The 144,179-nt window shown below is 39.1% G+C and overlaps 1 protein-coding gene and 1 non-coding gene across 4 annotated transcripts; one reads left to right on the top strand and one right to left on the bottom strand.

Annotated features, from left to right (window-relative positions):
- Positions 1-40,015: 40,015 nt before the first annotated feature.
- On the top strand, positions 40,016-125,711 carry KATNAL1 (katanin catalytic subunit A1 like 1). 3 transcript variants are annotated; one of them, XM_044249534.1, is made up of 11 exons: positions 40,016-40,062; positions 60,073-60,248; positions 62,247-62,407; positions 91,059-91,227; positions 99,106-99,233; positions 99,832-99,937; positions 104,340-104,498; positions 105,673-105,799; positions 107,992-108,126; positions 122,869-122,995; positions 124,640-125,711. In XM_044249534.1, the coding sequence occupies exons 2-11, from the start codon at positions 60,087-60,089 to the stop codon at positions 124,836-124,838; spliced, it is 1,473 nt and encodes a 490-aa protein (XP_044105469.1). In that variant the 5' UTR covers positions 40,016-40,062; positions 60,073-60,086; the 3' UTR covers positions 124,839-125,711. The 3 variants fall into 3 exon arrangements, with proteins under 3 accessions (XP_044105469.1, XP_044105468.1, XP_044105470.1); XM_044249533.1 differs by lacking the exon at positions 40,016-40,062 and adding an exon at positions 40,343-40,438; XM_044249535.1 differs by lacking the exon at positions 40,016-40,062 and adding an exon at positions 40,552-40,642.
- Positions 53,590-53,698, bottom strand: LOC122908127. Its single transcript, XR_006384906.1, has one exon. It is a non-coding gene; the product is annotated as a small nucleolar RNA SNORA8 (small nucleolar RNA).
- Positions 125,712-144,179: the final 18,468 nt, after the last annotated feature.

Below are 144,179 nucleotides of genomic sequence, written 5' to 3'. Positions count from 1 at the left end.
TGTGTGTATATATACACATTATATGTGTATATATATATATACTATATGTGTATATGTGTGTATATATATACATTATATGTGTATATGTGTATATATATATACACATATACATACATGACCCTGGGAGGGTCATGTAAGTGATGCTGTTCTTTTCCTGTATTTATCTTTTCATAATTATTGATCCTACATTATATATATATATAAAAAATGAAATATTACTCAGCCATCAAAAGAATGAAATCTTGCCATTTGCAATGATGTAGATAGAGCTAGAAGATATTATGCTAAGCGAAATAAGTCAGTCAGAGAAAGATGAATACCATATGATTTCACTGATATGTGGAACTGAAGAAGCAAAACAGATGAACATTTGGGAGGGGAAAAAAGAGAGACGGGGGAAACAAATCATGACAGACTCTTAATGATAGAGGAAAAAATTGAGGGTTCGTGGAGGGAGGTGGGTGGGGCATGGGCTAGATGGGAGATGGTCATTAAGGAGGGCACTTGTTGTGATGAACACTGGGTGTTCTACGTAAATGATGAACCACTGAACTCTACTCCTGAAACCAGTATTGAACTGTAGGTCAACTAACTAGAATTTAAATTAAAAAATAAAAAAAAATTCTATAGATATAGCTTACAGCTAAATATTTGTACCTATCATTGACTTTCCCCCTTTAGGATAAATTAGGCATATATGCATTTATAGAGCCTTTTCTATATATTGCCAAACTGCCTTTTAGAGAATATACCAGTTTATAGCCAGTGAAATTTATTGGTGAGTCTATTTTTTCATACCCTTGCTAACACATGAAATTATTTTGTATCTTTCTGGCCTAGTATTTGAATGGGAAACACAAGAATTTTTGAGGAAGTCCAGTTTACATTCGGTAACTGGCAGCAGTTTGAGTGTGAGCTGTTCCACTTGAACCCAGTGCCCAATCAAACGTGAGGGAAATGAAGCTACAAATTGAATCTGGCTTTTGCAGATTATGCTTATAAAAGGAGGAGAAGGTTGAAAATCGCATGCTCAAGATTTAGGAATAGGGGTCAAACATAAAACAGTCAAACCCTTTAGTCCTGTAATTATACTTTTAGGAATTTAGCCTAAAGAAAATTCCCAGTAAAAGGAAAAAGCATACATATGTGAAAAAGTTTATTGTAGAGACACGTGGGTGGCTCAGTCGGTCGATCGTGCAACGCTTGATCTCAGGGTTGTGGGTTTGAGCCCCACCTTGGGTGTAGAAATCACGTAAAAATAAAATAGTTTAAATAAAAGTTTGTTGTGACATTAATTATATTAGGGAAACATTATAAACAATTTGACATAGGAGAAATGGTTCAAGAAATTGAGGTATGTCGACTTGATGGAATTTTACGTGGTTGTTAAATCAGTAATTATAATGATGATGTGCAAACATAGAAATATGTTCAAGTGTATCGTTAAGTGCAAAAAGAAGGGTATACAATTTTTAGCATTTAAAATGATATGCTGGGGCACCTGAGTGGCTCACTGGATTAAGCCTTTGTCTTTGGTTCAGGTCATGGTCTCAGGGTCCTGGGATCGAGTCCCACATGGGGCTCTCTGCTCAGCAGGGAGCCCGCTTCCCTCTCTCTCTGCCTGCCGCTCTGCCTACTTGTGATCTCTCTCTGTCAAATAAATAAATAAAATCTTTAAAAACAAAAAATCAATATGCTAGTTCCATCCCCATATATGAAGATCAGAAGAAAAGCTGAAACCAGTTGTAAAAGAGAGTGACACTGTTTGAAATTTTTCTTTAAATTCATCCTTATGCGATTACAAAGAAAGGTAACAATTTCAGAAGAGGTGGGGAGAGGTTCCTACAAAGAGACAAACAAATGTGCTCGAGGGACAGCCACCGAAAATGCACGGTCAGCCCCTGGTAGTTGCTTAGGGAGGCGTTGTGGAAGATTGGAAAGAAAGAGGCGCTGGAGGCGAATGTAGCTGGGCTTGAAGCCAGCCTCCACTTCATACCAGAAGTATGAGCCCAGACAAGTTATTTAACTTCCTACAGTTGAGTTTACATAGCTGTGAAAATGGATGAGTAATGCCTGCTTGTGCCGTTGTTGGGGGAGCGGAGCGAGTGTGCTTGGCAGCAGGTGTGAAGTAGGAGCCTAGCGAGCCGGGAGGGTCATTTAAGTGATGCTGCTCTTTTCCTGTATTTATCTTTTCATAATTATTGATCCTACAGCAGAGAGAAGGACATTCAGCTAAGAGACAATATCCGCAAGTGTGTGTCTCACAAATGGAAACCACACAATTCTGTCGGGACAGAAGGGAGTTGAGGGAACGAAGACTCTTTCCTCAGCTGGATGGTCATCCAGCCGACTTAACGGCATCGCTGCGGCCTCTCTGCTAAGTAATATATCTGGACAGCTTGACTGATCATGACATAGTGTAAAAAATATCCCAGCTGCAAAACTTCTGCCGCGCATGGCAGAGACAAAATTGGACATCAAAAGGTGAAAGCCAGAAAAAAATTTTGGAAAGTAGACCATCTTCTATATTATCTGTCCCTATGTTATTTTAAAGAATTGGTGATACGGTGTGACTGGGGGCAAAAATTTAGTGTTGACTCTTATTAATCCAGTGATTTGAAATCAGCCCAGGAAGAGCAGACTGCCCTGAAATTTGCCCCCTGTAGCCACACCAACACAATCTGCCAGTTACACATAGATGTCCGGATTCTCTAGCGTTAGGGAAAACTCAGGTGGAGAGAAAATGTCCTTACAGATCCTGAGCAGAGAGACTCAGTGGCCACCTGGTGCAGAGAAAGCCTGTGACCTGAGAATGTCTGTGTCTTCCCAGGGACTTCAGGCCAAGAGGATGGGGACAATTTTTCAATGACACCCACCCCCTTTACAGGGGAAAACATCAGGACCTGGTTTATACCCAGGCCTCTCGGCTTTTTTCTTTTTCCTCTTCAAAAATCTTAGAGTAGTAATGGCAGCTCAGAAAACTGGCATTATTTTAGCATTAAAATGCAGATTTTGTGGCTCTCTTCTGCTGATAGATGTAATTTCAAAGGAAACTTCTTTTGCTGGGTATTCGCTGTTACATGGGGCTTTGGAGAGTTAGTCTTCACTGTCTCTGCTGTCAGAGAAAAGGAAAGAAGAGCTGCTCTTTCTATCCCCCTCTTTACTGTGGGCCTCTGTCTCTGGATTTATGGCAACAGGGGAAACTCCAGGTGGTTATCCTACCTAGCCTCTGGAGGCAGTCTGAGCTCTCCTTCAAACCTCTGAAACAGATGCTTGTTGGTCATGGTTGTAAAGCTCTCAGGATAGGCATTCTGTCGCCACGCTTGTTAACGCATATCAGTGCTTAACTTTCTTTCATTTGAATACTTAAAAACAAATTACACCAACAATAGTAGAAACTTAAAAATGAATACTCCAAAAACCCATGCAAAAGTTCTCCGTCCCAATAAATCATCTGTAACCATGTTGCTACGTTTTAAGTTTACGGCAGACAGAGCTGAAATTTAGGAGACACCATTTTATAAAAACGGAGTATTTTCGAGGGAGAGTTACAAGTAAAATCAGTTCTCTTCATCTTGGGGCAGGTAAGGCTTCACTAAGGGTCTTGCCTTCAGAAACCCCAGCTAAGAAGCAGGCCCAGCATTCTGCTCCTAGCTTCCAGAAGAAAATACCTCCATAGGCCCCTTCCCTTACTCTGTTCCACCCAGGACAGGCTTGCAGTTCACAGTTCATCAGCTGTGTCTTCTGGGGGGGTGAGGTGTTCCCTTCTGGCAGGTCCCCACAGTGTCTTTCTTGGGTTCAGGGTTGGCAAATAATGGAAAAGAGGCCAAACCTGGCACTGCCTGTTTTTGTATAGCCTGTGAGCTAAGAATTTTTTGTTGCTGTGTTTTTTACTTTCTAAGTGGTTGAAAAAAGTGAAAAGATGTGAAAATCACATGGGTTTCAAATTTAAGTGTCCATAAATAGTTTTATTGGAAAACAGCCTTGCTCATTCATGTATGTCTCATTTGTCACTGTCTATGGCCACTTTCATGCCATAGATGATCGTGTTGAGCATTTGGGACAGAGACCGGATGGCCAGGAAATCCTACAATATTTATGATCTGGCCCTTCACAGAGAAAATTCACTGGCCCCTGTTGTAGAGCCTCCCATCACTTTGGAATCCATTTCCTCTCTTTCCCAAAGGGAGGGTCAGTAATCTCTCCTCATGGATATTTGCGGTCCTCACTTCCAAGGCAGTAGACACCGAAGACTGTCTTCTCTTCCCCAGTCTTCTTGTTGTGGGGTTGATCAGGATAGCACTGGTTCAGGCAAGGTCATATTTGGAAGTCAGGAGTAAGGGACAGGAGAAGGCATGGGGCAGGAAGGAGGGAGGGGTCTGTTCTGGTCCTGGTCGTTTGCAGTAGTCTTTAGGATATGAAATAATTAGCTCCTGCTGTTTTTCAGCTGTGAGATCTAATTCTAATTCTGGAGAATTAGAAGCAATAGGGCATGGGATGCAGGAACCAAGGACAAGTCCTCTGTGTGAGCTGTTTGGTGCTATGTACGCTGCTGAGAAAGACTGGAGAATAGGCAGATCTGGACGGAAGAAAGACTCAAGATTTCACTTCACATGAACCAAGTTTTGATTTGTTGAGGGGACAAGTAGACAACTGGTCACCCCAGTCTGGGATGGAGGTTTGAATTGTGAGTTACCAGCAGATGGGTGATATGGAAAGTCTTGGTGGTGGATGACATTGCCAAAGGAGTGAGTGCAGATAGAAAGAGAAGACATCTAAAGACTTGTAGTAGGCTCTTCAACATTTATAAGTCAGGCAGAAAAAGAACAATCTATGATGGCAGGATTCTGAATACAATGCCTAGAACACACTCTGTGCTCTAGGTAATTCCAATTAACTAGGATTTCCCACTCCTAATATATAGCACAGCAATTTCAACATCATACTTAACCTATCATTTCTCCCTTTCTCTCTTTCTCATCCTGTCTTTCCTTCTCTTTTCTTCTGCCTTACTGCCTTCTTTTGTGTGTGTTAAGCCCATCGGGGGCACCCAGGCACCCCTACCATGCTTCAGCATTGCTCACCTGCCTACAGCTCTGGGTGAAACTGGTTGGTAATCCTGTGAACTAGTCAATATATATATCCTTCTTTCTGTCTATATAGTTGCTTTCAAAATACGTTACACTTGTTCCTATCCAAACTTGCCTGCATTATGAACTATTTCTTTTTTTTTTTTTAAGATTTTATTTATTTATTTGACAGAGAGAGATTACAAGTAGGCAGAGAGGCAGAGAGAGAGAGAGGAGGAAGCAGGCTCCCTGCAGAGCAGAGAGCCCGATGCGGGACTCGATCCCAGGACCCTGAGATCATGACCTGAGCCGAAGGCAGCGGCTTAACCCACTGAGCCACCCAGGCGCCCCTATGAACTATTTCTTTGGTCAACTAATGGTATTTTGACTTCTAGTCCTACCCTCTTACTAATGCCTCGCAACCCGGTGTCGTCCGTGATTTTTTGAGGAAGTTCTCAGTTACATCGCTGGAGTAAAGATAGGGAAGCTCGGCACCGGTTCCCGCTCTGACACGGGCAAGATCACGCAGGATCCTTCCAGGTTGAGGCTGAGTCATGGATACGCCGCCTTTTGGGTGATAATATTCAGCTCTTGGTGCCTTCACCTACGAAATAAGTCTATCTTCTTTCTTTCTAGCTCATTGGTAAAAAAAAAAAAAAGTCACTGGCAATGGAATCCGAGGTCATACCGGAGCACAGAGAGATTGTATCTCTCACTCATTCTTTATCTACGTGGTGTATCTCTTCATCAAAGAAAATTAAATTGGTCCGCCAAGATTTGATCTTCACATACCATTGAGGTGAGTGCAAATTGATTGTGTGCTGTTGTCAGACTCATTCACTACTTGGGGAGTGGACTCCTGCTGTGGCTTGTTTAAGAGCTGCGGGGGTAGGAGAAGGGGGCTAGGGAAATCAGAGACCTGCCAAGACTCCAGACTTGAGGCCATACTTAGCACCAGGCAGTACACCAGGAGCTTTACAGGGATGTGCTCACTTCTTACTCCCAAGAGCTCAGAGAGATTGCTATGATACTTTCCGTTTTCCAGGCAAGGAAACTGAGGCTCAGGAGGTAGATACCTCCTGCAAGGTCACATAGCTGGTGCGCAGCAGAGGTGGAACTTGAACTTCAAGTTGTTCATGTGGACTTTCAACAGTTATAAATGAGCCATACCCTGGGCAACATCACACTCTGGGAAACTTTTAAACTCCTAAGGCTCCAAACACCATCTGGGAACAACTGACTTCAAAATTTGTAACTCTGCCCTCTGAGAACCAGTCCCCATCTCCAGCTGCCATCCTGGACATTTTCACTTGGACATGAGGCCAAAAACTGTAGCTCTACGCGTAAACTCAAGTAATCATCTTCCTCCGAGGACCCAGGACCCCCACTCCTCCCATCCACTGCCGTGTTTCTCAGTGGCACAATATTCTTTCAGCCTTCTCCAGATCTGAGTTCTGTTAAGATCCTCCCCAGAGATTTTTGCTCAAATAGTTCTTGCTTCATCTCCCATTTTCTAGCTTCACCACCTTTAGCCTGTGTCGCCTGGGGGGTAGGTTATTGCAAAAGCTACGTCTTTCCCGAGCCGCTGCAGTTTAGACACTGCTTACTCAAGTCAGTTCCTTAAATGTATGGCCCTCAATTTTGTCTGTGCATGGGAATTACCCAGGAATGTACAAAGTACTATCTGAAGTTTGGGGTCTTATCGTTCCAGCATTACAGGGTTACTCATATCTCTGAGACCAGTGATGTTGTCCTAAGGCTCTATCCAGGAATTAAGGTGGTGGGGGTGACTCTAGCCCAACTCCTGTCTTTTGGGACCAGATGAAGGCAAGCAGACTTGACTGCCAATAAAGAGTCAGGTAGTGAAATTCAGCATCCTAGCACCGCCCCCTGCCCCGCCACATCCCCAAAATTCCCCCTGAAGGGATCTGCTCTGTTTTCCAGCACCTTACTCAGGTGAATGATGCTTCTAGGAGGTCTTTGACTCCTTTGCTAAATGGCCATGCTTCAGCCTTGCCAGTTTCACAGTTTACATATTTTCTGACCAGGCTTTCTCAAAATTCTCTTGAGGAGGACAGTTGGCTAGCAAATCTGATGAATTAATTCAGAATATAATGGTCTAATACAGTGTTTCCAAACGTATATTCCATATAACACTAGTACTATAAGGTGCCATCCAAGAAAAAAGGATCCCATGGCCCAAAAATTTTAGCAAATCTCTTAAGAAGCACTTTAGCTTGTTAAAGTCTCTGGGAAGGCCACCATTAAAAACTTCTGTTTAATTTAGTTTATTTGATTACGAAGTTTTCTAAACTTACTTGACTACTGAACTGTTTTATTTTCAAGCACCTATTCCAACAAAACTAAAATGCCAGGACCTTTAAGTCACATTATGATTTCAGAAACATTAAAGCAAGGGAAAAAATGGTCAAGGATGATTACAAGATACACTGACTGTAACAAACATTCCAATTTCTTGGAGACATTAAAACATGAAAGAATGTGCTTCTTAGTCTTAATTAAATCCAGTAACTTCCTGTGAGACTAGGATTTTGTGCAGCACTCAGTGGGGGAATCCCAGGTCAAGATAGCTGTGTTTTAACAGGAATCTTCTGAGTGCTCTCCACTGTAGGAAATGAGCAATGTGGTAGACAGGAGGGGAGAAGGGATATCCAGGAGCTGCCACTGGTCTCTGGAAAGGAAGGGGCAATGTCCTCATTGCCAGCAGTGTAAGCTCTGACTAGTCGAGGAATATGCTGACACAGTATTGGAGAGAAGACAGACAGACACTGGGAGAAGGGAAAAGTGTTCATTCTACCAGGCTTTCAAATTTTGAAGAAAAGGCTCTGGCTTGCCTGTTAAGAGGTATCATGGAAGAGCAAAAGATTTCTGTATTCTGTAATTAGGTGGCAGAGAACAGATAATAAGTGTCGAATGTCAGCTGTGTCCAATTTTGGCTGTGTGAACTCTACTGAGTTTCTTAACCTACCTGAACTTCGGTATCTTAAGACATGAATAGAATTACCATAGTAATAACAGCAACTATCTGATAAATTATACTTGGGCATCATGTAAGAGCTGATTATGATGGTCTAACCATGTAAGACTTTCTTTTCTCACACTTCTTGGGAATTCTAGAAGTAGGTATTGTGGGGAGATATAGTGACATCAGGAGGATAACCTCTTCAATCCTGCTGTGTGATTCCTCTGTGTGAGGCTTCTGTCCTCATCGGCTTCTCCTGGTGGTCCCAAGATGTCTGCTCTGCCTCCCACTGAACTCTCCATTCCAGGCAGGAAGGTGAAGTAAGGAAAGGAAGAAAGAGAAGTCCCGAAAGCTTTCCCAGAGATCCCTAGCCAGCTTGCAGCTAGAACCCATTGGTGAGCATTGAAAGGATCCTTATCTTTTAGAGATGAGCATCATTCCACACAGTCACTCTTAGCTCTGAGAGAGTTTGAGGAGGCAAGTGTTAGTGGGCCCTTTGCCACCGTGATTGAAATTGGGAATCTGTCAGAGAGAAAGGAGGCAAATGTGGACACTGGGTGAGTACCTAGGTATTCAGTGCTGTGAGGGCTAGGAATGAGATAACACGCGGGTATGTGCCCAGCTCTGTGCCTGGAAGACAGTAGGCATGCAACAAGTTGCCTTGTTTCTACACTTCCCAATGCAGAAAATGGCTGATCTCTTCCCTCTTCTTCTGTGGGAAAATATGTTGTAACTTGTGGTCATACCACCAGGTGGCATGGAACCAGGAGGGAGCCAGAAATTTGGCTATGAAAGCTTTGGCCCAACACACACAGTGGAGAAGAATGGACAGGACGTCTTGGGACAGGAAGTGCAGGTGGACACGGGTAGATGCCAGCTTGTAACCAGGACTGCGGAGCAGTCGTCCATACAAGGTTCTACTTCAGCAGGAGAAAATCTGTGTTTGGATTAAAGTCCTTGCCTGACTCTCCCGGCTGATGGGTCTTGTTCCCCCCGCCCCGGCACTCCCAGGGGGAACACTGCACAAGTCACTTGTACCACTTAATGACCCTACACCTCTTTTATTGTTATTTTCATGTGTTTACAAAACCCATACTATGAACTCCTTTAAGACAAGGCTTTGCGCCTTGTTTATCTTTGCAAGGTTGCCAGGCCTAATCTTTCCAATGGTTCAGGACCTTTGGGAGCCTGCCAGGTTGGCTGGGAAGTATGGAGTGGGCCTGGGGTAAAGATAGAGCAGCACCCCTTCGGTAGACAACACCTGCCTCCAGGCACTCACTTTTAAATAACAACCAAGCAAACATTGGGAAACAAAGGATTTTATGGTAACAGCTACTAGTACTGTCAACTCACACACACACACACACACACACACACACAGGCACCCGCTTGCACTTTATCTTGTGCCTCCTGATAAAGTCTACACTCAGGAGGAATTATTGTCAAAAAAGCAAACCCGAATCTGATCAAACTTCTGGCTCTAACTAGCAGTTTACAGGAAAGAAGGAGATAGGGGAACATGTGAAATGTTACCACAGGAATGCTCTCAGTGAGATCCAGACTGTAGGAAACCCTAGTGGACCAAAGGACCCTGTTCTTTCAACAAATCAATTGTGAGGGGAAGAAAACATGTCAAGGGCAAACCTATACCTTAAAAGAGACCAATTGCCATATATGCTTTATTTGGTTCCTTATTTAAGCAAACTATAAAAAAAAAATTTGAGACAGTGAGAGAAATTTGAACTGACTTGATTAGGGAATTACTGTTTAAGGTGCAATAATGATATTGTGGTTCAATTTTTGAAAGGATCCTCATCTTTTAGAGATGCATACTGACATAATTTAGAGATAAAATGATACTAGAGATTTGCTTCAGGATAACACAGTCTGTATAGAGGGGAGTGGACGGGATGGGGGTAAGACTTACTGAAGACAAATGGCTGTGGAAACTGGGCAACAAGTTCAGAGAAGGTCTTTGAATCACCTCTGATTTTTGCTTATGTTTAAAGTGTTCATAATAATATAATAAGGGGAAATCACTGGGCCAGCCAAACCTAACCCATGGCACATGGAGAAGAGTTTACCATGCATCTGATGGAATTCAAGCATGTGGACCTCTCACTACACAGGCCTCTACAAGAGAATTTTGTATTCATGATTTTTCTTCAAAAGGGCTCCCCCAGATTGTAAAAGTTTCAGGCATCACAAAAGTTGGATCTACTCCTAATGGCAGGCAGCCAGCTGACTCCCATTTTAGGCATTGAGTAAGTGTTCACCAGTATAATTTTTAAAAACACTTCTTTTTAGATTTATTTATTTATTTGAAAGAGAACGAGAACACACAGAGGGAGAGGGAGAAGCAGACTCCCCACTGAGCAAGGAGCTTGATGTAGGACTCCATCCCAGGATCCTGAGATCATGACCTGAACTGAAGGCAGAAGCTTAACCGACTGAACCACCCAGATGCCCTGAAAATACTTTCTTTCTTTCTTTTTTAAATAAAGATTTTATTTATTCAGTTAAGACACAGAGAGAGCGAGCATGAGCAGGGGAAAGGGAGAAGCAGACTCCCCGCTGAGCCACGACCCCGATGTGGGACTCAATCCTAGGACCTGGAATCATTACCTAAACTGAAGGCAGATGCTTAACCATCTGAGCCACCCAGATGCCCCCGAAAATACTTTCTTATGAAGATTTTTCAAATTTGCACAGAAGTAGGCATGATGTATAATGAGCTTCATGTATCCTTCTCCCAGTTCAAGTTATGAATGTTTTGCTACATGTGCTTCATATTTTCCTTTCTCTTTCCTCCTCCTCTTTCCCCTCATCTTCCTCCTGCTTCGTTTTTACCCTTAAGTAGTTCTATATGTTTCTCCGTTTTCTTTCATAACCACAATATCATTATCAGATTCAATAAAATTAACAATAATTCTTCAACATTATCTAAGACACAACCAATTTTCCCCAATTGTTTCAGAATGACTGGTTCTTAAGCAAAGGTCTCTAATCAATGCCAGAAAGTGGAAATCAGAGCCATTAATGAATTCTGTGCCCTTTCGTGTTTAACGTTAAAGCCACATTTTCCCTGCCATCACAGGTGGTACTGAATGAAAATATTGACTGAAAAAAAAAAAAGAAGAAAATATTGACTGAGCCAGCCCTTTTTGTAAAATGGAGTTGTGCTTGTAAAATTTGTATCATTGCGTGTGGGCTGCCTGGGTGGCTCAGGTCATGATCTCAGGAACCTGGGATCCAGCCCTGCACCACGGAAAAATAAAATCTCTGCTCAGCAGGGAACCTGCTTCTCCCTCTCCCTCTGTGGCTCCCCCTTGCTGGTGTTCGCTCTCTCTCAAACACCCTTTTAAATAAATACCTTATTTATTTAAATAAATAATCTTAAAAAAAAAATCATTGTCTTTAATGATGGCCACTGAGGGTGAATAAACAAGGTATCAGTATATTGGCTAGAAGAAGAGCTTATTTAAAATATAAATAGAACAGGGACAGCTGGGTGGCTCGTAGGTTGGACATCGACTCTTGATTTTGTCTCAGGTTATGATCTTGGGGTCATGGGATCCAGCCTTGCCTTGGACTCTGTACTCGCTGGGAGTCGGTTTGGGTTCCTCTAATTTCCCCTCCCTCTACTCCTCCCCCTCAACTACCTCTCTAAAATAAGTAAATAAGCAAATAAGTAAGTAAATAAATAAATAAAACCTGGTATTTGCTGTCCGTTCCTCGTTTCTACAGACAACAGCTAGCATTCTGCCTTGAGTTGTGACCTTTATTTTTTGCCTTGCCACTCTATTTCATGTATCCTTTCCATCCTATTGTTATGGACAGAACTGTGTCTCTCCAAATTCATATTTTAAAGTCCTAAACCCAGACATGACTATAGGTGAAAATGGGGCCTTGGAGGTAATTAAGGTTAAAAGAGGTCCCAAGGGTGGACCCCTAACTCTCATCAGTCCCAGCCCTGGTGGCCCCTTGATCTTCAACTTCTTGGCCTCTGGAACTGTGAGCAAATAAATTTCTATTGTATAAGTCTTCCAGTCTCCGGTTTTTTGACCAGACTAATACTCTGTGTAGACTATGCTATGTAGAATAGAACATATATGCTACTCAGTATCCTGAACATACTTCATTTTAATAGCTTCCTAGGTATCACAAGGTTAAGGACCAATAAATGGCATGCGGATGCATATTTGTGCGCACACGCAGACACACACATCTTCAGATAAAGGGCAATGAGGAAGAGGGAAGGGAAATAGTCATCAGATTTGAAATGAGTGGGTCTTTAGGGACCTTATTAAGAACACTGCTTCTGTGGCATACAGAAATAAAGTATATCTTGGAAATCATCTAGAAGCGAATTGACTTGTACTGGACACTTTAAGAGGGTGTATTAGAACGGAAAGGACATGTAGAGTCAATGTCAATTTGAGTTGGTATGTGCCTATTTTAAGCAGAGGGAATAAATGAATGGGGAACATCGAATGATATAAGATGTTAAATGTGGAAGGAATCTCAGGAAATCATCTGTCCAATGGTGGAAGATGAGAGTGAATGCTGATGAAGTGGAGGGTCACTGAGTTCACAGTAGAGAAGGGGACTGTTCCCCCCAGTGGATGCAATTCTGGTCCTTCAGAGAAAGCTATAAGGGAAAGTCATGATGTAGGAGGTGGAGGAAATTCACGAGACAATGGTAGTGTGTTAGGAGCACTCGTATGACTCCGATCATTTCCAAAGACAAGTTCAGTGAAGAAGTGAGTAGAATGTAGGAGGAGGTGACATGTGGACAGTGAGGGTTGGAATTAAAGAGGCAAAGAGTCTTCCTGAGTTCTTTGGCTAGGATGACGACTTTACTCTCCAAATGGGGAGCAACAGGTATAAACCTGGCAGGTTGGAAACAAGGGCACCTGTCTCTGACCCTTTCTAAAGTAATGTTGAAGAGTTTTCTTAATATCTTGCTATCAGTGATGTTCTTGGACCAGAGAAGTTTCTTAAACAATATAGAAGTCTCTGTACACTATTGGGTCTGCTTTAACTGTTTCTAACCTCAGTATTTCAGAGACTCTCTCGCTTAAAAATCTCTTTTTTATACCTCTGTCCAGATGACTGCCTGCCAGCACCTTTTCCCTACTCACTGGATTCATTCAGTGCTGTCTTCTCTCTTTCTATTCCCAAGCTTTTAAATTCTGGCCATCCTGGGTTTCACCTCATTGACTTTTGCCTACAAGATAGATACAGAGAAGACAAAACGACTTCACGTCTGAATGGCATGGCCATTTTCTCATTGCATAAAGCTAGGAGGAATCTGAAAATCTATCTAACCCTACCTGCTCATTTTATAGACGTTGGTGTGTGTGTGTGTGTGTGTGTGTGTGTAGGGGGCTCGTGTTCTGTGGTCAGATGAATACAGTACCAAGTACCAAGTTGAAAAAGTCAAACAGGTGCAACCACTTTAGAGAACCATTTGGCAGTTTTTATAAAGTTCAGTATGTCTGCCCTCTGGCCCAACAGTTCATCTCTTAAACATTTACCTGAGAAAAATGAAAGCACATGTCTACAAAAGAACGTGCACAAGAGCGTTCATACCTGTCTTCTTCATGGTAGTCAACACTTGGAAACAACCCAAATGTCCATCGAAAGGATAATGGGTAAACAAATCATGAGATGTGTATACACACACACACACAAATGGAATATGGCTCATCAATTAAAAAAATGAATGAACTACTGATATACACAACAACAGTGATGAAACTCAAAACTCTCATACTGAAAAAAAAAATCTCATGCTGAGCAAAAGAAGTCAGACAGCACTCCCTCCACCCACCACCAGAAAATCCATACATGATTCAGTTTTTTTGTTGTCTAAGACGTAGCAAAACCAGACTATAGTGATGAGAAGTCAGACACTAGCTGTTGCTCGACGGGGGATTTGCAGGAATAGCAAATTTCCTGGGGCGTTGAAATTGTTTTCTATATTTTGCTTTGGGTGGTGGTAGATTGAGTATTCAACTCTCAGTACTCACTGAACTGAACACTTAATGGACTGTGCATATGCTAATTATACCTCAATTAAATCTTTTAAAAAGTTAAGCATATTTCTTTACTATGGGACTTCTCAGAAGTGTTAATCAAGTAAATATATATGGTACATCTTTAAGAAGGAGACAGGGTAGAGAGTGTTTCTTAAATGTATTTGAAGTCAGGCAGCTCTTTGAAGGAACATGAGGGAACAGAAGATATTCTAAAGGATGTTCAGGCTTGCACATTGATCTTAGTGCATTTCACTGTGCTGTTTCCTGTTGCTTAATTCCTTCCTTCTGCTTAACGTAGGGATGGAAGGCTCATGCAAATCCATCCGGCAGCTGGTGAGCTGTGGTCCAATACTTCTGCCTTCCCATTGGATCACCACAGTCCATTGCCTTCAGTGGCAACAGACCCAGCTGACCAGGGCAGAGCATGGCCATCTGATGGGTTTGCAGGAATTTTTGCCTGGAGCAGTCACCTAGATCATGTATTCAACCAAGTACACATCCATTCACTAGTTTCCAACCCACATTTTTTTTTAAAGATTTCATTTATTTATTTGAGAGAGAGAGAGAGAGAGAGAGAAGTGAGTATGAGAGATGAGAGGGCCAGAGGGAGAAGCAGACTCCTTGCTGAGCAGGGATCCTGATGTTCACAACCCCAAGATCGAGAGTGGCACACTCCATGAACGGAACCAGCCAGGCATCCCTATTCAATAGAAGCTTTAAAATAAGTATTAGTAAATTTAAAATGGCTCCCAACTGAATCCATAAATGGCAATAAAAATTTAAAAATACAATCTTAAACTAAATAAATATAACATTGCATATCATGGGCATTTTGAATATTACGTTATGAGAAACTGGATCTTGTTTAAATCCATAGAGCATGTTGATTTTTTTTTTTTTTTTTTTAAGCAGACAATTGACATCATTGTGCTTAGGCTGCAAGTTCTGACCAGACTTCTGTGGGTTGTGGTTCCAATGTCAGTTCCATTGGCGAAGTCTTTGCAGCGCTATTTAGATTTTTCCTGAATGCTTACCATCTCATGGTTGATCTGGGGTCCAGATGGTGATGTATGTGTTAGCTCAGTCCTCAAACTCTTTGTCTGCTGTTTGTGGTCAAATTTAAGCATGCAGAGCTTGGGGTGAGACCCCCAAATTAGCAAAGAACTTCATGGGTTTGTTTTCCCAACCTCCTTTCTCTCCCTGATCGCTCTGGTATATTCCAGTTTTTCCTGGGTATTCTCCTTTTTGTTCATCCATCCAGAAGTCTAGGGTCTCATTTACCCTGCTCTTTTGCATAATTCCTGTGACTCTGCCCATGGCCCAGGCCAAGGGGTAAGTGCACCCACAGAAAAAAAAAAGGGTTTTGGGACCATTCCTCCTTAAACTAAAGAGGAAGATTCCCCTTCCTTAGCATGTTCTATGCCGTGGGACTTCCATGCTGCTGCCGTCACTGCCGGAAGACTTCCTTCTCATATCCTGACACTGACCTAGCAGGCTTCTGCAAGAGCTCTGTTCACAGTGGTTCTCACTACTGGGTTTCGGATGGCCTTGAGTCCTGTGCAGGGTTCACCAAAAGAAAAACAAGGTAAATCCACAGGCAATTTAAAGGTTCTTTGAATTCTTGTTTTCTTCCCCAATTGAGCTGACACTTTTTACTCTTTAAAAAAGTTCTCCAATAATAGCTGTGCATTGCACGCAGCTCTTATAGCTGTATTCAATGGGAGAAATAGGATGGAGTGTGCTTACCCCATCTTACCCTGAAATAGAACCTGTGCACTGACTTCTGCTGAGCCATTTCTCCAATATCCTCTGGGCTTAGGACTGGGGACACTTTCCTAGCTACAAAAGTAGAATGGATATGTCATGATCAGCATTTATGATGGTACTTGTCAAATATGTGAGTTTTTATGTTTGTGTGCTTATGGTGCTAATTAAGTGCTGAAAAAAGATGTGGCTGGCTATTATAGGCAATACAAAAGGGGTCAAATCCTTGTCCTAGACTATGGTGGACACCAGGCTCTTATCTCTACTCACTGCTGATGGGAGCACAGCCCTCTCCCCGGTTCAGCAATTATGGTACTGCGGGTAACAGTGGGTCTGCAGCTCGATTCCTACTGGTCTTTGGGCACATCAAATATTCTAGATGTGGGTGCCTGGGTGGCTCAGTGGGTTAAGCCGCTGCCTTCGGCACAGGTCATGATCTCAGGGTCCTGGGATCGAGTCCCGCATCGGGCTCTCTGCTCAGCAGGGAGCCTGCTTCCTCCTCTCTCTCTGCCTGCCTCTCTGCCTGCTTGTGATCTCGATCTGTCAAATAAATAAATAAAATCTTTAAAAAAAAAATATTCTAGATGTGTTGCTGTCAGCCCCAAATCTCTTTGTAGGTCTCTTTGAAACTTTCTTTTCTTCTCTCTTCCTTTTATCCTTTTCTTCCACCAGCCCTTTTATGGAGTAATATGACTTTAGGAAAGAGTGATTGGAGCCAAACAACAGAAGGGCACAGTGGCATGTTTATACGAAGAAATGAGGTTCTTACATGTTGCACGTGTGATGATCTAGGCTGAGGCAGTCTTCGGTGCGAAAAAAAACTGCAGTGCAGAAAAGTCTTAACTAATAAAGATATAGTTGTTCTTGCCAATGTCACCCAAGGGATAAACATCCTGGCAGCCATAAAATCTCATTAGTCCTGCCAAGGTGAATGAAGAAATGTAAAGATTTGTAGCCCGGGTCTGACTAAGCCATTATCCCGAGAATGTCTCAGCTATGCGTTATGGGTCTATTGGAGGATTTCAATTTACCTGTAGTAGGTTTGCTTTCTTTTCTTCTACTGGAGGAAAAGCATTCAGTCGGGTTTATTGTTTTGGATTTATTTTCAGGGGACTAAAACCGTCATAGCACTCCCTCGAAAAAAGTAAAAATACCAACCACTTGCTTGTCGTCCCCCAGGGCACGCAGCCGTAAAGGAGATTGCTGCTTACAGAGTGGCAGGGGTCAGCCTGGTGGGTGCCCAAGCTGAGTCATTTGTGAATCCATCTGTGGTTGCAAAGCATGCTGAGAATCTAAGAAAAAGTCAGTCTCTGATAAAGAGACGTTTAAGTATTAGAATATTTCCCTTTTTTATATATTTGGTGAGTCTAAGAAACATTAATTCTCTCCATGAATGTTCACTCAGTACCTCTGAGTGATCAGTTAATACGGCGTAGGGCACACGCTAAGATCCTTTCTCTCTCAGAGCTCGTGAGGACACGATAGCTCTCTTGGGTGGCCGTGTCTGAGCCTCAGCTCAGCCACCAGGTCAGAAAGTTTAGCTCAGTCTTCAGCTGTGTGGGTTCCTCACTTCCCACATTCATCTGGTTGCCAAGTCCTCCTGATCCTATTTCCCAAATGCTTCTCAGATTTCCTTTGTTTTCTCTGTTCCACTGTCGCTGGGTTTTCTCAGGCTATTACTGTAATTGCCTGGACTGCAACAATTTCCTCCCAGCCCAGCTCCCGTCAAGTCACATATCTGAGCACATGCCTTCCCTATTTAGGGTTCCTTCACGGTTCCTTATTAGGCCCCGGAATAAGGCCTAAACTAACTCCTCAGCATGTTACCCTGGCCCCGGCGTCAGCCCCGGCTTTTTCCCCCTTAACGTCTGTCTGCTACTGGACCTGTGGTATTAGCTGCTCTCTGGGAAGGCCATTGTATTTCCTCATCCCCATGACTTTGTTCCTGCCATCTTTCTGTTTTTAGTTCTTCTCTCCTTCTCCTGCCTCATAAAATCAGATTTGTCCTTTAACACCCAGCCCGAATGCTCTCTCTTCAGTGTGGCCAGTCAGTGGTTATAGCTGCCATTTCTAAGCTCCTGTGCAACTTTGTTTAGATATAATTCATTCATTCACTCATCCATTCACTCATTTGATCGTTTATGTGATGTATTCAATTTAAATAATACTTTGTTACAGGGCCATAAGCCAGCTGCTGAGTTTGCAAAGGTAAGACATCATTCCTGTCCTTTCTGGATGTAGTCCAATGGAGAGTTGAATTTGAGTATAAACATACACAATGAGAGAAAATATAATGGCTATAAGGGATTTGTGTACAAAGGGGTGTGTGTGTGTGTGTGTGTGTGTGTGTAGTCTAGGAGAAGCCCCTAATCTGTCTGGGGGCTTCTGGAAGAGCTTCCAGAGTGCAAAGCATTTGAACTGAGACCCCATGGTGAGGGGGGAGGGGAAGGTTTGGCCTGGTAGACAAGTGGCAGGTGGGAATTTCGGGTAGAAGAAAGGCACAAGCAAAGACACTGAGGTGTGACAGAGCAAGGCAGCCATGAGGCAGGAGAGCCCTCACGAACAGAACGCATGTGGGGGTGAGGTGGCCGTAGACTCTGTGGAAAACGGGCTGCACGTAAGCCTGCCTGCCTGCCTGACGACCACAGATACCACAGCAGAGGCTGCAGGACTCCTCCTGCACTGGGTGGGAGGTGAGAGTTTGCACCGGGATGAGATTCCAGGAGGAAAGCATCTCGGGAAGATGTGTGCTTTTTGAGATACAGCTAAAAATGCCAATTTATGGTAAAGTCGGTTTCAACCATTTTTAATCTGAAGCGTCCTCTCACTCCCCCAAGTGAGTGCAGTGTTAGTAGAAGAGCGAGGTGTGTGTTTCTTGGTGCTTGGGCCAGTATATAATTAGGTCTTCCCACTCGCTCTTGCTTCTTCCCTCTCTTCCTGGAAATTGCCAGAAGATAGTACTTGAGGTATGTAAGTGTTGTTGAACGTTGACTGGAAATAGTAAGTTCTAAAACTTAAAAATAATTAGAAGAATATTCTATCTTGTATATATATGGAGAGAGATATAACTAGAAAACATATATCTATAACGTATCTATATATTTTATGGAACTATAAAAATATATCTATGAAACAACTACACTTATTTTATATTTAGTCACATGGTTCTTCGTTATGTTTCTGCTTCCCACCTGCTCTGTGGGCCATGGCTTACACATACACACACACACACACACACACACACAGCTTCTCCACTCCTGATGTAACACATGACTGCTGGATCTGGTCTGGTCCCGCACTGGTTCAGAAGGTGTCAGGTGGGGCTTGAGCATCTGTACCTCTAGTTAGTTGTCACACAAGTCCCCAGATGACGCCGAGGCTGCCTAACAGGAGACCACCCACTCCAAGTGGGGCTGCTCTATGTGTCACTATCCCCATCATTAAATTCAACACAGAAAACACTAATCCATGTGTTACTTGCTGAGTTGAAAGGCATTTCAAGGGATTATCAAGACTAATCATTGCTTTCAATTACTATCCAGGGCACAACTGTGTCTCCTCCAAAGAGGTGTTAAGCAAAAGCAGATGATGGCAATTTCGTGTCCTGATACTCACAGAAATAAGAGGTTGGTTGCTCTGGTTTTTACATTTTGTTAATTTAGCATAAGAAATTATCCCTAATACAATGTGAGATATTTCATCCTACACATAATAAATGATGCAGTCTTCTAAACCAATAGTGAATGTTGTGGGACTAAAGTAACAGTTAAACTTTTGTGTGTGTGTGTAAGATTTTATTGATTTATTGGACAGGGAGAGAGAGAGAGATCACAAGCAGGCAGAGGGGCAGGCAGAGAGAAAGAGGGGGAAGCAGGCCCCCCGCTGAGCAGAGAGCCTGATGCAGGGCTTGATCCCAGGACCCTGAGATCATGACCTGAGCTGAAGGCACAGGCTTAAGGCGCCCCAGTTAAGCTTTTTTTTTACTTGACCTTCAATCTGCAATTGTCGCTGTTCTATATGTTCAATAAGACTGTTTTTTTCTTTTCAACTTTACCAAGGAATCATTAAGGTAGAGTCAATTTCATTTATTTAAAAAGCATTCTATCCTAACCTTTTAAACCCTATGTACTAGGGTAAAATGAACTAGGGTAAACCCTCTGTACAGGGTAAAATGAACTATGTACTAAGTTACCAATGACTTATTAATTTAAAAATATTCATTATTGCAAATAAAAAATAATTTAAAAAGCCCTACACAATTGGGAATACTATATGACCTTCAGAGGGAATGAGAAACAAATATGATTTTATCTTACTGCCTGGAATCTATTGGACACAGGATGGAAAGGCAAGAGAGAGCAAACGGGAATTGGGATGAGGTAGTACACCAGGACATCGGAAGAGCTTCCTGGAAGCCTGTGGGGACTCTGTCCTCTAGCGTCTAAGAAGAAGGGTGGGAGGAAGCAGCAGAGCCAAGACACCCTCAAAACCTCAGGAATGCATCCCGTGCTGAATTGGGCCCAATGTGCTCAGACATCAAAGGATTAGTCTAGGGAGAATTTGGGCTATGAGAATGGAGTGAGGGGGCCAAATCTTTGTCATGCCTTTCCCGCCTGTCACTTCTTGTTCCCAATGTCCTCACCTTGGTCCAGGACCTCATCACCTCATACTTAGATTATTACTAAAAGCCATCCAACTGTTCTCCTTTCTTCTGTTTTCTGGCCACATGAAGCTGTCTTTTTTTGTTTGTTTGTTTTGTTTGTCTGTTTGTTTAAGATTTTTTATTTATTTCACACAAAGAGAGAGATCACAAGCAGGCAGAGAGGCAGGCAGAGAGAGGGGAGGAAGCAGGCTCCCTGCAGAGCAGAGAGCCCGATGTGGGGCTCAATTCCAAGACCCTGGGATCATGACCTGAGCCAAAAGCAGAGGCTTCAACACACTGAGCCACCCAGGCGCGCCCACATGAAGCTGACTTGCACGAATCTGGGCTGGTGGCACTGCCCACCCACCAAACCTCAGGGAATCTCAGGATGAAATGACACTCTTCAGCCTGGCATTAGAAGGGAGTTGGGGTAAATTGGAAGGGGAGATGAACCACGAGAGACTATGGACTCTGAAAAACAATCTGAGGGGTTTGAAGTGGCGGGGTGGGGGTGGGAGGTTGGGGTACCAGGTGGTGGGTATTATAGAGGGCACGGCTTGCATGGAGCACTGGGTGTGGTGAAAAAATAATGATACTGTTATGCTGAAAATAAATACATTGAAAAAACAAAACAAAACAAATACCACCACCATCACAGATAAAAAAAAAAAAAAAAAGAAAAGAAACCCTCAGCCACATTGCCTGCCCTACTGGAGGAGCTTTGTTCATCTGTCTCATCTGATTTCAAACACAAATTGGCTGTTCCTGAGGAAGGGCTCTGTTTACTTACTGGTGTCTTCCCAGCTCTCCTTCCTGATGGAACTTTTCTTCATTTTCTTCACCTGCATTTCACAGTCTATGTGCAGTTCTCTATCAACTTTACGTACACAGCAAAGACCTGATTTCCTCAGTTTTTGTAGCTCTTGTGGTCCAAACTACTTACTTTATATATAATCGTGAAGCTTTGGATTTGTACTTAATGTTTTGTGAGTGTATATTCTGTATTTCAAAGGCAGTATAAACTAGTGGCAGTCCAGGGACACCTGGGTGGCTCAGTGGGTTAAGCGGCTGCCTTCAGCTCAAGTCATGATCCCAGGGTCCTGGGATTGAGTCCCGCATCAGGCTCACTCCCCTGCTTCTCCCTCTGCCTGTTCTTTCTGCTTCTCCCCCTCCTTACTCTCAATCTCTCTCTGACAAATAAATAAAAAATTTTTTAAAAATCTTAAAAACAACAACAACAACAAAATAATAAACTAGTTGTGACCAGGGACCACACTGTAGAAAGCTTCCTGGGTGAAGGATTGCAATGCAATAAAAAAATTCCACAAGTGTGTAACTCGATGGCTTGTTGAGACTTTTCACATAAATAAACCCACCAATCCGTAAAACAATCCTTTGTTAGACCACGTGTCTTGTTTTTATTTATTTATTTATTTTTAAAAAGATTTTACTTATTTGACAGAAACGGAGATCACAAGTAGGCAGAGAGGCAGGCAGAGAGAGGGGGAAGCAGGCTCCCTGCTGCGCAGAGAGCCTGATGTGGGGCTCGATCCCAGGACCTTGAGATCATGACCTGAGTCCAAGGCAGAGGCTTAACCCACTGAGCCACCTAGGTGTCCCTTGTTTTTTATTTTTAAAATATACTAAATATTTTTATAGGCACTGAGGGAGATGCTATATGCAGTGATAATTATAGCGAATATTTTTGGAGTTCTGACTGTGTGTGGGTCAGGCACTGTGGGTCTGGCTGGTACTATGGTTATCTGCATTATCCAGCCTAGGAAACCAAGGCACAAGAAGGTGAAGTCAGAGCCAAGGTCAGACAGCTTCGGTTAGGCAACTGGGCCTGGTACCCAAGAGCTTACCCACAGCGCACACTATGCATCATTTGTAGAAGGAACATATGAGATGTAGACCCTGTTGAGAAATAAGTAGCAGAACTGTAATAATTAAAGGCCAGAGAAAGAGATCTTGAAGACTATGTCGGGATTTATGCCTGACAGATGGTGAGATGGAACCTATCTTCTGTATAATGAAGGTGTTACAGCCTAACGAACTCGGGAGAGACAAGAGTTCATTATCTGCAGGGCCTATTTTTAGATGCTGTTTCTTATTTATTATAAGGAAAATGGAAAGTCTCCAGTTTGATTATGATAGGCATGACCTTAATTATTATTTTTTTAAGATCCTTACCCAAAGTCTGTGCATTTTGCTGAGTTTTTCATTAAAAATCTCCTTCTTGGACTTAGCAAATGCTTAGTCTTTTCCCCTTCAATAGCTGGAAATTCTCCCTTGGGGGTCCTAAGCTCTTTAAATATTTTTAGGTTGCCAACTTTCTTCTGTTGGCTCTCCGGGAAGCCAATTTGGTTGCAAGGCCCCTAAGAGTAGTCCAGCTCCATCTTTTGGAAACCCATTGCATCACAATAAAATGCCGCCTAATTATTGCCTTTGTGGGGTCCCAGAGGCTGGGTATTTGTCTCCAGGCTATGCTGTGGACTATAAACTCTTCTCAGATGAAAGATAAACATCTTCATTATCTAACTCTCCAGGTCTTATAACAAGAGTTTACTCCCACCAAATAAGCTGATCAAATGAGGCAATGTAATTCATCCCCAGATAATTTCTAATGGGACTAGTGTAAGAGAATGTCCCTTTCTGGTGATGCCCAGATCTAAAGAGGGATCCCGAAAAATCAATTCCTTTTATTTAGTTTGTTTCTTCATTTCTGGTATGAGAAGGAGTTCAGAGGTGAGTAGTGCAGGAACTGTCACTTTGTTTCCAATGAAGATGTAAAGTCAAAGGTCTGGATTTTTGCTGGATATTTTCTTCCAATAACGACTTCTTTAAGAAATTTGAGTCCATAGCTAAACCTATATTTTTATTGGAAACTAAGTACTTTTAATAGACATGAAATATTGCGCACCAGAAAGGTAAAGTTTGCTTATTTGGTTAACCCTAAAATGAAACAAATGGAGCACTATTTGCAAGAGCATTGGAATTAAATGGAAGATTCTTTCCTTGTCATCAGTGGGAAAAATTACAGGATTGGCCGCTTACAGATTTCATGCTTCTGAGTTTTTTTGTTTGTTTGTTTGGTTGGTTTTTTTATAATATAAAGGTATACAATTTTGTAATCCCGATGATGTAGGAACTTACAGCAGAATGTTTTTGAGAAGCGGATCTTTGTAGAGAAACAGTGACCAGGACAGGACTCGGTGCTGCTCGGGCTTCTCCTCCAGGTTCACAATCTTTTCCCTCATACACATACTGCCTGCGCTTTTCGCTGATACTAGCTCTAGGAAGGAGGTCGGCTATGGATGCAAAGCAAGGACTTTAGGATCTTTGTGGTTTAGGGTCCAACGCCTGGACCTCTTTCCCAAGAGACCTCAGACATACTCTGCTTATATACCTGCCAGTTCTGGAACAAACCTGAAGTTTCTACAGTGGGGATCCCCAATCTTAGCCTCAAATTAGAGTCACTTGGGAAACATAAAAAAAAAAAAATGGATGCCCAGGCCCTTCCCCATCCCCACCCACCCCCAGTAAAATTTTAATTGGTCCCAGTGGGGTCTAGACACCTATGTATTTAAAGTAGTCCAGGTGAGGTTAACATGCTCTAATACTGAGAATCTGCTGCTCTAAGTTCTCTGTGAGAAGAAAGAGCTTTCTTCTCCTTCACTGGCCTGCTGTAGAGATAGTAACAATGGGGGTATCTCAAAGGCAAAAATATTCGCAAAATTACTGAATGACTGCAGTGAAACACATCCTCAAAGTAAAAAGATGATAACGAGTCTTCTCATTATTTTGCTAAAAAAGGTGGCTAAGATCAGACATCTGTGTATTAGCATCCCAGTTACAAAGGACTTTCACACAGACCCTGGGGTTCTGTCCCCTTAAGCATCCTGTGAAGCAGTTAGGGAAGGTATTACTATGCTCATTTTTTATAGGGGAGGAGATACAGCTCAGAAAGGCTGAATGATAGGTCCAAGAGGACACAGCTAAGTTGTTAGCAGCATTGGGGTTACAATCCAGGTTTCTGATTGCTGTTCCCTTGCAATAAATCAATCGTATTATAAATTAGAATCCCATACAATTCTAGTTACTTACTGTGTGACCCGTTGGCAGTCATTTAACTTCTCAGTAATCTCATCCGTAAAATGGGAATAATACTCGTACCTACCTTACAGGGCTGCTCTGGGATCAAACAACATAATGCTTCTTATAGAAAATGAAACTCAGGGGTGCCTGGGTGGCTCAGTGGGTTAAGCCTCTGCCTTCAGCTCAGGTCATGATCTCAGAGTCCTGGGATAAAGCCCCATATCTGGCTCTCTGCTCAGCCGGGAGCCTGCTTCCCCCTCTCTCTCTGCCTGCTGCTCTGCCCACTTGTGATCTCTCTCTCTCTGTCAAATAAATAAATAAAGTCTTAAAAAGAAAAAAGAAGATAAAACTCAGTATCAATACAAGCCACTGCTATTATTATGAACTAGAGGGAGAAAGCATTAGTTTGAGAGAGGTCAGGTTATTTCTAATGCTGTTTTCTAGCATCTGGGATTTGATTTTATTTTTAAAGATTTTATTTATTTGACAGAAAGAGAGATGGTAAGAGCAGGAACACAATGAGGAGGAGTTGGAGAGGGAGAAGCAGGCTCCCCACTGAGCAGCAAGCCCAAGGCGGGGCTCAATCCCAGCACCTGGGGGTCATGACCTGAGCCTAACGCAGACTCGTAATGACTGAGCCACCCAGGCGACCCAAGAATTTGGGATTTTAAATTAACACCATAGCGTGTAATTTGTTGCCTTGTAGTATTTTATTCTTTCCAATATGGTCTGCATATTTTTGGCCTGGTTTATTAGTGAATTTACCAGCCAGGATAACAGAATTGACCTGAGAAGACTGGATTTCCCAGAGTCAAAGAAGTGTCTGAAAGTGAGACACTGAATCCATTTTGAATTCACACTTCCCTTCCTGCTGAACTCCGGAATTTTCTGGCTCATGATGGCGTCTGCAGCAGCTGCTGCATGTGTCCTAAACCACCCCTGAAGTCTGTGACATGTCACATTACCTCATTTTGGCTCCCTGGGCCTGTTTTGGAAGGCCCTGAATGAGTCACGTGGGATACTTGATCAAAAATCAGTTGAACAGCTCTGTCCCTCTGCTCTACGCTGGGCCTCACTGTTGGAGAGTAGACCCAGATTAGGAGAGAGATGTCTGAGGTTTCTCTCATCAGAGATGAAATAGGGAATCAGTTAAGAGAAGGGATGCAAGAAATGAGTTCTTTCAATCCTACTGAACATCGTTCAGTCCACTGTCAGTGAGACAACCGATGGCACTTAGTTGTAGTTGTAAAAACGTTCCTTATTTATGAAAACAGGTCCTTTATGCCTTTGTAAAAATGTATCACTGTCAACTTCTGCCTTTGTTTTCATGATTCTCTCTAGCACAACGCTCTACATACAATAGATTTTCAGTAAATGTTGTCAGGAACTTCTTTTCCTATGACACTCATTCATTTATTTATTCATGGAAGAAACATTTATTAGGTCTCGACTTTATGTCAGGTACTCTGCAAAGGCGGAGGATACATGACCTTAGTCAGAGTTCCCATCCTTAGGGGCACTGATTTAGTGGGAAGCAGAGATGAAAGCAGATGACTGGAAGCAGGAGAAGTGAGAGTTCTGTGGGGCTCCAGGAAAGGGACTGGGACAAGGCAATGAGTTCCAGAGGGAAAGCTTGATCTGATTCTTGAAAAGCAAGGAGGAACTGGTGAGGTGAGAAGGACAGTTGGGGAGAGTGGTTATAGGCAGAAGCAGGAGGCGTATAGGCAGGCACCAAGATCCAGGACCATGAGGAGTTTGGAGAGAAGAGAGGAAGCAAAAACAGGCACCGTCAGGTCACCATATACCCTGAACTATATCCTGTAGGCCAATGTTTTCCCACATTCATTAATAGTTCGTGAATTCATATAAAAGAAAAAGGGAATAGTAGAGAAGTAGTGAGAGTGAGTTTTATTCCAGAAACTTGCATGTGTTTGAGATCTACATTTGAGAGTGTGTATGTGTGTGTGTGTGTACATATATATGTATGCCTCTACTGACTACAGAGTTTTATGATAAAAAAAAAAGTTGGAGGGGCACCTGGGTGGCTCAGTGGGTTAGGCCGCTGCCTTCGGCTCAGGTCATGATCTCAGGGTCCTGGGATCAAGTCCCGCATCGGGCTCTCTGCTCAGCAGGGAGCCTGCTTCCCTCTCTCTCTCTCTCTCTCTCTGCCTGCCTCTCCATCTACTTGTGATTTCTCTCTGTCAAATAAATAAATAAAATCTTTAAAAAAAAAAGAGGGAGACACCTCCAGCATTTATTAAAAAAAAAAAAAAGTTGGAGAACCTCTACTGGAGGCTGGAAGTGCCATTGGTATTTACTCAGAGGAATGACATGATTAGATTTTCATCTTAGCACAATTATTCTGGCTGCAGTAGGTAGAATGGATTTCAGTGGCTGGAGTGCAGCATGGTGGCAAGTGCTAGAGCAGCTGTCCAGTAGGATGAGGTAGGAGCCACCCGTTTTGAATGGCGGATGAATGAGATAAAGGGAGCATGGGTCCCTGGTGATGACGAGGGACGGTGGTACCATCCCTGCACTGCCTATCCAGACTTCCAAATGAGAGAGAAATACATCTCTAGGCTAATTGAGTCCACTATTATTTGGGCTTGTAATGATGGGCTAACCAATATTCTTAATTCCTATGCCTGCATCCCCACCTCCTGATAGTCACGCTTCTCGGTAATCCCTCTCCCTCGAGTATTCGTGGGATCTGTGACTTGCTTCTAACCAGTAGAATATGTAAGATGAATATATCCATGATTCATATCCATGAATCCAAGATTCATATCCATGAATATTATTATTCATAAATAGATTACTGAAGACTCTATCAAGTTTTGATTCTATCAAGTTTATTACTAAAGATTCTATACTGAAGAATAGATTACTGAAGATTCTATCAATTCTATCAAGATTCTATCAAGTTTCGCTATCACAGTCTCACCTTTGCCGATTTTGATGAAGTGAGTTGGCATATTATGAACTGACCTGTGAAGAGGTTCCGATAACAGAACTGAAGGCAGCTGACAACCAACAAGGAACGAAGGCCCTCTGTCCAGCTGCCTGAAAAGAGCTGAATCCTGCCAACTACCGTGGGAGCTTGGAAGTGGGTTCTTCCCAGTCAAGCTATCAGATGAGACTCCAACCCTGGCCAACACCTTGATTGCAGCTTCAGAGACACCCTGAAGTGGAGAACCCAGCCAGGTGAACTGTGCTTGGATTCCTGACCCTCAGAAACTGAGATAAGAAAAGTTTATTGTTGGGGTGCCTGGGTGGCTCAGTGGGTTAAAGCCTCTGCCTTTGGCTCATGTCATGATCCCAGAGTCCTGGGATCAAGCCAAAAAAAAAAGAAAAGAAAAGTCTGTTGTCTTGCACCTGTAAGATTGAGGTAATTTATTATAATAGAGAACTAATATACTACCTAATTTATATCTGACTTCCTCTGCTTCCTTGGATTCTGCTTCATTTTTTTGGCTTGACAATACTTGTACAGTGAAACCCATATTAAACTCACATATACTTTAATACTTTCATACTTGTTAGACTAGCAAAAACTAAAATGTTGGATAATTCCAAGATATGGTGAAATAGAAATTCTCTTGTTCTGCTGTTTTGAATGTAAATGGATACAACCAGTTTAGGAAATAATTTGTAAAATCTAGGAAAATTGGAGATGAACATGCTTTGCTATCCGTCATTCTCCTTCTTGGTATAAATCCTACTAAACCTTTTTTTTTTTTAAAAAGATTTTATTTATTTATTTGACAGAGAGAGAGATCACAAGTAGGCAGAGAGGCAGGCAGAGAGAGAGGGGGAAGCAGGCTCCCTGATGAGCAGAGAGCCCGACTCGGGGCTAGATCCCAGGACCCTGAGATCATGACCCAAGCTGAAGGCAGAGGCTTAACCCACTGAGCCACCCAGGTGACCCTCTACTAAACCTTTTACACATATGTACAAAGTAACCTCCAAGAATATTCATTGTACAACCTGAAGTACCAGGAGTATGGGATTGCTTTAACAAACTCTTAAAAATGTGGAATGGCAGGACACCTGGGTGGCTTAGGTGGTTGTCTGACTCTTGGTTTTTGCTCAGGTCATGATCTCAGTGTTGTGAGATCAAGCCCCACGTTGGGGTCTGCATTCAGCTTGGAGTTTGCTTCAGATTCTCTCTCCGTCTCCCTTCCTCTCCCTCCCTCTCACTCTCTCTCAAATTAAAAAAAAAAAAGTGTTTAAAAAAATGTGGAGTGGTGGGGTGCCTGGGTGGTTCAGTTGGTCAGGCATCTGTCTTTGGCTAGGTCATGATCAAAAGGATGAGTACTACATATGGCTTCCTACTTAGCGGGGAGCCTGTTTCTCCCTCTTCCTCTGCTTGCCACTCCCTGTACTTGTGCACAAGCTCTCTCTCTGTCAAATTAAAAAAAAAAATGTGGAGTGGCTTTGGAACTGGGTAATGGGTAGAGGTTGGAAGAGTTTTGAGGTACATGCTAGAAAAGGCTGACATTGCTATGAACAGATCATTAAGGGTGATTCTGGTAAGAGCTCAAAAAGAGGAGAGTTTTAGGGAAAGCCTCAATCTTCTTAAGTAATCCTGAATGGAATGATGGTGAAACCGGATGTTAGAGGCCATTCTGATGAGGTCTTAGATGGAAATGAGGAACATTTTATTGGAGAATAGAAGGATGGCCATCCTTTATAAAGCAGAAAACAACGGAATTGTGTTCATATTCCAGTATTTTGTGGAAGTTAGAACAAGCAAATATTAACCTGAATAAAGTGGTAAACTGAGGTAAGTTCAAATGACCTAAAATGGAGTTTATCCAGGAATAGCAGAAGAATATAGCTTGGGAAATGGCAAGCTACAGGTCGGTCCATTCAGTGTCTGGGATGAATATTTATGGGCAAGGAATGCAATGAAGGGAAATTTGAGCCAGATTCCAAGCAGTGAGTTTATTGGCTTAAGGATGGGGAGAGTTTCTTTTTGCATGTTCACTGGTCAGGCACTAAGTCTTGGTCTTGGGTAAATGAGGCATTTGGTGGAAATCAGTCTCTTGGTTCTTAAGTTCTATTCTCCTAAGGATTCATTCTTTTTTTTTTTTTTTTTTTTTTTAAGGTTTTACTTATTTATTTGAGAGAGAGCATGAGCAGGGGGAGGGGCAAAGGGAGAAGCAGACTCTCCGAGAAGGGAGGCGAGGTTTGATTCCAGGATCCTGGGACCATGACTTGAGCAGAAGACAGATGCTTAACCAACCAAGCTACCCAGGCACCCCTGAGGGCACATTCTTGAGATTCTCCATTTCATATCCTCTGGTTCCATTTGAGATTGAAATCCGTTCACACTGTCAATGAAATTGGATATTTAGCAGAAACACTTCCTGACTCCTTACAGTAAAATTCAAGAAGAGAGAAATGACTTAAAGATGGAATTGTTAATCAAAAAGGAACCAGAATTTAAATATTTGGAAAAATCTCCGTCTGTCCCAGTTGAAAGGAAGGAGAAAGCCTGTTTGGGAGAGAACACTAAGGGTTTAGCTAAGTGACCATTTGATGAGGAGATTGGAATAGATCAGCCTCATCATCAGAAGCCCATTGGTATTCCCCAAAACAATGGAGGAATGACCAAGCATTCCTCTCAGAGTGATTTAAAGATCATTAGGCCTACCATTCCCACAGAGGCCCAAGCGGGAGGGCAGGGAAGAGCGGTTTCAAAAGAGGGGTTGCTGGCACTTCTAGCTCAATGTGGGCTGCTGGGCACTGCCTCCCCTTCCACTGTGCAAGCGAGACAACACCTCCTACCACCCCTCTCCCCCCACCACTCCTAGGCTGCTCCATAGGAGGAGCCAGTGGGCCCAGATGCAATGCAGCTACAGTGGTTGCCCCCCAAGAGAGTGCAGGCAGCAAATTCTGGTGGTATCTGCATGGCCTACAGAGAGAACAATCCCTGGGGACATGGCTGCCTTCTCTTAAATTTCAAAGTATGGGACCCTGGAGCCATAAGAGTGGTACCCAGGTGCGCCATGGCAGATAAGACCACCCAAAGCCATGGGGCCAGGGCTGTTGGGAGATTTGGGGCTCAACTTCTGCTCAACAAAGCTGGGAGAGCAGGCCCGCCAGCCCAGGGTGTATGGACGGTGAGACTCTTACCCTAGTGTACCTGGAGCGCAGAGCATCAAGTCAAAGAGGAATGTTCTCCAGTCTTAAGGTTTAGTAGAATTTGCCTCCTTGGGTTTTGAACTTAACTCTGGATCTCCCTCCTTTCTTCCTTCCTGTTTCTCCCTTTTGCAATGGGAAAGTTAGTCCTGGGCCTGCCCTACCATTTTTGTTTTGGAAGCACATGGCACGTTTGGTTTCATGGGCTCACAGCTGGAGAGGAATTTGCCTCAGGAGGAATATCGAGTGTCACTCATAACTGATTTAGATGATATTTAGATGAGACTTTGGACATTAGAGTTGATGACATGTGACACGGACATGGATTCTGTGGGGCCAAGGGTAGAATTCTGCAGACTGAATGTTTATATCCCCTCCAAATTCTAATGTTCAAACCCTACCACCAAGAGTGATGGTATTTAGAGGTGGGATCTCTGGGAGGTGATTAGGTCATGAAGGTGGAGCATTCACGAGTGGGATTAGTGTCCTTATAAAAGATCTCATAGAGCTTCCTCTTCCCTTTTGCCAGGAGAGGACACAGAAGGCCATTGTCAATGAAAAAGGAAGCTGGCTCTTACTAGACATCGAATCTGCCAGTGACTTGATCTTGAACTATTCAGGCTCCAGAAAAGTCAGAAATAAATTTCTGTTTATAAGCCATCTAGCCTATGATGTTTTTCTTATAGTAGCCCAGACTCATCAGACATGAAAGTTGGAAAGAAATGATATGTCCATCAATGGGAAATGGATGAACTGTATTATATGGATGTAAGAGGTAAAATGAATGAATTAGCTCTACAGGTATAAACATGAGTAAACCTCATTGTTATTTTATTTTGAGAAATTGGCACAGCCAATTGGAAGGGGAGATGAACCATGAGAGACTATGGACTCTGAAAAACAATCTGAGGGGTTTGAAGTGGCGGGGGGGTGGGAGGTTGGGGTACCAGGTGGTGGGTATTATAGAGGGCACAGCTTGCATGGAGCACTGGGTGTGGTGAAAAAATAATGAATACTGTTTTTCTGAAAATAAATAAATTGGGAAAAAAAAAAAAAAAAGAAATTGGCACAGCCATCCCAACCTTCAGCAACCACCACCCTGATTGGTCAGCCACCATCAACAGTGAGGCAAGATCCTCCACCAGCTGAAAACTCATCTTTCAGCAATAAGGATCTTTGTATTAAACTTTGTATTAAGGTATTTTTATTTTCTAAATGTATTTTCATTTTTAAGATTTTTCTTTCTTTCTTTCTTTCTTTCTTTTTTTTTTTAAATTTAAAGTAATCTTTACAACATAACACGGGGCTCGAACTCACAACCCTGAGATCAAGAGTAGCACTCCAATAAGCCAGCCAGGTGCCCCAGTACATTGTTTTTTAGACATAATGCTACTGCACAGTTAAAAGATTATAGTAGAGTGTACACATAACTTTTATATGTACTGGGGAACCAAAAAATTAATTTGATTTGCTTTACTGTGATATTCATTCTATTGTGATGTTCTGGAAACAGCCCACAGTATCTCTGAGGTATGAGTGGACAACTCCAATTTTCATGTATATCGTAATGTTTAAAAAAAAAACAACATGCCTGTTCATCACGAAAGCATAAATTCTGGCACAGATCAAGAGGGAAGAAAGAGCAGAAAACTTACATGATTGCTGTCCTTTATTTCATTGTGATTTCACTGTCAGATGGTGAGAACAGGCAACTGGAGAGCTGGGGAAAAGGGACAGAGACGAGGATGAATAAGAGCTGTTAGAAGTCTTCATTGCTGCTGTCAGGGAGGGTTTTTTGGAAACGTGGAATTTGCAGTGGGATTTGAGAAAGGAGGGAGGCAGCCTGGCAAACATAAGGTGAGGATATCACAGAGAACTAGATGATGAACGGTTTGCTTGAATAGTTACCCATTTAGGAATGATTCGTGTAAGTCATCATCACAAAGAAGACCTAAAATCTAACAGAAAAGCAAGAGGGAAGAGAAGAAATAGAATTTACCTCCCCAACCCATCACCCCATCACTTTCAATTCCCTATAGGCCGGACTAAAACAGGACACAGGGGAGGAAAAAAAAAAAAAAAAAAAGCAGGCAAGAGAAGGATTCCAGGACCAGGAACTATAGGTCTCTAGGTGGCTGATATCTTCTTGGAAGGGGAGATGGGATCCCAGCTGCACCGCTCCTTTCTTCATTCAGACTTAAAATGCTTTGTGGTTGGTTTGCTTGGCACAACTCTGCTTTCTACAAATAGAAAACCCGATCACAAGCTGCTTTTCCTCTGTGACACGCCACCTACATTGTAACGTGTTTCAGTGGCAAAATCACAAGGTGACATGCTTCTCCGTTCGCTAGAAAATGTTCTGCGCGTCACAAACGAAGTCATGTGCCAACATTCGCCGGAGCGATTCGCATTTGGTTCTGTATTCCTCTACTAAATGTAAGGTCCTAAAACAGTTAGGTGAAAGACGCGTTGCTAATGTATTAGCAGCTTGCAGAGTATACACAGTGACTGACTGCAGTTCTCAATGAAAATACTATTACTCCAGCTACCACAGAGGACTATACATTCATTCATTGAGTTACGTACCCACGACACTCCAGAGTGTTACAAATCCACTTAACAGCCTTGAGTCCTGGGTTTTCTGTTCATATTTCTAAATTAGCATAAAGAAATACAAAAATCCTAAGCAGGGAGAATCCCCACAGGCGACTGCCAAGAGGATCTGTGTTTATTTTGGCGTACATAAGAAATATTTTGAATTCCCCAAATGTAGAGCAGTTCTTTTCATTAAAGATATGTGATTAAGTGAGGCCGGCCTAATAGCTCTGGTCTTTAAAGAGTGTCTCCCTTCTAATGGGAGCACTGAAGCAGAAGTATGTAAGTTCATGAATAAAAGAGAGCAAAAGACTCATTTGGGCTGGATTTGGCGGAAACATCGGGATAAGGTTCTTCCTTTCCTTCTCTTGTCTATTACCTCCTCCTGTCACCTATGAGAAAAGGCATCATCAGAGAGAAAAAGTGCACACTGGAAATCTATCTTTTTCATCCTTTTCTTCGACTCGCTAAGTCCCACTTTATCAGGTCTGGTAGACTTCCTTGCTTTTTTTCCCCAGTAACTTCTGCCTTCTGCCACTCGCAAAAAAGAGTAAAAGGGCAGCGAGTTAAAAAGCTGGGTTTCTACATATCCGAGAGGTCGGATTCCAGATGAAAGTCAGGGATCCCGCCAAACTGTGGGAGACAGCTGTCGGCTCATTGGCAATGATTTTTACAGGTCATGCTAGGTAGGCCTGGGGTCTGACAGTGACAGCCACCTCCTTGTGTCTCTGTTCTTTGCACACCTGAGATACAGAGCCCCCGGACAGGGTTAGGTTGGCCCCTTGGCACTTAAGGCATCTTAAACCTTCTGGACTGAAAATTCACAGCAGGAAATGTTTCACTTCCCAATCCTTATTTGTCAGGGTCCACCAGTCAGGAGAAAAGAAACCAGAGAAGTAGGGACGCCTGGGCGGCTCATTCGGTTAAGCTTCTGCATTTAGCTCTAGTTGCGGGTTGCGGTCCCAGGGTCTTGGGATCAAGTCCCAAGTCCTGCTCAGTGGGGAGCCCGCTTCTCCCTCCGCCTGCCACTCCCCTGCTTGTGCTCAGGCACTCTCACGCGCTCTCTCTGGCAAATAAATAAATAAAATCTTTAAGAAAAGAAACCAGAGGAAGTATTTCAAGAGAAAGAATTTAGCAGAGGGAATTAAATAGATGTTGGAGGGCTGTAAGAATTGAAAAAGAATGCTGGAGGAACATGTCAGTAATGACTGCAAAGCAGCAACTGCCTCTGGGGCCAGAGATCAAAGAGTGGAGAGGAGGGTGGGGTTCTCGGGACCCAGCAGCCTAAGGAGAAGCACCAGGGATGCGGACTCCAGACCTTTGAAGAAAGGCACATGTGACTCATGCAGGTAAATCTGGGTGGAGGGAGGAAAGGTATCCTGAGGCTGATTCTGGACGTGCCGCTAGAAGCTGGAGACAGAAATCGCTGCCACCAGGCTAAAAGGCCATTGCTGGGGTGATGCTCATAGTAGACTAACAGGAAGCAACCCTGTGAGCTAGTGGCTTCCTCCTCTTCCAGTCTCGTGCTCTTCCCTAGTGTACCCAGGAGCTCGCAGACAAAGGAGAAATGTGGGTTGCCTAGTTCCAGCTCCACCAACACAGAGCAGTAGAGAGAGGGTAGGTTTGAAGCTGGAAGTTCATTGACTGCTGTCTAGTACTTGGCCAGAACTATGTGCATACACTCTGCATGTCGTTCCTAGGGCTTCTGTTTGCTTCTGCCCTACCCTACTCTATCTTACCCAAGCCCATTTTAAACATTAGAAAGCTGGATAGGATGCATGAAATTGATTTCATGACCTACTAAACTTTGCTCTAGGACTTAGTAGTGACTTTGAGCATTGGAATTCAGTGCCATTCACCTTCTGAACTCCTTCCATACCAAAAGAGTCTTAGAGGAACTGCCTCTCAAGAACCCATCCACTGAATACACATGGGGGCCCATACTTTTCCATAGCTTCAGGGATATTCATAGTAGGAGGCTGTAAATGTTCTTCATAGCACTAGAAGGGGGGGAGCTATGAGAAAGGAGGAGGTTTAACTCAGGAGAAAAGTTAAGGAGCCATCAGTCAAAAATATTGTGTCCTTAGATGAAAGGTATTATAAAGAAGTGTTTGGAAATACCCAGAAATGTACATTAGAGGAGCTTGAAATCCAGTGAGGAGAAAAGACAAAAGCCAATGAGTAAACAACACGATAGCTGCTACTAGGCCGTTACAGCTAGTTGTCTAAGTGGGTGATAAAGGCAGGAAATTTTGTAAGTACAGAGCAAAATGATAGGATTGTGAGCAGGAATGATCAGGAGAGGCTTCCTGCCCAGGCCCGAGTTAGTTTTTGCAGAACAGGTAGAATTTAGGGTAGGGGTATAACATCCCAGGTGAAGACAACATTCTACAAAGCGAGGTTAAGGACCTGCCCAGCATGCTCGGGGCTGTACTGCAGTTTGGGGATCAGAACTAGTAAGGGAAATCTGAGCGTCAGCCAAGGCTGAGAGATGAAACCCTGTAAATGGAGAGGGTGTGTTGACTGAATGTTGGGAGCTATTTCCACAAGGAGCAGGTAGAAGAGCTGATGAATAAACACAGCGAAGCAGGCTTGGGGGAGAGCCAAGGTCGGGAACCACTAAGGAGGGTGGCCAGCAAAGTCAAATGCTGGAGCGGCCAAGCCTGAGAACTGAAGAAAAATGTCAAACTCTGAACCAGATGTGCTAAGTCTCTCTCTCTCTCTCTTTTTTAAAAAGATTTTTATTTACTTTAGAGAGAAGGAGTGTGAGCACAAGGTGGGGGAGGGGCAGAGGGAGAGGGAAGAGAGGCAGACTCCCCGCTGAGCAGGGAGCCCGATGTGGGACTCCATCCTAGGACACTGAGATCATGACCTGAGCCGAAGGCAGATGCTTAACCAACTGAGCCACCCAGGCGCCCCTAGATGTTCTCCTTGACAATGAGGGTAATGGCTCATGACCATATTGTCTGTGTAGATACATCTGTTATTACTTTCAGATTTGCACAGGGTATTTATTACTTGAACTGACCCAAAGTCTCCCGTGAAAACAAGAAACAATTGTCGGTCCTCATACCTTCCCAACGGGCCTAGGTTTCCTAAGGCCTTGCTTCCGTAGCTCACGGTCTTTTTTTGTGTGACCATTTTCCTTCAGCCTGCTTGAAGGCAGCTGTTGCCTTTTTCTGCTGTCATCATTCTCATTAAGTGGTTTGTCCTGCTTAGCTCCTTCTCTGGAATCTTCAAAAAACAAGGAGGGTTGGGGCGCCTGGGTGGCTCAGTGTGTTAAGCCACTGCCTTCGGCTCAGGTCATGATCTCAGGGTCCTGGGATCGAGTCCTGCATCGGGCTCTCTGCTCAGCAGGGAGCCTGCTTCCCTTCCCCTCTCTCTGCCTGCCTCTCTGCCTACTTGTGATCTCTCTCTGTCAAATAAATAAATAAAATCTTAAAACAAACAAACAAAAAAAACCAAGGAGGGTTATGCACTGGGGCCTTGGATTTGCAGACTTCTTCATGGCTGTAGTCTGCACTGCAACCCTGGCCAGCTGCCTTCTAAGTGCAAGTGACTCGTCACAAGGGAAATTAGATGAGGGATAGATGGATCAGATGAACCTATCAACCCTACTACAAAAACATGTGTTCAGCTGATAGCAGATCAGTATCATCTTCTCCAGGAGTAAAGGAGACTATTTATATGCTCATTATGTATGCAGAGTTGTGATCAGTTTGCTAGAGGTGACAAGTCCAGGTGTTGCTTCTTTAAGGATGTCATTATTGCTATTAAGTATTGACTCAGATTTGGTTCTGGATTCTATTGCTTGAAGGCTGTGATTACTTCTGCACAGTATTACCTATGATCACAGAGACTTTAGTTTTTCTTTCTCTTAGACATTGGGTTCCAGCTACTGTCGAATGCTTCCTCATTTATACTGAATAGTTTTCATAATTGAAACCATTGTGCCGGTATCTTAGGTCATATGCATAAGCTCAATATTTACTGAGTATACTTTGGGCTGAATCAAATAGAATGTGTGGATATATACTGAACTGAAACATATGATTTTAATAGCCAGCACTAGAGTTCCTTTCTGGGCAAGTACTTTGTGTAGGAAAATACTTTGATGAACAGTTTAAGAATGGAAAGTAGTCCTGAAGGTATAGATTAGGAGTCAAATATAACTAAAAATACTGTGTAAAGAGAGAAAAGAGGAAGAGAGAGATGGGACCAGGGAGATGGTGGTTAGTGCAGAGTTGCAGTTTTCTGCTGGGGGAAAAAAAAATGGAGTTGGTGGATACCAATGCCAGGGGGATACTGAAGGCCTTCCAAGACCAGGGAGTCCTAGCGTTAGGTTATTGGCAGCTTTTATTTAAAACTCCAGTTGCTTCAGGGGCACCTGGGTGGCTCAGTGGGTTGGGGCCTCTGCCTCTGGCTCAGGTGTGATCCCGGGGTTCTGGGATTGAGCCCATCGGGCTCTCTGCTCGGTGGGGAGCCTGCTTCCTCCTCTCTCTCTCTCTCTGCCTACTTGTGATCTCTCTGTGTCAAGTAGATGAATGGAATCTTTAAAAAAAAAACAAAACTCCAGTTGCTCCAAACTTGCTATACAACCAACCAAAGAAAAGGGTGTGATTTCCAAGCTGTGTGTAGCAGTAGAGAAAAGAGTTGCAAAAGGTGAGATATGAGAGAGTCCATGTGTTCAGAGAAAAACAAGACCTCAGAGCCAGAAATGACCCTGAGATTGTAACCGCCTCCCTCCCACTCTGGTGGTGGGGGGAATGTACAGTCTTGGAGAGAACATTGGCCTTTCCACAGGAGGTGGGAAAGGGACTTGAATCTATTTCAACAAAATTTCTGTGGACAAGGTGACCCAGACTGAGAATTGGATGACATACACGTAAGTAGCTTGCTATTTTCAATCATAATTTCTCAAGAGACATTTATTGGTAGAAAACGACAGAGTAATTCCCCCCCCCACTTCCTCTATTTACTTAAATCTCTAGGTCTCATTTTCCACATCTGCAAAATCTGGAGATTGGACAACATCTCTGTGGTCTCTATTAGGGTCTACATTTCTAATTATAGTCGCACAGATGCAGAGAACAGATTGGTGGTTGCCAGAGGTAGGGGGTGGGAGTAGTGGAGTGAAATGGGTGATGAAGGGAGTGAAAGGGTACATATTTTCTTTCTTTTAAAATATTTTATTTACTGATTTTGACAGAGAGAGAGACAGCTGAGACCTGGAACACAAGTGGGGCAAGTGAGAAAGGGAAAAGCAGGTTTCCCTCCCCACCCCCCAGGGAGCCGGATGAGGGTTTCCATCCCAGGACCTGAGCCTGGGACCATGACCTGAGCCAAAGACAGATGCTTAAGGATGGAGCCACCCTGGTGCCCCGTACACATTTTCTGCTACAGAATAAGTAAGTCCGGGGGATATAATGTACAGCCTCGTGACTAAATTTAACAACACCCTATTGTGTATTTGAAAGTTGCTAAGACTAAAATTATTATGTTCTTTTTTTTTTTTAATGTTCTTTTCTTGAGGTTCATTTACTCACAGTGAAAGGCACAGATTTTACACGTACCAATCCATGAGTTTTGACAGATGCACATACCTCTATAACCCAAACCCTAAGCAGGATGTAGAGCTTTTCCATCACTACAGAAAACTCCCTCTTCAGTCACACCCACCCTCCCCTCCAGGCTACCACTCCTGACTCTTATCACGAAGGAATAAATAGCTGAACGCCAGTCTTTGTTTTACAGCGCTCCACCAGTCTCAGTGCCTTTATTTCTCACACGCACGGTGCGCCAGACATCATCTCCATTTTGCAGGTTAGAATGTTCAGCATCAGAGCGTGTACGTCAACTGCCCCTGGCTAACAGCTACCCAGTGTAAGGGCAGGACGTGAACCGAGAAGCGGGTTTTAGACGCCCACGCGCTCAGCCCGTCTCTGTGGCACTGCATCTCTGAGACGGGTCTCGGGAAGAGTCCATAAACGGTTACTTCCGAAGTATGACACATCAAAAATTCAGCCGAAATCAGTGCCCATTACAAGTTCTCAAACGTCCTTAATAATCCTTTAGGCCGTACGCATACGCCTTACTAAAGGATTCCTTTCCATCCCACTCCTCAGAAAGTGGCAGAAAGGTGTGAAAGATTGCAAATTCGGTTTTCTTGGTGAAAACCCCAGAAAGGGTGGTTCCGGTTCCAGAACCAGCGGGGGATGCCCGCAGAGGCGGCGAGGGAGGGGCCGGATCCGACGACCTTTAAAGAGCCGGGCGCTGGGCCGCTCAGGCGCTCCTTCCTCTGACGCCATAGGCAACCTCTCAGAATAGAGCGGGCACCAACGCGCTCAGCCGATGGCACAGGACACGCGTCCTGCCAACCGGATTGGACGCTGCCGCGGCAGGGCTCAGTGGGCAGTACCCGAGTTCTGTTAGTCACTCGTCCTCCTCAATGTCACCGTCTCCCTCTTCCAGACGCACCCTTACGCCTCCCTTCCCCCTAACCCGGCTGGGGTTCCCAGGCTCCTCCCCCGAGTGACTTAGCGCCTCCGCGCTCCCCCCACCGCTCGCTCGGCCTGCGGCTGCCATGGCAACCGTACGCCGCCGCCGCCGCCTCTTCACGCACGTAAGGAACTAACGGACTCAGTGGCGGCGGCGGCGGCGGCAGCCGGTGCCCCACCCCCACCCGGACCGCCTCACCAACGGCGGGCCGACCTGCGGCACGTAAGTAATGGATCAGAGGGAGACGGGCGCAAGCAGGAGAGCATGTGGTGGGATGTTCAGGTTGACAGCCACACCCGGTCTCCCGCTGCCACGGCAGTGCGGCGGCACGCATCCTGGGGCGCCGTGAGGGGAAGTAGAGAACAGTGGGAGCGCGAGGCTCACGGGGCATTATGGGGATTGTAGTTTAGCGGCTCCACAGGCTTGCGGCCTTGGCGGGATGGCCCGGACCGGCGAACTACAAAGCCCGGCGGCCCTGACCGTTGGGAAAGACCGATAAACTTTAAGCGGACGGGGCGAGAGAAAGATCTGTCTTTGTGGTGCAGGGGCTCTTGGGTGGTCGCGGAACTGGGCTCTGCGCTGGGAAAGGGAAGTGGAGGTGAGACTTGGGCTTCCCGCCCTGCCGTTTGGCCCGCCCCGGCTAACTGCGCTCGGCCCCACCCCGACGGGGCTGGGCCACCGCCCCGCCTGGTCTCAGGGATGAGCAGCCGCCCCAGCTGCAGGGCTTTGGGCCTGCGGCGTCTCTGACCCTCCCAGGTTGCTGCCTCTGGGTGCCGAACCGTATGTATGGCACGCATTTGATGTGAGACCCGAGAAACTGTTTTTTTTTTTTTTTCTTTTTTTTAAACTGGCCTTTCTCCTTTCCCTAATACGTTTATTTCTAGGTATTTAATTATATTTATTCATAAGTAGCTCAGGTGTTTGCATATTAAACCCATTAATAATTACTCAAAGGGCGTTAATGCTTAAAGATCAAGTGTAGAAGTAGAAACCATGCTATTATATAGTAGCTGCTTTTTTTTTTTAACCGTTTTGCCTTTTGCATTTTATTTATTGAGGGTCAAGATTGCAAAATGAGTACATCTACACCCCAACTTACTAGCTTGAATATTGCCTACACATATTTTGATTCTATTTTGAAGATTAGTTTAACTTTAACTTACTAGTTATTATTTTTTTTTACTAGTGATTTTTAAAGCACAGAGTTGTCTTTTTTTTATTTTTAGCAGTGGGTAGTAGTAATTATTTTCTTTGGTATTTCATTGTTCTCAGAATTATTCAGGAGCATATTTTCAGAATGAAAAATGCTATGTTATACTTAAAAAAAAAAATTATTCTGCAGTACACCTTAGTCCTTAGAGTTTGCTCAGGTCCTGGTGGTAAGGAGCCAACACAGATTTAGAAAACCTGCCTTAATTACCCTTTAGAATTTTTTCAACAGGGAGATAACCGTCCTAGAAATTAAGTATTTTATATAATATCTAGAAAAATTGTTGATAGGACAGTGGGCTTTGTGTGTGTTAGTTTTTGTTTTGTTTTGTTTTTTAATTAGAGAGGGGGAAGGGAAGGGGCAGAGAGAGAGAGGGAGGGAGAGAGACTCTTAAGCAGACTCCTGGCTTTATCTCAGGACCCTGAAATCACAACCAGAGCTGAAACCAAGAGTCAGATGCTTAGCTGACTATACCACCCAGGCACCCCTGTTTGTGTTTTTTAAATAAGAAGACAACACAAGGCCACTACAAAATCCCCCTTTACTCTACTACAATGAGGCTGACTTGATGCGGGGCTCGATCCCAGGACCCTGAGATCATGACCCGAGCCGAAGGCAGTGGCTTAACCCACTGAGCCACCCAGGCGCCCCTAAAGTACCATTTTTTGTATAAGGAGTTGAAAAGTAAATTTAAAAAGACCCTTGGGAAAAAAAAAATTGAGGCCTTAATGGCATATAGTACAGGGGTTGAAAGCATATTATTTGCTTATTCAAGATTTGTTAAGAACCTATGATATTGTAGGTGTTATGCCTGGTAGTGGTAATAAAAATATAATAGAAGATAGTCTGTGTTCTGCCTGAGTGAACAGTCATGTTATCACAATAGTATGATAGGGATAGGTGCAAGTTGCTAAAGGAGCCCGGAATGGAAATAAACAGTAATATAACAGTAATATTTATTGAATACTTTATTTCAGGGAGGCACTGTATGGTATTTTGCATGTAGCCCATTATGTAATCCTCATAAAAATCCCTAACTACTTTTACTTAGAGTTGAAGAAACAGACTTAGAGATCTTGTTCAGTCATAGCTGATAAGGTTTGAACCTGGGATTACAACCCAGGTGGGTCTAATTTAAGTCATGATCTCAACCACTGATGCCATTCTCTTGACCTGTCTAAGGAGATTGGGGGAAGTTTCTAGTATGATGTGACATTTGACTTCAGCTAAGTAAGTTGACTAACGTTTCACTGGGAGAGAAGGTGAGGAAAGTGATTTTTTTTTTAAGATTTTATTTATTTATTTGACAGAGATCACAAGTAGACAGAGAGGCGGGGTGGGGGGGGGAGCAGGCTCCCTGCTGAGCAGAGAGCCTGATGCGGTGCTTGATTAGAGGACCCCGAGATCATGACCAGAGCTGAAGCCATCCAGGTGCCCCTGAGGAAAGTGATTTTAGGCACATGGCACAACAAAAGCAAAGGATAGATTCCAGAGTTTTGTGTTTGGAGAATCCTAGGTCATTCTGATGCCTGAATCTTAGAGTACTTGCAAGGTAGTTGGGGGAGAGGTTAGAAGAGAAATCGGTGCCATGATTTTTTTTTTTCCCCTAACATAGGGCAACCATTGAAGAATTTCAAATGTAGCGTTAATTGGGTTTGTATTTTAGAATGGTAATTCCAGCTGAAGTTTGGAGAGGGGAGAATAGAGTGGTGTAGGGAAACCAGTTTTAGGGGAAAAAAAATGTACAATAGAAAAATGAAGATACATCTGAACTAAGCAGTTGAGGTTATGGTAGACAGGGATTGTAGAAGGATTTAAGGGATAAAATTGATATGACTTTAGCTGGGGGCTAGAAAGTTTTGGAACCCTAAAATAAATGATTTCTAATTTTCTGGCTAGGATGTTTGTGAGGATAGTGAAACCATTTATTTGAGAGAAGGAAAAGCAGGGTTTTGTTGGAATTAAAGATAAAGGTCTGTTCAGTTCTGAGCATTTATTTAAAATTCCTGTGGGATACGGAGGTAAGGATGCATTTGGATCACGAGCTCAGGAGAGCTTTCACGGTTGGGGGTGGGGATTTGCATGTGTGTAAGTAGTTGAAATTACAGGAGAGAGGGGATCAGCTCACATTGGAGAAATGTGTGGAAATGAAAAAGGAAAAGTTTTAATATGGAACTCTTAGGAAGGAACAGCATTTTGGGTGTGTGTGCGTGTGTGCCCACGTGTGTGTTTTGGGGCAGGAGAATGGGACCATGTTTGAAAGGAAGTGAGAAAAGCGCCTACAAATGAGACTGAGAGGTTGGGAGGCAGAGAAGAGGAATCAGAGTGAACATGCATTAACAAATGACAAAGGAGAGGAAAAAAAGAAGCAGGAATGGACCAGAGTATCTTGTGTCTCGGAGAGGGCAAGTAAGGTAAAGATTGAAACATGTCTAGTGGATTTGGTGGCTGTAAAGTATTTCTAAACTTCTTTGCAAAAATGAAGAGAAATGCGAGCAGAGGCTACGTGAAAAACAAGTTTAAAAAGTTTAAAAATTTTCCTTGATAATACATAAACAAAAGAAAATAAAATAATGAGCTCCCCATGTAGTTGTCAGTTTCCTTGAAGAATGAGCACATAACCAATTTTCTTCATCTGTTACTCCTTCCCGCAAATGGATTATCTTAAAGCTAAACTCAGATATTGTATCTTTTTATCTGTAATTATTTCAGTATGTATTTGGAAAATTAAGGGTTCTTGGGGTGCCTGGCTGGCTCAGTCAGTAGAGTGAGCAACTCTGGATTTTGGGGTTGTGAGTTCAAGCCCCATGATTGGGTCTAGAGATTACTTAAATAAATAAACTTTTAAAAAAGATTTAAGGATTCTTAAAACCCTGTGATATTATGCTACTTACTTGACAGTACTTCCTTACTCTGAAACTTCCAGGCATACTTCTCTTTTTAAAGAAGTTTGACTCTGAAGAAAAGAAACAGATGAGGCAGTAACTAAAAAGGGTTTGTAGGTTTTCTGTTTCTGTTTTTGTTTTTTTAAAGACTGATAAACTATTAGGGAAAGAGGCAATAAAGAGGAAATGTTTGCAGATGTAGAAAATAGAGGAGATAGCTGATAAAGGACTCTGAAAATTTAGGGAAGGATGGGATGAGGAGGGTGGAAGAATTAGTGTAGAATTCGTTATATTGTGTAAGTATCAACTAAGTGCCCACTGTGATCCTAGGCAGTGTGCTGATGTAGACAGGAGGAGAGAGGCACTGAAAAGGAGAGAAGTGAGAATATAGATAATTTGTAAGTTAGAAAGTTCAAATTTACGATCTCTAAGAGGTTGATAGGAATCAAGGTCAGTTGATGAGAGGAGATTGGGTTTAAGAAAGGAGAATGGTGGAGATTTGGAATAGCCACTGTAGAAAGCTAGGATGGGTTAAGAATGGTTTTGTCAAGCTGAGATTAGAATTCAGTAATTTTCAGTGACCGCAAAACACAAGGTTGTGTGATTCCCGCCACCCCCTTAAATTTTGATTTACTATGGGAGAGCTTAAAATACTAAGGAAACCTATAGCTTAATGTGTTACTAAAGAGAAGAGAATCCAGGCCAAGAACTTAACGATTGAGTATTCTTAAACAACTTTATATTTATTCATTTAACTGATAATTATTATCTGTTTTGTATAAATATCAGAGTAAAATTAGAAAGCTCCTATGGATCCTTTGGATTAGTACTTTATACTTTATTTTCTCAACATGCACAGTGGTATTCTTTTATAGAGAACATTTCTCCAAGGAACGTTTACTGACTGTGGTATAGTGGAAGGGGTCAGATACATCTGTTGCCAATTCTGGAACTACAGTTTATTTTCTATATAATCACAGGCAAGTTTCCCAACCTGTCTCCTAACTAAAAAAAAAAAAAAAAAAAAGTATTGGATTTTTGGGAGGAATAGGCAGTTTAACAGAGGTAAACCCTAAGTGCCCAGTGACTGAACACCTTTCTCTTCCCTCCCTCCCCCATAGCAACAATGTGCCAGGGTTGTCATTTCTGTTTGACGAGAGACCTTGTTCTGTGACTACCTGATCATATTAAGCAGGTAGTTCAAGGCAGTAGGTATATTACAAAATAATGATTTGTTCTATAAAAGGATTCATCAATTACTCTTTTAGGTGAGGCTTCCCTAAATGCCGTAAAATGTTTTTTTTGTAGACCATTAATAATATTAACATCTTTGCCTTGGTTTCGTCTTCAGAGAAATTTGGAATTCTGCTGCATGATATGAGATTCCAGTAGCCTAAATTTCTTTGACTATATCTCATTTCTGGACTGATTTATATTATGATGTCGCTGATTTTGAACCTCAGTTTATAAAATGGAAATATGTATATTTTAATGTACTCAGCATTTTTTCAAACACTTTTTTCTCCTAGATAACTTTTCTCATATATGGTAGGCCTAGTGAAATACTGACTTAGAGTACTTAGTAACTTAGTTATATTGAGGCATTAGCTAGAAAAATTTAAGGCATAGATTGTGAGAGGAGTGAAAAAAAAAAACCCCAAAAGGAGTGTTTTCCAAGGTGAGCTGTTTAGTGTCCACTAGATGTCTTTGTTTCTTTTGCTATGGATGGTTTGATTATGGCCCTATTTGAAGGTATGGAGATGGAATAAATGACCTTTTAAGTCCCTTTCCAACTTTGTAATTTAATTACTAGTTGTCCATTAATAATTGTTGACTAAAAGCTCCTGTTAAGCAGCCTGTTAAAAAGTGACTTTTATTTTTTAAGTTTTTATTTAAATTCCAGTTAGTTAGGGGCACTGGGTGGCTGAGTCTGTTAGGTGTCTGCAGTTGGCTCAGGTCATGATCCTGGAATCTTGGAAATGAGCCCCCGCATCAGGCTCCCTGCTCAGCAGGAATCTGCTTCCTTTGCAGCTCACCCCGCTCGTGCTCTTTCTCTCTTTCAAATAAATAAATAAAAATCTTAAAAAAAATAAATTCCAGTAGTTAACATATAATGTGTTATGAGTTTCAGGTGTACAGTAGTGATTCAACACTTCCACACAATAACCGGTGCTTCACACAAGTGCATTTTGTAATCTCCTTCACCTGTTTCCCCCATCCTCCCATCTGGTGGCCATCAGTTTGTTCCGGGTAGTAAGAGTCTGTTTCTTCCTTTGCCTCCCCCTCAGCTTTTTTCCCCTTTGCTTGTTTTTTGTCTCTTGAATTCCATCTATGAGTGAAGTCATGGTATTTGTCTTTGACTTATTTCGCTCAGCATACTCATGTCGTTTCAAATGGCAAGATTTCATTATTTTTTACAAGTGAGCTTTAGTTTGAAATTATTATTCTTTCTAATTTTTTGGGTATGAAGATATTTTTTATAAATGCTTCTGTAACTTAAAATCATGTCTGTATAATTTCAACTTCATTTCATTTATTTCAGTAGCATGTTCTTTCATTCTCTTTGATTTCTCTGTACCCGTGAGTGTCTTCAACTTAAGTATCTTTTCCTTTCTGATGATTTTCCCTTCTTCCGTTTTTCTTGGTGAATATGGGCTTTCCATATACATGGGTGTTTGCTAAATGGGGTAGGGGTTTGCTAAATTGTATAGAATGGATGATGAATGTATGAGTGAATAGATATGATAATATTAATTGATTAAAGACTACTTGGTAAAGTAATATGATGCAGACAGGGTTTTGAAAGGTTTCATGTAATATCTTTCAAATACCTTGAAGTTAAGACAGTAGTATGTAATTATATAGGCAACTGGAATAAAATATATTATTTCATCTCTACTAGCTAGCCTTTTATTTATTTTTGGGTTAGCTATATAACTTTGAAGGAGTTAATGTATTTTGAAGGAATTTGAGCGGTGGAGTATAATGACCCAACAGTGCAGGCTCTTGAGTTTAGACACATCCAGGTGTAAATCCAGGCTGGGTGTTTAAATTCTTTAAAGCTTCAGCCTCCTCTTCTATTAAATGGGGGTAACCATTTTTATTTACTAGTGTGATGAGGATTAAAGGAGATAATGACTAGACAGCCATTTTTATCACATTTCCTCACGTGGAATAAACATTCAGTGAATGTTATTTCTATGTTAAAAGGGTACTTAAGTATTTAAGATAAAATATATTGTTTAAGCTGCCATCTTGACACAGAATGGCAGGTATAGACATCGTCAGCTGCCTCAGTGTTGTAAAGAATTGACTACCTGGGCAGAAATTACTGTTGTGGCTACTTTTTTAGAAACTTAAACTCTTAGAATGATCGCTTTAGATTCTTTTATTTTGTATGGACGGTCATTTGTCTGTTCCCTAGGCATTTGAGAAGTGAGCTTAGGTAAGGAAACACATGAAAAGACTTGGTTGCTATAGGCACTTTCCTGTTGTCTCTGAGTTTGTGATGAAGTCCTATTCTCCATTGTTCATGGCAAGCTACAGTCCTTGAGCATATAACCCTTTATGAAGAAATGGGAGGTATTGTGGCTTTCAGAATAAACTGTTTTTGTGACTAGTATTCACATAGTGGGTTAATTTATTGCTATTAAAACATAGTTCAAAATGCGGTAATTTGAGCAGTTGTGGTTATGTGTTTTTTTAATTACTTGGATTTATAGCAGTCATTGTATGAAATAGACTGGACTTTGGTGATTTCAATAAACTTTTTTTTTAAGTATGTAGAGGCTGAACATTGGTAGAATTCAACATGATACAAAATGCTTAAAATCAAGTCTGATTTGTTGTTTTGCTACCACAGTTCCAACTTGTATTATTTTGTTCACATCGCTGTGGTTGAGGCTGCTTCAGTGTTTTTGAAATAAATATTTCAGGAATTTGCAACTCATAGAAGGAAAAGGAATATTCTGAGAGAATTATGGAAGTGTGAAAATGAAAATAGCTTAAAGCAATATTTTTTAAAGCTTCACATACATTATAACTGAATTAGATATCACTCGCTCATTCTAAAAAACTAGTTTGAAAAAAGTTTTCTTTCTCATTTTAAAACCACAACTGTGGAGACAAAAGAATTATTTATAACATCTTAAGCAGTTTAGGCTTCTCAGTATACGCTAGTTTTTTTGTTTTCCCAAACATGTGCCTTAGTCTTGGTATAAGATAAAAATCCAAGTATGTTGGGAGAGAAAGCTCTGTGTGAGTGTGTGTGTGTGTGTGTGTGTGTGTGTATTGTGGGAGAATGGTAGTTCAAAAGAGAAGAAAGTGTGGCTGTAGATGTAATGTAGCTGAAGAAGATTGGAACCAGGATTTTATTTGATTCGTTAGGGTTAGTTATGAGTCTTAAAGAGATAAGTCATAATTATGTAGGACCAAATGAAACAATATTCTTTCTTCTTGGTCTGAGCATGAACTTGAACAGAGCTCTTCTCATTCTGAGCATGGAACTCTCTTTGAGCAAAGAACTCTCCTTGAAGATACTAGTTGGATTGTTCTGTGTAGGGCAATATTACTGGATCAGTTCAGCAGTAAATACTGTAAGAAGGTGGTGAATTCATTTTTGAATACGTGATAATCTCAGAATAAGAGAAGTATTGTCAAGCATGACAGTGCTTAAAGCAGTTCATGCCTTTTTTTTAGATGTAACCTGACATTTTAAGTCCTAGAAACTTCTCGGGGCACCTGAGTAGCTCTGTTGAGCATCTGCCTTGGGCTCAGGTCATGATCCCGGGGTCCTGGGATCAGCCATGGCTCAGGCTCTGCCATCTGCCCCTCCCCCCTGTTTGTGTTTTCTCTCTCTCTCTGTCAAATAAATAAAATTTTTGGGAAAAAAAAGTCCTAGAAACTTCTAATTTATATTAAAGGAGATTTTTTAGAAAGCCTCTATATTTCAAGATTATGGTTAAGAGTAAAATTATGGTACAGCTTCTAGGAGTTTATTTCTTATTATTTTTTAATATTTATTTGAGAGAGAGAGCATGCTCTGAGAGAGAGTGTGAGTGGGGTGGGGAGAGGGGGAGAAGCAGACACCTTGCTGAGCTTTCACGACCTGAGTGGAAGGCAGCCACTTAACCTACTGAGCCACCCAGGCGCTCGTAGGCGTTTATAATGAAAACTGGGTCAGTTGATTTCTTGTTATTTTTGAGGAAAATTAGCTGCTCTAAACCTCTATATTAATGTTGAGTGTGGAGTAAAGATAATAGCTTACATTGATTCACTGCTCTTTATTTGCTCGGAAGGATGCTAACATCACATTTAGTTTTTAACTTTATGATGATAAATATTGTTTTCCCTATTGTATAGATAAAGAACTAAGGCCTAGAGAAATTACACGTTTGCCTGAGGCCACAACTAAAAATTTGTGGTGCCTACATTTATAATCCGTTTTTTCTGCTTGAAATTTTTATATTGCCTTCACACTTGAATAGTTTAGTTTGGTATACTATTCAGCGTTGCAGTTTCCCCACCCCCACCCGCCTTTAGCACTTGGAAGGTATAATTTCACTGACTCTATCTAGGTTTTCACTGAAACCTAACTTTTGAAAAGTTAGCTGTCTTTTTTTTTTTTTTTTAAAGGTATTGTAGTATTTGTTTCTATTGTTTTTAACATTCTTTAGTTTTACTACCTTGTCTCTAGGTGTGGACTTATCTTTATTTATTTAAATAGTTATTATTGTCCCTAGATTTTGGAAATTTCTTAGTCATTATCGCCTGGATATTTTCTCTCTTTTTTCCTTCTGGAATTCATAATAGACATATCATGGACCATCTCTTTCTATTCTCTGCATTTCTTATCTTTGCTTACTTACTTTGTCTCTAAAAGCTGCATTCTGGACAATTTCTTTAGCTCTGTCTTCTGGTTCCTTGATTCTTTTTTTCATCTGTGTCAAATCTGCTATTTGCTTATTAGTTCATTGAGCTTTTAATTTCAATGACTTTTTTTTTAATGCTAGAAGTTTTGAATCTTTTTTGTATCTGTCTCTTCATTTTTTAATGTGTTTTCTATGCTTTTAAATATACTTATGGTAAATAAGAGGTTATGTGCTTTAGATTATAACATTAATTCTGCTATACGTTATACCATTTGACTCTGTCTTATGGTAGATTGTATCTTTTTTTGTATCTTGAAGTTTTAGATCTAACCTCAAATTCTGTGAGGTTTGGGAAAAGAATATATGCTGTACTTTTTTTTTTCCTTGAAAAGTGCCTATGGAGAGATGATGAATAAATAAACAAATTTTAACATTTCCATATAATGAGGTACTGCTCAGCAGCAAAAACATGCAACAACATGGTTGAATCTCAGAAGCATTTTCTTAATGAAAGAAGCCAAACACCAGAATACACACTGAGTGATCTATTCATGTCATATTCTAGAACAGACAAAACTATGGTATGTGAACAGAAGAATACATCATGGGGGTAGAGACTGACTGCAGAGTGGCAGGAAGGAGTTTTCTGGAGTGATGGTAATGTTTTATATGTCACAGTGGTGGTGGATATGCAACTGTATACATTTTTCAAAAGAAATCAAATCCTACAACTTAATAAAAGTTATAGCTCAATAAAACTGATTTTTAAAGCTCAGGTAAGGGGTACCTGGGTGACATAGTCGGTTAAGCATCTGACAGTTGGTTTCAGCCCAGGTTGTGATATCAGGATTGTGAGATCTTGTCCTTTGTGGGATTCTGCACTCAGCATGGAATCTGTTTGAAATTCTCTCTCCCTCTTCCTCTGCCCCTCCCACTTGTGCATGTGTTTTCTATCTCTCAGATAAATCAATAAATCTTAAAAAAAATTTAAAAAGCAGGCAAAACTCATCAAGGATTCTTTTGGAATGCTGTAAATGTTCTGTGTTGTGATGTGGGTGTTACCTCAAATTCATTGAGCTGTACATTTAAGACTTTTGTACTACTATATAAGTTATATACTTCAATAAGAAAATGCAAAAGGAAAAAATACTCTAGAGAAAAATCAGAATATAAATTGGAGAAAATCTTGAAGGAAGTAGAGCCAGAGGACAAAGAGATGGAAAATAAGAGAGAAAGGGTAAGAAAATGGGAGGACCAACCTAGGGTCCAACATCTGAATGAAAGGTGTTCCAGAAAAAAAACAGAAAAAATGGAAAGAAATCATCAATGGAATAATTCAGACATTTTCCTAAAATTAAAGACATTAATTTCTAGATTGAAAGAGTCCCATTTCAAATACATCTGAATGTAAATACAAATACATCCCAACATCTGAATGAAAGGTGTTCCAGAAAAAACCAGAAAAAATGGAAAGAAATCATCAATGGAATAATTCAGACATTTTCCTAAAATTAAAGACATTAATTTCTAGATTGAAAGAGTCCCATTTCAAATACATCATCAACAATTTTTGAAAGGCTATGTGAAAGAGAAGATCCCACAGACTTTCAGAAAGGGGAACAAAACAGGTGATACATAAAGGGGCAGGAATTTCAATGATTCCAGTCTTCTGAACTTAATTGAAACCTAGAAGGTAGTAGAGCAGTACCTTCAAAATTGTGAAGGAAAATTATTTGCAAACTAGCATTCAGTAGCTAAACTACCAATAAACTATGAAGGTAAAATAAAGGTATAATAAAGTCTCAAAAACTCCACCTCTCATATATGGAAAATGTGTTCCATAAAAGTAAGGGAGCAACCAAGAAAGAGAAAACATAGACCAAAATAATTAAATAAAAATCAATCAATCAATCAATCAACATAGAAGAGGCAAAGGGACTCCCTAGGGTGAAACTGATACCAAGTTGAACAGTTTTGAAAAGTAGGTAGAGTGTCCTCCTTCAGAGCAAAGGTTAGGCTTGCTTATAGTCTTGGAAGAAAGTGGTAGTATCTTCCTTTGGAACAAAGGATAGGTTCTGTATAATAGATTGGCTTCCCTAAACTGAGGATTCCTCTCCTGTAATGCAATCTACTGTATAAGAGGATATCAGCCAGTCCATTGTGCATTGCCTTATGGCAACTGGGGCTTGAGGAACTGGTGCCCCCTCCCTCCCTATGCCTTGGGTTGTTTTCTGAAAGTTTTATAGTTTTAACTTATGTTTTAGTCAATAATTCATTTTGAGATAATTTTTGTATCTGATATTAAGAGTTGAGGTTCAGGTTCTTTTTGCATATGTATTTATGGTTGTTTCAGTACCCTTTTTTGGGGGGAAAAAATTGTCCTTGTTGACTTGCCGTGACAACTTTGTGAGAAATTAATTGGCCATATATTATGGATCTATTTTTGGATGGTCTAATTTGTTCCATTGGTCTGTGAGTCTTTCTGTATGCCAAAACTACATTGTCTTGATTATTGCAACTTTATAGTAAGTCTTGGGAATTAGATACTATAAGTTGTCTTACTTTTGGTAAACTGTTTTGGCTATTCAGTGCCCTTTGTATTTCCATATAAATTGTGAAAGCAGCTTGTCAGTTTTTACAAGAAAGGCTGCTGGAATTTTATTTGGGATTGTATTGACTCTATAGATCACTTTCAAGAGATTTGACATCTTACCCTATTGAATGTATCAGTTCATAAGCATGCTTATGCCAGTATATCCACTAATTTAGGTCATCTTTAACTTCCCTTAGAAATTTTTGGTTGTTTTCAATATTCAGATCTTGCATGTATTTTGTTTAAACTTATCCCTGAGTATTTAATATTTTTTAATGTTTTCATTTTTGATTTTTGTTTTCAGTTATTTATTAATAAGTAGAAATGCAGTTGATTTTTTGCAGTTGATTTTTTAAATATTGACTTTGTGTCCTACAATAATAGCTTTTGAGTTACAAAATAAATTTTGAGTTACAAAACTCACTTATTAGTTCTAGGAACTATTGTAGATTCCCTAGGATTTTCTCCATTAATAATCATGTTGTATATGAATAAAAGCAATTTCTTTTCCCATCCCTATGCCTTTTATTTTTTTTTCTTACTTGATTGCAATAGTTAGAACTTTTAGTTCTAATGTTGAATAGAAGGGATAAGAGCAAATATATGAGCTTTGTTCTTTCTTGATATTGGGGGAGAGCATTCACTCTTTCACAGTAAATATGATTTTAGCTGTGGGTATTTCACTGATGCTCTTTACTGGATTGAGGAAATTCTCTTCTTTGCTGAGTTCTTATGAATGGTGTTGATTTTTTTTGTCAAAGCTTTTTATGTATTTTTTAGAATCATATATTTCATTTCTAGTCTTCTAAAATACTATTGACTGTTTTTTTAATTTATTTTTTATTTTTTTATTTAAAGCCAATAAATTTTTATTTAAGGAGTTTTTACATGTGATTCCTTCCACTGCCAGTCACTGCTCATCACCATAGTTCCTCCAAAGTTAGAATCATAATCTTCAGAACAGCCCAGAGTTCTTTCAGCTGGGTTTCTTGCATCTCCACTTGAATACGGACATACTTTAAGAACTTCCCACCTGTAATCTTTGGGATCCAATGTCTTTACTTCAGGGCCCTGTTTAGGGTCTGAGTGTGGATCTGCCTGGTTCTCAATTTCAAACACCCTAGAAAAGGAGAAGCATTACTTCCTCTGAAAAATTATCTCAAGCTGAGCAGTATGAAAAACCGTTAAGAATACTGTTTCAGTAAAAATACCAGGTTTAACATGCACGAAGCCAAGAAAACCAACGATGCCAGATACTGAGTTTCTATTGCACTGTCCTATTGACTGTTTTTTAAATGTAAACCACTTTGGAAAAAAAAAAACCACCTTGAATTTTTTATATAAACACCTCTTTGGTCATAAGGCATTACTTTTTTAATATATTACTGCATTTGACTACCTAACATTTAAAGATTTTTCTATCTTATCTTCCTGAGTGGTACTTGTGTGTAAATTTCTTTTATATAATGTCTGGTTTTGGTAGCTGGATAATATTGGCCTTAAAATACAACTTGGTTGTTTTTCTTCCTCTTCTTTTTTTTCTGAGAGTTTGTGTAGAAGTGGTTTTATTTTTTCCTTAAATGCTTTGGGAGAATTCACTAGTGATACCATTTGAATCTGGAGAGTTTATTTGTTTTGATGGGAAGATTTTAAATTATAAGTTCTGGGGTGCCTGGGTGGCTCAGTGGGTTAAGCCTCTGCCTTCGGCTCAGGTCATGATCTCAGGGTCCTGGGGTCGAGTCCCGCATCGGGCTCTCTGCTCAGCGGGGAGCCTGCTTCCTCCTCTCTCTCTGCTTGCCTCTCTGCCTACTTGTGATCTCTCTTTGTCAAATAAATAAATAAAATCTTTTAAAAAAATTATAAGTTGCATATCATTGATTGATATAGGACTATTCAGATTAATCACTCCATTTCTTCTTGAGTGAGCTTTGGTATTTTGTGACCTTTATAGAATTTGCCCATTTTATTAAGTCCTCTTTTGCCTTTTAATATCTCTAAAGTTTGTAATGCTAACCCCTCCTTCATTTCTGATATTATTAATTTGTGTTTTCTCTTTCCCTTTCCTGGTCAGTATTACTAGAGGTATATTCATTTTAATGACATTTCTAAAGAACCAGCTTGGCTATATTGAAATTTTCTATTCTTCTGATTTCTGTTCTTAAATTTATTATGTTCTACTTTGCATTTTCCCAGATTTTTTTTTTTTAATTTTTAAAAGAAACTTTATTTATTTGAGAGAGACAGCACGAGCAAGAGGGGAGTGGAAAGGCAGAGTGGGAGGGAGAACCAGGCTCCCTGCTGAGTGGAGAGCCTGATGTGGGCCAGTTCCAGGACCTGGAGATCCTGTGCTGAGTGGAAGGCACAGGCTCAACCATCTGAGCCACGTGGGCACCCCTTCCCAGATTCTTAAGATAGAAACTGAAAGCAGGAGTCAGCAAATAAGAATCTGGGGACCAAATCTAGCCAGCCACTTTTTTGACTGGCCTATGAACTGAGAATGGTTTTTGCATACCTTTAGTGGTTAAAAAAGTCAAAAGAATACTATTTTGTGATATGTAGAACTTAAGTGAAATTCAGTTATCAGTGTCCATTAATAAAGGTTTATTGGAACACAGCCACACATATTACTTATGGCAACTTTTGTGAGTTTGAGTAGTTGGGACAGAAATTTTGCAACATTCTTAATGTTTTGTATTGCTGCTTGGTGCACTATAATCTCTTTTAAGTAATTTGCATATCACTATTTGGTGACCATTTACTTTATTATCAGCACTTTACCCATCACGTTGAAATAAGAAAAGATGAGAAAAAAATGGACTTGGCATATTATACTTCTAGAGTACCTTAGAGTATGGATTGTCAAATTAGGTGACAGAGTATTGATTATTATGCAGTGATACCATAGCTGTGCTAAAAGATACACAGTACACACTGATATCACCAGACTAATCACTCATCAAAGTATTCCCTTCTCACAGGAAAATAATGTTTGGAAAAATTAGAAAATTTAAAAAGGAATATCTTACCATAGCAGAATTTCTTCCCAAAATTATTAACAATGAAAATCAGGCTGCACTGAGGTTAAGTTTCTGAGTGTCTCATTTGTTAGCCAAGTAAGGAAGTTGTTTACTGATGGTGCCTTAACTAAATCCTGTTTGATTGTAGTGGCCAAAGAAATGTGTCTGGAGAAAATAAACTTGTTTAAAGCTATTAGCCTTTTGGCGAGAACAGTTGCTGGAAGAGTTGAGAACATTGATAATCAATTAAAAAACAAAGCAGAGGATGTTGAGTGGGTTTCCTTGGCTTTTCTGGATTGAAAGAGGTTTCCAGTACAGCTCAAGTGTTGTTATTCAAGAAGTCAATTCTAAGTTTGAAGTTTTTGAAGAACTAGTTTTAAAAACAGTGTTCATGGAATAATTACAAACAAAAATACTTACAGAAAGTTCAGAAACACTAATTGTGTATGACCTGAGGTGGAATCTGCCAGGGTTGCCAACTGATGGTGGCAAAAATACATGTAGAGCAGAAAAAGGCTTAGGTGAACGAATTTACAAAACTGTAATTTACAAAATTGTAAAGTGGTTAAAAATCTATGTTTTTTTTTAATTGTTTTATTTATCAGCAGGTATTTTGCAGAGAATATTTGAATATATTATGCAATATAGAACTTGTCATGCCTCAAGACTCAAGAGTGTTGCTCTTGTGGACTTAATCTTTGTCAGCTCCATGAATTTTTTATCAGAAATAGAAGCTGAGTAGCCTGACTTCCCCTTCTACACTGCAGTTCAGTGGCTTAGTAGTGGTAAAGTTTTAATTTAGTCTTTTGAGCTTAGGGCTGAATTGAGGTTTTTCTGAATGAGGGGAATTGCTCTCAACCACTGTTACTGAACATTGAATGGCTTTGGAAATCAGTTTTTGCTGCAGACTTGATCATGTTTCTTAATGTACTCAACCTAAAATTACCAGCAAAACAGTGGTTATGTGGAAAACTAAAAATTGTTTCGATGCCAACTAGTTTTGTTTAAATCACAAATAATATTAAGCTGTCTTGTGTAGCTCTCTCCATGCCATCAGAAGTGAAGGTAAAGAAGTGGTGTCACTCAGATTTTCTGGAGATCTTTTCTGAGCTCCATTTCAGCAGCCTTCTGAGAGACTTTGATATAAATGCAAAGGAAATTACCATTTTACAAAATCCATTTAATTTGTACCATAACCTTAAATTGGAAGTGATTAATCTGCAATGTAAGGACATGCTGAAAGACAAATATTAAGAATAAAGTCTGTAGATATCTTCCAAACAATGAACATTGAAATCATATGTATGCAGAGGCACCTTTCTAGGTAAAAAGACATTTTCAAACATGAAATACATAAAATCTTATTGAAAAGCAGCACTACCATATGAATGTTTGCAATTGATTAAAAAAAAGATTTTATTTACTTGAGTAGAGCAAGAATGCAAGAGAGAGAGAAAGAGAGGGAGGGAGAGAGAGGGAGAGAGAAAGAGCGTGCGCGCGCATGAGAGCGTGCACAAAGGTTCAGGGAGGGGCAAAAGGAGAGGGAGAAGCAGATTCTCCACTGAGCGGGAAGCCCTGTGCTGGTCTGGTCTCAGTCCCAGGACCCTGGGCTCATGACCTGAGCTAAAGGCAGATGCTTAACTGACTGATCCACCCAGGCGCCCCTGCAATTGATCTCCACGATAGGGAACACAAATTTTGAATCTCAACTAAGTGGAATATTATCCTCCTCCACAAAAGAGCTTCATTCTTAGGAGGAGATGGGTTCTACAAAAAGTTGTACTCAGCGGTTATTACTATAATGTTTTGAATTTTATCAATAAAAATTATGGAAAATTTTCTCATTATTTAAGTATTTATATAATGTCCTAAACTTTACCTGTTGTCCCTTAAAGCCTAAAATAATTACTGTTTGACCCTTTGTAGAAAGAATTTGCTGGGGTGCCTTGGCCTTAGGTCATGATCCTAGGGTCCTGGGATCAAGTCCTGCATCAGGCTCCCTGCTGAGTGGGAAGCATACTTCACCCTCTCCCTGCTCTGCTTGCTGCTCCCTCAGCTTGTGCTCTCACTCTCTGTCAAATAAAATCTTAAAAAACCCCTGCTTTATGTCCAGATATTTTTATCCTGCATAGTTGTATACCCTGCACATATTAGCAGAATTAATGTTTTGTGTCACGGTGACTTTACAAGAAAATAATACATGGAACAGCTTTGTTTCTACTGGATTTATTAATTACAGCTCATTCTCTGTAATAAGACTTTATTGCTTGGTGTTACTGTTCTGATGTGAACAGGAGGTTTTCCATGATTTCCATGTGGGTAAATCTACTGAACGCTTTAGTTTCTAACTGCAAAAGTAGTGTACTCTTCGCTGCGGTTTGATTCTCAAATAACATAGATGCTTTCTTCCAGGAACTTATGCTGGGTGAAGGGACAAATGATATGTCAAAAAACATAAAGGAAACAGTTTTATTTTTAAGAATATAGTAGAGTCCTTTGGAAATGCCTAGAACTGGATGTGCTTAATTTTGAGGAAGAGTTTTTGAACTGCTTAAGAATAGAGAAGAGGTAGAGAGAAAGGGCTAAGTAACACCAAAATATAATTCCTTTAGAAAGGCATGGAGAAATATTTTTTAAATTTAAATTCAATTAATTTATACATAGTGTATAATTTTAGAGATAGAGTTCAGTAATTCCTCAGTTGTATATCACACCCAGTGCCCATTACATCATGTGCTGTTCTTAATGCCCATCACCCCGTTACCTCATCCTCCTACCCCCCCTTCCCCTACCAGCAACCCTCCATTTCCTTTGGTTAAGAGCCTCTTAGGTTTGTCTCCCTCTCTGATTTCATCTTGATTTATTTTTCACTGTCTTCATCTATGCTCCTCTGTTTTGTTTCTTAAATTCCACATGTGAGTGAATTCATAGAACTGTCTTTCTCTGATTGACTTACACTGCTTAGCATAATACCCTCTAGTTCCAGCCACATCATTGCAAGTGGCAAGGTTTCATTTTTTTGATGGTTGAGTAATACTCCATTGTATATGTATACCACATCTTCTTTATCTGTTCATCTGTCAGTGGATGTCTGGGCACTTTCCATAGTTTGGCTATTGTGGACATTGCAGCTATAAACACTGAGGTGCATGTGCCCCTTTGGATCACTATATGTCTATCTTTGGGTTATATACCTCGTAGTGCAATTGCTGGGTTGTAGGGTAGTTCTATTTTTAGCTTTTTGAGGGACCTCCATACTGTTTTCCAGAGTGGCTGTACCAGTTTGCATTCCTACCAGTAGTGTAAGAGGGTTTCCCTGTCTTTGCATCCTTGCCAGCATTTGTTGTTTTCTGATTTGTTAATTTTCACCATTCTGACAGGTGCAAAGTGGTATCTTTTTTTTTTTTTAAGATTTTATTTATTTGACAGAGAGAGATCACAAGAAGGCAGAGAGGCAGGCAGAGAGAGAGGGGGAAGCAGGCTCCATGTTGAGTGGAGAGCTGGATGTGGGGCTTGATCCCAGGATCCTAAGATCATGACCTGAGCCAAAGGCAGAGGCTTAACCCTCTGAGCCACCCAGGTACCCCCGCAAAGTGGTATCTTATTGTGGTTTTGATTTGTATGTCCCTGATGCTGGGTGATGTTGAGCATTTTTTCCTATGTCTCTTGTCCATTTGTATGTCTTTGGAGAAATATCTATTCATTTCTTGACTGGGTTAGGCATGGAGAAATACTTTGATTTTCTCTACTAAGTGGATTTATTGGTTTACTGTGCTATACAGTAAGAGTAGGGCAATTTGGACTCTTCCTGGATGTTATTCTACTGTATCTCTGAACTTCCTATTCCTTATAGTCTTGGACAGAAAGTATATTTGTATAGGAGCCTTGGATGATTCTTGAATGGGTTTGGGAAGTCAGGAAGAAAAGTCAGAATTACTGGGCTGGACAGATTTGGTGGAAACCGGAGGTTCAGATGATAACTCTTCTTCCTAGCATCTGTCGAAGGGAAAAGATTGATGATAGTTATTTGCACAGACAGAAAACTATAGACAAAATCATAGAATATTACAAGTTGAGGAGCAAAAAGGGCTCAGGTAGTTTAATTCTTGGTTTTTTGCTTAGATTTAAGTTGTGTGGGACAATTAAATACATATAAATTATGCATGGACAACTATAGGCTGTTCCTTTAAAATGTATTTAAGTAGGACTTCTGGTTTTGGGGGCCAAAATATTTTAGAACTAATTTCTGCAGTTTTTTCAATGGAAAAAATATGTGATATTCACATATTTATTACTAAATTATCAGGAATAAATTGAATATGATCAAGTTCATCTTTATTGTTATTACAACTAAAGGTAATTGTAAATGGGCAAGGAGAACTAGTGTCCAATTTATGTACCTTTAACATAAGCCAATAGTTCGGAGCTGTGTAATTTCTCTCTGTGTTATCTCCTTAGGTGTTCTTTTATGATATCCTTTGTGCTTCCAGAATTAGAAACTTTGTTCAGTATTATAAAATGCATTCAGATAACCTCAAAGAAAGAGAACCATTTTGACTTTGAAAGTAGTTTTAAGCAGATATTTTAAAGAATAAGAAAAAATGTTCTGAAGTTGGTGCCGAAAACTTAGTAAGAAGACATTATGTATTCTGTGTAGGACTCTGGAGGAAGATGAATTTGGCTGAGATTTGTGACAATGCAAAGAAAGGAAGAGAATATGCACTTCTTGGAAACTATGACTCATCAATGGTGTATTACCAGGGGGTGATACAGCAGATTCAGAGACATTGCCTATCAGTCAGAGACCCGGCTGTCAAAGGCAAATGGCAACAGGTAAGACACATTCCAGTATTCAGTGAGTGAGGGCAGTCCTTCATTATACTTGAGAGCCTAGAGTTGGAAAATTAGTTGGAGGTTTTGTAAATAGTTCTTATTTGTCCAAATACTGAAATATATTAATATATATATAAGTATATATATATTTAAAATGTTCTCTGAATAATTTTGTCTCGCTCAGTTAATATTTTATATATTTTTCATAGCTTTCATGAGACATATTTTGAAGGTATTTAATTCTAATTGAATCTTCTTTCAGTTTTTTAAATTTTCATGATCAGTCACTTACTTGTGTGTAATTACAAATTTTTGATCTAAGGTATTTCTGCTTGCCCTTTTCCCTTTCATTTTTACATGTAGTTTTGACCCATTTCATAAAACTTTTCCTTTAAGAGAGTTTCCTCTTCTTTTGAAAGACTTCCTACAAATACAAAGGAGTCAATAATCTAATAAAACTAATATATTTGCTGTGTCTCTTGACTGTACAACTTGATTATATACTAGTACAGTTAATGAAAACTTGAATTAGAATTTCCCCACTTATTCTTAAAACTTAAAATCCTTTTAAAATTAAAAGTACAAAGTCAAGCATTTCTTTGAAGTTTCCACTTAATGTCCTAATGCCTTTCAAGCGTTTCTTTTAATTTTTCCATGTCAGAAATTGATGTTTCACTAAGTTTTCAGGGTAAATTTGGCTTATTTTCCAACTTAAGCATTACCAAATTATTTTGAGTGAGAACAATATACTTGCTTTAACTCGAGTTGACTTTTTAATTGTGTTTTTTTTCTGTCCTACATACTAGCCGCAGGCAAGAGTGGTTTATTAGCTTGGAAATATTTTGGAGAGTTTCTCAATTGTGTTAAATAGTGACCATTTCTATTTGGATATTTCTACTATGTTGATTTCCATTAGGTTCTCCAATTTCATTTCTCCAAGTATATAATTGCATATATTAGCAGTTGAATTTTACCTAGATTTTTCTTTTCTCTGCTTTACATTAAAGTGTGCTTTCTGGTTAAAAACAAATTAGAATTGCTCAAATGAATTTATAAATGTAATTTTCAATCCATTATCTGTTTGCCTTTGAAAATTAGTTTCGTCTCAAAGTTTGAAAACACAAGAATTTCCACATAGTAGATACTCAGTGAAGTTTCTTAAATATGGAAAAAATCTTGCCTGTGAACTCAAAATGAACTTTATACAACACTTGAAAGAATTTAAACAAGTCCAGAAGAATTCAGATTTTAGATGGAGACTTTAAATAAAAATTGGAAATTGGTAATGCTTAGTATTCCAGCACCTAAGGTTTTCAGATGCTTATGACAGGCATTTCACACTTAATGATATTAGGAGTAGGAAATGCTGATGAAAATTCTGGCTGATAATTTTTTGAAAGCTATTTATAAATATAGTAAAAGGATTTAGCATAACATTTTAGATTTCTGGGAATGGTTAACTTGTTACTGACCTAGTTACTGGTTTTAAATTATATTAATGGTCATCACATTCATTAGTAGAAATAAGAGCTCCATTTTGAAAAACATACTTCGCCTGCAAACAAGTATGTAAAGTGTTTTTTCAATCCAGTTCCTACCCTCCTATCTATATTACTTTAAATAGTTCTTTGTTTTTTAAATATGTTGTAATGACTCATTTTGCATAGTTTGAGTGACATTGAGAAAATGCATTCTTTTTTTTTTTTTTTCTTTCTTTTAAAGACTTAGTTATGAGAGGTGGAAAGAGAGAGTGTGCCGGTGTGTGCAGGTGGGAGGGGCAGAAGGAGAGGTAGAATCTCAAGCAGACTCTGCACTGAACACAGCCTGAGAACAGGCTCATGACCCTGAGATCAGAACCTATGCCAAAACCAAGAGTGGGACACTCAACCGATGGCCCAACCCAGGCGCCCCAAGGAACCTAGCATTCTATAGCAATTTATTACTTGACCTTCATATAAACTTTAAACAGTTTACAGCATAGAGGTTATTTTCTTTAAGGTTCGGCAGGAATTATTGGAAGAATACGAACAAGTTAAAAGTATTGTCAGCACTTTGGAAAGTTTTAAAATTGACAAGCCCCCAGATTTCCCTGTGTCTTGTCAAGATGAACCATTTAGAGATCCTGCTGTTTGGCCGCCACCTGTACCTGCAGAACACAGGTAAATGGGACTTTATATTCTCTTTAGGTGCTTTTATAGTTAATTTTGATATTCAGAGTGAAGAGAATGAAGCTTTATTTGAATGAAGCTTGCCTTTTTTTATTTGAAAAAATATTTGGGGGGTATGCAAATTTAATACTTGTTTAGTTTTCACACTGATAGTTTGCAGAGTTTATTTTTGATACAAAAGTAAATCATTTGTCATGTATCTTTTAGAATTTTTACTACTATAAGTCATAATAATAGAAATCTGCTGCTAGTCCTCTAAAATTTATCAGTTACGTGAGGTCTTTTAGATTTTCTGTCAGCATCAAAACATGGATGGCTTTTTTGCTTTAAAACTTTTTGCTTTAAATGATTCTGACAATTTTAGATGAAATGGTGGACATATTGGATTCATCTGGTCGGGCCTACAGCCAGTTTCCAGAGTCCTAGTGTAGAAGGAACCTTTTCATTCCTTAAAAGTTAAAGGTCAGATTCCCTAGTGTTTATTTCCAAGTTTATTTCCCTATAGTGCAGCCTATGGGTCATCTACATTAAACCTGTCTCTGGTTTTTTCCTGTCTTTTTTGTTTTTGCACAGTCTATTCTTTGTTAAGGGGATTCGCATGATCCCCATCTGGGCTACTCATATTCATATTCCTTGTTCCATTCTCAGCTGAACTGTATTTTCCCTGCAGCCTTTCTCCGTTCACTCAAACACAGAGCTTTGTGCATAGCAGTTACCATGTTGCATTTCTTTGTTCAAAAAATGAGGAGCTTTGCTAGGGCAAGGGCCATGTTTTTATTTTCTCAAAACAAAACAAAAATAACAAATAACAAATTTTATTGCTAACACAATGTTTGGCACATAGTAGGCATTCAGTGAACATTGAATGAATAATTCCATTATTTTCACAATGAGGAAACTGAGGCCTGACAGACCCTGACCTATAAGTTAGGGTAGGCCAGGATCCAACTTTAGGGCTTTCTGGCTGTCCGTCTCCTTGATTGTGAAGTGGTATTGTGGCCAGAGTGTTGCATCATAGAAAATAAATTTTCCTTTGGTCAGTAGCTGTGATCATGTGTTTAACTTGTTGATCTCTTGAAGTTTTTTAAAAGCATTTAAAGAACTGTGAAAAGTGGCTAATTTATTCCTTCAGGGCTTTTTCCATTGAGTTACGGATAATTTTATGATTCCCATTATAAAAACACTGGATGATGATTCTAAGGTCTACAACAATATAGCCCTTTTCACAGATGTAACCACTTTCAGGTGTTTTGCATTAAGGTAACCATTATCTTCTTAAAAGGCAACGTTTCAGGAGTCAAAGGGTTGTTACCATGGAAGTTCCAAAGTAAATACCGAGGAAAAGAAATGATGCCATTTTGATTTATTGGAACTTGAAAATTTTGTGTGATAAAATACCTATTTTTTTCTGAAAGTCATTAATTCAGAAGTATACTTCTAGTTTACAGCTAAAAGCTTGTAATAACTTTAGATATAGCTGACATATAATATTATGTGAGTTAAGGTGTAGAGTGTGTTGATTTGAGATATATATAGATTTATGGTAGTTTGACTACCATGGTAGTATTAGCTAACACTTCCATTATGTCATGTAATTATCTTTTTTTTTTTTTTTTTCTGGTGGGAACAATTAAGATCTAGTCTCTTACCACCTTTGAAAGTTAAAATACAGTATATTATTGTTGTATATAATCTCTGTGCTGTGTGTTAGATTTCCAGGACTTACTTATCTACTAATTGCAGCTTTGTACTCCTAAACATCTTCCTAATTCTCCTCAGCCCGTGATACTTAATTCTGTTGTTACAATTTTGGTTTTTTTAGATTTTACATATAAGTGAGATCCTATAGTATTTGTCTCTGTTTGACTTATCTCACTTAGCATAATGCCATCAAGGTCCATCCATGTTGTTGGAGATGGGAGGATTTTTTTCTTTCTCATGAGTGAATAATATTCCATTACCTTTACATAAATGTATGTTCATTCATCTGTTGATAGACACTATATGTTGTCGTTTTTTAAAAATTTTTTTTAATCTTTTTAAAAAATTTTTTCAATTTATTTATTTTCAGAAAAACAGTATTCATTATTTTTTCACCACACCCAGTGCTCCATGCAATCCATGCCCTCTATAATACCCACCACCTGGTACCCCAACCTCCCACCCCCCTGCCACTTCAAACCCCTCAGTTTGTTTTTCAGAGTCCATAGTCTCTCGTGATTCACCTCCCTTCCAATTTACCCCAACCCCCTTCTCCTAACACCCCTTGTCCTCCATGATATTTGTTATGCTCCACAAATAAGTGAAACCATATGATAATTGACTCTCTCTGCTTGACTTATTTCACTCAGCATAATCTCTTCCAGTCCCGTCCATGTTGCTACAAAAGTTGGGTATTCATCCTTTCTGATGGAGGCATAATACTCCATAGTGTATATGGACCACATCTTCCTTATCCATTCGTCCGTTGATGGGCATCTTGGTTCTTTCCATAGTTTGGCGACCGTGGCCATTGCTGCTATAAACATTGGGGTACAGATGGCCCTTCTTTTCTATATGTTGTGTTTTACCTCTTTATTCATCCATCTGTTGATAGACACTTAAATTGTTTTCATATTTTGGCTATTGTGCGTAATGCTGCAGTGAATATGGGAGTGCATGTATCTCTTCCATATCATGTTTTCCTTTGGATATATAGCCAGCAGTGGCATTGATAAATCATTTGATAGTTCTGTTTTTATTTTTTTTAATAAACCTCCATACTGTTTTCCATGGTGGCTGAACCAGTTTACATTCCCAGTAAGAGTGAAAAAGCGTTCTCTTTTTTCCACATTCTTGCCAACACTTTCTTCTCGTCTTCTTGATGATAGCCATTCCAACAGGCATGAGATGGTATCTCATAGTGGTTTTGATTTGCATTTTCTTTTTCCTTTCCTTTTTTTTTTTTTTTCATTTCCTTGATGATTAGTAATGTTGAGAGTTTTTTTTTTTCTGTACCTGTGGGCCATTTTAGATGTCTCCTTTGGAAAAATATCTATTTGGTTCCTCTGCCCATTTTTTTTTTTTTAAAGATTTTATTTATTTATTTGACACACAGAGAGGGATCACAAGCAGGCTGAGAGGCGGGCAGAGAGAGAGGGAAGCAGGCTCCCTGCTGAGCAGAGAGCCCGATGCAGGGCTCGATCCTAGGACCCTGAGACCATGACCTGAGCCGAAGGCAGAGGCCCAACCCACTGAGCCACCCAAGTGCCCCCTCTGCCCATTTTTTAATTGGATTTTGTTGTTGTTGTTGAGTTGTATGGGTTCTTTATATATTTTGTATATTAACTCCCTTATCTGATAAATGTTTTGCAGATATTTTTTTCCCATTCATAAGGTTGCCTTTTCATTTTTTGATTTGTTTCTTTCGCTCTGCAGAAACTTTTTATTTTGCCATAGACTCACTTGATTTTTGCTTTTGTTGCTTGTGCTTTTGATATCATATCCAAAATATCATTGCCAAGACCAATGTCAAGGAGCTTCTTTCCATGTTTTTTCTTCTAAGAGTTTTACAATATCAAGTCTTATGTTTAAGTCTTTTAAATTCAGTTTAAGTTCATTTTTATGAAATGGTGTAACATAGGGATCCAATTTTATTTTTCTGCTGTGGGTATCCAATTTTCTCAGCACTATTTTTGGTTGAAAAGACCATTCTTTTCCCATCGAGTATTCTTGGCTCTCTTGTCAACTATTAGTTGACTATAAATACAAGGGTTTATTTCTGCATTCTCTGTTATCTTTCATTGGTGTCCATGTGTGTATTTATGCTAGTACTATCTTGTTTTAATTACTAAAGCTTTGTAGTATAGTTTGAAATCAGGAAGTGTGATGCCTCTGGCTTTGTTCTTTTGATTGTTTTGGCTATTTGGGGTTTTGTGGATCCATACAAATTTTAGAGGTTTTTTTTTTTTTTTTTTGTTGTTGTTGTTGATTTCTGGGTAGAATGCCATTGGAATTTTGATAGGGATTGTTGTGTTGAATGTGTAGATGACATTTTATCAATATTAATATTCTGATCCATGAACATGGGATATCTTTCCATTTGTGTTTTCTTTAATTTCTCTCATTAAAGTTTTGTAGTATTCAAAGTATTCTTTCACTTCTTTTGTTAGATGTATTCCTAAATATTTTATTGTTTTTGATGCTATTGTGAATGGGATTGTTGTCTTTCTTTTTAGAGGTTTCCCTGTTAGTGTATATGTACTGTACATATGTACTGTATGTTGATTTTATATCCTGCAACTTTTCTGAATTTGTTGATTAGTTCTAAGAGAATTTTGGTTGAGTCTTTAGGGCTTTTTATGTGTAAGATAATATTATCTGCAAATAATGACAACTTTTGCTTCTTCATTTCTGATTTGGATGCCTTTTATTTTTTTGTCTTGCCTAATTATGCTAGCAGGAACTTCCAATACTATGTTGAGTAAGAATGATGAGTGTGGGCAGCCTTGCCTTATTCCTGATCTTAGAACAGAAACTTTCCGTTTTCACTTTTAAGTATGATGTTAGTTGTGAGCTTAATTGTGTGTGGCCTTTATTATGTTGAAGTATGTTCCTTCTATACCCAATTTGTGGAGGCTTTTTTTTTTGTTTGCACCTATTGAGATGTTGATATGATTTTTATTTTTCATTCTATTAATGTATTGTATCACATTTATTGATTTCTGTGTGTTGAACTACCCCAATGTTCTAGACATAAATCCCATTTGGTCATGGTGTATAATCCTTTGAATGTATTGTTGAATTCATATTCAATGGGAATATTTTGCTAATACTTTGTTAAGAATTTTCATATTCCTGGGGTATCTGGGTGGCTCATTCAGGCTCCCTGCTCACTGGGGAGTCTGTTTCTCCCTATCTCTCTGCCCCTCATGCCTTCCCTCCCCTGTTCATCTGCTCTCTCTCAAATAAAGAAACAAAATCTTAATTTTTTTTTGTATTCCTTAGGGATATCAGTCTGTAGTTTTCTTGGCTTTGGTATCAGGGTGATGCTGGCCTTGTAAAATGAGTTTAGAGGCGATCTCTTTTTTAAAATTTTTTTGAAAGAATTTGGGAAGGATTTGTGTTAACTCTTCTTTAAATGTTTGGTAGAATTTGCCAGTGAAGTCATTGAGTCCTGGGAATAATTTACAATATAGGAAATATCTGTTCTGAATTGCTAGAGCACCATGATGTATTTCAAAAAGCAGTGGCCACAGATAGTAACTCTAATATTTGTGGCTCTAACTGAATAAAAAAGTGTGGCTGGCATTTGCCCATTGATGAATACTTACCTGAAAACTTCTCTTATTAGAGAAACATTAGCCCATTATTTCCTTTTATTTGTCCTCCCTTAGCTGCTTATAACACAGATCTTACTTATTTTTGTGCTTGTGTTTTAATGAAAGCAACAGATGAATGGACCAGAATGTATTTCTCTGAACCTCCTTTCTCCATACTAAATTAAAAAAAGTTTTCCCTGTGTGTGGCTGTTATATACTATATATGTAGTATGTTTTTTTTCTATGGATCAGAATAAAAAGCAAATCCAAGACTGTATATTGTCTGGTGCGGCTGAGGACAAAGAGTCCTATTCTGATGTGTATCATCAACAACCATGGAAAAACACTTAACAACTTCACAAGGTTCTACTAGTGAAGGAATTCTGTGTAATACCTTGAGTATTCATGGGCTAATAAATAAATACTAAGATTGTAAGTTCAGTGTCGAAAGTTTTGGGAGGTTAGAGTTGTATGATATTTTTCTCCTTTTACCAGTTTGTGTCTTCTACAGGTCACATAAAACAAAACATAATGAAATTTTCATCTAGAGATAGTGATTAGTGGGTATATTCCTTAGATATTCTTAGTTCAATGGGAAGACACAAGTCTATGAGATCCAAGTTTGAATTCTGTTCTTGCCACTTACTTGCTTCTGGACCTTGAACGGGTTATTAATCTCTCCAGATACTAGTTTTGTTATCTGTAAAATGATAATCTGTACCTCATGGAATTAATTAGAAGAGTTTAATGTATAAGACAGTAATTGACATGTAATGAATAATTAAAATGAATGGTCAACTCTGGAATAAAGCACTACCATTTTTTTTCAGGTAAGTAATAGAGGAATAACAGAATTAAAAAAGGATAATTTTCCTCCCTGCTCATTCTGCATAAATCCTTTGTTTTCTGAAACATTTGTAATAACTCTGGCAGAGAAGATTTTTAATTGTCCAGATCTTGTGAAGTTGGTAGTCATTTTCAGGGAAGGGATGACAACTAATTATTGATCACTAATCATATTTTTTATAAGCATTATCCTATTTAAACTTCCAGTGATGCCACGAAATAGCTACTATTATTGTTTGCCCATATTACTATTGCTAACTTACTATTATGAACCCCATTTGCACCTGACAAGATTGAAGTTTATAGAGTTTATTTTCCCAAACTCATCTGAACAAGTGGCAGAACCAAGATTTGAACCCAAATCTTCTCAACTTGTTTTTTTTTTTTTAAGATTTTTAAAATTTGACAGACAGAGATCACAAGTAGGCAGAAAGGCAGGCAGAGAGGGGGTGGGGGAAGCAGGCTCCCCGCTGAGCAGAGAGCCTGATGTGGGGCTCGATCCCAGGACCCTGGGATCATGACCCGAGCCAAAGGCAGAGTCTCCAGCCCACTGAGCCACACAGGCGCCCCTCAACTTATTTATGTCCATTTTACTGCATTACTTTCCTACACACATTCAGTGGTATCTGTGGGTTTTAATATATATCTATATATCCTAATACATATATAGATCTGTTATCTACTTGGTTAAATTTTTGTTGGAGATTGTAAGAGAGTAAAGAAGCTGCAAATAATGAAATAAGTATTGATATTTTAAATATAGTTAATTTTTCTTCTTTGAAACACCACACTGAAATTACAGTGTGAATCAGTAAGAAAATATAACTTATGTTGTTTTGTATTAAGTTTCTGGGATGTGTCTGATATATTTAGCATTAGCTACTAACCTGCTTCTGGGTCTGTCCTTTTCACTTAATGGACTTTTTTTTTTTTTTTTAAGATTTTTTATTTATTTGTTTGGCAGAGATCACAAGTAGGCAGAGAGGTAGGCAGAGAGAGAGAGAGAGAGAGAGAAAAGGGGAAGCTGACTCGCTGCTGAGCGGAGAACCTGATGTGGGGCTCAATCCCAGGGCCCTGGGATCATGACCTGAGCTGAAGGCAGAGGCTTTAAACCACTGAGCCACTCAGTCGCCTGCACTTAATGGACTTTTAACACAAAACTGCTCTATGCCTGTTTCTTCACACCAAGGTAATCTGTAGACTGTGGTCTCAGGCAGTGGTTTGCCACATTGTTTCAAGTTATACCTTGTATGTCATGCCTCTGCTGAGTTTAATCACCATCCTGTTTTAAATCACCAGCAGCTGCTTGGATAAATCAAAACAATCTTTGAAAATGAATTTGATTCATTGTCTTAAATGTGAGGAAATTGAGCTACAAATGGTTTATGATGGGAGATAGTGGCAATATTAGAATTAAACTTCAGAGAGGTAAAGCTTCCAGATCATTCTTAGTGTCCTAAGTTAAAGGGTACTTTGTATTTAATTGCTTATTTTCCATTAAGTTTATTAAGTGCATTCCCTTTATTTATTCTTTAAATTTTATTTATTTGAGAGAGAGAGAATGAACAGTGGGGAGGGGCAGAGGGAAAGGAAGAAGCAGACTCCCCACTGAGTCTGGGGAACCCCATGTGAAGAACCCCATGTGAAGAGCAGGAAACCCCATGTGGGACTTGATCCTGTGATCATGACCTCAGCCGAGGCAGATGCTTAACTGACTGAGCTACCCAGGTATGCAGTTGAATTCTCTTTAAAAGAGACCATTTGAAAGAGGTCTTTCTTCATGAGATCTGAAGCAGTGGAACAGATTTCCTGCATTGGAGCAATATTTGAAATAGCATGTATTCAATAAACCATTCTGTATTCAACTTAAAAAATAAATATATTAGGTCTTTTTAAGTTACAGCTTTTGGGACAGATGGCAGTAAGAATAGGAGCCCTGAAATTAGTCATTTGGCTTATTCTGTATAGGTAAAATAGAACTCTAATAGGCCCTCCAATGTTCTTTTATCTGGAACCAAGGTAAATGGCATATTGTGTTTCTCTTTATATAGAAATAGTAAGATTGTTTGTAATCCAATTTGTGCTATTCTCTAGAATTTCAGCAAAGAGGAAATTCTTATTGACTTGGTATTAAAGTTGTTGCTTTGTTTCTTTGGGTACCCAAATAAATTAAGTTACTGCTAGTATTTTTTTTTTTTTAAAGATTTCATTTATTTATTTGACAGAGAGAGATCACAAGTAGGCAGAGGCAGGCAGAGAGAGAGAGGAGGAAGCAGGCTCCCTGCTGAGCAGAGAGCCTGATGCGGGACTCGATCCCAGGACCCTGAGATCATGACCTGAGCTGAAGGCAGTGGCTTAACCCACTGAGCCACCCAGGCACCCTACTGCTAGTATTTTAAGTCCCAGTTTGTAGTGGAAAAAGATCAAGTAAAGCCAGTGTCAAGTACCAGTAGAGAGTAGGCTACCATCTCATTCTTACCGGCATTTTATCCAGGCTCTTGCTGTTATTTTCTTGGGATTAAGAGGCAGGAGAGCAAGTTTTCTGTATGTGTTTTTGTTTTTAACAGTTCTACCACTAGTTGAGTAGTCCTTCACATTAAATTCCCTTCTCCTCACCTCATTGTTCCCCCTATAAAATGTATATTATGATGAGATTGTTTTGTAAAATTGTTTTGAAGTCTTAGGAAGAAAAACACTGTATCCTTGATATAGCCAACATATATTTTTATGAACATACATCATATGCTAGGCATGATCTTTGGCCTTTTGGAAAGTATGAATGTAATAGACACCCCCCATAGACCTTGGCCTCCAGAAACCAGTAAGAGAAAATAATGCAGGCATCCTGGAGAGCTTGAACTAGGATGCCGGCATCTATTATATGCCTAGTACTGTGTCATATATTATGCGGGTACTATGCTGGGGATATGGTGGGATTCAGAATAAGACACAGTTCTTGCCCTCTTAGGCATATGGTCTTGAAAATGAATGTGAATGCCAATAGTGAGATTAAATGGATAGGATTTTGTGATTAATGAAATATAGAGATTGAGGGAAAAATTGGAGCAGATGATTAAATTTTTAGATCAACTCTTTAATAGGAACTGGAAATGAGAACCAGAACTTGGGAGAGATTGGAGTTAGTGTTAGTTATTTAGGAATCATCAGCAAGTAAGGAATTTTAAGAAGGACATTTTAATGTCATTCTTTATATGGTGAAACAGGTTATTTGTCTAATATGATTGGCAGGTTGAAATTATACTAATTTTTAAAAAACCTTCTAGAGTCCTTTCTCTTCCAAAATTCTATTTCTCGAGGCTAGAGTTGGCTTTATTTTTAGATTGTGGGTAGAATGCAGCTAGCAGTGTTGATTAACCACACTGACATTTATTGAGTTCCTAATTGTAAATCAGGTACTGTGCTAACAAATTCTTTACATGCTTTATTTCTTAATTCTCACAACCATCCTCTAAAATAGATACTGTAATTATCTTTTTTTTTAGAAGAAATTGTGGTTTTTATTCTATTAAGCAACTTCATCAAATTTTGCATGTAGGTAAAGATAAGAATTTGAAAATTGTATTGAATTTGGCAACACAGAGCTCATTAGTGACTGTGATGAATAGTTTTCGTGGAATGGTGTTGAATAGTAGACTGGGTTCAGAGAATGGGAAGAGACGAATTGATAACAATGAGTACATGTAACACTTCACTGAATATTACTGACAAGGGGAGTAGAGAAATTGAGTGGTAGTTGTGGAAGACACAGAGTCAAGATTTGTTATTTTAGAGGGGAGAGGACTGGCAGGGTGATTGTAGGCTGGCGAGCATCTGGAAGGGAAGGGGGAAACTGTTGATGCAAGGGATGGAGGGGAAGACATCAAGGGCAATGTGCTGGAGTGGACAGGGAAGAGCCGGTCTAGTGTACAAGAGCATCTGATTCAAAGTAACTGGAGGGAAGACCCCTAGTTACACAGCGTGTGGGTGTAGAGAAGAGACTAGATACAGAGGGGAGCCTTTGGAAGTTCTCTTCTGTTTATTTCAGTGAGGGGGAAAAAAGCAAGCAAGATCATTTGAGAGTAAGGACAGAAGGAGCAGATGTTTTCCAGGGTTGAAATCCTAAGAGTGGGAAATCCTTTCATTATTTTGTTTCTTTTGTGTAAGTTTCTCTAGGGAGCATTTGTCTTATATTGTAGAACTCAGTCACTCATCTGAAATCTTTATTTTGGAATTCTAGACATTTATTACAATAAGTGCCTAAAAACTTGGTATTTCTACCACTTTTTTTTTTATGTTACAGAACAGACAACTGAAAGATAGTTTATCTCTAATGAATTAAAATTTCTAAGCAATGGGAACAAGATAGTGGTAAGTCAGAATGAAATCCTAACACTTTACTTTTAAATTTCGGGGAAAAGTCTTTGCCTTGCTGCACTTGAGCTCCTGTCAGCCCCCCTCTTTGCTCCTTTGGCAAACTGCTGTCATGTGTACTGTACCTGTATCACCTTTCACAGCTGTGCTTTCTGGAATAACTAGAAATCTTGGATCTCCATCATTGCGGTATTAGAACTGAATTCTTAAAGATCACTTCCTAATTTAATAATAGAATGCCTGTTCTCAAGACTTAATGTATTTAACTTTTGTAACATTTGGTAATGGTTACCATCTTTCTACCTTGGAACTTTCTTCTTAGGACTTTTGTGACATTACAGTATTTCTTTTTCCTTCTTCTTTTTCTTTTTCGATTGTTGCCTCTTCTCTTTCTCTTATTGCTGACTTCTTGTTCTCTAGTCCCTATCCCTCTGCTCTGTCTGTATTCAGTTCAACTCAACATACCCAGCACCCACTGTATACTAGGCCCTATGGATGCAAAAAGTAGGGGGAAGATTCCTGCCCTCCAGGAGCTCAGATTCTAGGAAGGCGGTTTCCTTTGCCAGGAGCTTGATAATTAGCCAGACTTTGAGCGTTCATCCTAAATTTGTCACTTAGTGTCTGTGACATTCAGTCTTTCTCTAATTTTCTTCCTCTGTAAATTGGGGATCAATGCTGCAGTTACCTCATGGGTTTATTTTGAGAACTGTATGATTGAATACAAGTAAAGTGTAAAGAACAGCCAGGCACATAGTATGTGCTCAAAAAATATCTGTAGTTTTCATTGCCCATTCCCCTAGCCCTTACCCCATCCCCACTAGGTATTTAGATGACTGATGTCCTCATCTTATTTAGGTCTTTGTTCACATGTCACCTAGAAAATCTTACCTGACCACCTTATTTATAATACTTATCCCCCTAGGGGGATGGGCGAAATGGGGAAAGGGTAGTTGGAGGTATAGGCTTCCATTTACAGAGTGAGTAAGTCATAAGGATGAAGTGTAATAAAGCACAAGGAATAGAATCGGTGGTGTCGTAATTGCTCTGACAGATGGAAGCTACACCTGTGAGCACAGCATTATGTATAGAGATGTTGAATCACAGTGTTGTACCTGTGAAACTAATGTTATATGTCAGCTGTACTCAGAAAATTTAAAAAATAATTTACCCCCTCACTTGTCATAACTCTGCTCCCTTACTCTGCTTTATTTTTCTTCATAGTACTTGCTGCTGCCTGATAATTTAATCTGTGTTTATTGTTTACTTACTACATTGGAAGCTTGGTAAGATCAGGGCCTTTGGCTTTTTTTTTTTTTTTTTTTCCAATTTATTTATTTTCAGAAAAACAGTATTCATTATTTTTCCGCCACACCCAGTGCTCCATGCAAGCTGTGCCCTCTATAATACCCACCACCTGGTACTCCAACCTCCCACCCCCCCCCCCCCCCCCGCCACTTCAAACCCCTCAGATTGTTTTTCAGAGTCCATAGTCTCTCATGGTTCATCTCCCCTTCCAATTTACCCAAAAGCACATACCCTCCCCAATGTCCATAACCCTACCCCCCTTCTCCCAACCCCCCTCCCCCCAGCAACCCACAGTTTGTTTCGTGAGATTAAGAGTCACTTATGGTTTGTCTCCCTCCCTATCCCATCGTGTTTCATGGATTCTTCTCTTACCCACTTAAGCCCCCATGTTGCATCACCACTTCCTCATATCAGGGAGATCATATGATAGTTGTCTTTCTCCGCTTGACTTATTTCGCTAAGCATGATACGCTCTAGTTCCATCCATGTTGTCGCAAATGGCAAGATTTCGTTTCTTTTGATGGCTGCATAGTATTCCATTGTGTATATATACCACATCTTCTTGATCCATTCATCTATTGATGGACATCTAGGTTCTTTCCATAGTTTGGCTATTGTGGACATTGCTGCTATAAACATTCGGGTGCACGTGCCCCTTTGGATCACTACATTTGTATCTTTAGGGTAAATACCCAGTAGTGCAATTGCTGGGTCATAGGGCAGTTCTATTTTCAACATTTTGAGGAACCTCCATACTGTTTTCCAGAGCGGTTGCACCAGCTTGCATTCCCACCAACAGTGTAGGAGGGTTCCCCTTTCTCCGCATCCTCGCCAGCATCTGTCATTTCCTGACCTGTTGATTTTAGCCATTCTGACTGGTGTGAGGTGATATCTCATTGTGGTTTTGATTTGTATTTCCCTGATGCCGAGTGATATGGAGCACTTTTTCATGTGTCTGTTGGCCATCTGGATGTCTTCTTTGCAGAAACGTCTGTTCATGTCCTCTGCCCATTTCTTGATTGGATTATTTGTTCTTTGGGTGTTGAGTCTGTTGAGTTCTTTATAGATTTTGGACACTAGTCCTTTATCTGATATGTCGTTTGCAAATATCTTCTCCCATTCTGTCAGTTGTCTTTTAATTTTGTTAACTGTTTCCTTTGCTGTGCAAAAGCTTTTGATTTTGATGAAATCCCAAAAGTTCATTTTTGCCCTTGCTTCCCTTGCCTTTGGCAATGTTCCTAGGAAGATGTTGCTGCGGCTGAGGTCGAAGAGGTTGCTGCCTGTGTTCTCCTCAAGGATTTTGATGGATTCCTTTCTCACATTGAGGTCCTTAATCCATTTTGAATCTATTTTTGTGTGTGGTGTAAGTAAGTGGTCCAATTTCATTTTTCTGCACGTGGCTGTCCAATTTTCCCAACACCATTTATTGAAGAGGCTGTCTTTTTTCCATTGGACATTCTTTCCTGCTTTGTCGAAGATGAGTTGACCATAGAGTTGAGGGTCTATTTCTGGGCTCTCTATTCTGTTCCATTGGTCTATGTGTCTGTTTTTGTGCCAGTATCATGCTGTCTTGATGATGACAGCTTTGTAGTAAAGTTTGAAGTCCGGAATTGTGATGCCACCAACTTTGGCTTTGTTTTTCAATATCCCTTTGGCTATTCGAGGTCTTTTCTGGTTCCATATAAATTTTAAAATTATTTGTTCCATTTCTTTGAAAAAGATGGATGGTACTTTGATAGGAATTGCATTAAATGTGTAGATTGCTTTAGGTAGCATAGACATTTTCACAATATTTATTCTTCCAATCCAGGAGCATGGAACATTTTTCCATTTCTTTGTGTCTTCCTCAATTTCTTTCATGAGTACTTTATAGTTTTCTGAGTATAGATTCTTAGCCTCTTTGGTTAGGTTTATTCCTAGGTATCTTATGGTTTGGGGTGCAATTGTAAATGGGATTGACTCCTTAATTTCTCTTTCTTCTGTCTTGTTGGTGTAGAGAAATGCAACTGATTTCTGTGCATTGATCTTATATCCTGACACTTTACTGAATTCCTGTATAAGTTCTAGCAGTTTTGGAGTGGAGTCTTTTGGGTTTTCCACATAGAGTATCATATCATCTGCGAAGAGTGATAATTTGACTTCTTCTTTGCCGATTTGGATGCCTTTAATTTCCTTTTGTTGTCTGATTGCTGAGGCTAGGACTTCTAGTACTATGTTGAATAGCAGTGGTGATAATGGACATCCCTGCCGTGTTCCTGACCTTAGTGGAAAAGCTTTCAGTTTTTCTCCATTGAGAATGATATTTGCAGTGGGTTTTTCATAGATGGCTTTGATGATATTGAGGTATGTGCCCTCTATCCCTACACTTTGAAGGGTTTTGATCAGGAAGGGATGCTGTACTTTGTCAAATGCTTTTTCAGCATCTATTGAGAGTATCATATGGTTCTTGTTCTTTCTTTTATTGATGTGTTGTATCACATTGACTGATTTGCGGATGTTGAACCAACCTTGCAGCCCTGGGATAAATCCCACTTGGTCGTGGTGAATAATCCTTTTAATGTACTGTTGAATCCTATTGGCTAGTATTTTGGTGAGAATTTTTGCGTCTGTGTTCATCAAGGATATTGGTCTATAGCTCTCTTTTTTGATGGGATCCTTGTCTGGTTTTGGGATCAAGGTGATGCTGGCCTCATAAAATGAGTTTGGGAGTTTTCCTTCCATTTCTATTTTTTGGAATAGTTTCAGGAGAATAGGAATTAGTTCTTCTTTAAATGTTTGGTAGAATTCCCCCGGGAAGCCATCTGGCCCTGGGCTTTTGTTTGTTTGGAGATTTTTAATGACTGTTTCAATCTCCTTACTGGTTATGGGTCTGTTCAGGCTTTCTATTTCTTCCTGGTTCAATTTTGGTAGTTTATATGTTTCTAGGAATGCATCCATTTCTTCCAGATTGTCAAATTTGTTGGCGTAGAGTTGCTCATAGTATGTTCTTATAATAGTTTGTATTTCTTTGGTGTTAGTTGTGATCTCTCCTCTTTCATTCATGATTTTATTTATTTGGGTCCTTTCTCTTTTCTTTTTGATAAGTCTGGCCAGGGGTTTATCAATTTTATTAATTCTTTCAAAGAACCAGCTCCTAGTTTGGTTGATTTGTTCTATTGTTTTTTTGGTTTCTATTTCATTGATTTCTGCTCTGATCTTTATGATTTCTCTTCTCCTGCTGGGCTTAGGGTTTCTTTCTTGTTCTTTCTCCAGCTCCTTTAGGTGTAGGGTTAGGTTGTGTACCTGAGACCTTTCTTGTTTCTTGAGAAAAGCTTGTACCGCTATATATTTTCCTCTCAGGACTGCCTTTGTTGTGTCCCACAGATTTTGAACCGTTGTATTTTCATTATCATTTGTTTCCATGATTTTTTTCAATTCTTCTTTAATTTCCCGGTTGACCCATTCATTCTTTAGAAGGATGCTGTTTAGTCTCCATGTATTTGTGTTCTTTCCAAACTTCCTCTTGTGGTTGAGTTCTAGCTTCAGAGCATTGTGGTCTGAAAATATGCAGGGAATGATCCCAATCTTTTGATACCGGTTGAGTCCTGATTTAGGACCGAGGATGTGATCTATTCTGGAGAATGTTCCATGTGCACTAGAGAAGAATGTGTATTCTGTTGCTTTGGGATGAAATGTTCTGAATATATCTGTGATGTCCATCTCATCCAGTGTATCATTTAAGGCCTTTATTTCCCTGTTGATCTTTTGCTTGGATGATCTGTCCATTTCAGTGAGGGGAGTGTTAAAGTCCCCTACTATTATTGTATTATTGTTGATGTGTTTCTTTGATTTTGTTATTAATTGGTTTATATAGTTTGCTGCGCCCACGTTGGGGGCATAGATATTTAAAATTGTTAGATCTTCTTGTTGGACAGACCCTTTGAGTATGATATAGTGTCCTTCCTCATCTCTTATTATAGTCTTTGGCTTAAAATCTAATTGATCTGATATAAGGATTGCCACTCCTGCTTTTTTCTGATGTCCATTAGCATGGTAAATTCTTTTCCACCCCCTCACTTTAAGTCTGGAGGTGTCTTCGGGTTTAAAATGAGTTTCTTGGAGGCAACATATAGATGGGTTTTGTTTTTTTATCCATTCTGATACCCTGTGTCTTTTGACTGGGGCATTTAGCCCATTAACATTCAGGGTAACTATTGAGAGATATGATTTTAGTGCCATTGTATTGCCTGTAAGGTGACTGTTACTGTATATTGTCTCTGTTCCTTTCTGATCTACCACTTGTAGGCTCTCTCTTTGCTTAGAGGACCCCTTTCAGTATTTCCTGTAGAGCTGGTTTGGTGTTTGCAAATTCTTTCAGTTTTTGTTTGTCCTGGAAGCTTTTAATCTCTCCTTCTATTTTCAATGATAGCCTAGCTGGATATAGTATTCTTGGCTGCATGTTTTTCTCGTTTAGTGCTCTGAAAATGTCATGCCAGCTCTTTCTGGCCTGCCAGGTCTCTGTGGATAAGTCAGCTGCCAATCTAATACTTTTACCATTGTATGTTACAGACTTCTTTTCCCGGGCTGCTTTCAGGATTTTCTCTTTGTCACTAAGGCTTGTAAATTTTACTATTAGGTGACGGGGTGTGGGCCTATTCTTATTGATTTTGAGGGGCGTTCTCTGAACCTCCTGAATTTTGATGCTCGTTCCCTTTGCCATATTGGGGAAATTCTCCCCAATAATTCTCTCCAGTATACCTTCTGCTCCCCTCTCTCTTTCTTCTTCTTCTGGAATCCCAATTATTCTAATGTTGTTTTGTCTTATGGTGTCACTTATCTCTCGAATTCTCCCCTCATGGTCCAGTAGCTGTTTGTCCCTCTTTTGCTCAGCTTCTTTATTCTCTGTCATTTGGTCTTCTATATCGCTAATTCTTTCTTCTGCCTCATTTATCCTAGCAGTGAGAGCCTCCATTTTTGATTGAACTTCATTAATAGCTTTTTTGATTTCAACTTGGTTAGATTTTAGTTCTTTTATTTCTCCAGAAAGGGCTTTTATATCTCTGGAGAGGGTTTCTCTAATATCTTCCATGCCTTTTTCAAGCCCGGCTATAACCTTGAGAATTGTCATTTTGAACTCTAGATCTGACATATTACCAATGTCTGTATTGATTAGGTCCCTAGCCTTCGGTACTGCCTCTTGTTCTTTTTTTTGTTGTGAATTTTTCCGCCTTGTCATTTTGTCCAGCTAAGAGTATATGAAGGAGCAAGTAAAATACTAAAAGGGTGGCAACAATCCCAGGAAAATATGCTTTAACCAAATCAGAAGAGATCCCAAATCGTGAGGGGGGATTTCTCCCCCCTTACGATTGGGTGAGGGATCTCCTCTGATTGGGATCTCCTTTGATTGGGATCTCCCAATCTCTTCTGATTGGGATCTCCCAATCTCTTCTGATTGGGATCTCTTCTGATTTGGGGATAAAAAGAGGTTCAAAAAGAAAGAAAGAAATAAACGAAAAAAAGAATTAAAAAAAAAGATTGAATTAAAAATTCAATCAAGAATTTAAAAAAGAATTAAGAAAAAAAAGATTGAAGAGATTAGGATCTCTTCTGATTTGGGGATAAAAAGAGGTTCAAAAAGAAAGAAAAAAAAAGAATTTAAAAAAAAGAAAATGAATAAAGAAAAGTATAAAAAAGAAAAAATATATATATTAGATAATCTAGTTAAAAAACGTTAAAAAAGAAAAGGGTAAAAGTTATAAAAAATTTTAGCAGAAGAAGAGAAAAAAATGAAAAAGAAAAAAAATTAAATTAACTGCAAGACTAAAAAATCACAGGCAGAAAGCCATGAGTTCCGTGGTTTGTTTTCTCCTCCTCTGGAATTCTGCTGCTCTCTCCTTGGTATTGAAACTGCACTCCTTGGTAGGTGAACTTGGTCTTGCCTGGATTTCTTGTTGATCTTCTGGGGGAGGGGCCTGGTGTAGTGATTCTCAAGTGTCTTTGCCCCAGGCGGAATTACACCGCCCTTACCAGGGGCCGGGCTGAGTGATCTGCTCGGCTTTGCTTTCAGGAGCTTTTGTTCCCTGAGCGCTTTCCGTAGAGTTCCGGAGGACGGGAATACAAATGGCGGCCTCCTGGTCTCCGGCCCGGAGGAGCCGAGAGCCCGGGGCCCCGCTCCCCTGTGCGCCCTCAGCGAACAGCTCCTAGTAACTCGCGTCTGCCTAACCTCCGGCCGCGCTCCGAGCTCACCGAGCTTGCGACTGGTTCAAGGCAACTCCGAGCTGCGAGCTTACTGTCGGCTCTGTCTCTGCAGCCGGCTTTCCCGTTCCAATATCCGCAAGCTCTGCGACACTCAGACACCCCCGATCCTTCTGTGACCCCGCGGGACCTGAGGTCACGCCAACCCCGCGTGGGCTTCGCCCCGGTTTAGCCTCCGGAGCGATGTCCCTCAGCAGAACAGACTTTTAAAAGTCCTGATTTTGTGCTCCGTTGCTCTGCCGCTTGCCGGGAGCCGGCCCCTCCCCCCGGGGTCTATCTTCCCGTCGCTTTGGATTCACTTCTCCGCCAGTCCTACCTTTCAGAAAGTGGTTGTTTTTCTGTTTCTAGAATTGCTGTTCTTCTTCTCTTCGATCTGCCGATGGATTTGCAGGTGTTTGCAATCTTTAGATAAGCTCTCTAGCTGATCTCCTGCTAGCTGAAGTAGTCTCAGCCTGCTACTTCTCCGCCATCTTGACTCCTCCCTCAGGGCCTTTGGCTTTTTTACTGCTGTATCCTCAACACCAAGAATAGTGCTCAGCACAGTGTAGGCATTCAATAAATACTTGTTGAATGAATGAATAAAATACTTTTTTAGATTTATTCATGTGTTTACTAATTTTGTTCACCATTTCTTTACATTTCACTCTTTCTAGATTCAGTTTCATTTTTGCTGAAGTCTATCCTTTAGTAGTTCTTACACACATCTCTCTTGGTAAACCCTCAATTTTTTGTCTCAAAATACCATAATTTTCCTTTCACTTTTAAATGATAATTTAATCTAGTTAAATTAAATCTAATTAAATTAAATGATAACTTAAACATCAGCCTGGCAGTTATTTGTTCTCTATGTTTTGAAGATGACCCTAGTAATAGTATTATTATTGTCTTCTAGATTATATCATCAGTCTAATTGTATGTAGGTTGCTGGTGTTTTGTCTCCGATTGTTTTCCTGATTGTGTTTTTGTTCTTTGGTGTTAAACAGTTTTGTGATGACTTATCTAACTGTGGATTTATTTTTATTTATACTACTTAAGACTTGCGCTTTTGTTGTTTCAAATTCTTCATGCTTTTAAAAACCATCTTGGGGCGCCTGGGTGGCTCAGTGGGTTAAAGCCTCTGCGTTCTGCTCAGGTCATGATCTCAGGGTCCTGGGACCCCGCATTGGGCTCTCTGCTCAGCAGGGGTCCTGCTTCCCGCCCCCCCTTCCCCTCTGCCTACCTTTCTGCCTACTTGTGATCTCTCTCTCCGTGTCTAAAAAATAAAGAAGTGAAAACGCTTCTCTTGACAAGCACTGAGTTGAGATGGAACAGCTGAATCACTATATTGTACACCTGAAACTAATACAACACTGTACGCTAACTATACTGCAATTTCAAAAAAAAAAAATTAAAAAAAAAATCTTAAACATTCATTTTATATACTATAACAAATAGTTCTATTATCAGAAATTATTGGGAGTTATCTTTTTTTTTAATTTGTGCTGGCTCTTGTTTGTAGTAAAGTTAAAAATGTCTCTTCAAGGTTATAGTCATTCTAAGGTCTCATTAGAGGGATGTCACTCCTGAGAGGGTCTGTGTTTGCTTCAGCCAGGTGCCCTGGGATGTCACTTGCCCAGGACCACTGTTGGGTAAATTTCTTTGCCTAAGGTGGTATAAACCTGAATCTCCTATTACATGACAGCAAGCCCTTGGTTACTATTTTAAGGGGAGACACTGGCCTAACTTCACAAATAATGGATGATAGGCCCACATAAACAGAGGTACTTGTTTCTTCCACATGTGTGTTTTAAATTCAACCCTTTCAGTGAGGTTGTAATTCTTTGATAGTGCTGGCTGTGTGTGACAGTTTAGTTCCAACTTCTTTGATTGGTGTGGGACTAAGGCCTTGTCTCAAGTATTCCCATGTGGTCATTAAATCTCAAGCCCTTAGGTGTGTGAGGCCTGGAAATCCCAAAGGACTGCCATGCCATCAGCATTCTTTTATTTATTTTTGGGCCATTAGGTATTTCTCTTACCCTCTGGTAAGCTCACCTATGTATATAGAAGGATATTTGTTACATTTTATCCAGAATTCCTACTTTTTATAATATTTCTATTATCATAAGTTCTGGAAGGTCTTATCTTACAGTTTGTTGGCTTTGAGGACTCCTGTTTCTAGCTTAGTGAGGAACTCCTCAGCAAGGCTTTAGTTGTAGGGTTTATGTGTGGACAGAAAGGGTTGTCCAGTATAATATGGATATGTTTTTAGCTAAATTTTAAGCTTCTTGGATGCAGGGACTATCTCATTTGTTCTTGTGTCTGTGTGTTTTCAGAATAAGAATAATCTTAGAACTTGAGGGAAGCCTGGATGGCTCAGTTGGTTAAGTGTCTGCTTTCGGCTCAGGACATGATCTCTGGGTTCTGGGTGTGAGTCCTGGATCGGGGTCCCTGCTCTGTGGGGAGTCTGTTGCTTCATCTGCCTCTGCTGCTCCCCCTGCATATACTTGCTTTTTCTCTCTCTTTCTGAAAAATAAATAAATAAAATCTTAAAAAAAAAGAAGGAATAATCTTAGAACTTGACTATATGCTAGACAAAGAACTAGGAGATATGAAAAGTTCAACTTTTTTTTTTAAAGATTTTATTTATTTATTTAACAGAGAGAGAGATCACAAGTAGGCAGAGAGGCAGGCAGAGAGAGAGAGGAGGAAGCAGGCTCCCCACCGAGCAGAGGGCCCGATGTGGGGCTCGATCCCAGACCCCGGGATTATGACCTGAGCCAAAGGCAGAGGCTTTAACCCACTGAGCCACCCAGGTGCCCTCAACTGGTATTTTAATATTTGTAGAAGTTGTGTGGCCCTTATACCCTATAGGAATGCCATTGTCTATTCTAGTTTTAAGGTCTTTAGAGTTAGGCAGAAAATATTTTATGGTTTTCAAGTTAAAAGTCTTTAGAGTTACATGGAAAGCACAAGGCTTGTCTATCTTTAGATAAAGAAGAGCAGGTTACAATCAAGTAATTAACCTTCCTGAGTGTGGTGGAATTCTACTATTAGACTAATGACTTAGTAATGTTATCATCCCCACTCCCCTGCCTTTGAAATGGCTAGCAGCTTTAAGTAAGGATTAGTGTATCCCATCAAAATTGATGACAGTTTCATTATTATATCTGGTTGTGGATAATACCAATATGTTAAGAAGGCAACCCTCATGATATTAAATGGGATTGTATAATATCTGGTGTGAGAATGTCCATAGCTCCAGATCTCACACCAGCTGAAATTTCTGGTTAAATGTTATCTTGGTTAACTTAGATGATAATTGTCTTCTGTAGTGGCTAAGCATCTTTCAACTCCAGGAAGATTTAGAGCCAAGAATATAATGTCTAAGAGAATCAAAGCTGCAATAATAATATTTTCCTGTTAAGGAATATGTGCATATTTGTTGTGGCTAGTGAGGATGATAAGCATGCAATTCCAATTTGGAACGTATTATGGAATAATGGAGATCTGTGATTTTTGTTGTTGTTGTTGTTACCTAATTTATGTTAAGTACTTTTGGGAAGTGTTAGGAGAAGTTTAGGCGTATCTTACTTGTAAGGCCAATTTACTAGGTTTATAAAAGTACTTATATGTAAATTAATATACTTTATTGAATAAGACAGTTGAGGAACTAAGAAGGAAATAAAATATATTACATTTTTAAATGTAGGTAAAAATTTTGGTGGCATTTAATTAACCAGGTATGAAATGATATTAAACATTATGCAAAAGCACCTTAAAAATGGCTTCTAAAATCTGCCACTTTTGTACATAGGAAAAGTTTTATAAGCTGTACTTAAAAGGTTTAAGAAATAACTGAATTTTTCCACTTTTTAACTTTAACAAGTTGAATTATTTAAAAATCAAAGTAAGCTTCTAAAGAGTACAGAAATTACACTTGTACAGAAAATACAAAACAACTTATATCAGCATGACCTATAGCATTCAATGTATTTCTGGATGTGATTGATTTGTTTGTTAGATAATGAGGGAAGATTTAATGTGGACTTCATACTGGGTAGCATACAGTCTTGCATTCATTAAGATTTCAGGTATTTATTGAAAAAAATCAGTATTTTGAACAGACTTCTGGATATATCATAATAAAATATTTGTTTTTAGTCTGATCACAAAAAACTAAAATTTCTAAAGTTCTTTTTTGGAACTAGAACTTATCATTCTTCACTTCTGTGAAGTCTCTTGATTTATGGAGAAGATGTCCTATTCAGTAGGGGAAGGTGAGTCCTGTCACTAAATGCTTCTGGGTTAATTAATATTTATGGGGGGGTCCTGACCCCTCCTACCTCACACCATATAGAAAAATTAATTTGAAATAGAGCATTACCTAAAATGTAAAAGGTAGTAAGGATGTGTTTCCAGACGAAAACATGGAAGGATATTATCATGATCTGGGGGTAGCAAAAATTTATTGAACTGGACACTAAGGTGTTAAATACAAAAGACTGATAAATCAGAATTCTAAAACTATGAACTTCTCTTCATGAGGGGACATACCATTAAGAGAGTGAAAAGGCAAGCCATATACTAGGAGAAGATATTTGCAATGCATATATCTGACAAAGGACTTGTATCTAGAATATATAAAGAATGACAGTCAATAAGAAAAGTCAGACAACTGATTGAAAAAAAAAAAAAAAAGAAGTGGACTAGGGACTGGAAAGTTACTCTGCAAAAGACCATGTTTATGTGGCCAAAAAGTATTGTTGAGAAGGTCCAACATCCATAGTCCTTCAGGAAAGACAGAGTACAGGCACAGTGAGATACCAGTACATCCCCATCAGAATGGCTAGGATGGAGCAACTGGTACTCCCATACACTGTGGATGCGAGTGTGGAATGGCATCACCACTTTGGAAAACTGTGTGGCTATATTTACTAAAGCTAATCATACATATACCCTGTGATCCAGCAATTCTATTCCTGAGTACATAACTCCAAAGAAATGAATGCTTATATTTACCATGAACATAATCCCCATATTCATAGAAGCTTTAATAATACCTTCAAATGGAAAACAGCTCAAATGCTCATCAATGGTAGAATAGATAAGTTGTCATTATATTTAAACAATAGACTACTGCCTGTCATTGAAGAAAGATAAACTCATGCTACATGCAGGAACATGGATGAATTTCATAGGTAATGTTGAAAGAAAGAAACCAAGCACAAAGTATGTACTGTAGGATTCCATTTTTTCTGAAACTGAAATAGGCAAACCTAATATATGATAATGTCAGAATAGTGTTGACCTTACTGGGTGATACTGGCTAAGAGGAACCATGAAAAAGCTTTCAGGGATATTGGGAAATGTTCTATGTCTTTATCTACAGGTGGTTATATGGTATTAAAACTTACTGAGTTGTGTAATATATGTACATTTTACTGAATATATGTTGTTATATCAGTGAAAAATAGATTTACAAATTTTATGAAGTGTTGTCATCCACCTACAAAAGAAGAACGTGAGCCTTATAGATGTTAAGTGACAGGCTTATGTAATCAGTAATTGGTGGACCTGGGAGTAAAAAGGCACCCAGATTTTTGGATTATAAGTCTAATGCTGACTTCAGATCACCATGCTGTTCTATGTGAAGGTAGGAATTGTGTTTGCAGTGTTTTTATGTCAATATAACATCCAGCACAGTTCCTATACTTATTAGGTAAATAATAACTTTACTGATTTGAAAAAATAGCAATCATGTATTTGATGAGAGTGCACATTAAAATTCTTAATCCTTAATGTTAACTTCAAATCCTAGGTCCTCTCATTTCTCTTTAAGCTTTGTTTTTTGCCTCTTGATTTCTTAACAAATAACTTCTCTTAGACTCAGAAGTCTTATATTTTTTTTTTAAAGATTTTTTAATTTTTATTTATTTGACAGAGAGAGATCACAAGTAGACAGAGAGGCAGGCAGAGAGAGAGGTAGAGGGAAGCAGGCTCCCTGCTGAGCAGGGAGCCCGATGCGGGACTCGATCCCAGGACCCTGAGATCATGACCTGAGCCGAAGGCAGCGGCTTAACCCACTGAGCCACCCAGGCGCCCAGAAGTCTTATATATTTACTCCAGGTTCTTACAGCAAAAGTATTATTAAGAACTAATTGGAGCTTATGTTTTTATATTTTTTATTAGACAGGGAAAGACATGTTTCTCTGTTTATTTAATCCTGGAGTTATAGGTTATAGATTAATATAATAGCAAAATAAGATTTTTTTTTCTCTCTTTTCCAGAAGTTAACTTCCAGCAATCTGGCTTATGTTCTTGGACATACCTAGGACCTGTTCTAAATTACTTGCATAGAATTCTAACAATGTATGAACAAAAAAGGGAGAATAATCATTAAACAGAATGCTAGAAGAAATAGAGCTCATTAGATAGGAATCTTAAGAAGGAGCCTATATAAAAATTGGAGAAAATTGTGTTAGTGTCTTAACATGGTGTGGAAAGAAGGGCCTCTTTGAAAAAGGTTTTTTTTCCCTTTGATTTCTGGTTTGAAATTTGATTTTTGATTTCACAGAGGAGTGGTGCTATAATACAGATAGTTCTCTCTCTGTTGCCTGATGTTTTATGCAGATTTGCCAGGCAGTAATCCAGTAGCTCAACTAAGGATGGGGACTCTGAGCCCATGTCACCAGGACATGTGTATTTCTGGAACATGCCAAAAACTTTGTAGAATTCTGTAATTCCACTTTTTTTTTTCAAGATTTTTATTTATTTGTTTGACAGAGCGAGACACGGGCAGAGAGGGAACACAAGCAGAGCCGGTGGGAGAGGGAGAAGCAGGTTTCCCACAGAGCAGGGAGCCTGATGGCGGGGCTGGATCCCAGGGCCCTGGGATCCTGACCTGAGCTGAAGGCAGATGCTTAAGGACTGAGCCACCCAGACGCCCATGTAATTTCACTTTTTAGGTGCTCAGATCTTTTACTTAGTGTTGTTGTAGTGTAATCACATTTAAAGTTTTATTAACTGCTGAGTAGATAATGTGAATAATTAAAATTTATGTAAGGTATAAGGAACCACACAGCGCAGTAGCTTCTATGTACCTACCAAAGAGTGTAAGATAAAGAACTGTACTCCTACCTCTGAAGACCCTTTATGAGCTTTTCTGCATCCTGTTCCACTCTCAGAGTAAGACACTGTGCTGAACTTGGGATTTATTGTTTCCTTGCCTCTCTTTACTTTTTTTTTTTTTTTAAAGATTTTATTTATTTATTTGAGAGAGAGAGACAGTGAGAGAGAGAATGAGCGAGGAGAAGGTCAGAGAGCGAAGCAGACTCCCCATGGAGCTGGGAGCCCGATGCGGGACTCGATCCCGGGACTCCAGGATCACGCCCTGAGCCGAAGGCAGTCGTCCAACCAACTGAGCCACCCAGGCGTCCCTCTCTTTACTTTTAGTACATATATTTGTGTCCCCAAATGGTATCCTATGTTGCTTACTCTGTGTCCTTTGAACTTACTTCTTCATTTAACACTAGGGTCAGGAGATTCATCTGTTGTTCCATGTAGCTATAAGTCATGTTCGCATGTATATTGTATCCATTATGGGAATATATAATAATTTATGTATCTGTTCTGATACTGGACATTGGGTTATTTTCAGGTACTGGCTATTACAAGCAGTGCTGATAAGAACATTTACATATAATAGAGATAGTTAATATGGCTTAGAAAGGGGCAAATACTGGATTTTGGAGGAAATTAGGATAGAAAAAGGCCTATTTCTTCCCATTCCTAGAGGGAAATAGTGGAGAACTGGGCACAGTGTAGATCACCCAGTGTTTGATCTGTGTATCTACCAGCTGTTTTCTACATTTGGAATACTGGGAGCTAGTACAGTGTCATCTTCTCTTTGACCTTCAGGGCAGAGGTTGATGAGGCTGTGTAACCTTACTGACGTCTCTCTCTCTTTCAAAAGAGGCCAGTAAAAGAAGCCGTGAGACTTATTTTTTTACCCAGCCTGGAAGCTGTCACTGAGTCCTTAAATTGAAGCATGACATTGTGCAGTGACGCGCTAATGGGGGAAGTACAGAGCAGAATCAAGGATGTCCTTTGGGAAGTTGACAGAGTCTGTTACAAATACAATGTCAACCTGCAGCGAGATGGAACTGAAGACTCACAGAGCAGGCACACTTTCGTGAGATGTGCGACTTGCCACTAGGCACACCTGGCTTCTGGAGCAATGCAGACCATTTATGAGCCTGTCAGAATGTTGAGTGGCAGGACAAGGGCAGCAGCGGCAAGCACTTGGAATGCCGCCAGTGCAAGAGATTTGAAATAATAATTCTCCCAGCACCGCTTTCCTGAGCCGGATGCATGTGCAAAATGGACTACAGTGGGACTCGAAGTAACTGTCAAAAAGCAGGCCTGGGCGGGGAGAGCACAAGCTGAGGCGGCCGGCCGAAGAGGCATTTCGGGATTCTCCACCCTTCTGCCCTAAGCAGTGAGGCCTAGCAGGGCAAGCCCAGCAGCTCTCAAGCTGTCTGGTATGCAGCTGGAAGGGACGGGGTTGCTGTCGGGGAGCAGAAGCTTCAGGCCTACAGTGTGGCTAGAAAGCAGGCCCACAGACAATGACAGAGTATTTGAATAGCAGGCACAGCTGCTAACAGAAGGGTAAACTTGACGTGTGTTCTGCGTGCTGGAGATTGTTGCTCTCATTTTATTGTCTTTGGACCTTACCGGTGGGTCTGATTCAGGAAAGTCATGTATGCCTGCCCAAATATATAAAAATAAAAGTAAAGTTCTGCTCTACTACTTTCCACACCTTCATCAAAATGGAATAGAAGTTCAGTTGAAAAATAGTGGTTGAAGTGAAATAGTAGGATCAGAGCATGTAACATTTTTGTTTTTGTTTTTTTAAATCAGTCTCATCACATTTTTATTTTATTGGCAGATGCTTAAGAGACTAATCATACACTAGAATTAATACCAAGATAATATCTTTATATTTGAAAATGACTTGTAGCCATTGTACTATACACTCTTCTCCAGTTCCTTTTCTGTGATTTTTTTCACAAGATTGCTTATTCATCTTGGTCTCCTCCCAGGGCCTAGCACACTAGTGGCCACATACCTCCTGATAGGTGGTCAGTAAATATTTAGCTGGACTGAACTCCAAGAGCTGCAATGTTAGCGTGTAATAACCTAGTAGACATCCAGTTTTCACCAGCTTCCCTTACCCTTAGCCGTTTCATGTAGTGGTCTAATTTCAACAGGCTGAAGATCCTTTACTAGACCCACAGTGTGTCAGCGGTCTTTCATCTTTGTGGCCTCGAGTTTGCATCCTTCCTGGCTTTTCATCTTCTTTTCCTGTTTAGCTGGATTCTGAGTTACATACAGGTGTCACTTCTGCTATCAGAAAGAGAGACTCCATGATGAGTTAGATGAATTAAAAGCATGGAGTTGGAAAGGGATAATAATAGGTATGGCATATGGGTAAAAAAAGGACTGTGTGTATGGGACCTGAAGGGCTACAGGTATAAAGGCAGAACGGTAGAGAGAGTAAAAATAGGAAAACAGAGGCAGAGACAGTCCAAGGAAGAACAAAGATTAGGTCCAGAGCATATAGTGTCCCCCCACCCCCGCCAAATACCCAAAGCGAGACCTGAAGTACTGTGCTCAGAAATCTCAGAATTTTGCTGTTAACATATTTCATATTACATGAAATAAAATGTACCACTTTATGTACATTGTTACATTTATGTATTTATTGTAACTTTTAAAAAATTGAGTTATATTTGGCATACAACATTTTATTAGTTTCAGGTATACAGCATGATGATTCAGGGTTTTTATATATTGTGAAAACCACCACAAATCTAGTTAATATCCTTCACTATACATAGTCCTCAAAGTTCTTAAATCACATGCACATGCACATATATAATTTGAATGATCCTGTAATTTTTTATTTTTGACACCATCAAAGCATGAAGAACATTTTCACACATAAATTCATTTGTATATAGCAAGATTTCATTGTTTAGCCCTACTGCTTACAATTTGATGACTGAAATGTTGGATTTTCCAATACAGAAGCAGAGGAAATCATTTTGATTGTAAATAAATTAGTAAACTAGGCAAATAGATGTATTTTGAGTTCTTGTCCTTTCAGCTTTTAATGCTTTTGTAAAAACTGAAGTGTAATTGACATTTAATATTATTTTGAAAAGCTTTTTTTTTTTTTTTTTTTAGTTAGTTTTGGCCTAGGACAGTAATGAATAAGTAATTTGGCTTTCCATTATACTATATTAGATGGAAATAGTCTGTATTGCCCTCTATTGGTGATTAGTAGTTATTTTTGACAAAGTAATTGCTGTTATATATATTTATATGTGTTTAAAAATTTTGTGAACTGGTATATTTTACAGAGGAGCACTTTTTTTTTTTTTTTTGAAAAACACTTCTAAAAACTGACCTAATAGTTGTAGCCATGAATTGGCAAAAGGGGAATCACTGACATTTGGGGCTTCTTGATTTAATAGTTCTGTTGACTAAAGTATTTGAAATACTTTTGCATTTGATTAATTTTCATTTTAATTTTTTCTTGTCAGAGCTCCACCTCAGATAAGGCGTCCCAATCGAGAAGTAAGACCTCTGAGGAAAGAAATGGCGGGAGTAGGAGCCCGGGGACCTGTAGGCCGAGCACATCCTATATCCAAGGGTGAAAAACCCTCTACAAGTAGAGACAAAGATTGTAGAGCAAGAGGAAGAGATGATAAGGCAAGACTTTCTTTGTTAACTCATTCCCTTGAAGCCCATGACTTTTGGTGCATATTATAATTTCTTTTGGCTTTTCGGAGTACCCCTGTTTTGACATGGAAGATATTAAAAAATCTACCTGCCTCAAAAACCTAAGCAGTCTTTGCATTTTGAAGGCCATTCTGCAATGCTGATAACCTCAGAAGTACATTTAGAAAAACAAATGCACAGATCTTTAGTAAAATGGATCTTGGAAAGAAATATTCAAAAAAGTTTTAAAACTTAAAATATATTTTAACAAGAATTCTAAATTAAAATGAGCAATAAATGAAAAATATTGTAGGGGAAATTCTTCCAAGGATGTAGATTTTTTTTCTCTTAATGGGAGAATTTTCCTTGGTTGGGGTTCACTGTGTACATTTACTTTATTTGGAAAATTGATAGGTGAATGAACATAGTGCTAGGTGGAAATTCTTTCCTGCCCTTAAAATGGACTTTAGATAATCTTACAGAGGAGGGAGCCAGCTGGGATGACCCGACCCATCTTTTAGCCTTAATTTTAGTGAAAAGACAAAATTAGATGTTTAGTGATAGCATTTCCCATTTTCATTGTGACCATCATATATGAATGATGATAATTATTGAATTGCCACCAAGAAGTTTTAAATTTTCCTAGCCAGAGGTTCAGGATATGTCCTCATGTTGATGCCATGACATTTATAATGAAAATATAACAACACTAATAGCAAGTTGTTATCCAAAATTAGACACAATGTTTGAATATTTTTGCCCTGTATAATTCCAGTCATTAGATCAGGACTCTGCATAGACCACCTTCCTCGGCCTTGTGCATATTTAATCTGTGGTAGAATAAAAGTGGTATTTTTTGAGTATTTCTATTCATGAGCTAGATTCAAAGGTAGATTCTGCTTCTTTTGATAGATTCTACTTTTTTTTTTTGTAATTTGCCAGAGCTATTATACCATATAGCAGTGAGTGATTCCATCTTTGATACTTGTTGGGATTCGTGAGGGGGCACTAATGAATGAATGAATGATTCCTGCTGGTGAAATTGAACTGGTTTTCTACCATTATCAAAACCCACCGAATAGATACTTAAAAATCTCAACCTTATGTGTCATCTTTGTTTTTTCCCTTGTTCTTCATTTTTGTCAGCTGACCTTGGTTTGCATTTTAAAGCATAAAGTAGGGGCTGAAGTTCAGCCCTTACTCTGCTGGTAGCTTTTAGGTAAATTTTAGAACAGGGTGGGGAACTTTTAGTCTTTACCTTAATTTAACATAACACAATAGAATAATTTTGGTCATGGTTTATTGGATGTTTCCCTGCTAAGCACCATTTGGAGTGATTAGATGGTAATTTGGGAACAGTCCCATGAAGTAGGTAGTCATCTTATAAATGAAGAAACGGAGGTAGAGAGGTGAAGTACCTGGCCCAAGGTCAGAGAGTAAGGGATGGAGCTTGAAATGGAATATGAACTTGTGCACAGATCTTTTCTCTCTTTATTTTAGGGTTTTTTTCATATTATGTAGTTAACCCTGCCAAACTATATTAAAAATATGGATTGGATTAGAAAGGAGTCCCAGAACAATTAACTAAATGTTGAGTGATTCGTAAGCAAAGAACAAAGCAATGAGGCAGCATTTGTTGAATGTCACATTTTTCTGGAGATTGCAAATTGTCTCTTAAAAAGTTCCAAGTAATTTTCTAACTCTTATTCTTTCATTGACATCTAAGTACTGAGAATGTCACTGGAAAGTAAGTCCTTTATTTGAGGAAAAAAAAGCAAAACAAAAAAAAACAAAACCAAGTCTGCAGTTGTTTGAAGATAAAAGATGTTTTCTGAGTCACTCTGGACACAAAAGGGACTACAATTTAGAAAAAAAAACTCATGCAAAGTTTATTAGATTTTGAAAAGTGTACTTGGTTCAGTTATTATTGTTGTAAGCACTCAATGCCCATTAGAATACTAGTGTCCTTAAAATTCACTGAAGGCTGTGATAGGGTTTGAGGGGGTTTAGGTGAAACTGCTAGATATCCATGGCCTTTGAATAATAATTTGAAAATGAGAACCTTGTATTGGCAGGCTCCTCAGAGATATTGTCCCCTTTGTGTTTTAAAAATTAGTTTTGTGTATTGCAACCACCTTAAAAAAAAATAAAAAGAATAGACTAGAAAATTCAGAATGCTCTAGTGATAGTAAGGACATTTATTTTGAGGAAAAAAATAAGTTATATGAATATATATAAAAAACTTAATCATAATTATATTAGTATATAGTAGCTCATCTCAAGTGAATTTATTATTTTGTGTCCTGGTCAAATGTTTGAAAATTGCTGCTGTATTCAAACCGCTTAACTTTATAGGTGTAAAAAAAAAAAAAAAAGGACAGAAGTATCTTTGGATTTTTAAAATTTAGTGTTGCAAACTATGTGATGGGGCGACTAATAATAGCAGTAGCAGATCTTACTCTTTCTTGAGTACACTTAACCTGTACTAGCCCCATTTTGAAGTCATGTATGTATATTGGCTTATTTAATTTCTATAAATTCCTGTGACCTCAACAGAATTTTCCCTGTTTTGCGTTTGAAGAAATTGAGGCACAGAGTCATACCTACAAGCAGGTGGGGGAACTAGGAGTTAAATTCTTTAACACCTGACTTTTTTTTTTTTTCCCCAATTTATTTATTTTCAGAAAAACAGTATTCATTATTTTTTCACCACACCCAGTGCTCCATGCAAGCCGTGCCCTCTATAATACCCACCACCTGGTACCCCAACCTCCCACCCCCCGGCCACTTCAAACCCCTCAGACTGTTTTTCAGAGTCCACCTGAGCTTTTAACCAGTATGCTATATAGTCTCTTATTTGAAAATGCATACTGTCTTATTTCAATGCATCATGAATACCTGTTTCTTGTAAGAGTTCCAGTTCATTTTCTGGGAGTGATTAAATCTTTTCTCCCCTCCTTTTTTTTTTTTTTTTTTAAACTGTTGACAAGCTTCGGGTTGGGTCCAAGCTTAAAAATAGTGTTTTTCAATAAGTAAAACCACTTTGTATAGTGATCTGTTGTTCAACTCTTAACAGTTTTTCTCTCTCTGAGGTTCACAGAGTCATCAAAAAGGCAGTTTGTTACCTTATTTAATTAACACACCTTTATTATGTGCATACTTAGTGTTAGTCATACTTGCTGGTACGGGAACACAGACTTCAAAAAAATGTGATTCTAGCTTCATGTTGGTTATTTTCTTATTGATGAGAGGGAGTGAGATAAATCAATTGACTTTGCTGTATTTTTCAGTCTTATTTGAATGTACCTGAGAAAATTTGATGTATTACTATTTAACTATTTAAGCCTCTAGTCAGTATAGAAATACACATAGAAATAACAAATGTATTTTTTTATATTGAAAAAGGATGGTCTAAAAATAAAAAAAATACTAGGTAGCAGAGGAAATGTTTCTATGTTACCATCAAAAATAAATTTAATTCCTAAAACTCTGATTCTCAAGTATTTTTAAGACTATGACTTTATGGTTAATTAACTCTTAGCGAAATGAGCTGTGCTTCTATTACGGTCTCATGATTAAAACGACATATGCTTTTAAATAGAATTCAGATTAAAGGATGGTAAATTATAGTAATAGAATTGATTTAAAGTTATTAAACTTAAAGGACTTCATTTCATTGAATTGCATGTAACAAATGGCTCTTTTTGAATACTTTGCTTCTCATCACTGAGGTAAGTCTAGGGATGTCTGATGTGAAGAGATGTTGTAAACTGGATTGAGAACTGTTGATAAGTGATTATACAAATGAACAGTGACTTCAGGAAAATTTTTCTTTTTCTTATGAAGAAATGGATGCTGTCTTATGGGGTCTATTTAATGAATAATGATCATCTAATTAGCAGTGTATTGTTAAATGTTCAATAACTAGTTTTCTGAAAAAATGTGTATATACACATTCACACATTTATTATAAATCTTACTGATATAAATGATGTGTAGCACATAATTTACAAATAATTAAATATATAGTACTCTTTACTGTAAATTCTGTAGAGTGAATGGACTCTCACAGGATGCCTTTGCTGACTTTTCCTCAGCTCTTTTTATCTGTAGCCAGCCTATGGTGGTTGCAGTTAACAAATGAATAAAAATGTAGTTCCGACATGAATGTTGTTTGGTATTTTTTTTTTTTCTGTTAATGAGTAAGATGAAAGTAAAACAGTAGAAATACATGTTGGTAGTTCACTCATTCACTGATTATTTGGGCAACTTTGATGAAGCAGTTAATAGTTTTCAAATAATGGAAAAATATTTCATTAATTTTTATGCTGTTTACAGTGTAACAGCTGTAGAAATGGCATACTTTTAAGTTTCATTTGCATTATTAATGTTTTCCCCATTATTTTCTTAAGTCTAGGCCATTAGTAAAGTAATAAATCAAGCCCTGATTTGTACTATCAGCTGATTTCTGTGATACAAATATTTTTGTGACCCATTTCAAGCTATGAACGTGATGTTGTGGAGCTCAGAGTTGAGATGAGCTTGGATATCCCTGTGATTGTGGGCCAGTGTTTTTGTTTTTTGTTTTTAATTACTAATTAGTAATTCTGATGTTGGGTAGCTCACAACCTAACAAGAGCAATGATCCCTTTGTTAGAACTCATTGTTAGAAAATTATTTTGTTGATCTGAAATTTATATCTTTTGTTACTTTCAATTTGTCCTGGTTCTTTCTTTTGGACGAATATAGAGGAAATAGAGGTAAATAGGTCAGTTGGTCATGTGGCTCCATTAGATGTCTCTAGTGTCCCTGATCCTCCTCTATATGATGTGGTTTTTGAATTTTCATTGCCCTGGATATTCTTTTTGGGTGCAATTCATTTGTCACTTGAAATGCAAGACCCAGAGCTAGTAACTGACTGTCTTCTACTTAATCTGCCAATGTGAGAAGACATGCAGTAAAATGTAAAAACCATTATTTGCACTTTAGGCCAAATTGTGTCATTAGTTGACTTCATATAATGCGTTAGTCACTAATTTTAGCCTCATTTTTTTTTCACATAGTATTATTAGCCAATACTAATGAAAGATCATTAATAAACCTTTCTTGATAAGGGTAATTTAGATGTTAGTAAAAAGATGCTAAAATATTTGCTTTAATGAGGAAAAAGGTCTGTTAGACTTCATGCTAAATATCAAATTCTTGCTACGTTGACCTTTGTTAATTAATGTGAAAATCTAAGCAAAGATTTTTTTCTAAGATCATTTCAGTGTTACTGTAGCTATCATTATTATTATTACTAGAAACTGTTCAGGTAATAATCTGGGTGAGGTTATCTTTATTGCTTGAAAACTAAGTCTCTTTTATGTATTACAGTTAATCTAGCTCATTAACTGAAACCACAGTTACCTCTATTTGTTATCCCTATTCTAGTTTGAGTATTTGTTACAAAAGATAATGATCACCCATTTTATTGATTTCCCAATGTCACCAAATTACTTATTTTTAGTTTATCTAAATTTGTTTTTTCATAACCTCACCATTTTGACTTGGAAGAGTTCCTAGAATCTTTTTTGGAGTACTTAATTTATATTCAAATCTCATCTCTATCTTTGATAAACTTTGAATTCTAGGGCAAGTCATTTGACTGGCTTACCCCACATTTCCTCTTCTGTGTATTGAAAGGCTTGACCTTGAGTGCTGTAACACAGGTTTTTATTTCTCTGCTTCTGCTTCTATTCCATCCTTTTTCCACATGGTAGGTAGAAGGGTCATTTAAAGATTTAAATCAGATCCTGTCATTCCCTATTTAACATATTTCAGATATTTTCCCAGTACATTGAGAATAAAATCCAGACTCCTCACTGTGGCCTATAGGGGCCAGGGTGAGCTGGCCTCTGCCTGTCTCTCCAGTCTGTTTTATTTGTTCAATTCTTAGCCACATGGACCACTCAGTTTTTTCATAGCATTTGACAGTTTATGATTATGTGTGTTTTTGTTTTGTTTACATGTTACTTGTTTGCCCTGCTAGACTAGATGCTCAGTGAGGGCAGATAGTGTATTTTCATTCACTGATAAAACCTAACACAATGAAATGTATTAGACAGATGCTCACATAATTATTCTTAAATCCTCTGGTTCTTACTACTTTGAGGTAAGTGTACAGCTTTTTCTTTTCACTTGGCAGTGTTTATCATGTCTTCCCTACCACTTGGGAATTCATACTAAAATGGATGTCTGCTTATATTTTTAAACAATTTTTTAAGTCTCAAATTATAATGACTGTCCTATCATGGCATGTTAATAAGTCCTAGATATATCAGTTGCTGTTGCATTCTTTAGTTGATTTACTTCTAGAAGAGTTTTTAAAATGATTACAGGGAATTGCCAGTGATTTGTTTGAATGTCACTTCATAGCGTTGTCCTACCTGTGTTATAAAGTGTGATTCTAGGCTGAGCTTATTTTAAATATGTAGATATTGTGTTTGTCATGTTAAGTATGCCACAAATATACTCTCTTTATAGTGTCAATATTGGTATCTATCACCTGAAATATAAGAATCTTTATAAAAATTTAGCTTAATATTATCACCGTGCTACCCAGATACAGTAAATTATTTGTTTTTTGGGTCAAGTCACCAAGAGTACTGTTTGGTCATTTACCTAGTGGCTTAATGAACCCAACCATTTGCCCAAGGGGAACCATTTAGTCCCCTGTCAGCACTTATGATCAAGCTTATTCTTAATCTCAGATGAATTGTCGTAGGAGAGGTTCATTCTGTTCTCTCTTCAGATTTAAGCTTAGGAAATTCACACATTTTTTGACCACTTTCCCTTTCATTTTTGTATTAGACAGTAACTATGGGCCTGAAGCTCTAGAAGGGTATTTGACTCTGTCCCCTGAAGTAGTTCCAGTGGTTGAACTATCTCTAGCAACTGAGCGCATTTCATTTAAAGCCCTTCAAAGCTGAATAAATCTTGGCAGAACCCCACAGAAACCAGAGCATGTAATTCTTTTTTAAAGCCACCATATTATTAAATAAAGAATTTGGGGTAAAGTATATTGCTTTAGTGGTCTTAATAATACTACTTAAAAAGGTCCTTTTAGCATTATCATTACTGTGACTTTGTGATGTGGTCCAAGGACTTTACTGGGAGAAAATCCTGGGAGGTGCTAAGAGTAACAGGGAAAAAAGACTTTGTAAGATTCAGATCAGAGTCCCAAGGCTTTCCTCATCTGTAGCCTCTTTCTTGGCTTTCATAATTTCATAGGATTCATAGTGTAAAGCTCGTAAGCTTTAAGCTGACTCAGGCGTGAGGTGGTCTGATGTTGTGCAAAGGGCATATGTTCGAGAAGTCAGAAAGAGCTGCATTAAAATCTCTCCTCTGACATTTAATAATTTTTAAACTTGATTAGGGTATTTTACCCGAGTTCCAGTTCCTTATTTGTAAAAAAAATGATAATAATACCTACCTTGTTGTGAGTATTAAATGAGATAATATATTTGTGATTTATTGCCATGTGGTAGGTTCTCAGTAAGTTAATGTTGTTTCTTTCTCTCCGTTAATATTCTATATATTCTTTGGTGGCACTGGAAATTCCCCACATCCACAAACTTAGAAGTATCTAGCAAGGATCATTTTAGTTTTACTTGAAACTGTACCCCCAAGGATGTAAATGTAAAGAAGTGTGTAATAAAGTTCATCTGTTTCTGATGAAATAAACAGATATGGCATTTGGGTAATCACAAAACAGTATCTTAAAATAATGAAAAGTTACTTTGAAATTATTACATTTTAATATCTTGAAATGATGTTAATTAAAATTATCTTCTTATTAACCAGTACTTTTTTTATATCTGTCTCCAGGGAAGGAAGAATATGCAAGATGGTGCAAGCGATGGTGAAATTCCTAAATTTGATGGTGCTGGGTATGATAAGGATCTGGTGGAAGCTCTTGAGAGAGACATTGTATCCAGGAATCCTAGCATTCATTGGTAAGTCTTTTAAGTTCTTGAATTAAAGCAGCAGAGAAAACAAGTTATTGGTTGACCTAATGTTAGTCTCTTCTTATTATCCATGACTGTGCCTTCATCCGTAATAAATGCATGTGTAGAATTGACAGGACAGTTCTTCTTTCAAAAGCTAACCAAGCCATTTTACATGTTAACTTGATGTTGACATAACTGACAAAGATTGTTAATTCAGTAACATGTCCTAATTAGGGACGCCTGGGTGGCTCAGTGGGTTAAGTGTCTGTCTTTAGCTCAGGTCATGTCCTGGGATTGAGTCCTACATCGGGGCTCCTTGCTCAGCAGGGAGCCTGCTTCTCCTATTTACCAGCCTTTGCCGGCTCTGACTGCTGCTCTCCCTACTTGTGCTCTCTCTCTCCCTCTCTGATGAATAAAATCTTAAAAACAAACAAGCATGTCCTAATTAATAACTACAATATATTTTGACTGATCATTTTATGCAATATTAATTAAAATAGTGTTCTTAATATACTAATTTCATAAAAAATTATTTTAAAAAATTAGTATTGACCATAAGTCAAGGTGTCCATGAATAAACATGAAACTTTGCTCTCTTGCAAAGGGATGACATAGCAGATCTGGAAGAAGCTAAGAAGTTGCTGAGGGAAGCTGTTGTTCTTCCTATGTGGATGCCTGACTTTTTCAAAGGGATTAGACGGCCATGGAAGGTGAGCATTTATTAAAATAAAATTGGTTTAAAGATGATGCTTGCATGATAATGAACGACAGCACTGTGGTTACTTTGTGTGTTTGTTAACCAAGTTGGTAAAGGTTGGAGGAGGTTTGTGTACCCTCTTAACACCTGGATTTGAATTTGTAGTTGAGGTGTGTTGCTTCTCAGAGGAACAGAGTGTTGAAACTACAGTCTTTAGTTAAGACACTGCCCTCAGGTTTGCTGGGCTAGGGATTAGCTTTAAAAATTTTCTAGATGTCTGTTTCTGCAAATAAGTTAACAAGCAAATTAAATAGTAGATAGTCTTATAGAATAAGTATTTGATCAAATAAATACCTTCCTGAAAGTTGGCATATTTCTCACTAATTAATTTTTTTGATCACTTTTGTTTAGGTTTGGTTTTATTCTTAGACCTGCCCTCTACTTTAGGGTAAAAATCCTGCTCAGGGCTATTCCTAAATCAGTTGTTTTTATTTTAGCATATTAAAATACCCTTCTAACAATGGCTGCCTGGAACTTTTTTGGTCTCAGTCACAGGCAAAGGCTTCCTTTAGTCTGCTCAGTAGGGTTAAGTAAAACCCATGATCTTACTCTGCCCTTCTGAATTAGCTAGGAAGGTTTGTTTCTCTTCCCAGTATCTCTTCCTCTTTTGACATGCCTAAAAGTAAAGAGGAGGAGAAATTTTATATTTACACAAATAGCTTGGAATACTCATGGCATTTTGATTGTCTTCAATAACTTAAACACTTTTATAGACTGGTATAGATTTATCTAATTTTGCTAATATATTACTGTACATTTCCTCTGTATTATAACTTTAAAAACAATACTTAAAGGAGAGAAAAAAGTCTTAAAATAGCTATTTATAGGAGTTTTAAGACAGCATGGTAGATGTAACCCCCCTGTCATGATGAGCCCTGTAAGTCTTTACCAGGAAGGTGATTTGCACATGTAGAAAATCACGTTGGCCAACAGTAGTCAAGCTGAACAACAGGACTTGCAGAAAGGCATTTGTTATTTGATTATGAAAAATGGGTGGATTTGTGAGGGATGTTTAAAAGGTAAATGATAACTTATGACTGAATGTTTATAGAGAGAGGGCACGAGTTGTATGACTCTCAAATTCCAGTCTTGAATTGAAGGAGTATGCAATTACTTCTGACTCCAGCGACCCCAAACTGAGCCAAAACTTACACATTGAAGGCACTTTTCTGGGGGACTACCTTCCTTTCAGATGCCACATGCAAACTTGGGCATCCCCAGGTCACCCTCCCTTCTGGCCAGCTGGCTATACATTTGGGGGCCCCCTTAGGTTTCATAATTTTCTGGAATGACTTACAGAACTTAAGAAAGCATTGTACTTAGAATAACAGGTTTAACGTAGCAAAAGGAGGCAAATCAGAACTAGCCCAAGGAAGAAATGCATAGGGTAAGATCTGCAAGGAGGCTGAAAGTGAAGCTTCTGTTTTCTGCCCATAGAATTAGGATGCTGTGGGTGTGTGACAGTACATAGAATAGTGCTAACAGGGAAGCTCACTCCAGCTCCAGTGTTCAGGGCCTTTATTGAGGTTTCACCACATAGTCATGATTGATTGAATCACTGCCCATGTGTCTCAGTCTCCAGTCTCCCTTCTTTCTCTAGGTCTAGTTGATACTGTACAGCTCAAGGTCCCTCTAATCCCATGGTTGGTTTTTCTGGGAAGGCCAGCTACCATCTTGAATCATCTCATTAGCATAAACTATACAGGGGCCCACCGTGAGTACCTCAGCGTAAAATTCATGGTTCAAGTGAACAACAGTGCACTCCTGTCACTTTGAAAATTCCAAGGATTTATAATCTACCTCCCAGGAACTGGGGGAAAAGAACAGCCAAATTCTTTATTATACAGTACTGTGAATTGTGAACTGATACTGGAAATTGAGAAGAGGAGCAGGTTTAAATAGAAACAAAATATGTTTAGATAAATACTCAGCAATAATTGGATATAGAGTTCTGGAGCTTAGGATAGAATTTGAATTTAAAATTAAAATAGTAATATGGGTGTGGATGAGATTGTTCAAGGAGGTCCATAAAGGAGAAAGAGCAAGAAGCTTGGTTGCTTTGAGAATATAGAGGCAGGGAAGGAGGAAAGCTGAAAGGCGCTGGAAGAGAGTCCTAAGTAGGAGGAGTGTCAGGGAAGAACAGTCTTCTAGAACTAATAGAGGGTGAAGTCTTTCAGGAAGAAGGGAATGAACCTCAGGTATAAGCACCATCAGAGGTCAGGGAGAAAGACAGAAGGTAAAAGTTGAAAACTGACCATTGGATTAGCAAATTAGGTCATTTTAGTGAATTAGTGAAGGCAGAAGTCAGATTGTAGCTCATAAAGAAAAAATAGTGAGCATGAACAATTTAAGAAGATTGGCTGAGAAGGGAAGAAGTAGATAGTAGCTAAAGGGTTTGTAAGGTCAAGCAAAGGATTTTTTTCTTTTTTAAACAGGACAGATATAAGTATGTTTATATACTGAGGGAAGGAGCCAGTAGAGAAGTAGATACAGGAAATAGAGGAGATGTTGGAAATTAACTCTTACTCTTACTGGAGGTGGCCACATGGAAGACATTACAGAAACTGAGAGGGCATTCAAAAGGGACATTAGAGAAATAATGAATTTTGCTATAGCTATGCTTATACCATTAGTTGTTTGTACAGTTTTCAAAATATCCGTCTCATGCACAGCTACAAATTCCTTGGAAAGCAAAAAATTTTTTATATAAGTAGTGTTTCAAATCCTCTTTCTAGGTGTCAGAATTCTATACCTAGTGTTAACTTTAAATCTGTTGGTTATTTTATCACCAAAAAATGGGTTTATTTAGGAATAGCAGAGAATTGCAATTTGGGACACAGGCTATGGCAGAGCCATACGTAAGTTTAGAGAGCAAAGGAGAAGATTTTTATAGAGGAAAGGGGAAATTAGGAGGGATGTAATAAAAGAAAAAATCTATTGGAGTAAAGTCTGAGGTTACAGTACAGTGGTTTTTCATTGGCTGGGTTTTGACACTCTCCCATTGGTTTTGACACTCTCTCATTGTTGCCACAGGGAGGAGAAAAACCTTTCTTCCTCATGCCTGGCTGGTAAAGTTTCTAATACGGTGTATGTAGACTTGTAAGGCTGGTCTCATCCAGTAGGGTTTGCAATTGACTAAGAGTTGTAGGACACAAGAGCTCCCCCTTCTGGCCTTGCAGCTCTATTTTAAAGGCGTTTTCCTTTCTTTAATTTTCACACTAGGAAAAGGGTTTGGACAGTTTCTGAATTTGGAAACTTTATGTGTGCATAGTTTGTAAAGTTTAAATCCCCAGGAGCTTATTAAATTAAATTAATAAATGGGACAGAATTCTTTTAAAGATCACCAACCAATATACAAAAGAAATGTAGTGTTAACTATGTTTGAATTTCCATTGGAAGAAGAAAATACTGAGTATTGAATATCCAGTAGCCTTCAACACCAGAGGATTGGTGTTCTTGAATAACTTTTACTCCTTATTGATTTATTTTTACAGAAGAATTTTGTATGTTGCCAAAGGTAAGAGGTAACTAAGATTTAGTTTTTAGTTTGTGTTTAGTAGTTCTTTCATCAGTAACTATTTTATATGAACTGTTAATTGTCTAGCACATTAAGCTGATAAAATGCTAGCTGAATTGATTATGCTTGAATTGCCACTGGATTTTAGTTACCTTATTAACTAATAGGTGGATCTCTCCTTTTTTTTTTTTTTAAGATTTTATTTATTTATTTATTTATTTTGTCAGAGAGAGAAAAAGCACGCATGTGAGCGCACAAGCAGGCAGAGGGGGAGAGAGAAGCAGGCTCCCTGCTGAGCAAGGAGCCCTATGTGGGACTCGATCCCAGGACCCTGGGATCATGACCTGAACGGAAGGCAGCAGTTTAACCAACTGAGCCACCCAGGTGTCCCAGATCTCTACTTTTTGATTAAAACTGTGTATTAATGTGTTGTGGAAGACAGGTTTTGTCCCTTAGGAGGTCAAGGAATATGTGGTAGAAAATATCTTATTTTCATTATGTTTAAACAGAGTAGTCACTGTTAAGCCATGCTCAAGACTACACATACTTATGTTCTTCCAACTTTAAGAAAATTGGGTAGGTTCTTTCTCAATGTATCAGAAGATTTCTTATTGCCTGGGCCTTTTGTTAGCCCACCTCTAAGTGCCTCTGATTTGAGACATTTTGTGAAATCAGTCATTTTTTAAATCTATGAAATGATACTTATGTCAAATACACTGTGATTTTACTGTGACAGTTGAGTTAATCTTTTGATGGGAAAATTTTTATGTACATCAATAGCTGATGATACCTTATAAGAATGCTTTTTAATCTGCTAATACATCTTTTGAAATTTCAGGGTGTACTGATGGTTGGACCCCCAGGCACCGGTAAGACTATGCTAGCTAAAGCTGTTGCCACTGAATGTGGCACAACATTCTTCAATGTTTCCTCTTCTACACTGACATCTAAATATAGAGGTGAATCTGAGAAGTTAGTCCGTCTGTTGTTTGAAATGGTGAGTGACGATATATTCAGATTTCAAAGAACTGATTGTGTAGGCAAATGATACCCCTTTTACATCCATTCGTCTAGGGAGTCTGTTTTTAAAGATTTTTATTTATTTATTTGACAGAGAGAGATAACAAGTAGGCAGAGAGGCAGGCAGAGGGTGGGTGGGGAGAGCAGGCTCCCTGCTCAGCAGGAAGCCCAGTGCAGGGCATGATCCCAGAACCCTGAGACCATGACCTGAGCTGAAGGCAGAGGCTTAACCCAGTGAGCCACCCAGGCGCCCCAGGGTGCCCTGTTTTTAAAAGGGCACATGGAGATGTAGTTGAACAGTTCCATCTTGACACATGAGTAAGGTATGGAGTGGTGGGTTTTGTCGCGTAGTTGATGTGTTTTCAGTGTATCTTTCTCTTTGAGGTACGAGAAAGCCCTTTGGCATCCTATCCAGAAAGGGTAGAAGACACTTTAGAAATGTGTGTGGTTTGATTTTTCTGGATTTCTTTTTCTTTTTCTTTCTTTCTTTCTTTTTTTTTTTTTTTTAAGATTTTATTTATTTATTTGACAGAGAGAGACTCAGTGAGAGAGGAAACATACGCAAGGGGAGTGGGAGAGGGTGAAGCAGGCTTCCCACTGAGCAGGGAGCCCGATGCAGGGCTTGATCCCAGGACCCTGGGATCATGACCTGAGCCTAAGGCAAAAGCTTAACAATTGAGCCACCCAGGCTTCCTGATATTTCTGGATTTCTAATGAGCTGGTTGAGCAGGGTGTATTTTAGTATTTAATTTAAAAATCAGAAGTTTATCTGTCATAAAAGTTTGTTCTTTTTTTGGAAGGGACTTGCAGTAGTTATTTAAGAATATATATTTGAAGATGGAGATTGATAATTTATCTTTAACAAGATTTATATTATGGAGATTTTCAAACACAAAAGTTAGTACAAAAATAGTACTATGAATCCCCATGTATCTGTCACCCACCTTCACCAACCATCTTTTATTCTTCGAAATTTTCATTTTCTGATATAAATGACTTAATCTTTGTCAGTAGTCAAACGATGGCAATAAAGCAGTAAGAAATTTCTGCTCTTTTTTTAAAGCATTGTTTTAGGAGGAGGAAATGGCATTAAAAATTCAGATTATTTTATGAGTTCATTGAATGGTTGCTTTAAAATGTTTTTTACAAAGGCTAGATTTTATGCGCCGACCACGATCTTCATCGATGAGATAGATTCTATCTGTAGTCGAAGAGGAACCTCTGATGAACATGAGGCAAGTCGCAGAGTCAAGTCTGAACTACTCATTCAGATGGATGGTAATTGATATTTAATTACTGTCCCCAAACTGTTACATTTCCTTTGTGAATTTTGGGTCAATTCATACTATGGAAATTCTCAGTGAGTGGACTGGAAGGCAGCCTGAATTTATTTGTAATCATTTGTTCATCCACCTGCTTGTTCAGTTTGCTCATGCACTCAGATAGCATTTACTGCAAATGTGTTATGAATCACATGCCATTTCAGGTTCTGAGGTTACAAAGAAAAAGAATGTCATGGCCGGTAAGGATCTTACTAGGACTGCAGAGGTTTCAGAGATGTGGTCCAGGGCCCCAGGGGTCTTTACGGCCCTTTTAAAAGGTTTGTGAAGGCTAAACCATTTTCATGATAAAATCAAGACATTATTTGCCCTTTTTTACTCTCAGTGTCTCACGAGAATACAGTGGAGTGTTTCAGAGGCTGGAAGACATTTGGGTTGTCATAATAGATGGAAAGCAGCAGCAGATAGGAGAATCCAGCTGTTCTCTGTTGAGTCAGACATTAAGGAGATTTACAAATATGAGAAGATGCCATTCTTCTTACTAAATTTGTTTTTTTGGTTTTGAAAACCGTTATTTTTTTTTATAAAATATTATTTATATTAACAAAGAATAGATTTGTTACTTTAAAATGGATTAATACATTTAAAAATTCTCAGTTTTAATTTCTAATGATAAATATTGATAGATGAATTATTCCACACACACAGAAGCTCTTTGGAGCTCAGTAATTTTTTTTTAAGAGTACAGACAGATCCTGAAGCCAAAAAGTAGAACCACTGATCTAGTTGGGAAGCAGGCAACTTAACAATAATGCATTTTAAAATTGTGTGGTAGAACTAATCTAGGTGTGGTGAAAACACAGGAGGAGACGTACCACCCAGATTAAGGGAGTCATGGAAGGAAACAGCTGAGTTGGGCTTCGAAACTTTGGCAGACGTTATTCAGACAAAGAAATGGCAATGAAGGAAGAGAGTGGTGGGTCAGAATTGCTTTTAGAGGTTTATTACTCTGGTAGTTGTGTGGCAAATGTAAAATGTGTTAAAAAAAAACCCAGAATGTGTTGTTTGGAAATAGCTATGGTTCTACAGCAACTGTGGATACTTACTGAATACTTACCGTGTGTGTTGTATACATTGCCAGGCACTGTAGGCATGTGTAAAACAGAGTAATAGGAGTCCTTGCCCTCCATGAGTTTATCATTTTAGTTTATGCTAAAGTATGAGAGAAAAAAGTGACTATGTTATACTTTGGGGGAGGGATCTAGAGGAGAAACACATTAGACGTTTCAAAAATATCACTGACTATAAATTTAGCTGAATTTCATCCAGGGGTGTTTGTGACTGTTGATTATAAATTGGATAGCTTGATTTTTTGTGATAATGACTGAAACAGGAGTGTAGTAATAATTTGTCAAGGAAATACAGTATTGAACTGGATTGCTTTAAATTCACTACCTCGTTAAGCCAGGCCACAACTAGAAACTCTTAGCAATAAAGTTTTTGAGTTTTTTATGTGTTTGTTGTTGTTCTTGTTGTTACTGCACATTTTCTGGAGTTCCCATTGTGTAACCCGAAACTTTTTATTCTAAAACTTTAATTCTGAAAAAGTAGACTCAAGGTATTTGTGTTTGATTTGGTATAAAAAGAAAAGATATTTTCAGTAGTGACTGATTATTAGGTTCTTTCTCAGATTTTTTGTTTATTTTTTCCAAGTCACTTAGAAGTATGAAGGGTAAAATTATTGCAGTATGTCCTGCCATATTATGATTGCATGCTAGTACATTAGCAAATGTGAACCTTCTTCTGTTCTTCCTTCTTGAGAAAATAAATTAGACTAACAACTAAAATAAAAATTTTTTGAGGGACTTCATGATTTGAAAAAGGAATAAAACAGCATGATCTCCCATACCTTTTCTTTTCAGAGCAACTATACACTCATTTTCTTACAGGAAAAAAGAAGGTTTTTCTTACTGGATTAGACTCCCGTAATTATATGAATTCTATTACCTCCTTGTTTTATAGTCATCTGTTGATGTGTCTTGTTCTGCCACCATACAGAGGTCAGAAGGACTGCATTATTTTCATCATTGAGCATATGACAAAGCCTCTGGCAGATGTTTAAAAATGTTGTTGAATGAGAGAATAAAGGACTGTGAGAAAAATGCCTGCTTTCCCCTTTATTGTGTATAGGAGTTGGAGGAGCTTTAGAGAATGATGATCCTTCCAAAATGGTTATGGTATTGGCTGCTACTAATTTCCCATGGGACATTGATGAAGCTCTGAGAAGGAGACTAGAAAAAAGGATATATATACCTCTCCCAACAGGTATGATGCCTTCCTTTTACTATATCTAGATGTTGGTTTTTTTCTTTTACTTCCTGTTACCTTTTTCTGTTTCTGTAAGTTTTTAATCCTTTGGCATTCTTAAATCCTTTTAATTAAATTTAATTAAATTCTTTTAATCCTTTGGCATGCTTAAAGTTTATGGCATCACAAAACAATTTGTAATAGATCAGAAGAGAGGCCACAGTAGTACTCCACTGAAGTTCCTTACATTTCAGAGCAGTTCTTCCATTCAGAGCAGTATTCATGTTAATAAGTTTGATAGGATGTCCAAAGTTTTACTTTTAAATTTAAAGTCCTCATTAAATTTTTTTTTTTTTTTTTTGAATCAGAAAGTGAACACAAGCGGGGGGGGGGGCGAGTGGCAGGCGGAGGGAGAAGCAGGCTTCCTGCTGAGCAAGGAGCCCAATGTGAGACTTGATCCCAGGACCTTAGGATCATGACCTGAGCTGAGGGCAGCCGCTTAACTGGCTGAACCACCCAGGGGTCCCATAAAGTCCTCATTTCTTTCCCATAAAGAAACTTAAGCGACTAAAAATAAAGATCTCTTGGGATTTTCTTAAAAATACACTGCTTTGAAAAATATAACTTCATCCTATCGATGATTTGAACTTTTCATAAGTGACTACTTTTCTTTTCATATTGAAATAAAATATACATGGAATTGAATGGATAACCATTAAGTGTGTAATTTGGTGAGTTTTGACAAGTGAATATCCCTGTTTAATCAATACCTTACTCAAGATGTAAGATATTCTGACCCAAGGAAGTTTCTATGTGCCTCCTACCAGTTAATTCAAACCCTCAATAGGTATTACCTTTCCTGATTTATATCACATAGATTAGTTTTACCTATTATTAAATTTCATATAAATGGAATCATAACATGTACTCTCGTGTGTCTGTTACTTTCACTCAACATATGTTTTGAGACTCATCCATATGGTTACATGATTGGTAGTTTATTCTTGATAGGATTATGTCACAATTTATTCCTTTTTTGATGGACATTGGAGTTATTTCTAGTTTGGGGCTATTATGAATGAAGCTATAAATATTCTTGTACAAATCTTTTTATGGATGAATGTTTTCTATTCTTTTGGGTAATATGGCTAAGAATAGAATGGGTGGGTCCTCGGGTACCCAAACTGTTTTCCTAAATGGTTGTACCATTTTACACTTTCACCATAAACAAATGAGAATTCCAGTATTTTCATATCTTTGCCAACACTTGGTATAGTCAATACTACTAAGTCTGAAATACTATCTCATTATGTCTTTAAATTGCATTTCTCTGGTGACTGACGGTGTGGAGTGCCTTTTTGTGTACCTCTTGGTCATTGGTATATCTTTTGTGCAGTGTCTTTTCAAGTCCTTTGCTCAGTTTTCAATTGGTTTATTTGTTGTTTTATTAATGCTGTATAATTCTTCATCAGGTACATGCATTGTGAATATTTTCCTCCAGTTTGGTTTGCTTTTCAATTTTCTTTATGAAGTCTATTGATAAGCAAAAGTTTTAATTTTGGTGATGTTCTCTTGTCAAGTTTTTCTTTTATGTATAGCACTTCTAGTGTCTTAGGAAATCTTTGCTTACCCCAAAGGGCAAAGGTTTTCTCCTGTGTTTCTTTTAGAAACTATAGTTAAATCTATGATCCATCTTGAAGTAATTTTGTGTATGTAGTATCGGAGATTGAACTTTATTTTTTTCCATATATATATACACATACACGTATATATATAGAGAGAGAGAGAGAGGGAAAGTTGTTCGAGCACTACTTGTTTAAAGGAGTTTTCTTTTTCCATTGAGTTATTTTGGCACCTTTGTTGAAAATTATTTTGCTGTGTATGTGTGGGTTCTATTTCTCAGTTCTCTGTTCTGTTCCATTGATTTTAAAAAAGTATAGGGCTATCTAATCAGGTTATCTATTTTTTCTTCCTCTTTTTTTTTTCCCCAAGATTTTTCATTTGTTTATTTGGCAGAGAGAGAGAGACAGTGAGAGAGGGAACACAAGCAGGTGGAGTGGGGAGTGGGAGTGGGAGAGGGAGAAGCAGGCTTCCCACTGAGCAGGGACCTGATGCAGGGCTCGATCCCAGAACCCTGGGGTCATGACCTAAGCCAAAGGCAGACGCTTAATGACTGAGCCGCCCAAGGCACCCCTATTTTTTCTTTTCTTCTTCTTCTTTTTTTTTTTTAAAGATTTATTTATTTGATTTAGAGAGAGAGAGAGACAGACAGAGCGGGGTAGGAGGGGCAGAGGAAGACAGAAACTCCAAGTGGACTCCCTGTTGAGTGCAGAGCCTGATGTGTAGCTCAGCTTCATGACCCTGAGGTCAGGACCTGAGCCAAAACCAAGAGTTGGGTACTTAACCAACTGCACTGTCCAGGTGCCACTCTGTTTTTCCTTAAGTAAGCTTTGTCTTTCAAAGAATTTGTCCATTTCTTCTAAGTTTCAAATTGGGATTTGACCTAATAGAAACGTACAAGCGGACTAAAGGGTTTATGTGAGGCTGTTGATTTCCTGTCTGGTTCTGGAGCCTGAAGTCCATAGTGAGGGCAATCAGGAAGAAAGATGAAGTGGTGGAAACAAGGACAAATTATTTAACTTGTGGGGATGAGCTGGAACCCCATGAAGATAGACTGGAACTCATATTGGGCTTCTGAGACTCCCAACTTTGAGGATTGGGGTGTCCGATTATAACAGGATTAAATATACACATGGCTAAGGAGTCAAAAAAGTTGAAGGAGGAAATCTGGCAGAACCTTCTCCATACTGGCAGTCTAAGCCAGAAGATAAGTGACAGTATGCTTGAGCTGCAGATGCACTTCATGTGCTGAACTTTCTGAGTTGATTCATTTCTGCTGTTCAGATTTCACCCATAATGACATGTGGTCCACACTGAACCTGAGCTATGCAATGTGAATGCTGGGAAGTGAAATTACAGCTTAAGTTGACATACTACAAATCTACATACTTTATTTTCTTCTTCTCTATAGAATCTACAGTAAAGCCTCTGTTTTCATTCCTAAAATTGGTCATTTGTATTTTATCTCTATTATTCTTGATCATCTTCCTAGAGATTTATCAATATTATTAATCTTTTCAAAAACCCAGTTTTTTGCTTTGTAATTTTTCTGTTGCCTATTTTTTTTTTTTAAAGATTTTATTTATTATTTGACAGAGCAAGAGAGTACAAGCTGGGGTAGTAGTAGAAGGCAAGGGAGAAACAGGCTTTCCTCTGAGCAGGGAGCCCCATGTGGGGTTTAATCCCAGGACCCTGGGATCATGACCTGAGCTGAAGGCAGATGCTTAAACATCTGAGCCTCTCAGGTGCCCCATCTATTGCCTATTTCATTGACATTTTTTCCTCTTATTTTTATTATTTCTCTGTTATACTTTGAGTATAATCTTTCCTTTTTCTGAAGTTAGAAGCTTATACTATTGATTTTCAAGCTTTCTTCTTCTTTTTTTAAATATAAACATCTAAAAGCTGTAAATTTCTCTTTATGCACTGCTTTGGCTTTATCCCATAGATTTTGCTATAGCATATTTTCTTTACTATTCAATTAGAAATCTAATTTTCCTTTTTTAAATTTCTAACTTAATTCCATTCTAGTCAGGGACTACTCTGTAGAATGTCAGTTTTTAAATTTTATTGAATTTATTATTCAGCATATAGTCTTTTTTGGTGCATGTTTATTCTGTACTTGTTGATTATAATATTCTATAGTTGTTGGTCAGATCAAGTTAGTGTGACAGTATTAAAATCTTTCAGATTTTTACTTATTTTTTTACTGTTCTTTTTTTAACCGATCACAGAGAGTGGGTTGTTAAACTCTACAGGTATTATTGTGAATTTGTTTATTGTTTGCTTTAATTCTGTCAGTGTTTGCTTTATGCATTTTGAAGTTCATTAGGTACATAAAGTTACTGGTATATCTTCTTTGTCCTTCTACCATTATGAAATGTCTTTATCTCTGGTTAGACTCTTTGACTTGATGTTTACTTTTGATGTTACCATAGCCTCACCATTTTTCTTTTGCTTATCGTTTGCTTTATATATCTGCTTTCTTCCTTGAGTTTTCACCCTGTCCTTAAATTTGCAGTGCAGTTCTTGTAGATAGCATATAATTGGGTCTGGCTATTTATCCGTTTATTTCTTCTTTTTAATTGGCATATTTAGTCCATTTAAATACAATGTAATCATTGATATGGCATTGATATGGGGGTGTTTAAATGTGCCATCTTATTTTCCCTTTTGTTTCTCTGTACCTCTTTTCCTAATTTCTTTTGATAATTCACTATTTTTTAGTATCCACTTTAGTATCCACTTTAATTCCTTTAATGAATTTTTACCTATACCTTTTTTTTTTAACAGTTGATCTAGGAATTAACAGTATGCATCTGTAACTTTTCACAGTTGACTTAAAGTGTACTATTTCATGTAAAATGTAAGAACTGTTTGCCTCCTCCCACCAAGCCTTTGTGCTATTTTGTCATGTGTTTTATACCTACATTCATATAGATCCCACAATATAATGAGATTTAAATTGTCAGTTTAAACTTCAACCAAGAGGGCACAAAAAAGTAGTGTTTTCTGTTTGCCTACATATTTAATACCCGCAACGCTCTGTTTTTCTATCTTAAGGTCCAGATTTCCATCTGGGTTCATCTCCCGTTTTTCTAGAAGAGTTCCTTTAATATTTCTTCTAGTTAAGATATGCCAGCATCAAGTTCAGTTTTTGTTATATGAAGTGTCTTTCTTTCACCCTTTTTTCTGAAGGATATTTTTAATAAATCCAGGTTAGAAAAAGTTTTTTGTTTCGTTTTTTCTTTCATTACTTATAAAGATGTCACTTTGTCATCTGGCCTCCACTGGTTTCTGATGTGAGGTCCACTGTCATTCACACCATTGTATGTAATGTATCTCTTCCTTTCCTGCTATTGTTTTTTAAAATCAACTTCATTGAAAAATGATTTATCTATAGTAAGCTTTATCCACTTAAAATTTGCTGATTTTGACATACAAGCCATGAAACCATACCACAGTCAGAATGCAGGATATATCTTTCATCCTGAAATGATTTCTTGTGTCCCTTTGCAGCCCATTCTTCTTTGGGGAATTCTTTGGGACTGTTCTAAATCTCCTGTCAACATTAATGTTCAATTCTTTGTGTGAACATATGTTTTCAGTTCTCCTGGATAAATACCTAGGAGTCAGATAACTGGGTCATGTGGTAGTATATGTTTATAGAAAGTAGGTTGGAATTTTCTTGAGTGGTTGTCCTCTGTGGTTTTTTTTTTGTTTGTTTGTTTTTGTTTTTGTTTTTGTTTTTGTTTTAGGCAGGGAGGGGCAGAGGGGGGGAGAGAGAGAGAATCTTAAGCACACTTCACAGCCATCGCAGAGCCCAGTGAGGGGCTGAGATCATGACCTAAGCTGAAATCAAGAGTTGGATGGTTAACTGACTGAGCCACCCAGGCACCCCATCTCTGTGGTTGTTAAGATACTCTGTTTATCTTTTTGTCTTCAGCACTTTTACTATGATGTACTCTGTACAATTTTCCTTTTTTATTTATCCTGCACGTATGTTGGACTTTGATATTGTTGCACAGGTCACTGGACTCTTATTACATTTTTTTCAGTCTTTTTTCTAATTCTTCAGGTTGGATAATTTCTGTTCATTTATCTTCATGTTCATTGACACTTTCTTCTGCCATTTCTTAATCTACTTTTAATCTCAACCAGTATATTTTTCATTTCAAACATATTTTGCAAATCTAGCTATTTAATTTGGCTATTTAATATAGTTTCTGTTGCTTTGCTGGGATTCCCCAGCTCTTTATCCGTTTTGTCTATCTTTTCCTGTAATTCTTGGAGATTTTTCCCATAAAAAGTTGGAGCTTAGTTCCCCTCCCCCTGACAAGGTACTGGACTTAGTGATTTGTTTCTAAGGAATAGAATATGGGAGAATGATGCTATAAGTGACTTCTGAGGCTAAATCATAAAAAGGATAGTTCCTGCCTGGCTCTCCCTCTCTTAGATTACATGCTTTTGAGGAAGCCAGCTGCCCTACCATGAGGACAAATAGCCTATGGAGAAGCCCAGATGGGAAGAAACAGAAGTCTCCCACTAGCAGCCAATGGAACCAACTTACCTGTTACGTGAGTTATATACTTTTGGAGGACTATAGGCCTAACCTGTACATTGACTAAAATTTCATGACAGACCCTGCATTAGTCAGGGTTCTCCAGAGAAACAGAACTCGTAGAGCATGTATATAGAGACAGATTTATTTTAATGGATTAGCTCATGGAATTACAGAGACTGGCAGGTCTAAAATCTGCAGGGTAGGCTGGCAGGCTGGAGACCCAGGGAGGCATTGGTGTCACAATGCAAGTCCAAGGGTCCTCTTTGGGCAGAATTCCCTCTTGTTCTGGGCAGACCTGGCTTTCGTTCTGCTTTGGCCTTCAGCTGATCAGATGAGGCCTCCCACATTATGGAGAGCTGTCTGCTTTACTGAGTCTATGGATTTAAATATTAATCTCATACAAAAACATCCTTATAGAAACATCTAGAATGTTTGACCAAATGTATGGGTACTGTGGCCCAGCCAAGTTCACATAAAATTAGCCATCATAGACCCTAAGTGAGAGCGTTTTAGCTAAGCTTCTCCCAAATTCCTGATGCACACAGTAACAATGAAGATGATAAATTATTATGTTAAGCCAATAAGTTTTAGTGTAATACCTTATTCAGAAATAAGTAATTGATATATGACTTTATAGTTTATTTCAGCTGATTCTTAAATCTGGAACATCAATTTCTATTGGCTGCTTTTTCATTTTCTTAATTATGGGTCACATTTTTCTGTTTCTTCATGAGTCCAGTAGTTTTTATTATATGCTGCACATTGTAGGCAGTCTGGATTATGTTGTTTTCCTTTGAAAGGTATTGAATTTTGTTCTGGCAGGCACTCGTATTATTGGTAGAACTTAAGAAAAAGCTACTTTACAGTTATTTGCTGTCTGTTGGCTAATGCATGAAAACAGTTGCCTCTTTTGTTTTATGTGTTTACCGAAGAAAGACTGGTACCAGTTTTTTTGTGATGGCCAGAAATGGAAGCCTCACCTGCGACTTTTTTTCTTTTTTTAAAGATGTTTCTTTATTTGACAGAGAGAGCACAAGCAGGGGGAGCAGCAGAGGGAGAGGGAGCAGGCTCCCCAGTGAGCAGGGAGTCCGATGCAGGTCTCGATCCCAGGGTCATCAGATCATGATCTGAGCCAAAGGCAGATACTCAACCAACTGAGCCCCCCAAAGACCCCCAAACTTAATTTTTAAAACATATTCCTTAGTCACTTTCATGACTATATCTCAAGGCTCTGTGATAAAATTAATTGGTAGATTTCTAGCTCATAGGTTGTCTTGTATTGTCTTTCCATTAATTCTCATAATCTCATTACTTGAAAAATGTTATTTTTCTTAAAACAGTGCTGAAATTTTGATTGACCTTACAATATTAATAAACTTATTTAAAGCAGTAATGAAAGTGATTCAGTTTAGAAGCTTTAAGCTATCCTGGAATATTCTAACCCCCAGAAGCAGCTCCTTATTGCCTGGCTTGCTCTCGTATTAGCCACATGAAGGTTTGAAATTTGAGTAGTTTGTAACCACTTCTGATTTAATGTTTCTTTCCTTTCTCTTTTTTCCCCTCCTTTTTTTCTTCCTTGTTTTCTAAACCAAATATCTGTATTCTATCTGGTATATATCTATGAAATCGGTTTTAATTTTACTACTGTGTACAATGATTATAAATAAGAAATTAATACTAATGGGGGAAAATAAAAGTTTTACTACTTGAACTGACATCATTTAAACTTTGGTATTGTGAACTTTAATTCACCATAACAGGGAGAAAAAAAAGTAACTGGAAAAATAGTCGATGATAGCAATTTTATAAACTGCTGAGGAGAGTTTAGGTATTGGGGGAAGGACATGCTTTGTGATACAAAGGTAGGAATTTAGCTTTCTTTGAAATATTGGAGAAGAAAACAGATTTGGCTGACTGAAAGGCTTTCTTCTAAACTTGTTTTCCCTTATGAAAACGTTATGTCCATTATAGGTAATCATTTTGGGGTGCTTCTCTTTGCTCATTATTAGTCTGAAGGTGTGTACCTTGTGACCATGGGACTTGAGAAATTGCTTTCTCCTAATGTGTATCCAAACAGGTAATCATAATTAGAACTCCACTCTGTCTAGCTTTTTTTTTCATCTGTATTAGTTCAATAGGTATTTATCTAGCTCTCTACTGTTAGGCACTTATTAGGCACTGTGGGAATATAAGCGATGTACAAGCCTTGTCCTTAGAGAGCTCCGGGTGCAGTTAGTTGGAAGGTAGGCATACACTTAACCTAACTGTAGGGAAAACAGTGTCATGTGATCTTAGTGTTCTCCATGGTACTTTTTCTTTTCAAGTTTTTTGATTTAAAATTCCAGTTAGTTTATTCTAGTACAGCATAAATTCCAGTGCAGTATAATACTACTTTCAGGTGTACAACATAGTGATTCAACACTTACATACAACACCCAGTGCTCATCACAACAAGTACACTCCTTAATCCCTATCACCTGTTTAACACCCCCCCACCAGCCCCAATCCATGGTATTTTGCAGTGGAGAATGAGGAATAATAAATTCTGGCCAAAGTGCTTTGAAGTTAGATTTTCATTAATTTTCAGAGAAAAACAGAAACAAAGGTGTGGTTACTTGAAAATGAATAGACCACTCTTGTGGCTGGAGCATCTGGTAAGACAGAAGGGTCTGGAATAGATAAAACAATAACCCTTAGAAAAATGAGAGGCCTGAAGGAATGATTTAGAAATCTAGGGTAAAATTAATGGAAAGAAAGATTATATGAAAGTGAAAAAAAAAGTTTGAAGGACATTTTATGAACCAAAGCAACCCATGAAAATAAATTTTTAGTTGGAAAAGGAAGGAAGTATAAAAATGAGAATAGATAAAACTAAAGGCACCCCTGATGCCTCAGCCAGAGCTCGTCTTCTGGAGCACTTTCTTCCTTGTGGCCATTCTACGCGGCTTTGGCAGCTCCAGGCGTGGTGGGTTTCCAGATAGTCAGAGTTCATACATACGTAGTAGTTCAGGGCGCCAGATGTTCCACTGGAATAGGTGGTAGGGGCATCCCTTTTTATAACCTAGCCTTAGAGGCTGTGTAGTGTCACTTCCGCTGTACCCTGGGTTGCAACATTTACAGCCCTACCATTTTCAAGAGACTACCTCTGGGTGGGAGAGTGGCGAGACCACATTGTAGAAGCACGTGTGGGATGAGAGAGACTGTTGCAGCCGTCCTGGTAAATACAATCTGCCATAGTTAACAAATGGCAAAATAACAGGCGCAGCTAGAGCCTGGCCTCACACTAAGTCTCTTCTTCCTTTATGCATCTAAATTACAGCAGCAGGCTCAGCTTAATGTAGTCCTTTTTCAGCCCCTTTCATTTAATTATATTTTGCTTTTAGAATAACCTCCCTAAATCACTGAAGTGTCATAGAGTCTCTTAGACTCATTTCCTATCACATCAGGGTCAGAGTGCTTTTTTTTTCCCCCTTTTCTTTAAGTTGTAGGTCCACACCTTATCCTTCTTAAATTCTTATTTGCCTTTCTCAGTCCTCCTTCGTACTTTTCTACGTACTCCCCACAACGATTCTGGTATATGCATGCTGCTTCTTACTTCCATGTCCTTATTTATGGTACTCCCATTTCCGATTGTTCTCTCTCTTTAAACTTTACTGGGGCCCCTGCCTGGTTCAGTCAATAGAACATACGGCTCTTGATCTTGGGGTGTGTGTTTGAGCCCCATCTTGGGCCGTGGAGCTTACTTAAAAAGAAGAAAAAAACAAAAAAAATCCAGTGGGGTGCCTGGTTGGCTCCGTGAGAGGAGAATATGACCCTTGATCTTGGGGTTGTGAGTTTGAGCCCCACTTTGGGTGTAGAGATTACTTAAATAAATAGAAATTTAGGAAAAGTTTATTGATATTTCAAAGTTGACATTAAAGCATGCTAATTCTGTGAAGGCTTCTTTGGCCTGGCCTATCTCCCTTATGTCTCCCAGCCGTGTCTCACACGGTCCTTAATAAAAGGGATCTGGGTTTGCTGTGTCTCCCTTTAATCTTGTTTGTTGGCTAACCACTGGTGGTGCTGGTGTGGGGTAGGGAGGCACCACAGTGAACACTTTTTGAGTGCTGTGGGCCAGTCCTTACATGTATTAACTTATTTAACCCACGCAGCAATCTTATGCAGTAGATTCTCTTCGCATCTTTATCTGACATGTGAGGAAGCTGAGGCACTGAGGGGTTAAGTATCCCACCAGCGAGGCAGAGCAGGGCTGTGAGCCCAGACAGTCTGGCCCCAGAGCACATACCCGCTATCTTCTTCACTGGACTGCCAAGTGTGCTTAAGAAGAATTGTTAATATAAGAAGTGTATAATCCTTTTAACGATGTTTATATAAATTTAGAATGTGTACTGACTTGGTTATGTGGCATTTGCAGTTCTTTATTAACATACTAATTTCTTGTTAAATCCTTCAACAATATCATTCAGTTTTATAGAGTCGATAAATCCTACTTGGAATCTTCTAACAAACCACTGATACAACCAGAATCACAAGTTATTTTCCCCCAAATTACAGTGACTAGGGAACAGGACGCTTCCTACTAGGCTTCAGTAGCACTACACCCTCACTTTGAGCAGGCTTATGCTCCAAAGTTCATTTAAGGTGACTGACTGGAACTTTGTTTCTGTGGGATAATACATTATATTGAACTTGGTGTTTGAGTTCTTAGGGCAGGCTGCAGTAAAACATTTTGATTTACAAATACAGCCACTTTCTGTAGCAGCAGACCTAGGGGCTTCCTGTCCTCCCCTTGTTTTTCCCACACCCCTCTCCCTGACCATCTGAGTGCAGGACTTCTATGTCTCTATACCATAGTGAACTCTAAGGTGGGCCTGTTGGCTGGGGATGATCAAAGATAAGGAGCTCCCAAGATTAAGGAATTCTAGAGGTAAAGATTTCCGACTCATACTCTTTTGTTTTTTTCTGGCTATCTCAGATAACGCCTGCTTGTTTCTCTTCCCACTGTGGCCTCTCTTTGCATTGCTTTGCTTTGTCTTACTTTGCGTGTGTGAGTGAGAACTATAACTTGTTATAGAACCATGTATTAAAATTTAGTTCATTCTATCCAATAATTGGCAAACAACCATGTAACTACTTTCTAGGACCAGAAATGGAGCATTATCTGACTTCAGAAGCTCCCAGTATATTCTTCCCAGCGTCGCTCCCTTCCTGCCCCCTGGTGGTAATCCCTGTTATTCCTTTTTTGGAAATAATTTATTTTTATCTTATAATTTTTTCACCTAATAATGTATCCCCAAACAAAGTTTTATCTTTTTTAAAACTTAAATTGAATCACACTAATTGTATTTATCCGTATTTCGCTTCTTTTGTTCAAGTACATTTTTAAGATTCATCCATATTATGAAACCTAGGTGCTGTTCATTTTTGTTGCTGTATTATCATTCCATTGTATTGGTCAGCTAGGGCTGCCATTACAGAGTACCACAGACTGGGTGGCTTAAACAACAAAAATTTATTTTCTCAGTCTAGAAGTCCAAGATCGAGCACAGTGTTGTTTCATTCTAGGGCCTCTTTCCTTGGCTTATAGAAAGCCATTTTCTCCCAGTGTCTTTATGTAGTCGTCTTCTGTGTGTGTGTCCTAACCTCCTGCTCTTGTAAAGATACCAGTCAGACTGGATTAGGGCCCACCCATATGACCTCATTTTACATTAATCACCTCTTAAAGGCACTGTCTGAAGTATTGGAAGTTAGAACTTAACATAAAACTTCGGGGGGTTGGAGGAGACACAGTTCAGCCTATAATATCCATTATGTCATTATACCATAGTTACCCATCATATCATTTGGTGGACAGTTTAATTGTTTCAGTTCTAGGCAATTATGAATAGTACTGCTATGAATATTTTTATACTCGTATAATGGCAAAAATGCCTGAGTTTCTTTAGGGAGATGGAGCATTCCATCCATGCAGTGAGTTGCTGGTCATGTTGCATAGCTGGAACAGTAAGAGATAAATCCAGTCTGTCTTCCCAGGTGGTTGTTCCGAAGTGGTTGTTACACACTGTACTCCAGCCAGCAAGATAGGAGAGTTCCCGTTGCTTCACATTTTTCCAAAACCGTAGACTTTTTAATTCATATACCAGTCTCTTGGTGTGCAGTGCTATCTCATTGTGGTTTAATTTTTATTTCCTTCTTTATTAAATAATTTGAATATCTTTTCCTATGGTAGCCATTTGGATTGTAACAAAATCAAATGGCTAATAAAGGAAAAGATACATAACAAATATCTGTTCATATCTTTTGCCCATTTTTCTGTTAGGTGGTCTGACCTTTATATTTGTAGGAGTTCTTTAAATATTCTGGATATAAATACTTTGCACTATAGGTTGTAAATATCTCCTCAAACTCCAGCTATTGTGTTTCACTCTGTTTACAGTCTTGGTGAATTGGGGTTCCTAATTTTAATGTGGTACATTTGTCAGTCTTTTCCTTTGTGGGCAGCTGCTTGAATATATATAGAGGTATTTATCTATCTATCTTATATATCTTAAGAATATTCACTCTAAATTCATTAATATATTCCTTGTTTTATCTTCTAAAATGTTGTAATTTTGCATCTTATATATTTTTTTAAAGATTTTTATTTATTTGACAGACAGATCATAAGTAGGCAGAGAGGCAGGCAGAGAGAGAGAGGAGAAGGAGGAGGCAGGCTCCCTGCTGAGCAGAGGCTCCATCCCAGGACCCTGGGTTCATGACCTGAGCCGAAGGCAGAGGCTTTAACCACTGAGCCACCCAGGTGCCCCTACATCTTATATTTAGAGTAGTAATATATCTGGCACTAATTTTTTTAAAAAAGATTTTTCATTTATTTATTTGACAGAGAGAAAGAGAGAGGGGAAGCACAAGCAGGGGAATGGGAGAGGGAGAAACAGGCTTCCCACTGAGCAGGGAGCCGGATGTGGGCCTTGATCCCAGGATCCTGGGATCACAACCTGAGCCAAAGGCAGACGCTTAATGACTGACCCACCCAGGCGCCCCTGGCACTGATTTTTATGTATGGTATGAGGCAGGATGCAATTTCATTTTTTTACCCAGTAGGCAGTAGTTGTTCTGGCATTTTCTCCTACTGCTTGAACCACATGTCTTAAATAGCTGCCATAGTATATGCTTTGATCTGCTTCTGGGCTCCCTGTTCTGTATCATTGATCTATTTGTTTATCTCTGCAAGAATAGTACATTGATTTGAATCTTATTACTTTGTAATAAGTCTTAAATCCTGATAGGGCAGTTCCTCCCACCTTATTGTTGTTTTTCCTGTGTGTCTTGGTTAGCCTTGATTCTTTCCATTTCCATAAACATTTTAATATCTGCCTGTTCAGATCCACAAACAGACCTTTTGGGATCTTTACTAGAATGCTTTGAACTCTGTATGATCATCTGGGGAATTGTCAGTGTCAGAAAAGATAAAACAAACTTTGGGGAACTGTTTTAGATTAAAGAATACTAAAGAGATATTATAACTAAATGCAGTATATGACGGATTTTAAGAAAGTTTCCTGGGGAAAATGGGGACATGTTAATCTGGATTGTGTATTAGATGATTCTAATGTACCAGGGTTGAATTTGCTGGTAAGTGTAATAATTGTATGGATATCTTTGTTCTTAGAAGGTACATGCTGAAGAATTTAAGGTGAAGTGTTGCAGTGCCTATAGTTAGCTCTAAATTCAAAAAAAGAGGAGGAGGGAGGAGAGGTGAAGGGATTGATAATGGCAAAATATTGACAAATGATGAGTCTAGATGGAAGGTAAATGGTTATTGACTAATTTTTTTTTTTAACCTGTAGATTTAAGATTTTTCAAAATAAGTTGGGGAAGATTACATTTCATTTTGCATGTCAGAAAATAATAGAAAGCCAGATGCAACCTAAGTTTGCATTATCCTAGTATGCTGTATTAAATAGAAATATGATATTAACACTGATAGTAAGACAGCAAGCATGATTGGTTATTTTAAATAATTCTGTATTTCATTTGAGTTTACACAGTACAATACACCATTTCAGTCGTATTGGAACAGCAAATGTCTGTGGGCTGGCTCTCCAAGTAAAAAAAAAAACACATTAATATGTGTTTCATGCCAAGTGCTGATTTCCTGTATCCTAGGAAATCTTTTTTCTATATCACTTTTAAAGGTAAGCAAAATGATTCATAGGAGTTACACTCCATGCAATCTAATTTAAAAAACTAGACTAGATGTTGCTTTTTACTAAAAGCAATTTGATACTTGAATATTAATGATTTTATTTTTCATAAAGGACTAGAGACCATTTGTTTTCACAGCAAGTATCTTCACAATCTATAAGGAAAACTCTTTGAGTTTTGTTTCAATTTCTAGTTATTGCAGCCAAGGCACTTAGGAAATTCAGTAATTCTGAGTCATGCCCTGAGTTGGAAATATTAGGTGGACTCAAGTTACTGACTCCTCTTTCTTTTACTGAATGTTAATACACGATTTCTCATCAAGACGATTTGTAAAGTAAAACCTCCAACAGTAACAAAAAAATCTTCTACAGCAAAAGGAAGAACCGAGCTGCTGAAGATCAATCTTCGTGAGGTTGAACTGGATCCTGACATTGAATTGGAAGATATAGCAGAGAAGATTGAGGGCTATTCTGGTGCTGATATAACTAATGTTTGCAGGTATTTTTTTTTTTTTAATGATCTGTGACCTTAGATATTAGGTATAGATTTGGCAGGAGGATTGATCTTCAAGTTAGTATCGTTCCTAGCTCTTCACATGAAAGCAGCGACCCATTTCCTTGAAATGATTTCTCATTTGTCTTGTTTCTTTTCTACATAACTTCATGGGTCATTGTTAGATGAATGATTGTATAGCAATATGGTCACCTTTTATGTTCCTCTGATTTTTTTTAATTTAAATTCAATTAGCCAACATATAGTACTAACTAAAGATATACATCTTTAGTTCAGATACAGAGTTTAATAATTCATCAGTTGTGTATAACACCCAGTGCTCATCACATCATGTGACCTCCTTAATGCCTATCACGGATAACCCCATCCTCCCACCGCCTCCCCTCCAGCAACTCTCAGTTTGTTTCCTAGAGTTAAGAATCTCTGCTGGGTTGTCTCCCTCTCTGTTACTTACCATTCAGTTTTCCCTCCCTTCCCCTGTGATGCTCTGCATTGTTTTTTATATTCATATATATACACATGATTGAAACCAAAGATAAATTTTGTCTTTCTCTGATCTGTCCTTTGGTTTTTGAGAAATTATACTGAATTTGGTAACAATGACTTTGACAAGGTAAGGTCAGTTTAGCCCTAAATTGTAGCCTAGTTGTATCAACATAAAATAATATTAGTTTTGGTTGTTATTATTTTACCACATGCAGATGAGCAAGCAAAGTTGTATCAGTTGAAGCTAGGAAATACACATTTTATGTGTGTAAAATATATTCTATATTTCCCTTTCACTGTAGTGACATCATATTTTGTAGACAATTCACCTCACTCAATAAGGATTTTCTTTTTTCCCATCTTAACTATACTTCAATTGACAGCAATAGCCTTTCTTTAAAACTGTAGTATCTGTTGGTTCTCACTTTTTGTCCTAGTATTTTTCTTACATACATGTAAGTTTAGTGGCACACAAGCTCCCAATAGTTCCGTGTAAAATACATATAAAATTTGAAGTTTTGATTGGGTTGGCTTCCTAATAGCTTTTTTGTGAGCATTAATTGTCCAGTTCTTCCAGACCTTCATAATTATGTACAGCTGATCGGAATGGAACTGAAAATAGGATCTGGAGAAACCTGGTTTAATCCCTTTAGTTGTCCACCAGAGCCCCAGGTGGGGGCCTCCACATCTACCTGATGCAGATACATTCATGTTCCAGAGAAGGAGTTTCCTGGCTTTACCTCCTCTAATTAGGTTGTAGACAAACTGTTATAAGATTTGAATTATCTTAATATTAGCCATATGTTTGTTTTCAAGTGTGCAATTCCGTATTTCAAAATTCTACTTCTGTTTCCTAACTTTCTTGGCTGCCTTTGAAGAGCAAGTGGGGAAAAGAAAATTCAGTACTATTGGAGTCCATCCTCGACTTTTAGGATTCATTAATAGTACATTTTATGTTTAAGTCATTTGCATCCTGTTTTAACCTTTTCTGAGCCTCAGAATATCTCTAAAATGGGAAATTCTGCACAGCACCATAAAAACACATGAAATGATCGTTTGAATGTTTTCTCTTAACTTTGTTAAAATTGACAGTGTTTAAAATATTTGCATCAGTGTGGATTCATGGATTTTGTATGTTTTTAGGGATGCCTCTTTAATGGCAATGAGACGGCGAATCAATGGCTTAGGTCCAGAAGAGATCCGTGCACTTTCTAAAGAGGAGCTTCAGATGCCTGTTACCAAAGGAGACTTTGAATTGGCTCTTAAGAAAATTGCCAAGTCTGTCTCTGCTGCAGACTTGGAGAAGTATGAAAAATGGATGGTTGAATTTGGATCTGCTTGACTTTCTGTCAGTTCTTTCATTTCTGGTATTTTTATTTATAAAATGTGAAGAAATTCCCTGTAGTTTTTTTTAAAAAACAGGTTTAGAACTTTTCATTGGAGAGGTGCTTCCCTTAAAGGCAAAAAACTTAAAACCACAAAGAATATATATATAGTTGGGAAAGAAGAAAAACTTGCACAGGGAGCCTGATAGTCTCCCTCACCTGGCTTTGTGCTGGTAATGCCACGTTTTCATGCATTGATATTGCACGTGCAAAAAAAAAAGGCAGCATGTCAGGAGGCCAAAGAGCAATCAGTGTGCTCATGTAGAAGCTTGTTTACAAAAGGGTTAGAAGACCTCTCTTTCTCAGTTGCATTTGTTGGTTTGATTTTTTTTTTTCTATTCTTCGCTCTGAGCGTGAGGGACCCATGTATGCTGACTTTTAACATTAGAACTGGGTTTGTGTCAAATTAATTATTGTTAAAAATGATGGTTTTGAATTAAATAATTTGTTAAACCTTTAGAATTCAACTCTTACTCTCACAGTCTATCATATAGTTGAATTTTTACCTTCCGTTCTCCCACCATTTCTTCTATTAACTATCTGATCCTTTACTCAGCTTCATGATGTCCTCATGGCATGTGGTCTTTGAAGTGTTTTGTCAGGTTGTTTCTCTGGTCTTTAGTATTTTTTGCTGGCACTTATGTTGGAAGGGTGGGGAGAATATTATGATTGCATAAGAAGCACTTCTTCATTCTTGAATTCTAGATTTGTTTTCACTTTCCGTTCAGTATGTTCAAATAGATAAGCCTTTTATTTTCCTCAGCTCTAACAATGTTTGATTTTTGCTGAACTTGACTTTCATATTCTAAATAAATACTTTGGTATTCTAAGGAAGTCCACTCTCTTGTGGCTAATGCAAAACAAACAAAATCTTTATAGTTTTCTGGACAGCTGGTTTAACAAAATAGCCTTAGGCATAATGAGTGATGTTCGTTTTAAAATTTTTAAATTATTCCTTGTCTAGGTTGAGAACTTGTACATAGAAGTCTGACATGCACATTGAGTTCAACAGGAATTAGACAATAAAAAGAGGCCAGAGAAAGTAGATGGCTTCTGTCTAATCACAAGTAGAGCATCCTCATACTTGTTTTTTTAAATTACATTTATCCCATTGGATTGGGCAACCTTTGCTTTAATGGTGATGCTTTTTAAAATTTGCATTTGATGCTATCTTGAATTCTCGGTTTTGGAGAGCACCCCCTGGTTTAAAACTAAAAATAATAGAACTTTTTAGACACTTAACAAAAAAACTCTTAGTATCTTGCTTTAAGACATTTATTTCCCCTGTTAGGAGTTGTATAATTTTCAGATAACTGAAGTCTGACTCTAAACTCCAGGATTTTATATAATGCAATAAATCACCCCTCCTTCCCTCTGGGGCATAGTTTATGAGAGTTAAAATCGTAGGACATCATGATTTTATTTTAATTGAATGAATTCATTTTAAAAATTGAAGTAAGTTTTCTTTCATTCATTAACTTTTTAAATAAAGAAATAAATGATCACACTAAGATAATCTTGCAGACTGTTACCATCCAATAACATATTTTTTTCCCTGAAGTCCTAAGGGCAGCTATTAAAACATGTGTTTTGATCACTAAAACTTGTTAGACTCTTTTTCTAGGTCTTGTGTTATTTGTGTTGGCATGTATTTCTTCTTCTAAAATTCTTCATGGATAATATGGTAATTGTGATTTAAAAAAAATTATCAGTTAAGTAGTATTTGGACACTCAAGCTTCCTAGAAGCTTATCTTTGGTATGTTGGTGAACCAGGTGCACTTTTAAAATTTTTGATTTCCGTTGTTTCTCATTTTGCTCTGTCAGTGGGTGGCGAATGCTTTGTGTTTCTTAACCCCTTAAAGGATCCTGAGGAGATTGCTTGGGTGTTCTGTCCAGCCTTTACTGTCGTACACTGTCTTTATCGCAAGACAGTGTGTTGCCTTACCCCGAATGAGAAAATTATTGTCTTCTTCTTTGTTTTTGTTTTTTTTCCTATGTTGCATTATCAAATTAGAAAGATTCAGTTCCTTTACTTCATCTGAAACCATGAGTGTTTTGGGCTTTGCAGCACAGTGAGGTTAGGACCGAGTTTTGTACAATTCTGTCTTGCAAATATGTGATCAGATAGTTCCTTCGTTTAGCAGGCTTGCATTGGTTGCTTACAGTGTACGAGACCCTCGGGTGGGAGTTCTGTGGCTTACAGAGTTGGACTGGCTGGGCAATTCTGACTGGGCACTTTCTATAATTACACTGTGTGGCTTCTGGCTCCAACTAATGAAATGAGTTCACATTTTAAAAGGAGAGGCACGGTAATCTGTGTGTGCTTTGAAAGATAATATATATAGGTTTTTCTCTCTTTCTCCTTTAAATCTGTTTTAAAATAAGTTTGTTTGAACAATGGAATTATTATTGATCTGGTGATTTTCACAAACCATTTCCCAAACTTCGTGTTTATTGTAAACGTGTACACGTGTAATTACGGGAGACATTTTGCTCTTGCTATCACTCTATTTTTTTAAATGTACTTAGTGTTGATGAAATGTACTAGACAAATGGCTTTTAAATGTAGGCTGAAACCTTCTAGAAATCCAAGCAGCAAACTAGATGATGGCATCACAGACTTTCATCTTCCAGTTAGTAGTGCTGTAGCCATTCTAGCATGATCAGAAGACACTTTGGGCTTGGACCTCTGTCTCCAGAAAAAGCAAGACAGCTTGGAAGAGGAAATGTGTTGAGGTCTAGCTGCATAATTTGGGGCTTCAGCTGAGCTCCTGAGATTGCAGTTTTTCTGCTGTGATATTTGACTGTCAGAGTATAGGGTGAAACCACTAATTACTCAAAAAGTGAGCGTACATGTATCTGGTGAATCTGCTATCAACAAACATACAGGTTCTCCAAGTAAAAATGTGTGTGTGCAGCACCAATGTGCAACATAAATGTCACTCTTGCACTTGCTATATGTAGCCTGACTCTGTTGAACATGAAATTACTGATAATCCTGAGGTTTTGTACAGCTTGAGTTCATGTGAAGTCCTGCAGTGGAAGTTCTTTATACTGTTGAATCTATGATGAGAATTGTAAAATGGTAGCCAGTTGGCATAGTTAGGTTTCTCTCTCCTCCAGCTAGGGTGGAGGATATATATATAGACTTAGGCAGGTATTTCATATTGTGTGGGCTTTGGCTCCTTCAGTATTATCTTGATTATTGAGTCCTTTTGGTGTAATAGTAGATCCCCACTCTTTCTTTTATCTTAGTGATAAATCATCTTAATCCTGTGTGATAGGCCTAAAATGTTAAGGATATTTGCTGGCCTTTTCCAAGAAATGGCCACATTAACTTGAATGAAACATTTTTTTGAAACTTTTTTTGTGTCTTTTGTTAAGAAACTATTTTGATTGTATGATTTTTTTTTTAAATATCACTTAATCTGTGATGCACATAATATTTATGTGAATCTAAAAATCTGTCACAATAGAGAAGAATAGGAATTACAGTTGGAGTGCTTATTAGGGAATAAAAATATTTGAACCCCGAATGTTATATTCTCATCTCCACTAATTATTTTTTCAGAAAAAGCTAAAAACTCTATTATAATTATTATATTTACTTATTTATACTTTCAAATTGGGCTTTATTTATTTAATTTTTAAAGGACGTTTGCTTTTTAATATTGTTTCTTAATGCAGGAATGGTATGAGTACTTTAAAAATAAAATTCCTAAGATAATAGGTACATTTTTAAACAAATGCAAATTAACAGTAATTCTTGAAATGTTTACTAGGTTTTTTGGCTTAGACAGCTCTTTAACTCAGTGGTATTTCTGAATTTCCAAGTGACTTGTTAATTAAAAAAAAAAGGAAAACTAATAAGGTAATGTCATTTATTTTTATTTTACCGTTCTCACTTCTTGATCAGCCTTATTTCATGTATGTCTATAAATAACCTGGGTACTGCTTTGTCACCGGCAGTGTGGTTTTATACGTTCGGAAATTCAACACAACAAATAGGGAATTAGTATAGAGGTATTTTTCCTGTAAAAAGCTTCCCACTTGATTTTGTGCTCATAAAATGCACTTTCATTTTACAACCTCTGAAATGACTAAATATTGCCCTTTGGGCAACTTGAATCTTTGCACTTGTTTTTTCCAGAGTCTACCTCAGTTAACCAGGCATAGTTTTAGGAGGAAGTGAACCGAAACCATATTTAAACTCCGTTCAGCATCTATGCAGATTTGTTCAAGCACTTCCTTCTCTCTCCTCTTGCCCTCCGTCCACTACCTTTTTTTTTTTTTTTTTTAAATCTTGAGATTTAAAATATTTGCCTTTGCAAAGCTATATATTCCAAATTAAGCCTCTGTGAAATCTCTGGATGATTCTTTCTCTTTTTGGTGTGGCTTCGTTATTTGGATGTGTTTCGTTTCAAGGAGCAGTTTCAGACATGACACAAGTCCCCTTCTTTCCCATAGCTTCATAAATGCAGACTATTTTAATAACAGTAAAAACCTTGGAATCTAACTGTTCCAGTGTCCATTCTCTAAGAACCCACGTGTTTTATGAATACACACAGAAATGGATGCAGGTCTATTCATGTGTTGGTACGGCAACAGGGAGTTGCCTTGAGTTACCATTTTGTGGATGGTTTCCAGCAGATCATTACATGTTAGGATGGTTTGTATATGGCTATGAGTTTTGTTTCAGTGTTTGTCTCTCAGTATTTTGAACCTAATTCAAAGAAAAAGACGTTTCTAAATTGTATTTCTGCAACGTGCTTTTCCTTACGTTTTGCACGCTACTTTGCTGGTCTCCTGAGCTTAGTTGTCTTTGTGCATAGGTTTTGATTTGATAATAAATTTCTAGAGTGTTGCTTGTTGCTGTTCTCTTTGTGGTTCCTATTTGATCTATAGTCACTGGTCCACTTATTGCCACCAGTGAGAGTAACAAACTCCTCACTGGTAAGGAATGACGTCTCCCAGAGTTTCCATTCTTAAAAAAATCATATTGTAAACTTGACCTTTTGTGTTTGCCATGATAATTTCAAGTTTGATGGAGATAATCTAAGAGTGGCTTTTTAATTAATTCTAATGGGTTTAGTAAATACACTTGCCTTATTTGTATAACACCATTGCAAAATGGATGTTCCATATGGTGAATTTTCCAGGTGACTGTATCTTCTTTTATGAATCACCCAGAACTGTTTTTTTTTAATTCATAGACTTTATTTTTTGAGCAGTTTATATTTACAGAAAAATTCAACAGCGAGGAGAGTTCTTCCTGCCTCCTCTGCTCCCCTCCACAGTGCTTCAAGTCCCTTTTATTAACATCTTGCTTTAGTGTAGTATACTTGTTATACTTGAAACACTATTGGTACATTATTATTACATTATTACAAAGTACATAGTTTACATTAAGGTCCACTCTGTTTTGTACAGTTCAGAGGGTTTTGATAAAAGGACTGTGTCGTATATCTACCATTACTGGATCATACAGAGTAGTTCCAGTGCCCCAAAAATCCTCCTGTCTCTGATTCTTCATCTTTCCCCCTCCCACAAACCCTCGACAAGCAGTGAACACTCTCTGTAGTTGCCGTTTAAAGAATGTTATATAGTTGGAATCCTACTGTTACTTAACAGTTTGCACTTAAGTTTCCTCCATGTCTTTTTGAGGCTTAATAGTTCATTTCTTTTTGTCTGTTACATGATGTTCAAGTCTGTTTGAAGGACATCTTGGTTGCTTCCAAGTTTTAGAAATTGCTATGAAGTGCTGTAAATGTTCATGTGCAGTTTTTTGTGTGGTCATAAGTTTGCAGCTCATTTGAGTAAATTTCTAGGAATGTGATTGCTAAAATATATTGGAAGAGTGTGTTTAATTTTGTAAGAAACTGTGAACCATATTCCACAGTAGTTGTACCATTTTGCATTCCCACCAGCAATGAACGAGTGTTCCTGTTGCCCCACATCCTCTCCAGCATTTGGTGTTGTCAGGGTTTTGATTTTGCCACTCTAATAAGTGTGTACTGGCATAACATTGCTTTTTAAATTTCCAGTTCTGTAAGACATGTTGAGCATCTTTTCATATGCTCATCTATTTTTAGTTGGTTTTTATTGAAACCTTGCTAGAATGTGTCATACTCCTTCTCTGACTTGGTAAAATAGAGAATTTGAGCTTAAACTTTTCTTCATGATTCAGGGTTATCCTTAAAATATGCTACCCTCAGCAGCTAGTGGAGTTAGGGAATGGGAAGGTGGAGAACAGGACTTTTCTGCATGTCACTACATGGTCTTTGAGTTTTGGTGTTTGCTCTTTACTATTCTGTTATCAGACTGCCTTTATTCCTCTTCCAGTTCCTACCTCCAGTCTGTAGTGAACCCAGTGAAGCAGTCATTAAATGGCTTGTTAGAATACGGGTAAATTAGGAGTACAGCCCTGTGGGGATAAAGAGTAGTAGGGATCTGTACAGTCTTTAAGCTTTAGTGCTTTGTGTCCTTTCTCTAGGCTGTGGCCTTCTTAGCTTTATCTTTGGTTCCCAGACCTGTTCCTGGTAGACTCAAGTGTGAAGTCGATGTTTGTACTTGATTATATTGTTGTGTTGTCATATAATATTTATAGCCGGAAAGCACCTAGCATCAATTTAATTCCATGCGCCAGCCCCTGCCTTGCAAATGGATAGCCAGAAAGGGCAAGCGTGAGCTACCAGGCTCAGATCCTGGAGGCTAGGGCCAGCGTGCTTCCCTCCCTCCCTGGCTGGACGTGACCTCAGGCTGCTGCAACTGGCTCAGACAGACACAGGGATTGACCCTGGATGTGCCAGGCTGCTTACTCGCCACTGCTGCTCCTGGCAAGCCAGGATCCAAACCAGGACACGTGGGAAAGGAATCAAGGGACAGGAGCAGTGTCTCCAGTGGCTACTTCTTATCCTCTTTCTGATCAGAAAAGTTTATGGTGTGCTCTTCTCTAGTTCTGATTTTTCCAAGGTCTTCTCTGGACCTCTCATGTAAGTTTTGAGAGGTGCTCAGCAGCAACCCAGAGCAAAGGAAATTGGGAGCAAATGACATGGTGCAGTCCTCTTATCTTCTAGGTGAAAGAGCCAGGGAAATTTTATGATGTGTTTTCAAGATCACATTTTGGATTGGGAAATGAGACTTGTATCTATTTTTGATCTTGAAAAATGCTGCAGATAGACTTTAAAGAAAGTAAGCCAGACAGCAAAAACATATCTTAAGGACCTTTAAGCCTCTGATACCAATAAAGCCTATTCACCCAAGATGGTGATTGTTAATAAGATATATAAAATAAATTGACATCATGGGTTGAAACTAACATTTGTAATGTTTGCTGTATGTTAGATACTTTACCTTTATTGTTTTATTAAATCTGTACATTAGCTAGAAGATATACCATTACTCTCTCTTTTTGCAGAGGAGGAAATTGAGGTTTATAAAGAGACTTGTTACAGTCATTTGTCCCCAAAGCAGTGGAAGAAAGAGTGGAATTAGGTCAGTTTAGTTCCAGAGCCTGCTCCTTTGTTTGCTATATCCCAAGATTACTTTTAAACAATATAAATGCAAAAGGACTCAAATCTTGAGATAAAAGTTATATTCACTCATTTTTCTGAGGTTATTAATGATTCTTACCTTCTCTTTCCTGAATGCTTTTTTTGGGAAAGATTGATTTATTTACTTTAGAGAGAGAGAGTTGGGGGGGAGGGGCAGAAGGAGAGAGAGAACCGCTCTCCCCCTGTAGACTCCCTACTAAGCACAGACTCCAATGTGGGGCTCCATCCCAGGACCCTGAGATCATGACCCAAGCTGAAACCAGAACCCAGCTGCTCAACTGACTGAGCCACCCAGGTGCCCAAACTGTAATGCCCCCCCCCTTTTTTTTTTTAAACCAGAGACTTATAGGCTCTTGTGTTATAAAACTAAAATGAATTGGGGAATGTCACTGTCAGAGCTATATCAGACTGTGAATACATACCTGTTTTGCGGGACAGACTTTATTACAGGAACCAGTCATTCTGAAAGTTTCCATGAATTGTATTTAGACCACCAGCTTAAGTGACATAAAGCTCTATCAGTTATTTTTATTAAGAATATCCCCAACAGCACTCTGCCCACTGGATGACAGCTCCAGAGTCACTAGCTGTATGTATGGTCACTGTCAATTACCAGGAGAGCCACCACCCATGTACTTGGCCCCGGGTTCATTGTCTATATTTGAAGTGTTACCCTAGAGCTGAGTTTAGTTCTGAATGTTCAAAATGCTTTCAGTTAGCACATCTTTAATAACTTTTTAGACAAATAACTAATCATGGTATGACTACTGTATTACAGAACATAAATCCTAAACTATAGTGTTAGTAATTATTATGTAATTAGATGGATGAATCAAGCTTCGTTTGCAATTTGTAAAATACCTCAAGCTGTTTTTCAAACATTTTGTAATATGTTTTGTAACATTTCTCAAATGTACTTTACCAAGCATATTTCCTCTAATTTTTAAGCCCTTGTGTATTTTAAGGGAAATTTAATCCATATGTTTCTGATTCATTTGCACTTTACTCATCAAAGTTATTTTTTTAAGAACAGTTTGATTTCCAAGCAGCCTTTGGAACCCTTGTCATGAATTCCATCAGCCTTTTTTAAAAGCCTTTTCCCCAATCTAAACTTTTTTCCTCCAAAGATAAATGTGGATGAAATATTTTAGTTCGGTTTACAATGCAGAACCCATATTTCAAAATCTAAGCTAGTTCTGAATTTAGTGTAATAAGTTATCCTGCTTTTACTGAAAGAACTTGCTTCATTTGTTTCTCTTCAAAGCAGGTCTCTGCAAAGATCTTGTAATAAATAAGTGTGATATCTTGAAAACACAGTGAACTGTACTACCTTCCCAAATTCATAGCACCAGTGACAAAAGGGGATTGATCAGAAATCAAACGAGGTTAACTGCTTGGAGGGGGGCATCTGTCACGTACATGATGAATATGCATACATACTCAACTATTCATGTGTACATTCATAAAATGCTTAAATTCTTACAGATTATCTTTTTTGTTTTTACCTGTGCTTACAAATTCCAGCAAGACATTACTGGATTCTGGATTAAATTAATAATTTATTGGGAAACACCTGTAATTGTTCTCATCTCTCTTCAAAAATGTTTCTCACTGGGGCGCCTGGGTGGCTCAGTGGTTTAAGCCGCTGCCTTTGGCTCAGGTCATGATCTCAGGGTCCTGGGATCGAGCCCCGCATCGGGCTCTTTGCTCAGCAGGGAACCTGCTTCCTCCTCTCTCTCTGCCTGCCTCTCTGCCTGCTTGTCATCTCTGTCTGTCAAATAAATAAATAAAATCTTTAAAAAAAAAAAATGTTTCTCACTGGAGATTTAGTTCAACAGGTTTGTGTTGCCTAGCAGTTGGTCTGTGAGCACAGCTTTTTGTGTAGTTTTAATTCAGCAGGCTGATTGTATGAAATCTTCTTAGAAAAAGTAAGGTCACTGCAGTGAAGGTAAAAGGAAATACGTTGCCAACTAATTGGACAGCATGTCATATACCAGAGTGACTCTGGAAGAGATTTGCTGCAACATAGCAACGAAGGGATGGATGGAAGGTTGCTCAAGGCAGCTAGAGGCTGCGTTCAGAAATACATGGAAAGAAAGACATCATTTTCTTGGGTTCTCATTAGAGAGTTGTGCGCAGTACACATTTGCTAATCACAAGAAATAGCCTCTTTAGTTCCTGTGCTTCATGGAGACTGTTCATTTTCTCCCCTGAATTGTTTAATGTGGGATGAAAACAAGATATCTTTCTGTACTTTCCAAGCACACTGATTTCTTATACATTTTGCTAGTTTGTGCTGTAAATGAACTCTTAAATACTTCAGGAAAAATTTTTATGACTGATGAATTCCTTTTAAGAATTAACACTTAATTTTTAAAAAATTCAAATCCAAATGTAAAATCTCTTGCATGAGAGGATGCTTTTACCCTTTATCTTGTATTTTTCCATATGATAATTGTTTTACTTTACAAAGGAAATACGCTTACAAGATTTTTAAGGTAGTTTTAAAAAGAATTCTATTTATAGAAATCAAGTTAACACCTGCTCTTCTATCTCCCAAAAGCCCTTGGCCTATAAGTCAGGCAGGACTTGACCTCATTTCATTCGGCTCCTAGAGCAGGGTTGTGCGGGTCATCGTCCCTGGTAACCTGCAGCAGTGTTCTGCAGACTTCTGGGATGATACCTCTCCATCAATAAGATGGTTGGGAGTTTTCCACCCTGATGCTATTGATATTTTGTAGAATATTTGTAATTTATACTAGTAATATTTACATATGATTTATAACCATATTCACAAAGTTTAGAAAATTTAGAGACTATAAATGTGAAAACACTGACAGATAATTTTATTGGTACAAAATGCCCTCTAAAAATTACGAAGAATATTTGTACTGAGAGCCATGAGATTAAATATTATCTGTTCTTTTTCTGAGCCAGGGCCTCCTCACTGGGCACAGTGATTCAGTGTATTTCAGTGCTTAGTTTCATGACTGTTGTGGTGAAAAAGTTACTTTACAAAAGTGTATATAGATCCAAATGGAAGAAATAAATCACTGGCTGCAGTTATAAGTCTTGAGCTCCATTAATAATGATTAAAAAATCATGCTCGCTAATTATGCAGAAGTTTTCATTTACCTTTGGCTAAGCCTATGAAGGTTTTTAAAGAAATAGGAAATTTATTTCAAGGTTAAGTTGCAGATATTAGAGTTTTTAGTAATACACTCACAGTTTTTGGCAACAAAATCCTGGAACAGTGGAAACCCCTGCTTGAGGTCAGGAACTGGGTCTTCCGCCGGCCTGCCTCCCTGACCCACAGGTGCCCAGGAGTTCCACTTCTCAGCCAGTCCCACCGACAGTTTTCCTGATTCTGCACAATCTGGTCGTGATGGTCCTCGAATGCCTTGGGACAGGTGTAATTTCTGTTGTGAGTTTTCCTCTTCTTAGTCTTAAAGTAATTCCTGACTTAGAGATACAATGTGAATGTCACTGTCATTTCTTCCTTTTCACTTGTCAGGGCTCCCTGTGCTGACATCCACAACCATTTCTGCGGCTTCTGTTAAAATCTTCTGCAGACATGCCTATTGTCACCCTTCTCTTTTCATTGGCTCGGAGATGCCTAAGGCCCTGCTGCTCCGGGCTGGCCTCTCCTTGCTCGTGGAGGAGGAGAAGGACTCTTCAGTTAAATGTGAACAGAACTGTTGAAGGGAGAAGCGAGAGTCAAGCAGCTGTAGTTACTAATAGCAAAGTGTTAAGTTCTGAGAGGCAGACTAGAAAGGGATACTCCAGGAAGGACGGTATGGAGTTTGCAAAGGGAAGGAATCCTCATGGATTTTGTGACTAGCTGAAGCCTGCCATGAACCACAAATGTTTGGTCTTATTTGCACTGTGTATACTCTGGTCCAAGCCTCACTCCTGCTGTCTGGCTGGAGATCTAGTAGCCATTTACACAGGAAGTCTGTTGGTTGGATCACAAAAGGCGTTAATGGCATTGTGAGAACGTCAGCTCTGGCGCCAGAAACCTGGGTTCTAGCCCCAGCTCCATCACTTCCAAACTGCAGGTTACTTATCCTCTCTGTGCCTCTGCTATCCCACATGAAAATGGAGGTGATAATAAGAGACAGGACCACTAGGGAGATGAAATGAGATACTGAATTTCAAGTGCTTGTCAGTTTCAGGCACTGCAATGATTCCTCCATAACCGTGAGCTAAGGTGGTATGTAACAGGCTTTCCCAGAGCCAGCTGGCTTGGAATCGTCCTCAGTGCGCATCTTTATACAGCGAACACTACAGATCGAGTCTTCCTTGGCACACCCCCTGAGAGAGCCAGTTTACCAGCATAGCACTGGTTAGTTTTTATTTTGTGCAAGTAAAGCAGCTCTGGATTCCTGGTCTAGTTCTCGTCAGTCCCTCTGAAATAGGGAGATGCGGTGATGAATCCTATTCCTAACCCTTGCTAGTCATAAAGAACAGGGCAGTTTGATTTGCATTCAGCCATTTTTTGACTCAGGGTGAATGGCTGTTGGGGATCTGTCAAAATTAGAGCCACTGTCTTTTCTGAGCTAGACTTTACTCCAGTACTTTTATTGCAGTGTAGTAGAAATTTGAGGACACCGGAAATAGACCAAAGTGTTGCACCACCCTTTTATTCCCTGACAAATAGAGCCTGAGCTCTATCTAGGCAGTGCCCACACTGCTTTCAGCCTTTTGCCAAAAGTGGGATTCTTTAATTGTCCAAAGGGTTCTGATCCCCAGAATTGGCATGGCCTACCTAGTGCCTATAGACATTTGTACATAGAAGTGTTTGCCAGGCATTTGTGAGAACTGTTCAGCTATTTTCTAGCAAACGTGGTAGGGGCAAGAGGAAGTGAGGGTTCTGTTCTCACTTCTTTTAATACCTTTCCTGATCCAAAAACTGGGGCTTAGTGGCAGCACCCAATTAGAGCTCTCTTGCGTCAGCACATGATTGCATTTCTCCCTTCTACAACAGAAACAGAAAAGCAAGCATGATTTCTCAACAAAGAGGCTCTTTAATCGGGAATTTACAAGCTACATGCTGTTTTTCTAATAGCAAATACATACACACCTTCTAGAGGATCACAAAGATCCTTGTGCACCTTGCTTAAGAATCGCAGACTGGAGATACCGTATGTTAGCCCCAATTGCTTTTCACAAGGAGGAAAAGTGTTACATGATGTCAGAGGGTCTCAGGTTCCATAGAGTGGAACTTTCCAAGGTTTTCTTTGTAATGCATGAGGAATTATTCAGGGGGCTCTGGAGGATCTAGCCAAGACTTACTTTTTCGATCTATTCTAATTTGAATCTTTTGCAAAGCTTATTTTTGTAGGTCTATTTAGACCTTTATTAAGTCATTCAACTTACTGAATGCCCAGCAGATTCTAGTTAGACCCCCTGCTTTAAGGAATTTGTCCTGCTAGAGAAAGCCTGGAAACAAACCATCACACAGTATTATGCAGCAGTAACAGTGAGTATGTGGCTGAGAAGTGGTGTGGAGGAGGAAAAGGACAAAGAAGGCTTCACAGAGGACATGATGTCAGCCATGTTCTGAAGCACGAAGAGGAATTTGGCAGGTGGCAAGGGCAGGAACACTAACCAGGTAGACCTAGCCGTCATCTCCTTCCTGGTGACCTGTATCTGAGTGATGGTTTGCCTTTTATTAGAGCAAGTTCTTTTTTTTTTTTTTCCCAATTTATTTATTTTCAGAAAAACAGTATTCATTATTTTTTCACCACACCCAGTGCTCTATGCAAGCTGTGCCCTCTATAATACCCACCACCTGGTACCCCAACCTCCCACCCCCCCCCCCCGCCACTGCAAACCCCTCAGATTGTTTTTCAGAGTCCATAGTCTCTCATGGTTCACCTCCCCTTCCAATTTACCCAAAAGCACATACCCTCCCCAATGTCCATAACTCTACCCCCCTTCTCCCAACCCCCCTCCCCCCAGCAACCCACAGTTTGTTTCGTGAGATTAAGAGTCACTTATGGTTTGTCTCCCTCCCTATCCCATCTTGTTTCATGGATTCTTCTCCTACCCACTTAAGGCCCCATGTTGCATCACCACTTCCTCATATCAGGGAGATCATATGATAGTTGTCTTTCTCCGCTTGACTTATTTCGCTAAGCATGATACGTAGAGCAAGTTCTTTAACACCGCTGTTTCCCCACTCATGGTGAGCTCTGTGAGAGTAGGGAGTGGTGTAATCGTTGCTTCCTGTACGTGGCATTTTGTAGGTTCTCCCATCCCCAGTGGGCCAGGAGAACCTGTAATCATACCAGAAGGTCTCCTTTCCTCACTGTGACCCTGTAAGCAAAACCGTCGTGAGGAACACGGCTGCGAACAAACATGTTCACTGCAGGATGGTGGCAAAGCTTGGATTTGAAATCCGTTCCTAAGCAGAAAGCCTAGAGCAAAACTGGGTGTCTAGTCTCTGGACATGGCCTCGGTAAACACAAATTTCATTTTCTTTTATTTCCATGTAGCTTCAAGGCATCTGATTGTAATTCCCAGTTATTGTGGTGTTGATAAACAGCTTTGCCTGAGTTCCTACTGGGATGGTGGCTGCCCTGGCCACAGCTGGCTGTGGAGACCCAGCAACAGAGCCCCTCACCTGGCCGTCTGATGCAGGTGTGTGGCGGATGTGGCACAGCTCTGCAGTCCTGGTGGCTTCTTCCCAGGGCTATAGAATCCCCCCCTTATTTTTCCAGGTTTACGTGCAGTCTGTTAGTCTGTCTTGGAGGTGTCTGTAGGTTAGAATTTTTTCTACATATGAACGAAGCCTACTTTGTAAATCAAAAGACACTTCTTAATTTACAGTTGTATATTAAATTCACACATTTCAGATTGAAATTCGCACACAATCTATTTTGCATTACTCACACTTAATAGTAATTTCTTTTGGCTATTGCCCTCAGGCTATATAGGAATAAGAAAATAGATTTGAGCTCTTTATTTTGGCTATCGTCACAGATTGTAAATCTAATTAGTTCTGATTTTTTTTCTCAAAGTAACAAACACATTACTTCCTGAACAAAGTCTGATTTAGTAAGGACAGGTTTCCCTTATAACTAGGTTCATTTTACCTAAATTACGCTGTCCGTTCATTTGGAAAATTCACCTGTTTTTCTGCCCTAATTTGCTGCATCATGTTGATGTGTGCCACTAATAGATATGATATTCACCTGTGAAATGGTGAGGAAAATTATGTCCGGATTAGTTAATGTTTTAAGATTGATCTATTTCAGAGTTGGAAGGGACCTTACAGATCATTGAATCCGGTGTTTCTCATACTGGGCTAGAGAATCCATTTGTTCTTTGAGAAATCTTTAAAGACTGTGTTTTCATTAGATGAACAACCACAGAAAATATAAGCACAGACCTCTGTGAATGGAGAACTACCATGAGATATCAAGGTTCCGTGACTTGGCTCCAGGATCAAGGTTTCCCGTAGACCTAAAGGAATTTAGCAATCAGGCGGTAATGGTAAGACCAGGGTCTCTGTCCGTCACATTGGACTCCAGTCAGATATATGGTGAGTTGAGGGCATAGCTGTGATGGAAGTGTCATGCCATCCCCAGAATCCTGTGGGAAGCAGTTGGCGTTACATATTTGAATTGTTTTATATCTCCGGCATCCCTGGTGCTCCCTGAATTACAAAGCTACTATGGCCAGGAGCTTCCATTCTCACAGTACGTGATAGCCAAGCAATACTTGTCATTCCTTTAGTCTGTATCTGATATGTCCAGTGGTGGGTGATGGATCAGTCAGCTTTCTCTAGGTAAGACAGATAATGAAGCAACCCAACATTTTGGTGGCTTGTATTTCTTAATTTCTTATCCATGTAGCTATGTCATCTACAGCTCTTCTTTGGCTGCAGTTCTGCTCCGTGCATTGTCTTCATTTTGACATCCGTGATGCCTTCAGTAGCCCCCCTATCCTCATGACATAGGGGAGAGAGCAAGAGGGCTCAGAAGCATTCAGAAGTTCTTAACTTTTGATGGTGTGCACATTACTTCTGTGTTCCATTGGTCACAAAGCCATTGTCAGTGAAACTGGCAAATACTATTCTCTTCACAAGGTGTCCCATGGCAGAGGTAGAGATGTATAATCCTCTTCCAGGGAAGAGGTTGAATGATATACTCTGCCACCGGTGACATCCATCCACCCATGCAACTGTCCACCTCACACTTCCTCAACATGGTGGGTGACTGGACTATTCATTTTGGCTTCCTGGTTTTAATTCTCATTTTTTATTATTTGGAAGCTTTCGAATTGGGAAGCCAGACAGCTTTAGGGTAGAGTGGACATTTAGAGACCTTGTCTTGTTCTCTTATTTTTCTTGTCAAAGGACGAAGGGCTGCTGACGTGATTTGCCCAAGATCACATGGCAGGACTTGACCACAGTATTCTGTTCACAACATCCACTTGTGAAAGTGTTAGACAGGAATTGCTGCTTTGCTAATTGTAAAAGAAAACACCTTCATTGTTCCTAAAATCGTACCCCATCTGAGAGACCAAGAAATGAAACAGAACCTGAGTGGTCAATCTTGGAACGAAAACTAATTTGGTTTTCTATCCATTTTCCTTCCAGCCACCTTTGTGTTGGAGGCACCCTATTTAAATTTATTGTGTAGCCTCAGCAGAGCACCAGGAGCCCTTCAGCACTATAGTAAGTCATAGTTCCTGCCAAGGCAGATCGTGTCTCTGTTTTATAAATAGTCTGCACCCTGTGCTTATTTGATTTAAAATAAAACCTGTATGTAGTACGCGGTATGTTTCCTTCCAGCCTTTGTGTGGGGGAACAGTAGGTGGGTGACTCCTGACGCTGGAGACATGAAACAGGGCGAGCTGTGCCGTGGTATTCCGCGGGCTTCTAATGTCCTTGTGGCGCTCACCTGATAAAAATAACCCAGCACTGCCTGTGGGAACTGCAGACTTTTCTTCAGCCACTGACTTTCCCAGCACCCCTCTTCTGCTCTTCAGAGAGTTCACGTTCTGAGGTCAATGACCAATGAGAACGGGATAAAATAGTTGGCAGTGACTGGAAGAGCTCCCGGGCAGAGGACCGTAGTTGGGAGACAACAGAAAGAGGCAAAATAGATGCTTCCAGTCCTTTGGCGCTGGGGTGGTCATGGGGGAGACAAAAGTGCTTGCTTCATGAGAGGCTGACGAATAGGATGACAAATAAGTGGGATGATGGCTTGTGTGCCCCAGGGAGCCTTTCATGTACAGTGTACTCCTTTCCCTGAGGGGAAGCTCGCAGGCAAGCACCTAGAGGTGAATGACTGTACAAACCTCAGTCAGCCCTTCTAAAATCTCTCAGAACTGTGACCAGAACAATTTAAGTGTGTTTGCATTTGTCGGCGACTTAGACAACACAGGTCACAAAGCTCCGGGTAGGGTGGACGTTAAACGGCACGTAGGGTGGAAAGAGCACCCACTCCCTGAACTCAGTTTCCGCCTGTATGACAGTGAAGGGGAGGAGGAGGAAGGGACCCACTGAAAGGGAGTTAATTGGAAACTGCTGTGGCATGTGGCGACTGGAGGCAAGATTAGTCTGATTAGATTTTGAAAAGGCCCATTTCTGTTTTATCTCTTCCTTTCACCTCCTACAACATTTTATCCCTGTGACTCAAGTGCCCAATTCTCTTGGGTTTTCTAAAACCTCATGTTTTGACATCCCACTCGGCCTGTTCATCTTGCATCAAAACCATCACCACATCTGCCATGTCAGTCCGAGAGCCCTTTCCCTAGGTGGTAGGTGGTAGGAAAGCAGTCTGACTACATTTTATTACATGTATTAGCCTTGTGGCACTTGGTGTAATTTATATCCTCAGCTTGCCCTCCCAATCTTTTCTTTCCTTCAGCAGCAATTCTGAATCACCCATAGGTGTAAAACTGATATACATCAAAGTTCCAGATAATCAATTAGGGTGATTTTCAGAACAATTTGGGGAGCTTTTAAGAATACACATGTCTAAACAATCCCCCCCCCTTGAGATCCTGATTTTGTGGGCTTTGGAGTGATCTAGGTGTATGAATTTTTAAAAAGCTTCCTGGATGATTTTAATTGAATCATCTATTTCTTCGCTTCGCTGGTAAAGAACTCTTGCACAGGAAAGCCTGCTTTTCTCTTGTTGCTTGCCATTCTTGAAGGAAGCACGATCTTTCACCTTTGTATCTTAGTAATCCTCCTACAATCAGCTTTGGTTGATTTTAGTTGATTTGGTTTTTTAAATTCTTTGGTTTCTTTTTGAAGAACCAAAGAGATATTCTTAGACTCTCCTCTCCCTGTCCAAATTCCTAGCTTGTAAATTCAGCCACCTCCAGGGACTGGAAGCACTACAGTGCTTGGAATTGCTTGATTTAAAGAAGGGCAAAACCCACTTTTAGGCCTGATCTTACTAGGTGTTCCTAATTCCCTTTCCCTTTTCCCGTTTTCCTTTTTTAGGACCTCTCTTTACCTACCTCTCACCCCAGGGAATTTTTTACTGTGTAAGAAAGTTATTTCAATTTTTTGTGGATGTCTTATCATTCCTATTTAATTACCAGTCAGCATAATCATGGCTGTGCATTTCATTAAAATGTGTTAGATTTGCTTTGCTCTAAGTTTTATTTAATGCTAACACTGAACTTTGTTTATGTGTTGCTCTGATACCATGCCTGTCTACTCAGAAATTAATAAAACAAAATGGGACAGTTGTCTGGTAACATTTCATTTGTGTTTAACTGACAGTTTGGCACCATTGCAACAAAACCCAAGTGTAAACAACAGGCCTGAGTTTATTAGGCTGGCTAGAACCAGATAGTTGGGCATTCTTGTCTTTCATTTGGAATTTTAAAGCAATTGCAATGTCCCCAACCTTCTACCAAGGTAGAGGGATGTGTGTGTGTCTCTGTGTGTGTGTGTATAATATGCCTTTGGGGGTGGAAGAAGGATCTTTTCCAAGACTTTTGGCAACATCTCCAACCATGTCCTTAGGGACAAGGTAGAAAAAGTAAACCTGAATGATAGTTAATAGAATGACTCTCTAATTAATGCCTGTCAAAGGGCATTAATTAGTAGATCTGTGCTGGACTGGAAAGAAGGCTTAATACCATGCCAAAGGACCTTGTACATAACCCTGTTCTCCAATGTTTTGGTAGAAGCTGAAGCTGAAGATATCAAATTTCTAGATGGCCCAAAGCTGGGAAGGACAGATTATGTTGAAGATTATTGAGCCATTTAAAAAGAGCTTAGCTCTTCTTGGAAGGAAGAGTTGGAATGAGCAAAATGAAATGTAAAGAAATGAAATGAGGTAGAAACAGCTGTAAAAGCCTATACTTAATCAATTGCTTGTTGCACAACTTAGGGAGACCTGGTATAAAGGGCACTACATGACAAAGGCCTTTACCAATAGATGTTACCTGAGGAGTTCCGACTTCCTAGAAGTTGTCATGAGGCCCCAAGAGGAACTACAGGCAGGTCAGTGGATCTGGGATTGCTTGAGGGCCTCAGTCATCTAAGCTAGTGAGAGAAACCGTGGAACCACCCACATCCCCCACTCACAGCACGTTGTGCTCTCTCCATACCTGTCATAGTGTATTACGCTTCAGTTCTGGCGCATCTGTCTTGGCTTCTTAAACTTCAGGGTAAGGACCGTGGTTTACCCCATTCCAAGTTCCCAGGGCCAAATGCCTGGCACAGACACAGACTGGGGAGCCCAGGGAGTCCCCGCAAGCAGGCA

The sequence above is a fragment of the Neovison vison genome, chromosome 5 (assembly GCF_020171115.1).
Source record: "Neovison vison isolate M4711 chromosome 5, ASM_NN_V1, whole genome shotgun sequence".
Taxonomy (NCBI): Eukaryota; Metazoa; Chordata; class Mammalia; order Carnivora; family Mustelidae; genus Neogale; species Neogale vison.
The sequence above is the reverse complement of the archived record's forward strand: the minus strand, read 5'-3'. Positions and strand labels throughout refer to the sequence as shown.

Excerpts from the sequence above, each read along its gene's own strand:
- KATNAL1 (XM_044249534.1), top strand. The coding sequence starts at position 60,087 with ATGAATTTGGCTGAGATTTGTGACAATGCAAAGAAAGGAAGAGAATAT. Across the intron at positions 62,408-91,058 it reads CCTGTACCTGCAGAACACAG|AGCTCCACCTCAGATAAGGC; the intron begins GTAAATGGGACT and ends TTTTCTTGTCAG. Across the intron at positions 122,996-124,639 it reads GATATAACTAATGTTTGCAG|GGATGCCTCTTTAATGGCAA; the intron begins GTATTTTTTTTT and ends GTATGTTTTTAG.